The sequence below is a fragment of the Anguilla anguilla genome, chromosome 18, assembly GCF_013347855.1.
Source record: "Anguilla anguilla isolate fAngAng1 chromosome 18, fAngAng1.pri, whole genome shotgun sequence".
In the NCBI taxonomy this organism is placed as follows: Eukaryota; Metazoa; Chordata; class Actinopteri; order Anguilliformes; family Anguillidae; genus Anguilla; species Anguilla anguilla.
Genome location: NC_049218.1, coordinates 6,625,797 through 6,743,296, shown reverse-complemented (window position 1 = coordinate 6,743,296; position 117,500 = coordinate 6,625,797). Strand labels below are relative to the sequence as shown.

At 47.6% G+C, this 117,500-nt stretch overlaps 7 protein-coding genes across 18 annotated transcripts in view; 2 read left to right on the top strand and 5 right to left on the bottom strand.

Annotated features, from left to right (window-relative positions):
- The window catches only part of LOC118217949 (protein quaking), a 97,516-nt gene extending 63,530 nt beyond the window's left edge, over positions 1–33,986 (top strand). The window contains exons 5-8 of one of the 3 annotated variants that reach the window (XR_004763335.1): positions 20,085–20,172; positions 22,908–23,201; positions 24,636–25,720; positions 30,191–33,986. Coding sequence is in view for 2 of the 3 variants with exons in the window: in XM_035400204.1 (XP_035256095.1) it covers positions 20,085–20,172; positions 22,908–23,201; positions 23,887–23,990 (486 nt within the window). In the remaining variant the exon portion in view is untranslated. Of the gene's footprint in view, positions 1–20,084; positions 20,173–22,907; positions 23,202–23,886; positions 24,042–24,635; positions 25,721–30,190 lie in introns of those variants that run through there. The other 2 variants (XM_035400205.1, XM_035400204.1) reach the window with 2 other exon arrangements.
- An 11,650-nt stretch (positions 33,987–45,636) lies between these two features.
- LOC118217820 (zinc finger protein 135-like) lies at positions 45,637–50,507 on the bottom strand. Of its 2 annotated transcripts, none has more exons than XM_035399882.1 (2): positions 50,357–50,507; positions 45,637–49,022 (listed from the first exon to the last, which is right to left on the bottom strand). In XM_035399882.1, the coding sequence occupies exon 2, from the start codon at positions 48,868–48,870 to the stop codon at positions 47,482–47,484; it is 1,389 nt and encodes a 462-aa protein (XP_035255773.1). In that variant the 5' UTR covers positions 48,871–49,022; positions 50,357–50,507; the 3' UTR covers positions 45,637–47,481. The 2 variants fall into 2 exon arrangements, with proteins under 2 accessions (XP_035255773.1, XP_035255772.1); XM_035399881.1 differs by lacking the exon at positions 50,357–50,507 and adding an exon at positions 50,222–50,352.
- A 1,790-nt stretch (positions 50,508–52,297) lies between these two features.
- Positions 52,298–57,157, bottom strand: LOC118217819 (zinc finger protein 135-like). Of its 4 annotated transcripts, none has more exons than XM_035399877.1 (2): positions 57,021–57,157; positions 52,298–55,774 (listed from the first exon to the last, which is right to left on the bottom strand). In XM_035399877.1, the coding sequence occupies exon 2, from the start codon at positions 55,603–55,605 to the stop codon at positions 54,019–54,021; it is 1,587 nt and encodes a 528-aa protein (XP_035255768.1). In that variant the 5' UTR covers positions 55,606–55,774; positions 57,021–57,157; the 3' UTR covers positions 52,298–54,018. The 4 variants fall into 4 exon arrangements, with proteins under 4 accessions (XP_035255768.1, XP_035255770.1, XP_035255767.1 ...); XM_035399879.1 differs by having other exon boundaries at positions 57,017–57,140; XM_035399876.1 differs by having other exon boundaries at positions 56,880–57,120.
- Positions 57,158–57,245: 88 nt separating this feature from the next.
- On the top strand, positions 57,246–68,591 carry LOC118217821 (mitochondrial import inner membrane translocase subunit Tim23). The gene is made up of 7 exons (XM_035399883.1): positions 57,246–57,822; positions 57,975–58,033; positions 58,951–59,044; positions 59,820–59,904; positions 62,318–62,376; positions 63,031–63,141; positions 67,549–68,591. The coding sequence occupies exons 1-7, from the start codon at positions 57,717–57,719 to the stop codon at positions 67,659–67,661; spliced, it is 627 nt and encodes a 208-aa protein (XP_035255774.1). The 5' UTR covers positions 57,246–57,716; the 3' UTR covers positions 67,662–68,591.
- A 1,991-nt stretch (positions 68,592–70,582) lies between these two features.
- Positions 70,583–82,613, bottom strand: ncoa4 (nuclear receptor coactivator 4). 3 transcript variants are annotated; one of them, XM_035400537.1, is made up of 10 exons: positions 82,441–82,613; positions 77,171–77,297; positions 75,812–75,952; positions 75,139–75,227; positions 74,787–74,895; positions 74,018–74,107; positions 73,793–73,927; positions 72,575–73,576; positions 72,357–72,449; positions 70,583–72,207 (listed from the first exon to the last, which is right to left on the bottom strand). In XM_035400537.1, the coding sequence occupies exons 1-10, from the start codon at positions 82,482–82,484 to the stop codon at positions 72,202–72,204; spliced, it is 1,836 nt and encodes a 611-aa protein (XP_035256428.1). In that variant the 5' UTR covers positions 82,485–82,613; the 3' UTR covers positions 70,583–72,201. The 3 variants fall into 3 exon arrangements, with proteins under 3 accessions (XP_035256428.1, XP_035256430.1, XP_035256429.1); XM_035400539.1 differs by lacking the exon at positions 82,441–82,613 and adding an exon at positions 79,234–79,387; XM_035400538.1 differs by lacking the exons at positions 77,171–77,297; positions 82,441–82,613 and adding an exon at positions 76,594–76,775.
- Positions 82,614–84,219: 1,606 nt separating this feature from the next.
- Positions 84,220–91,524, bottom strand: zgc:112285 (uncharacterized protein LOC561476 homolog). The gene is made up of 6 exons (XM_035399557.1): positions 91,375–91,524; positions 89,609–89,718; positions 88,806–88,900; positions 88,016–88,296; positions 86,491–86,654; positions 84,220–85,633 (listed from the first exon to the last, which is right to left on the bottom strand). Exons 1-6 carry the CDS (start codon positions 91,475–91,477, stop codon positions 85,454–85,456), a joined length of 933 nt encoding a protein of 310 aa, XP_035255448.1. The 5' UTR covers positions 91,478–91,524; the 3' UTR covers positions 84,220–85,453.
- Positions 91,525–92,882: 1,358 nt separating this feature from the next.
- On the bottom strand, positions 92,883–111,346 carry si:dkey-191g9.7 (G protein-regulated inducer of neurite outgrowth 1). 4 transcript variants are annotated; one of them, XM_035399546.1, is made up of 3 exons: positions 110,994–111,346; positions 97,305–99,019; positions 92,883–97,268 (listed from the first exon to the last, which is right to left on the bottom strand). In XM_035399546.1, the coding sequence occupies exon 2, from the start codon at positions 99,008–99,010 to the stop codon at positions 97,316–97,318; it is 1,695 nt and encodes a 564-aa protein (XP_035255437.1). In that variant the 5' UTR covers positions 99,011–99,019; positions 110,994–111,346; the 3' UTR covers positions 92,883–97,268; positions 97,305–97,315. The 4 variants fall into 4 exon arrangements, with proteins under 4 accessions (XP_035255437.1, XP_035255436.1, XP_035255435.1 ...); XM_035399545.1 differs by having other exon boundaries at positions 97,305–99,021; positions 110,999–111,346; XM_035399544.1 differs by lacking the exon at positions 110,994–111,346 and adding an exon at positions 102,340–102,829.
- Positions 111,347–117,500: the final 6,154 nt, after the last annotated feature.

Here is a 117,500-nt window from a genome sequence, read left to right as displayed (position 1 = left end):
TACAAATTATAAATAGACCCAACATACGGGCCACATCCAAAGCAAGCCATAAGAAGGAAAAAATAAAAAGGTACCATAAAACCGTAAACATATGCCTGAATTAGTACAACACCAACAGGTGAGCATACTAAATATCGGAACACAGCATCCGTTACGAAAGGGGTGTAGTCCATCTCCTTTACTCCCATGAAAACATTGCGGTAGACTATTTACATTACATTACAGGCATACAGCAGACGCTCTTATCCTTACACAACTTTTACCGACAAGCGACGTGCAATTTGGAGACAATGTCACTTAAAAATCTAGTATAATTTACCGCAGTTAATAGAAAAACATTATTTGTCTTACCTTGTCAACTGATAAACGTCGCCTCGTGCAGGGGTGTTTCAATGTCGGCTGCTCCGGCATTGAAGCTGTTGATAACCGTCCCCAAAATCCCTGGGAAAGCGGAGTAGGCTACTGCTTGGCCCGTGCAGTGATTCTGTCCGGTCTCCTAATGCTTCATGTAGGCCCGTTCTTGATCCGACCAAAGTTTCTCTTAGCCATAGGTGCCACACTAGACAGAGTTTAATAAAACCACGTTAGTAAAGCTAAAACAAGCTTCTCTCCCTCTATAAAAAATCGCTTATCAGAGTTGAAAATCGGTCATATTTGTATCTACTAGCAGAAGACCCGTCCGGTGTTATTCTTTGCAGAAGTTAGCGTTGGCAAATTAAATCAAATCCTGCACCTGTTGCTGCGTGGAACGCATACCCGTTTTTTTTTTTTTTTTTTTTTGTTTGTTTGTTTTTTGTAACGGGTTTTGCATTAAAAAATAACTGCAACGTTATTTAAAAATTATTTAACGTTATTTAAAAATGATTGTAACATTATCTTTCCAGGACAAACAAACTTGTATCTGTTACCTGCGCCGCGTTAAAGCCAGCAACTAAAAATATCAACAATTGAACGTGAATATTCATTGCAAAATAGGTCGTTACATCGACCCCTAGCGTGGGGTAGGTGTGATTACAGCGAACGTTCAAGAATTGATATTCAATAATTAGATCCCAATTATTGATCTGAAGGTGGAATTGTGACGGACACTTGACCCCCCAATTCTGCCAACGGTTGAAAAAGCGCCCGGGAAACACGCCCCTGGAATTTTAAATCAAAATACTGACTGTGACATTTACAGATTTTACACAAACACAGTGGCTATAAAATAGTACTCCAGTAACCCCCTATGGACAGATCTATCAGAGTTTTATCTCCGTGATACATGAGGTACAAATGACACATCAAAAACTAGCGAATCTAAAGATTGGAAATGTGTAACTGTTCAGTTTAATGCATTGTAAAACACAATCTGTTTGATCGGTAAAACACTCCATAAAGTATAAGCTAAGTACATATTTACAATGACACATAACAGTTTACCATCATTTTTGCTTTGGTTCATTGCTGACAAAACAGATAAGCACAAAATTAAATAATATCCTAAATGAATAGGATAGCGTTAACTCCAGCTTCTGTTGCAGCTGAATGAAAGTGTTCTTCTTTTTGTTTCTTCTGTTCAGATTTATTATTTTTTTAAAAGAGAAAAGCAGAATGTTACATTACATTTACATTACATTCATTTGGCAGACGCTTTTATCCCCCCCCCCCCCCCCCCCCCCCCCCCCCACGTTAACAGGCTTTATTTTTAGAGTGGGAGGGGGCGGACATTGAAGAATTTTGTCTGTCAGCAGCGGTGGTCCACCGTGCGAAGTGGGAACGAAAGAATGAGCAGGATAGCCGTAATAAGACAGGAATGTATTAGGGGAGCTCTTGCTGCCTTTTGGGTGTTTTATAGAAAGCCTTTGTGCTGGCCGTGTGTGTACGGCAGGTGGATGATATAAAAACTCCAGGCTCAGGCTCAGGCTCCGGAGAGAGGCCCACACAGATATTTGACAGGGGTGCAGCCCCTGCCCGGACGCCCCCCCTTCTCTTGGGCTGTGTGTCCCACATCTGCTGGGTCAAGCAACGGCCCCTCCTCTGCAGGCATCATCATCATCATCATCATCATCATCGTCATCAGTGGCTTTTGTGTTTCTCACGCCGTTGTCTGCGGGATGTAAATAGTAGAGTGTGGGCAATTACCATCAATGGCATTGTAACCGATTCAAAAACCTAGACAAACACCTCTGATTCTGCATTCAGATGCAGTGCACTGATGCTTGTATGTGTGTGTGTGTGCGTGTGCGTGTGTGTGTGCCTGTGTGTGTGTGTGTGTGTTTGCGTGTGTGCCGTGTGTGTGTGCATGTGTGCTGTGTGTGCCTGTATGTGTGTGTGTTTGCGTGTGTGCCGTGTGTGTGTATGTGTATATGTGTGTGTGTGTGTGTGTGTGTTTGCCGTGTGTGTGTGTTTGTTTGTGTGCCGTATGTGTGTGTGTTTGCGTGTGTGCCGTGTGTGTGTGTGTGTGTGTGCATGAATGGGTGCATGCGTGAATGTGTGTTGCATCCCTTTGGAAGCTGCAATGGAGACCAAAACAACCTCAGCACCTTCAGTATTGTCCCTGATTGGTCAAGGTAATTCCATACCAAAAAAAAACGTTGTGTCACTGCAACCATAGGCAGTGACGAAAATAAGTCTCTTCGGAAACCGTGTCAGATTTTTAAGGGCTATACTGAATTCATGCCTGTTTTTTTCTTCTTTTTTCTTTTATTTAGCCGCTGTTCTGAATACCATTCTTTAAAATCACCGGATGATTGCAGGAGCAGCTCAGGTTAAGTGCTTTGTTTCCGGAGTGCAACTTCATTGAAAGCTGCCACAATTCAAGTTCTTGAATCACAACCCCACATCTGGCCTTTTGGCATTCAAGCAACACATTCAATCTGAAAGGCAGATGCTGTGTCTGTGTAAAGTCTGTGGGAAAAAAAAGGAAAATATCACAATTCAACCACTTATGCAGCTCTACATTTCTGAGAGCTTTATAATTTCAAGGTGCTCAACCTTTCAGACTCACGATACATTTCAAATGCTACTTAATTTTTCTTTCTTTTGCTAAAATGTAGATTACACATCACTTTAAAGTGGCGATGAAAGACTTTCCACTTTATCCTGGCTGTGAATAAGGGTTTCTTTTTAAATTTTGTTTCCAAATGTGATGGCCCACAGAGAAAGGTTGAAGTTAAAAGTAATTGAAACAGAAAAAGGAAACAAGGGAGCGCGTCACGCTCCCGCGAGATCTTGCGCCGGAGCTAAAACAGACACGTCACGGCGGACGGTGCCTCTGCAAAAAACCTGTTGCCGGCGGCAACAACGACGGTTGCCTTCTTCTTCCGGTTGGTTCCGGAACTGGTGTCGCGTGCGCGCGTCCAACGTCTCGTTGGAAACAACGCTAAGCCTTTGACGCTTTCCCGCGTCGACCCTTCGGACCCCAACTGTCGTTTAACGATTGGGGCGGGGCGGGGCGCGTGCTGCTACGCCACGGCAAAACAGCGCAGGTAAAAAGATTCTGTTCCGCTGACGAACGTCGATTTTCCGGAACCTTCCGGAACGCTACTGCAAATGCCCACGGTCTCCTAAACCCCTCCCCGTAACCCCCCCCCCCCCAAACCCCTCGTTTCTACCAACGACGGACCTAAACGGCCAGCGCTGAAGGGCCTACTTTAATTAAACTGCTGTCTGTCTGCTGGCCCGAGCTGGCTCCTGGCCCAGGATCCAGCCAGATAGAGGCCACTTTAATTGTCAGGCCAGAGATAAAGTAGAGTTTAAATGGGAAGCACACTCCCTCCTAGGCAACACAAATAGCATCTCGGAGGCCAGCCGGGCAAGGGAATGTTTGTCACCCAAACCTGTGCAAACACAATGGGCTGCCCCCCCCCCCTGCCCACCATTCCCCCCCCACCCCAAACCTACCTTCCCTCCTGACAACGCCACAGACTGGCTGTCCTGACCTGGCAGCCAGAGCTTGCCTCAAAATACCTACTCTGGAGTCCTGTTCCTGTTGTTAAAACACTATCTTGAGGGGAGAAGCCAGTTCTTTTTTCTTGTTGTTGTTGTTTTTTTCTTTATGCCATCTCACCTACCTACCGAGAAGAAGCACAGCAGCGGAGACAGTTTGGAGGGGGGAGGCCTGTATTTTTTTTTTTGTTTTTTTTTGGGTGGGGGCTGTATGACTGAGTTTCGGCGATACGGGGAACACCTGGCACCTCCGTTCATCACCCGCGTGCGTGCACGGATTTAACCTCACACTGCAGTACGTGCACGCACGCAGCCGTGCGCAAAAAAATGCTTATTTATCTAAACTCGACATGGAAATATCCTTATCCCCAGAAACATCTCAGACTTGACAAACACACATTTCTTTGTTTTCCGACCGGGGTGAGCTGCAGAGCGGAATCACAACTGCCTTCTTCCTCCTGATAGTTTCTCCAGTATTGTGCACAGCCAAGCTATTTTAAATTGGATTTTTATATCAAGCTACATTTTGCATTCAGTTAGCTTCTGTGCCAGAACAGCACTTTACATACATATCATCCTGCACACGCAGCTGTACATGCAGTTAATTCCAATGGTGAAACACGCACATTCATTTGAGCTCGATAATGTAAGTTCACTTCGTTCCTCTCTCTTGTGAGTAATTTTGCGTTCCCTTGCCTCTGACTTCAAATCAGACCAGTACTTTTAAAACTTTTTTTTATCATCTTAGTGTCCAACGCTCTGGTGAGCCCGAAATGAAGGATGTGTAGTTTTCAGCCGAGCAGTAGTTTTAATCTTAATTGTCGTACTGCTGCCAAGAAGGCCAAAAAATGGAATTTTTCAGCTTGCTGTAGCTTTGAACTTCCGATGCTGCTATTTCCATCTCGCAATCTAATTTGGCTCCCTCTTTGTTGCAAAATTGAAGATGCTGTGCGTGAACAGATCACAGTCAAGGCCGTCCTTTTGACAATATGAGGATTATATCTTCACTGGTTAATGCAGGCGATTTACCCATAATTCACCACAGAACGACCCGCGATTAGATCACCGTTTGGTTCCGGCATAACGTTACGATGAGAATGTTCCCCAAACAGTCTCCGGGCAGTTTAACTGTTCCACGTTCTTAATTCGCAGCAAGACATTCCAGGCATGTTACATATGAGCTAGCTGGCAACAACCCCCAATGTTCATAAATTAGACACATATTCAGAATGTTGTGAATGCAAGGATTGAAATGGCACATTTGTTTAACATTGCTAGGATTCCTAATAAAACTAACACGAATGGCCATCTGCAACTCAATTTCATGTTTAACTTGAATAACGAAACCAAAAACTGTCTTGAGGTTAAAACTAGAAATGCCGCCTCGCGGTTGTATGCCTCCGCCAACCAGTGGCCAGTTTGGATATAAAATGTCATCACTTCATCATTTCATCCTATTAGACATTTGTGTGAAACTTTGTCATAATTAGCGTATGAATTCTTGAGTTATGGCCAAAAACGTGTTTTGTGAGGTCACAGTGACCTTGACCTTTGACCTTTGACCACCAAAATCTAATCAGTTCATCCTTGAGTCCAAGTGGACGTTTGTGCCAAATTAAGAGGAAATTCCCTCAAGGCGTTCCTGAGAGATTGCGTTCACGAGAATCGGGACAGGCGGACGGATGGACAGATGGACGGACGGACGGACGGACAACCCAAAAACATAATGCCTCTGGCCACGGCTGTGCCGTCATGGAGGCATAAAAACCAGACAAATGCTCAAGCTGGGAATTTACTCCTTGTTACAGCTCAGGGAATCTGCAAATCCTAAACTTACACACAGATTTAACTGCACTTCCATGACTTTCAGATTAATGTACGGGCGTGGTCTGGTTTTGGAAGGGGGTGGGGTGGGAGATGAGATAGAGGGGTTTGGAGTTTATTTGCTACGGCGTATAGTGGAAGAGGGTTTTTATTGGGGGCATGGTTGTAGTGCTGGGTTTCAGGGAGGCGGTGTTTCTGAAGCAATTGTGGAAGGGTGGGGGGGGGGGGCAACTCCCAGATTGAAGTTCTGGTTCCCCCTGCGGTTTAGTTATTAGGGGGGTGTTCCTGCTGTTTGCGTGTGGTTGTAGTTCGAGGGGTGGGGGGGCTTAGAGGGGCTCCTGGTTTTATTACGGGTTGTTTTGGTGCTCAGTGCAGGCTCTACTCTTTACTGTTTACCCTGTACGGAGGGGGGGGTGTGGGGGGGATTGTGGTTAGTGGGGCTCCTGATTTTAGTACAGGTTGTTTTGGGGCTCAGTGCAGGATCTCCTCTGTAATCTTCACCGTGTACGGGCGTCAGACATCGGGGCAGTATTCCTTACACCGGCCCAGATTTGGCATTTCCGCAACCCGGCCAGCGTTTCTGCCACGTTAGCCGCGACCCCATCGTATCCCTCCGCCTGGACCGGGGGCGAGCCGCGACTCCACCGTATCCCTCCGCCTGGACCAGGGGGCTAGCTGTGACTCCACCGTATCCCTCCGCCTGGACCAGGGGGCTAGCTGTGACTCCACCGTATCCCTCCGCCTGGACCGGGGGGCTAGCTGTGACTCCACCGTATCCCTCCGCCTGGACTGGGGCCAGTGTCTCTTTCTGTTAAGGCTCCGGCGTGATTCGCGTGCGGAAAGTGGGCCAGGTGGAAATAGGGCTGTTATTCGGCGTAGCGAGGTTCCTTCCGGGATGTTTTTTTGTCTGCACAAACTGCCTGTAGATCAACACGCTGAATGGTAAATGGTAAATGGACTGCATTTATATAGCGCTTTTATCCAAAGCACTTTACAATTGATGCCTCGCATTCACCAGAGCAATTAGGGGTTAGGTGTCTTGCTCAGGGACACTTCGACATGCCCCAGGGCGGGGGATCGAACCGGCAACCCTCCGACTGCCAGACAACCGCTCTTACCTCCTGAGCTATGTCGCCCCCTGAAGACACAGGACGGACTCTCTGCTCTCCGCTTCATTGTGTGGCTACTGTGTGTGACCCGTTGTGAGAGATGGGAAAGGTTTAATTAATATGATTACTGCTGCATGTTTGTTTTTTATTCAATTTAATTTCTTTTTTGCTTTTTAATTGTCTGAGGTACTGCAATAAGCAATGCTTCCCCCCCCCCCGTCCCCCCGTCCCCTGTATGAGAATGCGCAGAGCTGTGCGCAAGCTAGCCGCTATCTTGCAGGTGAAGCTGGGGATACAAACAGTAGAGAGCCACAGCACATTTGAACATTGAATAGGACTACAGCAACACTTACATTACTGTTGCTTGGCAGGTGCCCTTTATCCAGAGCGGCTCACAAAAGTGGAGAACATCAGTGCTGGCGCCCTGAAGAATACAAAAGTACAAATATCACCAAGGAGACACAGCAGGCCCATTTCAGCTATGGACCTACAGAACACAAAAACATTGAATAGGACTCCTGGAGGAGCGTGGTACACTCAAACACAGAACAGGACTACAGCAGACATAAACACTGAGCAGGACTGTGTGTCCTGGACGCATACGGCACGCCTGAACATTGAGCAGGACTGTGTGTCCTGGACGCATACGGCACGCCTGAACATTGAGCAGGACTATGTGTCCCGAAGACATGGACCACACCTCATCTTTGAGTAGGACTACAGCCCACATAAACACTGAGAAGGATTTGTATGCTAGAGACCCACGGCACACCGACAGTAAATTCTAACAGGAATACAGCGCACTTAAATATTCAATAGAGCTGCACGCATTCTCAGGCTGTCTGAAGTAATGAAACAAGAATAATCAAAACATTCAGCATGAAAATACGAAATCTCAAAACATCTCAAAATGAAGTCCCCACTGGCCAAATGACTCTCTAATTTTGGGTACGGGGCAGCAATGTGTTAAAAGCCTGAATGAAGGGTGTTGTGTCTGGAACAGTGTAACGGAGCTGTGGAATAATCGCTCCCCTTCAGTTTCCATTTTATCGCTTTCCGTCCAGCCCCTCGCCGCGGGCAGCTGTACAGAGCACCACGCATTCATCACATTTTTCAGAAATTCGCCGGGCCCTACTCCATCACGCCGCCCCTGACAGCTGGCATGGAGAGACCGCCGAACGAGGGCCGGACGACCTCTGGGAGCGGCCCAAGGTCGGGGGGGGGGGGGAAGGGGCCGAGAGGGGTGGGGGTGGGCGCACTGCGGATTTCCCGCGGAGAACGCGAACGGGCGCGGCGCACGGGCGAGCGGAGCGCGGGCGCCAAGGACGTGCCCCGCGTCGGTCTTTTCAATGCCCCGCGTTCGCGCTCACCCTGCGGGTCCGTGATCGCGAGCAGCGTATACGCTGCCCGTATCTGCCAGATTGGGCCCGGGGAGTGAGGTGGAGGGTGGAGGTGGTGGTTTGGGGGTGGGGGGGGGGAGGGGGGGGTTCTGTTCCTTTCTGCCTCGCCGCACCGTTAGCCCCTTATTCACCCCCCCCCCCCCCACCCCCCACACCCCCCACACCCCCCACCCAGGTGAACGCTATTGCCACGCGCCCCGCGCCAGGAGAAATGGGGAAATAAAGTGACGCCGTCGTGATTTGTTGTGAGAATCAATCAGAAACAGGACGCGGAGGACTGGCGGAGGAAAGAGGGGAAGATGGGAAAAGGAGGGAGGGAGAGAGAAAAGAGCGAAGCCCCAGACAGTCTGCGCGAGTTCCCATCTGTTCTTTTCCGCAGCACAACGGGCTTCCTCTTGCATGACATGTTTTTTTTTTTTTTCTGCTCTCTCCAGCTCGCTTGTTTGTGTGTGTGCACTCGCTCACTTGCTCGCTCGCTCACTCGTGCGTGTGTGCGTCCGGGCGGGCGGGCGGGAGGGGGAGCAGGGGGTGCGGGCCCAGCAAGGCAGCTCCTCGTTTTTTTTAATTTTTTTTAGCCCAAATGGAGAACGGAGGAGCTTTTATTTCCCGGTGCTTCTCTTCCACCCCCCCCCCCCCCCCTCCCGAGCGCTCCGGCGTTAGAGGACGGCTCGAATCCCAGCGGGGACTGTAATCTCCCCTGAGCCGTAATGGCTGACCGTGGTTTACAGCTGCCTCGCAACGCTGCTGCGGCGTAGGCGATGTTGTGATGCCTGCCGCGGTGCGGGCCCCGGGCTACGCGGCGCTATTGGGCACGAGAGAGAGAGAGGGAGCGTTTCCTGTGGATTTACGATTTCTGCGGCGGTGTGATAAGCAGTACCCCTCTTCCAGGTGTTCCAGACGCCTGTTAGCAGACTGTTTCGGCAGAGGTACTGCTTAACCTCTGCTTTGTACGGCTGCTAAAACTGCTGTAGCTGGTAATTAGCAGTAGTAGCCTCATAGCTATTAGCCGTGGTGTTGACAGAGGTCATACATTTAGCAGCAGTTTCTGTTGTTTTAGCAACAGCGGTAGCATCAGCGCGGACAGCGGTGCTGAAAATAGTAGCAGCAGCAGTTATGGTGATAGTACTAGTAAACCATAGAAACCAAAGTCGTTGAAGCAGCATTAAGCTGCATGTGTAGAACCTGTAATTGCTGTAGAAGTGATGTTTGTGGTCCTGGCGGTCGCCTTTCTACCTGTGTGTTTTTTCTCTCAGCGGAAGTGTAGCGCAGAATGAGAGGGGGGGGGGCATTATGACTGAACGGACGCTTAAGGCTTACAGGAGGAGCGCTGATATGCGCGACTCAGATAGGAAAGAGGCGATGCTTTACACGGGAGTTGAAGGACGGGAGGAGTTTGATTAGCTCCAGACACGCGCGTGTGCGTGTGCGTGTTACATACGTGTGCATGTGCGTGTGCCTGTGCGTGTGCGTGTTACATACGTGTGCGCCCGCAGTGCTCGGCCGCGATGTTCGTACGGACACCAGAGAGCCGTCCGGCGGTCACATGACCCGGCGGCCTTCCGGGGCTTTGAGGCTGCGAGAGCATCAAAGGGGCCCTTTGTGTACGACTGGAGTGTGGAAATCCTGAGCGGGGCTAATGTTCCCTGCGGCCTGATCTATCCCCCCCCCCCCACCCCCCATGCCGCTTCACACACACTGCTGGAGCTCAGCTCTCTCTCTCTCTCTCTCTCCTCTCTTTCTTTTTTTTCTCTTTCACTTCTCTCAGTCATGGAAGAAGTGACTGATTCATCTCTCCCTCTCTCTTGCTCTCTTTCTCTCTCTCTCTCTCTCTCTGCTCCTTTCACTTTTTTCTCTCACCCCTGTCTTTATCCTGGAAGAACTGTCTGATTCAGATCTCTCATTCTCTTTCGTTTCTCTCTCTCTCTCTCTCTCTTACACACACACTTCCCCACTTGTTGGACGTTCACAGGAAGCTGTACTGTAGCAGTCTCTCTCTCTGAGGGATGTGTGTGCGGGTGGGTCCTGTTCATTGCTCAACATGAGTGCTCTGTCCTGCCCCCACCCCCCCACCCCCCCCCCCACCCCCCCCCCCCCCCCAGCACAATGGACAATTTCCTGTACTACTTATGCATTTATAGTAATTTCCATTTACAAAATTACAAGTTTTAAATTACTAAATAAAAACATAATTTTTCAAATATATTTGACAAGACCTACCCTGAAATCCTCCTGCATAAATAGACATTAATTAAATAAATAAATAAATAAACCCCCCAGAAATCCAGCAAGTGAGATAAAAGGGGGAAAGAAATTCCCCAACACTGCCCCCCAGCCGCAGGACTGGGAGAATGTTCCCGTGTGCCTGGCCAGCGCTGTTAGACAATTCCCGCTTGGGATTTGGGTGACACCCCCTCTGAACCCCACAATCCCGCCCCGCCCCCCCCTCCCCCTGCCACACAGAGACGAGGGCAAACAGGGAGAATCGCGTCTCCCTGGCAACGCTCTCAGCCCTCTGAGGATCAGGTCATCAAAGGGGTCCGGGCTGCGGGGCTGACATGTTTGTCCCGTTCAGAGAAAGGGCCTCAATTGGGCGCCTAATTCCCCTGTTTTTAAAGGGCTGGGGAGCTCGGGGGCCATCTGTCTTCATTCTCCCGGCAGCTCTCTCCTGGGGGGGGGGGGGGGGGGGGCACACCAAACTTTCGATTAATCTTTGCAAAACAAAAAAAAAAAGAAAAAAAAAGCGCTCTTTTGAAAAAAAGGTATGGGAATGGGATCACGGATGCCACAGTCGCTCGGGGTAGTTTGTTCCGTCTGGGGTACTTTGCTTTGACTCCGACTCCGTATCTTAGTACATAGTCCTCCTGGGAACTTCGGGGAGAAATATCCTCGTAACACGCACCTCTGGCTAACAGCACGTCCCTTTTCAAAGTCCATTAGTTACTCTTAATGCAGCGCTTGACTTTTCTGTGTCATTCATACTTTGTGATGTTACTCCTGCTTTTTAGAGGTTGTGGTTTGAGTCAATGTAATTAAATTCTCAACACTGCAAAAAAACTATTAAAACGTTGTTTTTTCACACCAGAACTATGCCAATGGCTAGAATAATATCGTAGACTTTAACTGGGGGCAGTTGCCTTTGAATTTACCATTTGTTTTGTTTAAATCAGTTTAATCGGATTTAAAAATCAAATGTTTTATACAGTACAACTCGGCCACTTTCTATTACTGTGCCCATTGCAGCCTTAGGAGTTACAGTACCTCAACAGTCCAACGTGACCCACAGCCATCTTGAATCTTGATTGAGACATCAGATTGGAGGATCTCCCTGAGACAGCACTTGGCACACTTACTCTCATCCCAGCAGCAAGGCTTTGGGATCTGAGGGAGAGGAACGCGGTCTGCCTTGAAGCCTACATTCGTGATAGAGCTCGCCTGCACCTTGGGTGTCTGTCGGTTCAGAGAAGTCTGAGCGCTAAGAGTTTGTGTCTGACAGGGTGTTGAGGCAGCAGGGTCTTGTGCTGTCAGAATGTTTAGGCCGTGCTCAGTACTACTGCTGCAGGGGTTGCCAAACGTTTTTCTATTAATTTTTTTATTTTTGATTGAATGTCCCTGTAGATTTCAGCATAGAAAAAGATATGGTTCTTGTGATGAAGACCAGAAACTCATGTACCCTACAAGGGACAAAAATGAGTTGCCAGGTTTTAGGAGATTATGAAAAAGAAATTTCCATTTTGCTGCCAACCCCCCTATGGGGCTTAAGTAGGCCCCCAGTGGTCTATGGACCCCAGTTTGGTTACCACTGACCAACAGAGAGACATCAAGACCGCCAGTGTGCTGGCACAGTGTTCAGCACAGTCTGTGTCGACACAGCGTTCAGTATTTTCTGCGTTCAGTACAGCATCGTGCTTTATTACACGCCGATAAGCACGCTCTCTGTTTACAAAGTGTGCAACACTGCCTATAAAGCATACTAGGTTCAGTACAGTCTGTTTTGACGTTAAGTAGCCATCTGTAGAAAAATATCCACTTGTCAAGACCTTCTTGCTTGGATTTGGGGCAACAGTACGGGAGCAGCAGTAGATTTGATTTACGCACTTCAGCCACAATTGCATCTGTTAAAAGGTAGTCGAATAAACGGGTCATAAAATATGGAAGAAATACAATTGCGAAGATTGAATCGCTGGGCTATTTCCCCAACAGCAGGATAAGGTGCGGGTAATGTAACGGTTATTGTGCTTGTGAAATGTGTGTCCAGTGCTCGCCAGCCGGCGTGAGCCGGCCTTTTTAAAAATTCATTTTCGGCAAATCATGAATTTGAATGGAGATGTTAAAGTAAAGTAAAAAATAAGGGAAACGCTTTTCCCCAGAGCAAATCTTCTGATATCTGTTCAAATTAGAGAGAGAGCGAGAGAGAGAGAGAGAGAGGGAGAGAGCAGGAGCGGGAGGGGGGAGAGAGAAAGAGAGACAGGGATAGAGCGAGAGAATGAAAGGTTTAGAACAACAAACCGTTAGGAGATTAGAAAATGTTAAGAGATGTCGGTGAGCTATTTTCCCCAGCGCGTCTTTAACTTTGTGACCCACGGATTTGTCAAGTGACACACCGCAGCCATTTCTGCATATAATGTGAGCTGAGGGCTGGCTTTTAAGGAGATAAGGACGCCGCGTTGCCCGGATGGAATAATGGCGCCGATTTATCTTCCCGGAGCAACACAGTGTGGAGAAAATGTGGCTCGCAAAACAATCTTCTCCCCCCCCCCCACACCCTCCCGTGGATTTGGAAAAATTCTGCTTTGGAAAAGCTCATTCCAATTTCCAGAGAGGGAGACTGAGATGCTTGTTGTGTGTCACTCTGAACTGTTCATAGTTCTGCTAGTGGTCGGACTCGACAGGATTATGTGTTTTTTTTTTTTTTTGTATTGGAAACCTCTGATCCATGAAGTGTGATTATTTTGTATATGTAAATTTAGTGTGTGTTTGTGTATAATCGTGTGTATATGTGTAAGTGTGTGTTCGTGTGTGACTGTGTCTGTGTGCATATGTTTGTGTGTAATTGTGTGTGTGCCTGTGTGTGTGTGTGTGTGTGTGCGTGTGTGTATGTGTTAGTGTGTGTTGTGCATGCACACGGGTCTGCATACGTGTGTGTGTCTGCTGCGTGTGTGTGTGTATCTGTCTGTCTGTCCGTTGTGCATGGGGGGGGGGGGGGGCGGGGGTGAAGCTGCTGAGAACTGGGCTTTCAGAAAGTAAGCGCGTTAGGAGGCAGAAACGCCTCCGCGTTCTCATGAAAGGAACGCGCGGTGTGTGTTTTTCAGAAAGCGATCCCTCATGCCACACAGCGGTCTCCCTTCACCCCGTAGCACCCCGCGCGGTTCGGGTCGCCCTCGGCGCTGGGACAATGCCGGGTGACCTCACACACGGTCTCGGTCACGCCCGCGGCGGGGCCGTATCCGGACACCGGCCCGTCCCCGTGGGGTACCTGAAACCCGGCGTGCTGCGTGTTTTCCCTCACACGCAAAAACACGGGACCAGCATTTTCTTCTCAGCCACTCAGCTTAGTCTGCAGGTGACTGCTTCTAAGACCATCCACTCGGCAAATACACAATCATAATAATAATAATAATAAAAATAACCTTGTTAAATAGCCAACTTGTGATAGCGGCTGATGAAACCGTGCTAATTAGCATGCTTCGCTCATCCAGAATCCCCCTGGCCTGAGAACACCTCCTGTTTATCTTTGTTAAGCCTGTTAGTGCTCGACGTACCGAAAACAGAACAGGGAGCTCTCCTGGACGCCAGGGGTGGATGCCTTCCCCTGCTTTCCACTTCGTGGCCTACAGTGACCTTGAACTCACACCCACATTCCAGCGCACATACACGCACACACTCGCACACGCACACTCACACTGACACGCACAAACACAAACACACACACAGGAAAGGAATTTCGTACGCCCAAAGATGATCCAAAAATAGCCCGTGTGCTAAATTTACCCCTTTGCCCTCAGCGTATATGAACCAAAAACAAAAGAGAGTGGAGTTTCCTCATTTGTCCAGGAAGCGTTGGTAATTAAAACGGCCTACGCTGATCCAAGGGCATTTGGGTGTACAAAGACCTGCGTTTGTTTCCCAACTCTGTCCCACACGGGGGGAAAAAAAAAAACAACACAAATTGCTGCCCAGTGGCACCAAAGGACAGCTCATAACTAAACTCTGAGTTTAGCAACCTCTGAGGCTAGCTCCGCCCCAATGCACAATCCCACCAATTAGAGCTGGCCTGGCTCCTCAAAAGGAGAAATTCCACAGTCAGGCCATCCCCGGCGAGGCAGTGGTGATGCCAGTCGTGAAATACACAGCCTTGGTTAACAGTTGGATGTGATCACTTTAGCCTGAGTCAGACGACCATCAGTGATCCAACAGCTGGCAAATGGTGGCAAAGTTAGACAGGTACCCCATGACTTGTAGTGTAGTGGCAAAGCTGTTCCAGACATTGACAGTTTCCTGATATAAAGTGGAGACCTGACCTTCAAATAGCCACCTATGCTGCCTTGTTCTACTAACAGAACCCAACCTGAAATATATTTCATGGCTCACAAGAGATTTCATAATCTTTCTTTGTCCCTTTTACATTTCACACCAGGGACCAATTTGGTTGCCCTTCTTTGTACTTTTTCCCAGAGCTTCCATATCTTTCTTGTAGTGTGGTGCCCAGAACTGCACTCTTAAGTTTAATGTGACCAGATGAATACTCAGAGTGCTGCTGCACTTAGTACTGATACATATGGATGATTGTTTTTGTTTCACACTGTATGCCTGTCAAAACGACTGCAGTCTTTGCAACGCCGCAAACGTTGTCCCACTCGCACACCCCAGTTATGTCTTTATCTCCATAGCAACTCCGCTGAGCCCTGGCTGAACGGTGTGTTTATTTGCACATGCATATTTAACGAGTGTTTATCTAATTAGATGACCAATTAGTAGAGAGGTGCGCCAGAACATTAACATATATATTGGATTAAAATCCATTTTAGACTCATAAACCAATATTACTGCGGTGCTGTCTCTGGTGAGCTTACCAGTTGGTACGGAAGGGTTGTGCAGAGGAAAACAAACTGGAATTACAGCTGCTGGCCACTGTCTTGTTCTTAGAGGCATCGGGCCTCCATGTCTGCTGTCAGCTATAATACATTTCCCTGCCTGTCTGCTCGGTATGAGGGCAGCAATAAATAACCCAAGGAAAGCGTTTTGTCAGCTGTCCAAAACAATGTATAAATTTGTCTTGTGAAAAGCCAGCAACACGCCGTGCGGTGGGTCCCATTTAAAAATATTGCTTATTGAATCCCGCAAATTCCATAAAGGACGGTATTAATTGTGAGAAATGTTAAAGGTGTAATTAGGTATGCATTTCACAAATAGAATTTTAAGCATTTTAGAGAGAGACTCCGGGGAGCGTCGGATGAAACAAAATCAATACAAAGCCAACGTTTAAAAAAAATATTCGCAGAGCTGCTGTATCGGTTGTAGCTTTTGTAATCTAATTCCACTGCTTTTAGTGTCTTAATCCAGCCAGCTGGCTGAGAACGAGATCGGTTTAAAGATACAGGCTGCATTAAAGCTTGTGGGATTTTGGTCTGTTGTGTTTAAGTAACTACCGTTTTTGCCTAAAGTTGCTTCAGGAATACGTTCATTCTCTGAGGAAGCCTGTAACCCGTCACTTAGGTGCCACCCTATAGGTATATAAAATTCTACCCTTAGCCAGTTATACATAATTCATCGGAACCCTTTTTGCATGTAAGAGGTACTTATTAGTACCTTTTTGTACATTGGGGAGTTGTTTCTCTCTTAAAGAACGAAAACGTACCTCCACCGTACCTTCGCCAGTTCCTGAGAGTGCAGGAGAGGCTCCGCCTCCCACAGAGTGAAATGTTCAGTGTCAATTAATTGAGTTACGCAAAATATACACGCGGTCCCTGTTGGACCCGTACGCAGAGTCTGTTAGAGCTGAATTAAACGCTGGACGCTTTACCGCGCTGCCGACAGGCGCGGCGCGGAGGAGAGAGGCCGCAGGAAAGGGCCGGTTAATGGCCCGTCTTCTCAACGCGCAGCTCGAGGCCAAGCGTCCGATTTCCAGGCCCGATTCCTCCTCCTCCTCCTCCTCCTCCTCCTCCTCCTCCTCCTCCTCCTCTTAACGCGGCTGATCACCGTGTTTTCTCCGTCGTTCGTTACCGGGTCTGCCTCCGTCTCTTTTTTCGCTTCGGCTGCGATCGCTCTCGCCCTCGCCGCCGCGAGCCGGCGAACCAGCGAACCGTATTCTCCTTCCAGGAAACCACCGGATTCAATTATGCACAGCGGCCTAAATAAACCGTGATTTCGTTACCCTTCGGTTGGCTGGGGATAAGGCTCGAAACGAGACGATAAGCTGGGCCGCGGCGCGGTCAGAGCGGAGAGCGGCTCACGCGTTTATTTATTGGTTTATTTATGAAGGAGTCCCTTGACTTATAAATGAAATGCGTATCTGCGTGTGCTGATCCAGGCCCTCTCGGGGCGGGGGTGGGGGGGGGGGGTGTTGGAGGGGGGCGCTTGGGGTGAACGTCGAGCTGAAAGACGCCGCACCTGCCCACGGTGCCTCCAACGAAAGAGAGAGAGAGAGAGAGAGGGCGCCTGACAGCCATTGTGCTGTAAAGGTCACTCTGATCCCATGCTGAATAGCCACAGAATCATTCCCCCTTACAGCACGCCGGCATAAAACGCATTCCTCAAAGGCCTGCGCTGAGCACTCTGTGCTAGGGGCGGGCCTGGGGGGGGGGGAGGGGGATGGGGGGGAGCCCCACATCACAGCGTTGATATTTATATTTATTCACATTATTATCGTACGTACGGTTTTTTGACGGTCTGTCTGTGTGACTGGTTTAAAGGAGCGACACTTTTTAATTAGCAATGCGATTTCGTCTGCTCTTCTGGATACAGCACGGTTTTAATTGGCTGGTTTGTGTTAAAATAAATGCTCGTAAATGCTTGTAAATTAAAATGCAGAACGTAGCGGGCGGATTGGACTCTGTTTGTTGAACAGCGCCACCGTGGCTGGGTGCAGGGTACTGCATGGGTGCAGGTTGAAACCGGGAGCTAGTGTTCTCCTAGCAGGGGTCCCGCCACCACACCCGGGACTCTGTAGGAGGAGCTTCGCCCAAAGCAACCACACCAGGAGATAACAGAAAAGTAACATGAAATAAAAAAGTGAGATTAAAAAGGGTTTATCATCTGGAGCGTGTGCTATTGGATTCAGATCGACCCTGTTTGCGGTGGGCTTGCACCCATCCCTCAAAGCATAGGCGCGTGCACAAAGACACACACACACTGTTTCTCTGTGTCTCTCTCACACACACACACTCCCTCTCCCTCTCTCTCACACACACACACACTCCCTCTTCCTCTCTCTTACACACACACACAAGCGCTTACACACATACACACACACACACACTCCCTCTCTCTGTCTCACTCACACACACACACACACCCTCTCCCTCTCCCTCCCTCTCTCTCTCACTCTCTCTCTCTTTCACACACACAAGCGCACACACGCACACACACACACTTATACACATACACACACACACACACACACTAAACCACCCCCCCCACACACACACACACACACACACACTAAACCACCCCCACACACACACACACACACTAAACCACCCCCCCCCCCCCACACACACACACACACACTGCACTGCTCTGCTGTTGAAAGCACTGTGGTGAGCCCCTCAGATGTTCGGTGAAACAGGCCTTAGACCCCGGCGGGGGGGGGGTGTGCACGCAGGGAGGGGGTGGAAGAAAGGAGGTAGAGCAAGGTGAAAAACAGAGGAAGAGGGGGGAGGACTCAAAGAACACAAGCATCATGGGGAGGGAGGGGAGGGGAGGGGAGGGGACGTTGGACGAGACACTTCGTTCCTCAGACTCTGTGGGCGAGAGCCCAGGAAATCGTGCGCTAGCGGGTAACGCTAGCCGCCTGTGCAGCGCACCGCACACCACTCCGCCCGTCAGCTGCTCAGGAAAAGTGCAAGGCAGTTGTGACAAGTTATTCAATAGGCTCTCACGTGTGTGTGTGTGTGTGTGTGTGTGTGTACAGTATATGTGTGTGTGTGTGTGTGTGTGTGTCTGACCACAAGCACAGCAGCAAGCACCGCATTCGTGAAGTGGGCTCACTGGGGTGCACTGAGCAGCAACAGCACCACCCACTGGCGCACACTGAGAACTGCAGCCTCCCCTCAGGTCTGGTTGTTAGTCTGTGGTTACTAGCTGCGGTGGGAATGGGTCAGAGCTAATCTCGTCACATGATCTGGGTGAGGAAAGTCATGTGACCGAGTGTCCTGCACTGCCCCGCTTCTCTAGATACTTCTACCCTGGACAACACATCGGAAACCACCGTGCGCTCCCCTGATTCTGGGAGTAGCTGCTCCTGGTAAATGTTCCTACACCCTGCCCCTGCCCCTCCCTCACCCCCCCCACCCTTGGCAGCCCCTACCACATCACTGAGGAGGAACTGCACATAATGGCCGTCAGGATAAAGTGCAATTTATTGATTAAACACAGTTAAGGGTGATTCATTCCAGGAGTAATTTCTCATAGACTATTAATCACTCCCGATGTCACTTCTTAAAAGCATTAATATATTATTGCAAAGGGCCGAGGGCCATTTCGTCTCTGTCACAACAGCAATCTGCAATGGGGCTGGCAGACTTGAATAAAGTCTACTGTGCTCCGCTGTGTTCCGTTTTTGTCGAGGCTATGGAATGTGACTCGCCAGCCCAATCTCTGTTCTCAATCTCTGTTCCTCGTATCTCATCTTTGTAACATTTTCGTGTGTGTGTGTGTGCGTGTGTGTGCATGCATGTGTGTGTGCCTGGGTGCGTGTGTGTGCGTGCGTGCATGTGTGTGTGTCTGTGTGTGCATACGCGCATGCGTTTGTGCGTCTGTGTGTGCGCTTGTGCGTGCGTGCGTGTGCATGTGCGTGTGTTTGTGTGTGCACGCTCATAGCATTATAACGTAAGCGAGAGGCTGTAGAAGTTAAAGATGTATCATAGCAACAAAACCCAGTTAGAGCTCCTGAAGAGAGGGAATAGACTCCCATTGGGAATACAGGGGCGCGGAAACATGAATTCATTTACACTGTTTAGCCCACTTCAGAAATTCGTAAATATGGTGCATTTGTACATCAAGGGCCTTTCAGAAAGCGTGACGATCACTTCAACAGAAGAAAGAGTCAAAGTCTGAAGCAATATAATGCCTGCTGGGTAGATGCATGCGTGCTAAGTTGGTGTTCTCATACCTGTTTTGTTAGCACTTAGCCCTACATTTACAGTTACAGTTAATAATAATGAGCTTATCATTAGACTGGAAAACTGGGGTGGAGGGAGGGGGGTGGGGGGGGGTGAAACAGTACGCAATTCATATTTTAATATGCCATGTGTGACGTGGTCTTTGAACGGCCTTCACATTTTTTTAAGCGAATCCTCCGCCTCTTTTGCTCTAACGATGTTAACGACGGCGTTTGACGGCGCCTGTCAATCACGCTCCCTGCTCGGGCGTGGCAGTGGGACAAATGCAGATGTTTCCGGAAAAGAGGAAAAACGAAACCCGGGCACGCCGGGAGGAGTTCTGGGCTTTCCGGGCAGCAGGCCGCGCCAACGGCGAGCGCTGACGACGATGATGATGATGATGACGATGATGACGTTCTTCGGCGGGAAGCGTTTGCGCGCGCGAGTTCGCAGCTGTGAGTAACGCGGGCGTGTCTCTGTGTGTGCTTTTTGTTTTTATTCAGGCGGAAGGAGAGGACAGCCTGAAGAAGATGCAGCTTATGGAGCTGGCCATCCTCAACGGCACGTACCGGGACGCCAACATCAAGTCACGTAAGCATCGCGTCCCGTCCGTCAGTCAAGGTGGGATTTTGGAAGGGCGGGGGTGGGCGTGGCTAGTGTGTGCGGCAGAGGGAGGGGCCATGGCATGGTAGAACTGGGGTATGAGGATTTAACCGAACTGGAGCTGACACCTCAGCTGCAACGCTCTGAAGGAAAGACACAAACCTGGGGTTCAAAATGCCGACCTTATCAGCTATTACCAGCATTGGTTTATTTTTATTCCACATGATTTTGTTAGGTTCCCTATGAGTTCTGAACGAATGAATGAATGAATGGATGATGAATGGATGAATGAATGATTGAATGGATGGATGGATGAATGAATGAATGAATGAATGAATGAATGAATGAATGGATGGATGGATGAATGAATAAATGGATGGATGAATGAATGACTGAATGAATGAGTGCCAGGTTCCCTGAGGCCAGTACCCCCGTGGCTCAGTATTTCTGTCTGACTCTAGCGGTGGTGGGATTAGAGGGGGTTTCAGTGGCATCTGGGCTCTTTCACACAGCCTCAGTTTGGACACAATGGCGGTCTCAATCGCGCGCGGCCCGTCCCTACCCTGTCCCAGCGACCGCGGCGCTGCACCTCAGCCAGGGCTCTAAAGCCGGTTCCGACCGGTCGTCTGCTTCGTCTTCCTCGCGCCGTCCTTCGCATAACCGTCGCTTCGCGCGTTCGTGATTTCCTTTTGTCTGGGAGGGGAAAAAAAAAAAAAGAAAAAAAAAAAGCGGCGGTTCTCTCTCCGCACCGGCGACGGTCTCCCGTGGTTACCGTCGCTCGGCGGCGCGTACGCTTCCCCGCCGTAGCCTTGTTGACACAGGCGCCGGAGCCCGGGGTCTGGCGTCCGGCCCGGGGGCCGCTCCCTCTCCTCTCCTCTCCGAAAAAAAAACAGCGCGTGGAGCGGAGGACAGGCCTCCGACGCAGGCCGGGTCCCGCCCGGCTCCGCTCGTCCCACACAATGCGCGTCTCAAACTGCGGGTCAGCCCCTAAAGAGGGGGCCCCCACCCTGGGCCGAATCGCTCGGGGGTCCCGCCGTGGAGCTGAGCCAGTCCGAGTCCGCTTCGGTGAACCGCACCGGGTCTTTAAAAAAAAACCAAAAAAAAAACCGGCTCTCCTCGGCTCCTAAATGAACCTTTTACAGCGTCATTAATTGTCACATATATGGTAAATGGTAAATGGACTGCATTTATACAGCGCTTTTATCCAAAGCCCTTTACAATTGATGCCTCTCATTCACCGGAGCAGTTAGGGGTTAGGTGTCTTGCTCGGGGACACTTCGACATGCCCAGGGCGGGGATCGAACCGGCAACCCTCCGACTGCCAGACAATCGCTCTTACCTCCTGAGCTATGTCGCCCCCCATTCAGTTGAGACAGCGATTAATACTGCCAATACAGTATATGCTTGGCTCATCACGAGGCGCTATAATCATTTATTAGGAATCCATTTCCTGCTCTGAATATCGCAGCATCGTAGATAAATCCTGTATATCGTAGATAAATGTCTGAAACAGTAGTGGATTGAATTAGGAGGGAAAAAAGGCTATTAATATACCCTTTGTTATTACACAAACAATCCAAACATCCAAACATGATAGTAAAATTCTACACATATAATGTAATTACAAAAAAGCTACAGCCTTTCAAAAGTTGTTATTATTTATTGAGAATGTGTATTTATCACAAGGCATTTCCATAACTTACAAATTTGATTTTTCATGGGGCTTTCCTCGAAAAACTGTTATTCTTTATGACTGAAATTTCGCAAAACACTTCACAATCAATTACATTTTATGACTTCCTATAATAAACGGAATACAGCAAAGAGATAATGTGGGTAATAACACAAACACGAATAACAACTGTATATGGCATTATTCATATAAATCTTTACCAGGGCACCACTTAATTTCACTTTACGAGCACTTTTAACGTTCCAGAGAGAGCCTGTGAAAAGCAGTTAGGCACCACGGACGAGCTAGAGTAGGACACCGTGCTGTAGGTCAGCGCCCTCACAGGTCTGGATATTTTTGGGGGTAGTAACAGGGTTCCCACAGTCCCCCACTGTCTGCTCAGGTGAGCCGGGCTGTGATGCGGTTTAGCACAGGTGAGCAGCTGTGTGCACGTTAGCACAGGTAAGCAGGCGAGCAGCTGTGTGCACGTTAGCACAGGTGAGGAGCTGTGTCCAGGTAAGCACAGTGCAGTACCGCTGGGCTGTGATGTGGTTTAGCTCAGGTGAGCAGGTGAACAGCTGTGTGCCGGTTAGCGCAGGTGAGCAGCTGTGTCCAGGTAAGCACAGTGCTGTACCGCTGGGCTGTGATGTGTTTTAGCTCAGGTGAGCAGGTGAGCAGCTGTGTCCCGGTTGGCTCAGTGCTGCACTGCTGTGCTGTGATGTGGTTTAGCTCAGGTGAGCAGGTGAGCAGCTGTGTCCCTGTAAGCACAGTGCTGCTCTGCTGGGCCGCCCGTGTCTCTGTGTGTGCTGTAAGTAAGAGAGGCGGGACCAGAGCCGTTCTCATCCCTCCTGTTGTCTGATTGGCTCAGTGTGTGCTGTGTGACCCATGCGTGACACTAACTGTTCTTTTGTCTCTTTTTCTCTCCTTCTTCACCTTTTTCCATCTGCCTCTCTCCTCTGCCCCACCCCCTTGCCCCCACCTTGCCCCGCCCCACCCTGTCCCACCCTTCGACCCTCTCTTGTTTTTTTGTTTTTTTTCCCGCTCACTGTAGCCGCCCTCGCCTTCTCCCTCGCAGCGAGCGCCCAGGCCCCCCGAATCATAACAGGCCCCGCCCCGGTGCTGCCCCCCGCCGCCCTGCGCACCCCCACCCCCGCCGGCCCCACCATCATGCCTCTGATCCGACAGATCCAAACCGTCATGCCCAACGGGACGCCCCACCCCACCGCCACCCTAGTGCCCCCCGGGCCCGAATCGGGCCTCATCTACGCGCCCTACGAGTACCCCTACACGCTGGCCCCCGCCACCTCCATCCTGGAGTACCCCATCGACTCCAGCGGGGTGTTAGGTAAGCATTCCGCCCTCCCGCCCCTCTGTCCCTGTGAGTGTCCCGCACCCCACCCCCTGCAGTGGGACCCCGCCTCCCACAAGACCTCCCCAAATTGCCCCCTGGCCATTCCTCTAAATTGCTCCTATTTGGAATGGTTCCCCCAAAGCAACGTCCCCCGGAAATAAATGTCAGCGTTAACGGAAAGGGGGGGGGGGGGGGGGGGGGGGGGGGCGGGGGGGGGAGCCCGCAATTAAGAACTGTTTGCATAAATGAAACGGCAGTTAAGTGTTTATGTAAATTAACAGAATTTAAACCGAAAAGACCTCCCGCTCCTCCTCCTGCTCCTCCTGCTCCTCCTCCTCCTCCTGCCCCAAACGGCTTTTTGGCTCGTTGCAACCCGTCAAAAATTGGGATAAAAATATCTTTGCTGGAAAGACTGGAGCGCTTTTCACGAACAAAAACTCATCAGAGGTACGGCGAAGGCTCCTCTTCTTCCTCGGCTCTAGATCACGTGTGTGTGCCTTTGTCGAGCCAGCGAGGCGAGACTGAGGATTTGAGATTTGAGGACTCCATCTGCATTTCTATTTTTTTTTTAAAAGGGGGGGGGGGGGGGGGGCGGGGATACTCTGAGAGGGTGGGGGCATGGAGCCACGGTGCTGAGCGAAGATTTCACTTTTTCTCTCTTCTTGTGTAACCTATGCAGCGTCCTCAAAGAACGAAGACCTGTCCTTGTACTTCGGGTTCCATACCTGTCACTTTCCCATCACTGCACAGCGAGGAGACCCCTTGTCCAGGGCTCCCTTTTAAAGAACCCGAAAAGAACCAGATGCCCCCCCCTTCCCCTCGTCCCCGTCCCCCCATCCCCCATCCCTCTCTGCACAACCCCCCCCACCCCTCCACCCCCCCCCACCCCTTTGTGTGTAGGAACGGCCGAGGAAAGGCCAGCTTAACCCAAGAAACAAACAAGCTGAACAGAGAGCACTTCCCTGTATTGTCCACAGGCCTTTTTTTGAAGTGGATTGTGTCATTGTTGGTTTTGTTTTTTTTGTTGTTGTTGTGTTTTTTTTTTCATTGCTTGTGTGTATACAATATCGAAAAAAAAAAGGGGGTGGAGGAAGGAGGAAGAGGCACTAAACCCGCCCCCCCCCCCCCCCGACATTACTGCAAATCCTCCTGGGGGGGGGGGGGCAGGGGGGGGGGATCCCCAAAGGATGGGACCTTATTGTGGGGAGGTGGGGGTGGGGGGGGGGGGGTGAGACTTGGGGTAACATGAGGACGATGAGGGGGTCAGTGGGGTCACCTGAGGACTGACGGAGAGTGCAGTGAAGGGGGGGGGGGGCGCCAGGGGTCAAAGGTCAGGGGCGGGGTAGAGGCGGGGGACAGTGTTGTGTTGCTTCTCAGAGGAGAGAGACTCCAGGGCACTAATTCACATTCCCTTCCTTCATCCTTTAGGTGTGGCTTTCCCCATGAAAGGCTAAAAGCGTTCAAGAACGGTCTTACTGAGAACCTCATCCGAGCGTTAACGCAGTGCTTTGTCTCACGGCTGCCTTGAGTAAATAAACAAACGAAAAAGAAAAAAAAAAAAAAACACACGCGCTTGGCCTAGCAGTCAGTCAGACAGCCTCCTTACGCTGCCGGCGCTTACAGTGGCAGTGCCCACCCGGGAGACGCTGGTCTTTTTACGCCAACCCCCCAGTCACTGTGCGCTTGCAATGCGTACACCCCCCCCCCCCCCCCCCCCCCCGAGACTGTTTCACTGACTGCTACGTTCTGGGAAACCCCATATAATATTTGTCTCGCTTTACTAATCACATAATTCATTGCGATTTTTTTCTACTACTTATTGTTTATTAAAAAAAAAAATATATATATGAATATATATATATATATATATATATATTTAAAAAATCTCAGATTTTACTACTGCGGACGTGCCTGAAGCTCTCTCTAGCTCTCTCTCTCTCTCTCTCTCGTGTCTGAGCCTGCTCCAGAGAGCGTGATCAGTATTATATTTAACGCGCCGGCTGTCCCTGCGGCAGACTGACTTACGTGACTAGTAAAGCCAGCGCGCGCTCGTGTGTGTGACGCCAGCGGTACTGTACGGAGGGGTCCCGCCACTGCGGACCCACCTGGTTAATGGCGGCTCCTTAGAGGCGACGGCAGCCATCTTAGAAATGACTATTAGACATACTGTTTTTTTTTTTTTTGTTTTTTTTATTGTTTTTTTTTTTAAGAAAACCTTCAATTGTGCCTTAACTTGTATTTTGTTTTTCTTTTCTTATTTGCATAATTTGTTAGATGTGTTTGGTCATATATATATATATATATATATATATATATACATATATACATATATATGTATATATATACACACAGATATACTGTACAAGATACCTGCTGTTGTTGTGAAGATTTGTGTAGAATGCTCTAACTTTGTTTTGGTAATGTTGCAATTTGAGCAGGTGCAGTGGCCACTAAGGTTCGAAGGCATGATTTGCGGGTTCATCCTTACCAAAGGATAGTGACCGCAGACAGAGGTTAGTTTAGCCCCAGTCTTTCCCTTCATTACCAGTGTTTTTGGTCCCTGCGGCACACACACACACACACACACACACACACGCACACACACACACAGACACGCGTGTGTGCACGGGGGTAGCTCAATAGTTGAAACGTTGAAACCGTGCAGCTCGCTATGTTACGCTGGTGACACCCACCCCCCCGCGTGGAGATTGCGGCTCCTTCGTTTCCCAGGATACGAAGATCAAAACGGTTCAGTCCATTCACATAGCCGGGTGGGGGAGGGACACACAAAAAGAGTTGGCTAGATGGTGACCACCACACAGTATCTAAGGACTCTGTCATTTAGATATACGTCTGCGCACAAATCCTGGATTTCACACGGAATGGACTGCTTATTGCCACTCCATTATTTTGACGACTGTGTGACTCTTGGCATACTGTTGATGACAAATAATGGACTCCCCCCCCCCCCCCCCCCCCCCCCCCCCCCCCCCCCCCCCCCCCCCCCCCCAATGTACTGTTTTTTAATTGCCTGCCCCCCACCCCTCCGCAAGGCTTAAAAAAGTTACAATTTTTCAGCGCACTTAGCTAAATCTTCAGCTTCCTGATCTATAAATTAAGAGAAATCAAGTCTGTCCATTTGTATTCATTTGTTTACACAAATGACCTTAATATAACTTAGAATTTAGAATTTTGAGATACGCACTCAAGTTTACATAAAGTTCAGATGATCGTATTTGCCATATCTCAGTATCTCCTGGATATGATGGACAGAATTTTTTCTTCAGTTGCATCTCTGTCTTGTTTAAAGACAAACTTTTTGGTTACGAGACAAAATCAAGTGAGTTTAATCGTTTAACTAAAACGGCAGTTTTAATTTTCTGTTCCTCGCCGTGACCTCCTTAGATTCTCTCACACAGTGCGGACTGGTTTAAGGATGGTCCCTGCAGATGGGGAAGCTAACACAGACCAACACACACTTCAAATACATTCTGATTCAGAGACCAACTAAAGGATCTAGTATTCCCTTTACTGTGCCCAATAGCGACCAACACACATAAACTAGTCTTACTTTGCCACGTTGATCGCAATGAACGGAAGGTTTTCTTTCGTGATATTACCCTACGGTTAGGGCTGTCTGTATGAAGTTATTGTTCTTTCTTATGAAAAAGTCTCTTTGAAAAGGAAACAACAAAAAGGAGGATTTGTTCTTGTGTGCCACAGTGCATAATACACACCTGCTCTCTCTCTCTCTCTCATTCACTCTTTCTCTCTGTCTCTCTCACACACACACACACACACCCTCTCCCACATTTGCACGCATCTCAAACACGCACACTCACAGATGCAGGTAACGCAGGTAAATACATAGTTTAACACAAACGTACAGACAGGGCAAGCATGCACATGCCCCCACACACACACACATATACACACACACACATTTTGTCCCCTAATGCCATACCCATACTTTACCCTTAGACCCAACTGTTATGCAGCTGCTAAACACAGCTCTGATTGTGCTTCTAGAGTTCCATGTGTATGTTGGATTTTTCCAACAGTTTTTTTTTTCTGTGTGATCACTCAGATACCATATAAAACATATTGATAAAACATATTTTGAAATTAGATAATAAATAAAATGCAAAAGCATTATTTATTGGAGCAATGGTTAGGGCGAAATGGCCATAGCTCTGAATTCACCTCAGACAGAGCTGAAGGGAGAATCTGCATACACATCACTCGCCTCCTGTCCCACAGTCCTCTTTGCCCAGGGCTGAAATATTTAGGACTGCTGGCAGGTAACCGTAAAACACCTCATCAGATTTCATCATGGACAAAAAAAAAAAAAAAAAAAAAACAAACAAAAAAAAAAAACTTACAAACGCCCGAGTTTTATACGCAGCTGTCAGACGATTCCAGCCTTTCACCACAGAAGAGCCTTCACCACACGATGTACGCCGCAGCCCGCTCCGTGTCGGACGTACCGCTTCACTCCTTCACGCAAACGATGTGGACCAATGCGTTTTCTTTTCTACTTGAAATAAGTATTTGAATTTAAGGAGGTAATTTATTTTTGTTGCACTTTACATTCAACGAAACGATTTTTTTCAAAATGGCGGCCTGCACTGACAGCTTGACGTGGCCATTGATTTTAAGCTAACATTTTTAACGTGTCAGCAAGCCTAAATATTTTTTTGTGTGTTAATATGCATAAAAAGTGGGTCTAAGGGAACTGGTGTGTTGGCATTACAACAGTGTCTGTGCAAACACAGAGAACCCTTCCTCTGAAATACTCCTCTTTCAAAATGACTTTTTTCACCTAATTCACATAAAGAGTAACACGACCGTGCCAAAACATAAACACACACACACAAAAAAATACTTCCTAAATATGAATTAATGAAGGTTTTAATACGACTGCCCGACAGATGGTGAATTTGTGCCAAGTGATATTTAGCTCTGTATTACTTAATACATAACGGAAAAAAAAAAAAAAAACTAAGTTTGGCTCCAGTAACAAAACAGACAAAAATATAAAACTGACAAGATTAATTAATTTAAAAAAAAAACAAACATGTGAAATTTGCACAACTGTCAAACCTGTGTGTGACGAGCTGCCTCTGACCGATGGCCGAGAGGGCGGGGTCGCGGGTGTGAGCTGGGGGTGCGAGGGGTGTGTCTCTTTGCCAGCCACATTGGCGACACGTCTGTAAAATGGCTACCAAATCACTTCCACCGAGAAAAGAACGTTTCTGATTGGCTTAGAAGGTCTCAGAAGCTCGAGTTCACGCAAACTGCTACGGCAGCTCCGCTGTGAAGGACAGATGACGAGTCGGACGAGTTGAGTTCCCCTTTCATGGGGGGCACGCTCTCTGACGAGTCTTTCGTGGGAACTGTCGTATAAACGGGAACAGCGTTTATATTCGTCTTACGAAGAGCTGATATTTAAGGGTTTTGGAACGAGCGCCACCCCGCTTTGCACCATCACAGACCCGGCAATCTGGTCAAGCAGACAGACACTCTCTCTCTCTCTCTCTGGGTTTGTGTGCACACCTGACGAGTTTCAATTCATTTGAAAAGAGAAATGGCACAAATCTGATTTTGCACTGAACAAACTACAAACGAAAAAAAAAAAAAAGAATTACTATGTCATCTCAGTTTGCCTCGGACAGGCAAAAGGCAGTATATGTTTAAATGAAAACTACGACAAACCTCAGAAGAAAATAAGTAAAATATATGATTTAAGCTGCAGAGTCTTAATCTGTCCACTGTGAAGTCGACAGAGTCAATGTCATGAGTTAAGACCAGAGAATGAATACGTTAAAGAAATTTTTCCACTTGAGAACTTTTTTTATGTTCTACTGTAAGCTTCTGTTTATTTTTTTGTTGTTGCAAAGAAAATAGTATTTACCGGTGGCTTCTTTTAAAAAAAAAAAAAAGTATATAAATATATATATTAAAAAACTATAAAGCAGGAATGTATATGAAATGTCAGATTTTATTGTATTTGCAAAGAAATAGCAATGATATTCTAGAGGGCTATTTGTTAGAAAGACAAATATGCATTATAGCAACATTATAGCACCATTTAGAAATTTCCTATATTTTTGGATATACTTTAGGGCTTTATACAAATGACAGGACTTTTCAGTGTTTATATGCAAGTGCATTTTATATGATGTGTCCTGTAAAATTGTGGATAGTTTCCAAAAGCTGGGGGTTTGGCTGAAGTGATGGCTTTGGCGCAGCTCATAGCTCCTTGTCCCATACTGCTCTAGAGACGCACCATGTAGAGTTGCTTTGTACCATGAGGCCCAGATTTTCATGTTGTTGTAAATAGAAACAAAAAAAAAATTATCTTGAAAGGCAATAAAATTTTATTGAGTAAAAAAAAAAAAAGAAAAACAGTTGTTTGGCCCATAAGTTATTTTTTCTTTCTCCCTGTTGATGGTGTCTTCTTGAATTTTCTCGTGTCTCCTAAATGCACTTCTTTTTAACTGCGAAACATTAATATTCACATCCATCATTACTAGCCGCTTTCCTGCTTGCAGCTGTACTGAGCTCTAATGCTTAATAGCAGTCAGAGAATCATAACTACGCTCACTGTCCTCAAAAACTATTTTTACCTTCATTCGATCTTTTCTCTGTTCAGATTCCTTCCATTGACATGACTGCTACTAACCATTAGCCATATTATCCTAGTTGCTTTGTTTTATTTCTAAATTGGTTTTACTTCCTCTCTTTTTTAACATTCAACGTGGGAGTCAGCTCTCTGTCATGCGTGAAATCATGAATTCCTCATGATTTCACTGAATTGTATAGATTATGTAAATCAGCCTTGGCAGAATTCTTAGCTGTGATTAGCTTGTCATGTTGTCATCCAGCTGTCCCTAGCTGAAACTAATCTCCTCTCTATCTTTTTCTTTTTTCCCCTTTTGTTTCTCTCTTTTTTTATTTATTTTTGTTTCCTAACCACCCAGCCGCCACCGGCAACTAACCTATGACCCTCTGACCTCTGAACTCTTCACCCAATGATGACCTGACCATTGCCTGCCTGCTGATCAGTTCACTGGTAAAAGCAAAAGAGAAAAGAAGGAAGGCCTTCGCTTGTTGTCTGTCTCGTTCGCGGTGAGCCAAGGGGTCGAGGTTTTCACCTAACAAATCCACACAGCGAGACCTGACAGTGCCGCCGCCCCCCCCCACCCCCCACACACACACACACGGCTCTACCACCTCCGGCTTGCCCCCACCGTGATTCCAGACCTGCACTGAAAAGTTGAAAAAGCAATAAGGTCTGATTCGCCACCCGACCATGCCACGACCCAGCCAAGGCCACGCCCCCTCCCCTTACCAATCACCAATCACACCAAGCCACTCTGGCTCCGCCCCCCCCCCTCCCCTTTCTCCACCGCTCTGTGAGGAAGAAGGAGGAAGAGGAGGAACATGTGAAAAGCAATGCGGCGGGATAGCAGTCGGCAGCCGTCTCCCGCCATTGGCTGCCACGGTAACAGCGTCGCCAGGAGACCTCTGATCATGGTAAACGAATCGGTCCTGAATGTATTCTGTAGTGATGAGCTCTCATGCATGAACCTTGCAGTCTTTTGTTCCATCTGTGGCGAAAGATAATCCACTTTATCTTTTTTTTTTTTAAATTTTTTAAAGAATTTGTCATTAGAATTTTAAAAATGCATATTATTAAAATCAGCAATCTAGACAGGGGAATCAAAAAAAACATTTCTGGGGTTCTTCAATTATCTGAAACCTAGTGGTGATTAGAATGGGGTTGGGCTTGGGTGAAGAGGGCTGGGTAGAGAATAGCCAGGTAGGAAGGGGCGGAGTAAAGATGTAGTGGGCGGGGCTGGTTTGGGGGGGAGGGGCTTAGGACACTGAGTGACAGCAAAGGTACATGCATCATGAGTCCCATTACTCAGCAACTATTTTTTAAAGACCACTTCCTTGTAAAGACATTTCTTTAAGGATGTAAAAGCCATGCCTGCCTATCTGCTGTACACGTGTATTGAAATTGTACATAAGTGTATATACAAAACAAACAAACGAAAAAAAAAAAAAAAAACACTAACATAAAAAAGGTAAATACTTTTACTACAAAAGGGTGCTGGTGAAGAGAAAATATATTTTTCCAAAATTTAGTATTTTATACTTTCAAGTGTGGTGAAGAAGACGCCGAACAAAGAAACCCTTTATTTCGTGAAAACAAACCGTTTTCGTTCCGTGGAAAGAGAGGTATTAAAGACCAAAACAGCCTTTTTCTGTTTTCCCTTTTCCCTTTTTTTTTTCTTTTCTTTTTTTTGTTAAGCATTTAAAAATGAAAAGGAAATGAAAGTGCCTTATTTTCCTCACGGTCATCAAATGTGAATGTCTCATCAGTCCGTTCTTACTGCATACCAGGGCCATGTACACGCTGTCTCTGGCCCTCTCCGTGTGAAGCAATGAGAATGAGCCTCCTCAGGCTCCAGCCTGACTCAGTCTTGCTGTTGCTGTTTCCGAATAAATTAGATGCCTGTTTCTGGAAGCCCAGCGCGCCAGTGGACCACTGACACCCCAGTAAAAGGGAAGACTGACAGTCAGAGTGTTGTTTTTGATCCAGAGAACCACTGACACTTCCAGGCTTGTATAGACCGAGGACGCAGTGCCACTGGCACCCAAAGGAATCTGTCCTCAAAGTCCCAGGCCACCACTGACACCCAATTTGAATCTTTATTATCAAAGCCAGGTCACCACTGACACACCATTAAAGTCTATATTATCCAATCCAATCGGACCATTAAAGTCTATATTATCCAATCCAATCGGATCGGATTTGGATTTGGACCATTAAAGTCTATATTATGTTGCCTTGGGCAGCACTGACACTCAATTTGAGTCTGTATCATCAGGCCCAGGCCACCACTGACCCTCTATTAAAGTCTATGTTATAATGCCTTGGGCAGCACTGACACTACATTTGTGACACTATATTATAACTCTATATATATATATTACCAGTGAGACCAGATCTTGATTTGCAAGGTCTCGGACAGGAATTTTTTAAGAAGCACGTCTGTTCCCCAGCCACTGTAGCGACACCGTTGGGGTTTTTTTTTTTTTTGCGTTTTGCAAGAGCGGCGTAGCGCGATCCCGCCAGACCGGCGACGACATGGAGGCGCTGGGCGTGGAGCAGGGTCGCGGCTCAGAACAGCCTACAGGCCTGGAGCAGCCTAGAGGTCTGGAGCAGCCTCGCTTAGAGAACAGCCTAGAGGCCCAGAACAGCCTTGCGTAGAGAACAGCCTAGAGGCCCAGAACAGCCTAGAGGTCCTGAACAGCCTCGCGTAGAGAACAGCCGGACTGCCGAGCCGTCCCAGCCGCGGTGCAGGGCCAGGGAGCGGCTTCACTGAGCAGCCCTGGGGGTGTTAGACACCGCGGGCGTGCGCTCACACTCACACACACACACACACACACACACACACTCACACACACACGATTAACAGGACTGATATTTCACCACCGACAACTACAACAACAACAACCACTGACACTGTCGGCGGTGAAATGTCACTCCAGTTAATCGTGTGTGTGAGTGCACAGCCGAGATTGTCGGTGGGGGAAAGGGAACATAAACATCGGGTTCAACTTTAACACCAGTGTCTGGAGCCTGGGACCCTGCACCTCCACATTTAGGACTACTAGGTACACTCTGTTCCCCCCTTTTACACCCTGGATTGAGCTCTATCCTGCCCCCTCTTTATTTACTATGCAACACATCCGTCTCCTCCACCGTATGTGCTGAGTCTCTGCATCATGAACTTGTCTTCCCGTTAGGAGAGAGGTTGTAATCTTATGGTTTTTCATTTAGTTATGATTATGCAGTGCCATTATTATTATTATTATTATTATTATTATTATTATTATTATTATTATTATTATTATTATTCTTATAGTTATTATCACATGAACCGATAGACAGAAATGTCAATGTCTTTGGATTAATTATGAGGAAACTATTAAGGAGATTACAAGATTGCAAGTTTTATTGGGGGAAAACCTTGAAGTGTCTGGAGAAAATATCAAATGCAAAGACTACATGGTATTGGCAAGGTAGAATAGATTAATTTGGAGGTGAGATTTTTATATCCAATAAGCTTTACTTCTTTACAATCTCACCCCTGATTAGCATTTTGTTATAATATTGTTTTATTGAAAGAAGCCTTTTTTGACAACATCATTTCAGATTTTTGTTGACGTTAATGTCAGTGTGTGCAAAGCAGTTGTATCCTCGTATGTCTGACATATCTCACCCATAAGTACAGAGTCATTCTGTTACACCACTCAACTGATGCTTTGTATTTACCTGGTCCAACTTATTGCCTACAAGAAAATGACATGTACCTGTATGTATTTACAGCAAGTGTTACAAGTTTATAATGTATTTTTCTATCTTATTTTATACGTTATTGAAAACACTGAAATTACATTATTTCCAAATTTGAACACAAACAAAGAAGAAAACAAAATATATTCACAAAAAAGAAAAATAAATCCAACTCAAGTGCAAATGTGAAGGTTCTTTTAAAAGGCATTTGATTTGCTTTATGGTACAGACCTGGAACACTCCACATGGAGCCTTATCATCATGAATATTTTACTGAAATACTTCCTTTGAATTTTATTTTTGTTTCGTTTTTTATTTTTACGTTGCTTGCATTTTGCGTCTTTTTGTTGTAAAGTGTTCTTATTAACCGATAGTATTATTTTAATAAATATGACTATACAAATGTACTAACAGTGGACGAAAGTCTGTTTTCATTAACAGCGGGGTTTCGAGAGGCTGCTCCAGCCATCGGCTCGGAAAACCCAAAACGAAGGAAAGGTTAATGTTTTAAGTTTTACCGACAGTAACGCCTCGTACCGCGGCGCGATACTGAAACATTAATGATAATGGGTCAAACTAACATCAGCGCTCTCTCAAATGTACTACAGCGCTCTCCACCCCCCTTTGCTCTCTCTCTCTCTCTCTCTCTGTTATTTTCATGAACTCAAACCCTTCAGTGGAGTTTTATGTAAATTTAATGAAATTGAAGGGGAACTTTCAGAGGCCATAGCGCGTGCTCTATTTGTGCATTTGTGTGCGTGCATGTGTGTGTGTGTGTGTGTGTGCGTATGTGTGTCTGTGTGTGTGGGGGGGCGGGGGGGGGGGGGGGGTCGCTAGGTTTTTTATAGGTTGCTAAGATGAAATCAAAAAGACTGCTTTATTCCACTGAGGTTTTACTGAGTTTTTTTTTTCTTCACCCCGAAAGCAACAATGTTCTTGACCTGCCTCACTACAGGAAGACTCGGTATTTGTCATTTGGAGACCATGTTTATTGCATAATTAAGGCGGCCATTTACATTTCAATCGATGTGTGGGTGTGAGCGTTTGGTGGGCTGCAAATCACACCTGATTGTGAAGTGATTATCCATACAGAACAAACATTCTGTGACCTCCAGCGTTCGCGTATATCAATGACGTCTCATTGAGAACTGACAGACATCGATTTTTATTAATTTAACAATTACATTTTTTAATCTGAAGTGAGCATCATCTATCTCGTGACTTAATGAAGACTTCAAAAGCAAAAAAAAAAAAAAAAGTGATTGCACTTGGTCTTTGAGAGCACTGAAGTCTTAATGAGAGATAAAGGAGAAAATAGATGGGTGTTATTCAGCTATGCTTAACGTACACGGGGTTTCCATACTTCAGCTGGGAAACGCCGGCTGTCATCAGGGGTGCAACACCCTGCCAAACCCCACACACACGCGCACACACACACACACACACACACACACACACACACACCACCTTCAACGCAAACCTCTGATGTATTACGTGAATAAGAGGTCTACAAACCTACAATATACATACAATTAGTTCTTGTGTTGATTTCCATGATTATTATTACTAGTGGTCATAGCAGCAGCACACAAATTACTGCTGAATATTTAATTGCTATTTGTTTGCATCATTTCAGTCATAACTGTTGGATAAAGGCCTGCGTAGTTGCAAAGCAAAATGAGGTAACAACAGCTTTCAGTGAATGGTCCTTCTTAAGGGCTGTTTGACCCCTTTGTTAAGCAGTACTCAGTACCTTAATAAGCACTACATAAACATTCATAACTGCATATGCCAGTAACCGTGAAAGTGCTGGCATTTAGTGTGTGTTACTTGGTGTGTCACGGTAATGCCACTTGCTGCATCTGTGGTGGTTGTTTACATTAGCATGCTAAGCTGGACAAGCTGCTATGTCCTGCTTATGAAGGGGTTATAACTTCTCATCCTAAAAACGGGTGGGGGGGGGGGGGGGGGGGGGGGGGTTGGGCTGTGTATATAAAGGGCTGTAATTCCTGCACAGATTCCCTGATATAGATGTAAATACCCTCAAATTAAAGCTAACAGTCTGCACTTAACTTCATATTCATATCCTAAGGTGCTGGCGTACAGAGCCAAAACAACCAAAAATGTGTCACTTTTAACTTTGGCATTTTAACTGTAACTCTCAAGACCATTCACAGAAAGTGTTACCAGTATATGTTTCCTCATTAATTTCAAATAAATAAATATTCCTCATTTAGCTAATATGGATCCAAGAATAGCTCCAAAAGCCACATGAATAAACATAGATTAAATAGCGTGCAAAATGTACAACAATCTTCTATAATTGCACAGTGAAATATTGAAAGGTTTTTCTTCTTTTTTTTTTACATCTTTGACTTGATACGAGTTCAGAAACAAAGGCCTGAACTCAAGCAATCGCATTCATTTTCGCTGACATCACTAAACCATTTGTTGAAGCCAGCACTTGTGTTTAATTGTGATTCAGAGGTAAGGACAAATGTTCATTTAATCCAGGCCAAAGATCTGAGGATAACAGATTTTTTTTTTTAAACATCAACAAGCAATCACAGGACACGTATATTACACGTGGGCCTACGGGCAACAGGAGATCTGATAACCGCATTGTGAGTCAAGCGACGGTAACAGGGCTGTTTGGCCATTACCGCCGGTGTACCGGCGCGATAAGACATATTGATAAAAGCCCATCCCTGCAAACACAGAAAAGGACGGTGTGTAAAATGGGGCTTGCAGATGGGAGCGGAGATTAGGCCAATCAGCAGCCGGTTTTCCGTTAGACAGAGGAAGCGGCGGGAAGGTGGGGGGGGGGGGGGGTTGGGGGGGTGGTGAAAGGGAGGAGGGAGCGAATCGATAGAGCCCTTTGTGTTATTTGACATTTGAGGGGCCTGTTATCAGGGGGGACTGTGGGATCGCTATCTGCTCTTATCTCAGCGGCGGCTGCTGCCAGCCTGGGCGAGGACAAATGAAGGCTGGGGCCCCAGGAAGCCCCCCACATGTAAGACCCCCCCCCCCCACACACACACCCCACCACTCTGTCCACCCCCCCCCCCCCCCCCCCCGCCTCAGTGGCAGGAAAGCGCCAGCTCTGCTTCCTCGTACACCGAGTGCTCATTGCAACCTTCTTTCTCTAAACTGGAGATTGTCAGGAAGTGACTCCCCACCCCCCCCCCCTTCTCCCTTCCCCCTTCCCTCGCCTCTGAAACTTTCATTCACCTTGCTTCCCCCCCACCCCCCACCACTCCCCACCCCCCACCCCCCACACTCCACTTCACCACAGTTACTACCATGTAAGAGGGGGGCGGAATGGCACAGGTCCGCCTCCTCGACGGGCGACGGAAACGCAGTGAAAAATGGGCAGGTTTGGAGGGGGGGGGGGGTGGCACATCCAGGGCTAAATATTCCGGGTCCTCGTGCGCAGACTGATCTGTAAGTTGCTCTAGCGGTATCCCTCAGGGCCCCTCCAGCGCTGTGGGGAGTGGTTTAGCAGGCCCCCACCGCTCCCCTTTCCTCCCCCCCCCCGTCCCGTCCCGTTTCTCAAAGAGGCTGGACGCATTAGGAAGCCCAGTCCTCCCGAAAGCACCAATCAATCAAGATGAAATATTCATACCCTCATTCCCCAAATTTGCATGCGAGGGGCCGTGGGTGAGATCATGTTCCCGGCATCAGTGAGACTGCCGTCTCTAAACCACCCCCCCTCTACACCCCAACCCCACCCCCTCTGCCACCACCACCACCACCACCACTACCAGTGCCAGGGTCCCCTTCAACCTATCAATAAGCTGCCCCGCCCCCTCGCCCCCCCCCCCCCTTCCCTAATGCTGTAACATAATGCAGTGTGGGGTGGGGGGGGGGCACCCTAATGACTGGATAATTGGTCTGGCTGGGGGGTGCGGATGCCCTGAAAGGGCAGAGTGGGTGAAAGTGGAGCTGGCTGGAGCCGCTCGATGGGTCCTGGGGGGCTGTTTTGTCAACACTCCCTCGGATCACCTTAACAACGGGCTGGGTCTGCAGTGACCTTCATGTCCAAACATTACCCCGGGACATCCCTGTGCTCCCCTGCAGCGGTGAGGGGGGGCCTGGGGCGTCAGGGCCCCTGCTTCCGTGGGACGGGCTTCAAACTGGGCCCGCCGGCCAGGAGCCCGGGGGGCGGGGGGTGGGGGGGACGGGGCGGGGTGCTGGGAGAGGAGCCCACTCCCTTTCCGGGGACCACTATGAAAAATTTTTAAAAACTGATAAATGAAATCTGGTCGAATTTTATTGGCGTGACATTTGCTGAACTTTAGCAGCAGGGCAAATAAAGGAGTTCATCTTTGCCAGAGCCCGCTGTTCCGCGTGAAACGTGTCAAGTGAAAAACGACACTTTTTGAAAACGAAAGCGACTCCTCAAATTGCTAGCCAGACTGCTGCTGTATGTCCATCACAATAAAACTAATAAAATAACCTTACAAATTTCACATTATATTACATGGCCACTATTCTGCACAGGGACAAACTGTGCAGCTGATAGAGCACGATGTGGAAAGAAGACATTGATGAAACTGCTACAGTTTCACCCCAGAACTAAAGCACTAATGGATATGTTTAGCTATACCAGAAAGACTTCAGATGGAGACCTCAAGAAGCTGTGATAAGTGGCACACATGACAAGCACACAACCAAACGGACACAGGTACAGTTGGCAGGGACACATGCACGTCAGTTTTTGGGGCAACTAACAGGACATCATATGCCAAGCAGTATTACATTTCATTACATTACAGGTATTTAGCAGACGCTTTTGCATTTTTGCACAGCAACCATTTACACAGCTGGAATCGGTTCAGGTTGCTTACCTTGTTCAAAAATAGAACAGCAGTATGCCACCATGGAATTGAACCGACAACCTTTAGTTCTCTAACCATTAGACTACAGCGCCACTCTATACTAGTAGATTAGGGGTGAACATCCCTGATCCTGGAAAGCATCAGAGTCTGCTGGATCAATTAAAGCAGCCATTTACACAGTTAACTCCCATCACCTGGGCTCCGGGGTTCTTGGCTAATTTTCAGGCGAGAACAAAAACTGCGTGGCTCGCCGGGACCAGGGTTGGCATTCGGTTCGCATTGGACATAATGAGGAGGGACGGATAAGAGACTGTGAAATGGCAGCGGTGTAACGTTTAAAAAAAAGAAGACAGGACTGGAGCGCGGAGGTCCTCGCGCGAGGCGCGCGCAGTGATTAACGACGCCATCGTCGCCGTAGTGCGCAGACCCTTCATCATTGCGACGAGCCAGTCGAAAAAAACACACCTTGCCGTGTTCGAAAACGAGCGTAAACATGTTGTTTCCCAATCCCTGTAGTGCCACTAAAGGGGATGTGGTACAGCTTATACAAGCTTGTATAAAATCTGCCATTTTCAAACTCTCAGTGGTAGTAATCAGAGCATTGTAGCCTACGCACTTGAGTGTTTAACGTTTGAGCCTTTCTCGGATTTAATATGAAGTAATTTCTTCTCATTGCTAAAAATTAGTTATTTTGTTATTTTGTACTTTCACTTTCAGTATTGTCTGTAAATAAACGTATACTTTTTTGTATTTATTACCATTATACAAACATTGTTTTTTATTGCACTCTGCAGCAATAATGGGCGCGATCCGAAATAAAACACCCGTGATTGGCAGATAAATTGATTGATTGGCTGTTTTATAACAACGGTGCACAATATAATCCTTTGTGGATATTGATGAGGATTTGTTTTTAAGCAGTTATAAAGCCTTGTCTTTCAGGCAGAGCCTGTGCATTGTAAATACTTGAGAAATTAGAGGCGATGGGCAGCGCTTTATTGTAATACTCAGTAATTAGTTCCTGCTTATCGAAATTGTTTTACCCTTTGGCACTTTCAGAATTTTCACCCCATTTAAAAACATCTTTATCGTGAATCGGCACAAAGGCACGCGCCTTTCAACTGCATGACAATGCGGATCAGGTGCAAATTAGAGCATTCGAGTTTCTTTTTGTTTAATTGTTTTGCCCTGAAGCTTGAGTGGCGTATAAATAAGTCCTTAAAGGAAGAATGAACAATTATTATTCAAACAAGAAGGACACAAGGAGGATAAATGATTGGGGAGGAGGGAACGCTAATTCTGGATGGAGCTGGATTTGCGCTGCTCAGTATGATTTGACTGGGAGGAAACTTTCTGCTTCAGAGAAGGAAACCATTGTGCGAGATGGCCATAACCACACGAACGCAACGGCTGGAACAACTTGTATCTTATGTGCGCTTCAAGTAGGCTCTCACCAACTGCACAAGTGGCCACTGCATGTATGGTTACGTATCTGTGTTTGTGCGCCTAGTGGTGTGTGTAGCCTACTTATGCGTGTGTGTGTGTCCTGAGGTACATGTACATTTTTAAAAACATGTTTGCATGGATTACTGTGTTTGTGTACACTGTGGTGTGCGCACCTGTGTTTGTGCGTGCGTGGGCGTGTCTGTGTGCGCTATGAGGTAGGTACGTATGGGTTATTTTTTGTGTATAGATTCCTGTGTGTGTACTGTGTTGTGTGCATCTGCGTTCAAGTGTGTGTCTCTGCGCAGGACTGAGTTAACAGGACATCAAAGAGGACACTTTTTCTTTTTTTTTTTTTAGCTGACCTTTACCCCACCCCCCGGTCTCACCTCCTGTCCCATTGGCGCTTTGTCCACTCAGCCCTTCCTGGATAGCAGCGGGCTCTGGCTTGGAAGAGAGGACAGCAGAAAGGCCGGTCTGCCAAGCCTGGTGGGCACACTAGGCAGCAGTGCCCGAGAGCCAGCATTGTCACCGTGGCCTTGAGCGAAGGCTGAGGGAATCTGGGCAGCCATACTCCCACAGAGCCGCCACACACGGCGCTACCCTGGCCGTGCACTCCCACGGAAAAGCCGTCGCACGCTGCGCCAACCGGAAAACCGGGAAATGGGACACGAAGGGATTACGTCCCCGCCCCGGTCTACTTCCACCTGTTCTCCTACTGTCGAAGATAGGTCGATCGATACAGACGAAGACAAATGTCTGCGAAAGGTTCTTTTTAACACAAGGTGTGACGGTTCCTTAACTGTAATATCTAAAAATGTCCTAGCTGGCGACAGCCCAATATTTTATTGACTGTGCTTATGAGGCACTTATGTAGGGCCATTCGTATGAGGTATTACCAATAATTATTAATCCCACTTATCACACACACACACGCGCGCACACTAGGAACTACTTAAAACGGGTGTGTGTGTTGAAATAGTGCTATAGCGATGTATCTGCTGTAATGCGTCTGTGTCTGCATTTCCCCATTAGTCAGTGCATCATGTGGCGCTTTGACGCCGTTCATTGTGCTAGCGCACAGCTCACGTTAAAGGACACAGTGGCGTCTCTTCCTGTTTTGACTGGGACAGTCCAGCTTTGTCCCTGACCTTTTCCGGACATCGCCTCCCATTTCTCTCTGACCCAGAACGTCGAAATGCATTACAGTCTGCCCTGTATGTGTGTTTTGGTTTCCCGAAACAGATTCCCAAATGGCTACAAAACAAGACGACACTAAGAATCCATTTGTGTGCAAAAAAGAAACGCACCACCAGAATTGGCAGTGCTTTTCTGGATCCACTCCACCCTCAAAAAAAAAAAAAAAAAATTCAAACCAGATATGACCGGTGGATTTCTATCCATAGAGCCTGCCTCCGTTATGTACCTTTGGAGGCGCATGAACGGCATTAAAGCGCGTGGGCATGCATGTGTGTGTGAGCACGTGATAAATGGGTTGTTTAGTGATGAAGAAAGTGGTGAATAAATTTGCATATGAATGGTGCTTATGTGTCGCTACTCATAAGAGAAACAGAGGAGCAGATGTACCATTCATACTTGTAACAAATTTTTCAGAATTAAGCCATGGAATCAGTTCAGTTGAAAGAATCGGAAACAAGGTTTCAAGGGTGGAAAATAGGGAGATTGGATGGAGGGGTTTGGTAAGAGGTTCAGAACAATTTTAAAAATTGGATGCAGATGAGATTACTCACTTATTTAAAAGAAATCAATGTGAATAAGACTCAAGCAAAAAAATTTGAAGGTATGTAGCATCTCCCAATTAAAGTGATCAAAGTGCAATTCATACAGTCTCATGACTAAAAGTGACCAAAGATCGCATTAGCGCACACACGTGAAGACGACAGCTTCAGAGCTGCAAGCATTAAAACACAAGGCACATTTCCCCCCATCAAGGTCAGCCGCGTATCAGCGGCTTGGCCACAGCGAGCCCCGCTGCGGCTCTCTCTAACAAGCCTACCGCCGGCGCACCAGGCCGGTCTCAAAAGCCAGTTACGCGGCAGGACTCCGCCGAGCTAATCATAGATATCGCACGTATCCTCCGCGCGGCCAATCACGGCCACGTCGGGCCTCTCCCCTGAGCCAATCGCGTTCCGGTACTCTCCGGGGGCAATCAGTCACACTGCAGGTGTCTTTCCCGGAGCCAATATCAAGTGGTAGCCACACTCAGACCTGATCGTTAGCTTGTTGAGACACGCCGGCTCCTTCTGTCCCTCGCTGAGACTTTCAGCTCTATTGTCTGGCATGTGTGCAAAATAAGAGTGGGAAACAAAGTCCTCTCGCCTGTGTATTTGTGACATTACATTTACGGGCATTTAGCAGACGCTCTTATCCAGAGCGACTTGCACTGCTTTTTTTTTATATCGCATTTACATTGCATCCATTTACACAGCTGGATACATACTGAAGCAGTGCAGGTTAAGTACCTCGCTCACGGGACGCCAGTGTCCTCCCCGGGAATCAAACCTGTGACCCGTAGGTTACAAGACCACCTCCTTACCCATTATACTACACTGTCTCAAACGTCAAACATCCAGTCCTTACTTAACAAAATATTGTAAACTGCCAAGCAAGCAATGCTCATGTTGCTGTTAAACTTACTTTTGCAGTTGACATTTTTCACGTTAGGCGAGCGGAGAGTCCCATGGAGTCATTTACTCAATACAAATGTAAAACAGAGCAGGTATCCTTCCACCAAAGCCAGTCACTGACTGCTCAGCTCTCCCTCAAAGCTTGTAAGAACCACCCCCCACCCCCCACCCCCCGTACAGCCTTCTGGAAGAGATGATCGCCAGGTAAAATAAGAGGACCCAGGATTCCGTGAGGGGAACCAGCCTTTTCACAGCGAACGCAGAAACAAAATCACTTTCTGTCCATTTCTGCTCACCTAGGAACACCGTAATTGCATGTGAATGCCAAGAAAGCGGGAAGAAAAATCAAATCAGTAACAAACAGATGAACCAACCGTCAGATTGTTGACTGACACAACAATTCAAAAGTGTGCAACATCAGTGATCAAAGAACAAAGATTAACTGCCGAATCGGCCTGGTAGGTAGGCAGGCCTACTGGTTGTACAGGAACCGGTGCCATAGCGCTACCGGGTTTTGCTAGCCAACCATATTCATAACTCAGACAGCTGCACTCAGACAAGGTAGGCCCTAAAATCTCGGAATACTGTTGGAGGCTTCACCCGGCCACAGCCTTGTTCTGCGGGCCTGCAGCTGGGTGCTACTGCAGGGGAGCGTATCTATGTTCCCAGGGTCCTAGGACCCTCGGAGAGCACATATGTAGAGCTGGGGAACATAGGACCCTTTGTCACATTCCCATTATGTGCCATATAAATCTGGGGAACATAGGACCCTGGGAACATAGGAATGACCCCCTACTGGAGTACTTTCATTACATGCAGGGATCGAAAGGATCAAGCACACACACAAGGTAAATGAGGGTCAGTTTGACTGTCCATGGCCATTTAAGTAAGTGTTCATAACTACATCCTAGTGCACTATTAAAATTTTATTAGAATGTTCAATACATATGTTTAAGGAAAGCCACAAAGGGGGAGTCGTACGGATTTCATAACGGCAGATTTATCGATTTATTGGTCCATTTGCTGTGCCGTTTACACTGTAACTGCTTTTAACTAGCCAAGTCTACTGTAGCTACCTTGCAGCAACCACCATGTTTTTAAATTAATGTTAGCTAGGCCTAGTTCATCTTCTGACATACAATTAGTAGGTCTACTAATAACCAACACACTCACCGTAATCCGTTTAAAAGCACGACCCTTTCATTTATTTGGAATTCACAAAAAAGGGAAAAGTGACTGAATCCACACCTCCGTGTTTCTTTAATTAAAACTTGCAAAATCTAGGCCTGCCATTAAAAGTATTTTTACGAAAATGAGGGCAAGTTGCAATAAATGATATTGGCTATCTTAGCTCACACAAATTAAACAAGATTTATTCCAAAGCAATACTACCCAATGTTTCCTAAATTATTTAATGTAACTTGGCACTGTTTTTTCATCTTACACTCTAAAGGGAGTCGCCATTCCAACTGTGTGTTACATCAAAGTGCCAAATAATTTAAAAAAAACTGCCTCATATTTTAAAATAAACATATGCATTTTGACTCAAAGGGAGTTAAAGTGCAGAGACTATAATTGTTACTTTTAAATTCTCAGCATTACTTAGCATTGATTGATTTGAACAATGTGGGTTTTTTTTTTTACAACATTCAAGGGAAGTACGAAATGTCCTCAGGTCCCAGAGCAAAGAAATCTTCCTCAAGCAACAAACTAAACCAGACATGCAAACATTTTCTTTTGGGGAGCAAGAAGAAGAAGAAAAAAAAAAAAAGAGTGTGAAGGATTACAAATTTGTTTTTAAGGTGTCCAAATTCCTGCTGATCTGCCCCCCCCCCCCTCCCTCCCTCCCTCCTCCTCATCTCTCCCAGACTCATTTCAAAGGGAACAGAAGCCCCACAGCACTGTTTTCACGTCTCCATGGAAACAGTGGCACACTGGGGTCCCCGGCTTTTTGTTTTGCATTCTGAGGCTCCTAATAATGGGCCTAAATGAAACAGGAAGAGAACAGTGGAGGGGAAGGCGAAGGGGGGAAAGAGAGAGCGGGGAGGGAGGGGAGAAAGAGGGAGAGAGGAGGGCACAACAAAAACATTGGAAATGCATTCATAATGACATCACTACTATTTCCCACACTGGTCATTTTCTTGGGAAGCCCTCAGCATCCATTCATCGGCATAAAGTTAGCTTTGGGGAACCTACAGAGGCCTGAATGGCCTTTTTGTTGAGGAACAGTGGGCTGTTTCTGGGCCCACAGAAAGCCTGGGTAATTTAGTGTGGTTGCCAGGAAGTCTGAGCCACTAGCTTGACAACAATGGTAAACTTTATTGCTCCACTTCGAAGGTCCAAGCTCCAGCTGCAATGCCTGAATTCTAATAAGAACGCTGCACCCCCCCCCCCCCCCCCTCTGCCCACCCCCCCCCCAGCAAATTCCTTGGTCACCCATCTCTTGCGAGCTGGGGTTCAGAGTAGAGAGGAGGCCTCTGGAGTATCAGGGAGCCGCAGATCAGCGTTTATCGGGCTTTAGCTCCATGTTTATCCGCTAGAAAGGCCTTGCCTTCGACAAGCTGGACTAAACAAGGCCGACCGTGGGAGAGTCCAGAAGTTTCTCTGCACCTGGTCTTCCAAGATTGTGATAAGAGCAAATCATAACCTCAGCCATGACCCCCCCTACTCCTTTTTTTTTTTAGCCATTTCAATGGAGCAGCCCAATTACCCATCCTAAATTAAGACTGTACAGAAGGAGGCCCCGCGATACTGCGCCCTAGACTAATACAAATGGGCAATTCCCAATGCAAGGGAACCCAATACATACTAGGGGTGTGTTCACTGACATCTCGTGCACCTCCCTGCACTGTACTCCCCACTATTATTTGCTACAGTTACGCACCGTGTCTAAAAGCATCTATGCCGGCCCAATTCTGTATGCCTTCATTACACTTACACTTTTCATACCAGTAATTTTCCAGTCTGCGATGACATCACTTTTTTCAGTCGTTGTGAAGAGTATCTTTCGGACGTTCGGGTGGTTAACTAGTTTGAGGCGGTACGCCGCCTGCTGAATGGACCTTGGAACACAATGACGTTAAAGGACCAGAGCAGAACCAAGACAGAACAGACAAAACAGCAGCCTTTCTTCCGACACGTCCATCGTCTTCTTTTATTTCGATACACTTCTGAGAATCATTCATACAAAAAAAAACAAAACAAAAAACGAACGAACAAAGTTAAAAACTAAGGACAATTATCTAAAGGATGAATAATATGCCTGTTTAACTAAGCATGTTAACTACTGATTAAGATACAGCTATATTATATTTTACAACACTTTCACAGAATGCCAACGCTTTTCACCTTCCGATGTCCTCAAGAAAGGTTATTCCTTTTCACTTACAGTGTGCTGCTGCCATCTTGTGACACACTTTCATACTGCATTCACAGAGGACCCAAAAACTAGCTTGGCCATGAATCAGTAATTATAACCTGCAACTGAGGCACAGAATGTCACAAAAAGAAAACTCTTCAAGTGGGAAGAGGCAGTAGGAGGGAAATTATATTCAACAGCAATACAGCTATTGTTGCTTTCTGACTTTAAAATAAAAAATTGGATCTACAGTTTACTGAGAATTTACTCCAATTTACAGTGACTTAATCATTTTAGGCTCCCTTTCATAAGTTAGTGTTTCATAAAGCAAAATGAAAAAAACATTGGACATGCTGTTGACAGCATATAGGGCTGCTTCTCTGAATACTGGTTTCAATACTGGTCTCTATGGACTACATTCCAAGATGTCCACTCATCAGGAACTACAGTTCCCAAGGACTTGGGACTACAAGCAAATTTTGAACTCAATTTACCTGGCCACCTTTACAACACTAAATCAACCCAAGCCCTACTTGCAGAGGTGATCAGCCCTGTTTCTAGAGGTCTATCATCGTGTAGATTTTCACTCCAACTCTAACAAAGTACACTGCATTCAGCAGCTAAAAATTTGCATTGAGGTGGTGATTAGTAGAGTCAGGTGTGCCAAATAATGTTACAGTAAAGACGTCTTTTTGTAGGCTAAACGGGACGTTTCTTTCGCCATGGGTTCCCTCGGTAGATTTCTAATGCTTTTTCCCATAGGGATTTCGTTTTCTGCCGAAAGGTATGTGTTTAACACATGCCAAAGACAGTTTCACGTTTTGTTCTACGAGAAAATTACACTACGAATGTCGCGTGCAGGCGGGCTAGTATGGAAACTAGAGTGACGGTTGGCAGAATGCAACCATTGTTGTAGTTTCAATATAGCAAGTTACTTTTTAAAAGCACATAACAGCTTTAAAATCCACGGTGGTGATATTAATGGGTGTAATTTATTTCGTATAACAATACGTGAACATTACATTCACCGCAGACCTTACTTTCGGAGAAAACGAAATCCCTATGGGAAAAATGCATTGGAAATCTGACGAAAGAACCCGCGGCTCGAGAATGGCAACTTACTTCCGCGTCTTAGAACTACAAACTGTAACACACCTATTGGGGTTGAAATTAAAATCTACAGGATGGTAGATATCCAAATACAAGGTTTGGATACCACTGCCTTAATGTATTTTGATAAATTATGCAGTAATATGCCACTGCATAGCGGTTAATAGCCCTTGTTTGCAGTTACATAGCAATTAGCTATATACAGTAGGCATTTAACTTCAGCACAATATTAAAGGTAAACATCTCCTTAATAAAGATTAAACTTACATTTGTGTCTGATACCTATCTCACTGACACCATGCACGACCACCAGAAAAGAACAAAGCACTGTGTCCCACTTAAGGGCAGTTTTGACCCAAGCCAGATTTACAGTGTTATCACCAATTTCTCAGAGAGTGAATGAATAAAATCCAATGGAGACTGAAAAAGTGACAACGAAGACTCGCAATTAGCGCCAAACGTACGGCCCAGCTAACACACATTGCTCAGGCGCTAACACTTGCTAATGAGTATGGCGGTGTCTGGAAAGGCTTGAAGAATGGTTAAAGGATTTGCCGCACTCAAAGCACGAATGCACTTTCCTGTCTTGGCGTCTCTTGCGGCCTTGGTGACACTTCTGGTGGCTGTTGAGGGCTGCTAGTTTTAGGAAGCCTTTGTGGCACAGGGAGCATTGATACGGCATATGCTCGTGAGTTTGCACATGTTTGTAGAAGCTTGAGGAGTGGGCAAAACACTTGTCGCAGTGTGCGCACGTGAAAGGTTTTCCTCGCTGTGCCGATGGCTGCTTGGGGGAGCTTTTCAGTTCCGTGGAGATGCTGGGCAACGGTTTTTTATCCTCCTGGTGAGTCAGCCTGTGTCGCGAAAGGCTGGAGGAATGATTAAATCTCTTCCCACATTTGACACACAAGAATGATTTAGGTGCAGTCTTCTTCTGCCTCCCATGTATGACTAGCTTAGGCAATGGAGTAGGCGACGGAATAGTTCTGTTACTACTATTACTTGTGCTGCTACTAGTGCTACTACTGCTACTGCTACTGCTGATACTACTGGTACTATTACTACGACTAAAACCACACCGGGTTAAAGAATCCTCCTCCTCCTCAGGCTTGTGCCTATGCTTTTGCTGATGTCTCGACAGGCTAGACCTATGGCGGAAATTCTTCCCACAGTCAGGGCAGACAAACAGTTTGTCACCAGAGTGAACCCTCATGTGCCTGGCATAGGCTTTGGCAGCCTGAAAGCGCATTCCGCACAGAGAGCAGTGGAATTCCTCGTTATGCGTGTGCTCACACTGCACGTGCCTGAGTAGGCTTCCAGAATCCGGAAATTTCTCCTTGCACTGGATGCAGGTGTGCGAGCCGTCCTGCGCGTGGCTCTGAAGGTGCTCCAGCACGCTCTCCTTCCCTCTGAAGGTCTTTCCGCACTCAGTGCACACGTAAAACTCGAACCCTGCCTGAACTCCGCTTTCTCCAAGCAAAAGCCCAACATTAGCTAAGCCGACCTCTGTAGGAGCGCTCTGGAACCAGCCACACCCCGATACGTCAGAGTCTGATTCTTCCGTCTCATCTTTAATCTGGTAAAGTACTTCAGCGGGTTGCCCCTCCTTAGCGATATAAATGACCTGCTCATGGCAAGTTTCAGCTTGAGCTGTGACTTGTGAGTTTTGGTCCAAGTACACATCTGTGAGTTCATAGGTACCTGAATGTGGTTCCAATTTAAATTGTTGAGTAGCTAGGGTGGGACAAGGTACCTCACTATTACATTCATTAAAATATTGATCATGTTCAAATTTCACATGGGTAGGCGAGAAGCTAGTCTCTACATCAGCTTCTTCTACAATGTACTCAGTTACTTGGGGGTCAAGGCCGATGGTTACATACTCAATTTCCATTGCGTTATGTCCTGATGAGGTAGATTCAGTTCTTGAGTTTGGAATTTGGAAAGCCTGATTTCTCTGCCCTGTTCTCAGTTTCCTGTCTTCTGTCAGACTCAAACAGGTCCCTTGTACTCCAATGTCAGTGTAAAATATAGGTTCAGCAGCTCCTGAGAGAACAGACATGAACAAAGTCAAACCACAGCTCAGCGAGAAATGACAATATCACTCTACCTCACAGTAACTGTATTTGCTTTGAGTTTAGTTAGAATAGGGACTGCAGAGGTATAGTAATGTCACTTGTGGATGTCAAAAAAAACCATGAATATTCAAAAATGTTGGATAAAATTGGTGAACCTTTGCTGGTACACAATAATTGAAACCACTAAGAACCAAGAAACTCATGTAGCTTTATATGCCTGACTCAAAAACATAACCTCTGGGATAACCTTTGAAACATAAGCAATTGAAAGATTAAGAGGAAAATGTATTAATCTATCCAATGGCCATTACTTGGTTTAGCTGTACCGCAATGCAGTAATTAGATACGTAATATTATCAGTTTGTTCATTCTGTTTTGTTCAGCTAGTAAATGTGAAGCCTAATAGAGGAAATTATTGGTTATATTCCAGAGACTAGATGTGGTTCTGTTCTGTTCTAATTCCAAATTTACAATGCTTTGTAGCGAAAGTGATTTGTTAATTCTCGGTGTGAGAATCGCCTTTGAAATGCACCAACAATAACGTGAAATGTGTTGAAAAGCAATCGGCCATAATATATTCTCACAGCTAGATACTTAAATAATGACAATGTCCATATACATAGCTGGATAGACAGAAAGCGATTCCAGACTTTAATTCAAACGTATCGTTAGCAAACACAAGCTGTGTTCGACTGTTTGGGACATAAATCTATCACAAATACCTGAGTAACTAGGTAAGGCCTTACAAATAGGTAATGCTGTTCTGACATATATTTCATAAAATCGCATTTACTACATATTGTTTTCAGAATAGCTAGTTTAGCTGTGAAAAAGACAAGCAGGCATTAGCTAGCAGTGTTGGACTGTGTAGCTGATTGGAACACACATCCACCGCCAATACCCGGCTAACTAGGTAGACTAATGCCTTATAGATAGGCAATGCTGATCTGATACATATTTCATTAAATAGTGTTTCAGATTGTTTTTCGGCATAGCTAGCGAGCTAGGTTAGCTGGAAAAGCAAGCAAGCTAGCTGTTTTGCTAGCTAGCCATTTTGTTTTTGATTCCTATGATCTGTAAATACATGGATCAATTATCGGGCTAAATAGCGAATGTGCCGGATTATATTTGACACTAAAATATCGTAATTTATCGCAGAGTATTTACCAAATATTTATTTTGCAGAAATTGCCGTCGGTACAGCAGCTACAAGGCGTATTCTCTCTTCCTGCGTCGTGAATTCCAAATCTGCGCATGGGTGTACGTAACGCGCGCAGTTTCTACCTGATGCAACTCACTAACCTCGGATCAGCGCAATATTTTTCACAAAACGGGGTTGAATCGTATTTGAGCTGTGTACGGTGATCCTGGATCGGTTGTTGGGGTGGTCAAAAATTGTGGTTCAGCCTCTATAACTCCATAGACGACATCCTTCCGGTTCCAGTCCACCCCTGGTTGGATAGAACGCTAAGCATGCGTAACTCAGCTTCTTTTCCCACGTGGGCTATGCATGTGGTCACTCACTCACTCACGACCTTTGAGCTACGTTTTGTGGGACGCATGCGCAGGTGGTGCCAGGTAAAATGTGTCTGCGGAAGTGAGTTGCACCATGGGTCTGGACGGTTCTGTGCTTGTTTAGGGAAGCACAGTATGGACATTTTTGGGCCTACATCAGTAACCAATCTTGGCCAATAATGATGTTAATAACGCTGTTATGCATTACAACACAACTGTAGACTACAACCAAATTTCCACATCCAAAGCATACATTAGCACAGATCTCAACTTATCAAGGAAAATCTAACAAATCTGGATTGAAATATTTTTAAAAAACTATTATTATGCAGAGAGCATGATTCAAGATAATGGAGTCACTGTGTAGCATTGCGTATTATGTTGACTGGTGAGAAAATAAATATTAAATAAATATTCAAATAAAAAGTGTGATGTTTTCACGCATATCGCACGTCAGATTTCTTGCGCATGTACAGTATGATGCGCTATCACATCGTAATCTTAGCTTTTCAGCCAATACCGCTAATAGCATATAACGTTTAAGTTTGTTATTAGCTATAATTGGCTAATACTGATTAGACCCTGGTATCATCATTAATTTTTCTTTCTTTGTGCACCTGAGAGCTGAAAAAATGGGGTGATGTCTCAGTTTAAAAGAATAAACAGTTCTGGAGTCAACACACACACACACACACACTTAGAGACACACATATATGTAGAACAGGCATACAAGTTGGGTTATGCTTTGTATATTACATTTAGTGTAGGCAAGAGGAGCTGGGTTTTGTCTAAAGAGGTGCATACCGAGCACCCTTGCATCAAGGGTGTTGTATCTAATATCTGCCCTGATGCTTCTGCCAGGGGCAACATTTGGAGCTCCTACCGGCCTTTGCATGGGGCTGGCAGAGACTAGAGACATGGCATGGTCAAGCCTCTAAATGTTCAGTATGTTACTGCTTAGGGCAAAAAAGTACAGTATGTTACTGTTTAAGGCCGAAAAGCACGGTAAGTAAAGCTAAGCATGTGTAACTCAGCTTCTTTTTCCCACGGCGCGCAGGACCTGGCATCGTGGGCTATGCATGGCAAATTGTAATGTAATGTAATGTAAAAATTGTGGTCACTCACTCACTCACGACCTTTGAGGGACGTTTGCGGGTATGTTAGTGTTTAAGGCAGAAAAGTACAATATGTTACTGTATAAGGCAGAAAAGTACAGTATGTTAGTGTTTAAGTATGTTATTTTTGAAGGCAGAAACGTACAGTATGTTAGTGTTTAAAGTCTCTTCCCACTGCCAAGTCTTATGTACAGTATGTGCTTTAGTTTTTGAAGCATGATCGTCCTTGTGGGATACTGCTCTTTAACCAACAGGTGGCAGTAATGCTGCATATCTTAGCTTGTCCTCATTACTACAGGCAATGAAGTTCACTGACTACAGGTTACCTTTAAAAAAACATTTCCTGACATCCAAATTTCACTGTTCAAACCCACATGTGGTAACTATGGAAATGCTTATGTGGAGTGAGTAAACAAATAACTATCAGTTAGTTGTTTATTAAAGTCAGTCTCTGCCTTTGTGAATACCTGCAGCTCATGAAACGTTTAAAAGAATACATGATTTCCTAATCTTACCAGGAACAATATATAGTCGCTTTGACTGACAGCCTTCAAAATCTTTTCTGCGAAAAACAGCACATTTGTATTATCCTTGGAATAAGAAGGTCAGTTGGTCTGATCAGAAAAGGTTTTATTGCAATTGTGTAAATTAATACTTAAACTGGTGCTGTGTTTAACATGTCACTGATTCCAATCCACACTGGTTACACATTTGAGATCTAATGCACACAATTCACATGCCAGCAAGGCTGCCACCATTGTAATTGCTACTTACATTTGGACCCTGGTCTCCCCTTAGCTTTTGAAAGCTTTTTTAACACCACACTGATCAGTATATGGCTGCAGAACTGTTAGCCACAGACTAAGTGCGTCTTAAGCTGTGATCACCCTCACACTCCGCTTTCTTTCAGACCATGGATAGGCAGTGGTGGTGGCATCAATATTACAAATGTCAAAATCTTACAGTAACAGGATTAAACAGAACTCCCCCTTGGCCAGCTTATGTAGCTTCTTCTTACAGGAAACTCTTATTGTTTCTAATTACCATTGAAAAAAAAAATTGGGTCACAAATCATTGATTTTTTTGAGTTTGCAAAAGTCAGTCTGATAAAAGTTGTTGTAAAGAACATTAAATGTTTTGGGTCAACCGACTCCCTTAACAAAGCCTGCCAAACTGCATTTTTGCCTTGCCAGTTCATCCTGGCTCAAACCTGTTCTCTTCGCTTTAGAATCACACACACACAGGTTGCCTGTATGTTTACCAAAATAAAAGGAAAGATGGCTCATACACAAAAGGTGGCCAACAGAGGGAAAATTATATTTTATATATTGGGTAAGATATCTGGCCTTCTGCAAGCTCACATTCACTCTCACCCCCACCAGCTGTCTCTCACATACACTCTCCCCCTACTTCTTGTTTAATTGTGCTCACCTGCGTCAGTGTAACATGTGACCTCTGACACACCTGTGTTGGAGCACCTGCGTTGACACATCAGTGTTGACATACCCGTGAGTTCTCAAACACAACTGTGTTTCTGAGATCAGGGTCTCTGGAGAGGGCAGTAAACACAGTCCCTGGGTAGGCAGGCGGCAGGGCAGGGTGATGATGGCAACGCCCAGCAATGGCAGTGACTGACACACGGGGCGTGCGTGCATAAACAGGCTCTCAGTGCCTCTAATGAGAGGTCAGTCAGACACTGGGGTAGAGGGCAATGCGATGGCTTTCAGTGTTAATTCCCCACCATATACATACATCTAATGGCGTGAATAACACTGAAAGCAGGTTTGAATTTCAGTAAATGTCTTTAATAGAACTGAAATAGAAATGAGCCCCAGCTCTCAGTGCCACCTGGTCAGTCGCACACTGTGATAGACGGCAGGTGACACAAGGCTGTTCACTGTCCTTAATGCCCCAGCACGTTATATATACAGGCAATTGTCTGAAACTGTCCTTAATACCCCACCACTATATACATACGGGTGATGATGTCATACTGTAATAGATGGACAGGAAGTACTCAGTATGGAGCTCAGAGCCGCTCCAGATGTAGTATTACAGGCTTTCCTAACTGCCCGCAGATCTCAGGAGAGGAAGGCGGCTCGCCGACTGCTCGCGTTTGCAGTGCATGCTGGGGAGGCGGGGAAAGCGCGCGGCGGACCCGTCCTCGATCTCACCCAGACGCCTCGGAGAGCAGATTTCCCCCCATTTCAGGATTCGTGTCCGACACCATCACACTGACACCAAGCAGGACCAACAAAACAGAACCGAGCACTGTGTCACATTTAAGGGCAGCTCTGACGCAAGCCAAACTCCTTTACATGTTTTCCAAGCTTCTTATGGTTTCACCACCAATTTCTCATTGAGCGTTGGAATAAAATCCACTGAAGACTGAAAAAGCGAAAGTGAATTAGTGTCAACGTACTGCCCCGCTGACACACGCTGCACCTGCAAGTGAGTATGGCGGTGTCTTGAAAGGCTCGAGGAATGACTGAACGATTTGCCGCACTCAAAGCACGAGTGCACTTTCCTGTCTTGCCGACTCTTGCCGTCCTGGTGACACCTCTGGTGGCTGCTGAGTGCTGCTAACGTGAGGAAACCCTTGTGGCAAAGGGGGCACTGATACGGCATCTGCTCGTGAGTTTGCACGTGCCTGCGGAGGCTTGAGGAGTGGGCGAAGCGCTTGTCGCAGTGTGTGCACGTGAAAGGCTTTCCTCGCTGCGCCGACGGCTTCCTGGGGGGGCTTTTCAGTTCCGTGGAGATGCTGGGCAACGGTTTTTTATCCTCCAGGTGAGTCAGCCTGTGTCGCGAAAGGCTGGAGGAATGATTAAATCTCTTCCCACATTTGACACACAAGAATGATTTAGGTGGAGTCTTCTTCTCATGTATGACTAGTTTAGGTGATGTAAATAAAGCCTTTGAACGTTTAGCAGGCGATGGAAAAGTTCTGCTACTACTATTACTTGTGCTGCTACTACTAGAGCTACTACTAGAGCTACTACTGCTACTGCTGATACTACTGGTACTACTACTACTACTATAACCACACTGGATTAAAGAATCCTCCTCCTCCTCAAGCCTATGAATATGCTGATGTCTCGACAGACTAGACCTATGGCGGAAATTCTTCCCACAGTCAGAGCAGACGAACACTTCATCACCGGAGTGAATCCTCATGTGCCTGGCAAACGTGTTTGCAGTCTGAAAGTACGTTCCACACAGAGAGCAGTGGAATTCTTCTTTATGCGTGTGCGCACACTTCACGTGTCTGAGTAGGCTTCCAGAATCCGGAAATTTCTCCTTGCACCGGACGCAGGTGTGCGAGCCGTCCTGCGCGTGGCTCTGAAGGTGCTTCAGCATGTTCTCCTTTCCTCTGAAGCTCTTTCCGCACTCAGTGCAAATGTAAGACTCGAACCCTGCGTGAACTCCGCCCTGCCCAAGTAAATGCCCAACGTTGGCCAAGTCTGACTCTGTGGGAGTGCTAAGAGGTTTCATCCTCTTAACGGTTGGCTTTTTTTTCTGCCTTTTCAATTGTTTTTTTCCCTTAGCATGGAACCGGCCAACCCCCAATATGTCAGAGTCCGATTCTTCCATTTCATCTTTAATCTGGTAAAGTACTTCAGCGGGTTGCCCCTCCTTAGCGATATAAATGGCCTGCTCAAGGCAAGTTTCAGCTTGAGCTGTGGCTTCTGAGTTTTGGTCCAAGTACACATCTGTGTGTTCATAGGTACCTGCATCTGGCTCCAATTTAATTTCTTCAGTAGCCAGGTTGGGACAAGGTACCTGACTATTATTTTCATTAAAATCTTGATCAGGTTCGGCTTTCACATGGGTAGGCGAGAAGCTAGACTCTACATCAGCTTCTTCTACAATGTATTCAGTTACTTGGGGGTCGAGACCAACTGTTACGTACTCTATTTCCATTGTGCTGTGTCCTGATGAGGTAGATTCAGTTCTCGAGTCAGGAATTTGGGAAAACTGATTTCTTCTCCATGTCTTCAGTTTTTCTGAAACGAATACACTTCAGACTTATTCAGACTCAAACAGATCCCTAGCACTCCAACGTGAGGGTAAAATAGAGGTTCTGCAGCTCCTGAAAGAATAGACATGAACAAAGTCAAACCACAGCTCAAGCGAGAAATGACAATATCACTCGACCTCACAGTAACTGTATTTGCTTTGAGTTCAGTTAGAATAGGGCCTGCAAATGCATACTAATGTCACCTGAGGATGTCAAAAAAACTAATATTCAAAAAGGTGTTGATTAAAATAGGTAAACGTTTGCTGTTGCACAGTAATTTAAACCACTACCACAACGCAGCAACCAGATATGCAAGATTATCAGTTTGTTAATTCCGTTTTGCTCAGTTAGTAAATTTGAAGCCAAGCACAGGTATCAGCAAGGAAAACCATTGGTTATATTCCAGAGACTCGAAGTGGTTATGTTCTGTTCTGTTCTCATTCCCAATATAAATATCCTTTGAAATGCACGAACTAACAATAACGCGAAATGTGTTGAAGAGCAATCGGTCATGATTTACAAGTTCTCACAGCTATAGATACCTACACTGAACACAATTTAAAAATCTACTTTTGGGCCACAAACACCGCTACTGCTATATATAGTTAGGTATGGCAAATGACAATGTCCGTCTACATATCTAGGTAGATAGCAAGCGATTCCGAACTTTAATTCACATGTACCAAACAACTGTTAGCTTACTGAGGCACACATCTATCGCAAATATCTGGCTAACTAGGTAAGGCCTAACAGTTAGGCAGGGCTGTTCTAATCTAAATTCCATTATATCGTGTTGCATGTTGTTTTCAGCATAGCCGGGTTATCTGAAGAAGAAAAAAAACCCAAACAAATTTTTGGCATTAGCTAGTTAGCTGCACTGGATTGTGTTAGATGATTGGGAAACATCTACCGCCAGTACCTGGCTAACTAGGCCATGCCTTACAGATAGGCAATGCTGATCTGATTTATATGTTATGAAACCGTGTTTCATATTGTTTTTCAGCATTGCTAGCCAGGTTAGCTGGAAAAGCAAACAGACTAGCTGTTTTGCTAGCTTTCTAGCTAGTCATTCAGCTAGCTATAATCTGTAAATACATGGAACAATTATCCAGCTAAATAGCTAATTTGCAGGATTTTCGTTGACACCAAATATCGTCATTGATCATAGAGTATTTACCAATAGTTTATTTTGCAGAAATTGCCGTCGGTACAGCAGCTACAAGGCGTATTGTCCCTTCCTTCGTTCTGGATTCAACAGCAGCGGATTGGTGTAAATAACAACTATAATGTTAGTTTCTACCTGATGTAACGTACCAACCTCGGATCAGCAATATTTTTCACAAAACGGGGTTCAATCGTATTTGAGCTGTGTAAGATGATCCTGGATCGGTTGTTGGGGTGGTCAGAAAAAAAACTGAAAGTGGATGCATTCAGTACGTAGAACCACCGAGTAAGAAGTAATGCACGCGCATCCTGTCGTGATTCATTGTCGAAAAGCCCGTCCAATTTCGAATAGGAACGTGCAATATCTCGATCTCGTAGTGTATCTACGGGCTCACATTTGAATTATTCGTCCATTACCCTATATACATTATGTATTGTGATTAAACAGTACGTGCAAACGCATTATTCAGTTGTATCTACTTAAGGTAGGCCTACCTAGTTTAGGAAGTCTGCTAGGTGACAAAAATGTTTGCGGCTAAGATCTGCTTTACGGCTGTGTAACTGTTACTAAGGAATGTGGAGGTCAGAGAGGTAGCTAAAATTGAAAGATGTTTAATTACACACATTTACTAATAACTACATCAACAATTACGTCGATCAATAAAGTTCGTTTTATTATTTAAGACAGTAACCACAATCACGAGATACCTCTCGGATTTGCTGCCAGGTCGCGTTGTGCCGAATTAGTTCAGCGTAGCTTAGCTAGCGTCAGTTACTTCCTGGCTTTACGTAGGTTGCCATTTTTATTGTTTTCACTGGTGTAGCTTATCCAGGTCGGTTGGACAGAAACATGGATAATAACTTGCCGGGGTCTGGCGGGTCCAAGGGGGGATTTGGTAGTCTTTTTGGGGGTGCGGCACCTGAATATTCCAACACTGAGCTCGCCGGAGTGCCATGTAAGTCCTATTTAAGTAACCGCACTATTTTATCTACCTGTTCATTGGCAGTTGCGTTATTATGGCTTGCCTCATGGGATGTTGGTAACGTTAGCTTGTTGTAATGATCGTAAACCGTTTATCAAACGTTTTCTATTACTCTTATCTCACAGTAACAGGAATGAGCCCCCTCTCCCCTTATCTGAACGTGGACCCCCGATACCTAACGCAGGTAAGTTGCCAGACTTGATGTCATGGTCAGTCAGCGATGAGAGCATTCCTCTCATGTGTTTTTGTACAGTACAATAGCGATGCAATTGAACGATTCATCAATAAGAGGTTCCCAAACTCGTCCTTTACATATTTGAACACAATGTAAGTTTGTGTTGTTGCCATCAGTGTTTCATTGAACTGTTCTTTAACCAGAATACACATGGTACCTTAGGACTGAGATTTAGCACCCCAGTCGTGAACCAGATTCATTCTAATTAAAATTTGTACAATATAACGTGGTGTGGGTTAAAGTGCTTCTTTTTGCCTGTCTTGATGTATCTAGTCCAGGGGTGTCCAATCTTATCCAAAAAGGGCTAATGTGGGTGAAGGTTTTGATTTAGCCCAGCACTACGACACCTGATTCAACTAATGGACCAACAATGGTCTTCAATCATTTGGATAAGATTGGATACCCCTGATCTAGGCAAACACAGTTGGCCTAATGACATCTGGCAACATGGGGACATCATGATTCTATGATAATGACTGAGAAAGTGCATAGCTCATTTTTAAAATATCGGTCACCATGGAAATGTGTGAGAAAACGCATAGCTCTGTTTTCAGAGCCACATCATAAACCCTATAAAACTGACTGACGTGCTGGTAACCAGTCGGCACCCTGAGTCGACCAGAGCAGGATGGGTTTCCCCCTTGAGCCTGGTTCCTTCCAAGGTTTCTTCCCATCTGCCACAGGGACCTTTTCCTTGCCACTGTTGCCTTAGGCTTGCTCCTGTGGGGGGTTTAGGCCAGGGTTGTCTATAAAGCGTATTGTGACAACTGCTGTAAAATACGCTATACAAATAAAATTTGATTGATTGATTGATTGATTGATTGATTGATTGACCGATCGATCGCTGTACGCGGTGTTGTCTTCAGGACAGCGATGAGTTTATCCTGCCCACGGGAGCCAATAAGACGCGTGGGCGGTTTGAGCTGGCCTTTTTCACCATCGGGGGCTGCTGCATTACAGGTGAGGGCCGAGCTCTTCTCTCCATTCCTCCGCCTGTCATGCTGACCTTTCCCCCGCAGCTTCACTTTTTTTTACTTCAGGGATGCACAGTATGGAAATTTTGGGGCCAACATAAGAAACCAACTTTTGGCTGCTTATTTTGGTTAATGATGATGTTGATAACGGCGTTTTTGCATTATAACGCGAATGTAAACTGCAGCCAAATTGCACAGATCTGAGTTTATCAAGGAAAACACATTTTTTATGAAATGTAGGTTAAATTTTTTAATTATGCAGAGAGCATGATTCTAGATAACTGAGTCTGTGCAGCTTTGAAGTGGCTGGTGAAAAGTATAAATCGAAAAACATGAATAAACAAAAAGGGCCTGGATATTTTCATGCATATCACGCGTCAGCTCTCTTGCACATGTACAGTATGATGCGCCTTCATTTCAGCTTATCAGATTGGTTGTTATTAGCTATAATTGGCCAATACTGATTAGACCCTGATGTTATCATTCATTTTGCTTTTGCTTGTGCGCCTGACAACTGAAAAATTAGGATAATGTGTCGGTTTCAAAGAATAAACGGTTCTGGGGTCAGCACACACACACACACATGCACAGATGCATATATATGTAGAACAGGCATACAAATTGGGTTGTGCTTCGTATATTACATTCAGTAGAGGATGGACACGAGACAAGAGGTGGTGGGTTTTGTCTAAAGAGGTGCATGCAGAGTACCCTTGCAGCAGGAGTGTTGTATCTAATATCTGCCCTGATGCTTCTGCCAGGGGCTACATTCGGAGCTCTTAATGGCCTTCGCATGGGGCTGGCGGAGACGAGAGACATGGCATGGTCCAAGCCTCGAAACGTACAGTAAGTATGCGAGTGTGTAATGAAGAAACATACAGTAAGTATGTTAGTGCGTAAGGCAGAAACGTACAGTAAGTATGTTAGTGTGTAAGGCAGAAACGCACAGTAAGTATGTTAGTGTGTAAGGCCAAAACATACAGTAAGTATGCGAGTGTGTATGGCTGAAACATACAGGAAGTATGTCAGTGTGTAAGGCAGAAACGTACAGTAAGTATGTTAGTGTGTAAGGCAGAAACGCACAGTAAGTATGTTAGTGTGTAAGGCCAAAACATACAGTAAGTATGCGAGTGTGTATGGCTGAAACATACAGGAAGTATGTCAGTGTGTAAGGCAGAAACGTACAGTAAGTATGTTAGTGTGTAAGGCCGAAATGTATACCATGTTATTTTTTGAGGCAGAAACAGACTTACAGGATTTCTTGCAGGTCTTTTAATTTTTTGGGAAAAGAAAAGAGCGTATTGCTTTCTCTGCATTCAGAGAAGGGACAGTGTTTAGGCCTAGACATTTTCAACTTGACTTGCCTTGACCGCACAAAACAGTGGCAAGAGTGTCATTTACATATTACATGTTTCAGGGATTTCACTGGGCTTAGGGTTTGTGTTAATGTAACAAACACCCAGTTAACCCCGCTCACTGAATACCTGTCATTCAGCCAAGGGGGAAGGTTAGTCCATTTCTGCACAGGATTTATACTTAAATCCTTAAATTTTTACAAGAATCATTTAAAAATATTTCTGGGCCATCTGTGAATGCAAAAAAGTATTGAAACAACACACCAGCAAAGAATATACAGATTAAAGTTTCCTGGACCTTTAAATGTAAAGACCCATTTTTTGTATTCAGAATTTCCAAAAGAGTAGTACCTCTTTAACCAACAGGTGGCAGTCATACCACATATTAGTTTGTCCTCCTGAGTACTGGTCACCTTTTGAAAACCATTTCCTGAGTTTCACTGTTTAAGGTCAAATGTGGCAACTATGCAGATTCTTATGTGGAGTGTCTGAACAATGAAATGTAAGCCTTTGTGAATATGTGCAGCTCACCAGATGTCTAAAATAATGCACCATTTTCTGATCTAACCAGGAAAAATACATGGCTGATTTCACTGACAGCTTATCAATTAATGCTAAATCTGTTCTGTGGAAACAGCACATTTGTGTTATTCTTGGAATCAGCTGGTCTGATCAGAAAATGATTTTATTGCAGTTGCTGTAACATTTGTTACACATTTGAGGTCTAATGCTCACAAATTCACATGCCAGCAATGCTGCCAGCATTGCAATCGCTACATACATTTGGACCCTGGCCTCCTCTTAGTTTTGAAAGCTTTTTTAATACCCCACTGATCAGTATATGGCTGCAGAACTGTTAGCCACAGACTAAGTGCGTCTTAAGCTGTGATCACCCTCACACTCCGCTTTCTTTCAGACCATGGATAGGCAGTGGTGGTGGCATCCAAATGACAAATGTCAAATGTTTACAGTAACAGGATATAACAGAACTCCTCCCTTGACGAGCTTGTTAGGGTAGCTTCCTCTCACAGGAAACTGTTGTTTCTAATAACAGCAACTTACAGTAACAGAAAATAAGCGACTTCAGAAGCGTGGCAAATTTAAAAGTTGGTCACGAATCATCGATTTTTGAGTTTGCAAAGTTCTCTCTGGACAGAAGTTGCTGTAAAGAACACTAAATGTTCAGATGGTGTTTTGGGTCTGCCGACTCCCTTAATGAAGTCTGCCAAATTGCATTTTAGTCTTGCCACGTCATCCTGGCTCAAACCTCTTTTCTTCGCTTTAGAATTGTACACACACAGGCTGCCTGTATGTTTGCCAAAATAAAAAGAAACGATAATCAGTGATATCAGTGATAAGATATTTGGCCTTCAGCAACCTCACATTCTCTCTGTCATTCTCCCCGTCTGTCTCTCACGTACTCTCTCTCTCTCTCTGCTTCACGTTTAGTTGTGCTCACCTGCCTCAGTGTACCATGTGACCTCTGACACGCCTGTGTTGGAGCACCTGTGTTGACAAAGCCGTGAGTTCTCAAACACAGCTGGCGTTCCTGGGGTCAGGGTCTCTGGAGAGGGCAGTAAACACAGTCCCTGGGTAGGCAGGGGGGGGGCGGGGCAGGGTGTTGATGGCAACGCACACCAATGGCAGTGACTGGCACACCGGGCGTGCGTGCATAAACAGGCTCCCAGTGCCTCTAGTGAGAGGTCAGTCAGACACTGGGGTAGAGGGCAATGCGATGGCCTTCAGTCTTAGTTTCCCTGGCGGAAAGGTAGTACCACCTGTTCAGTCACACACTGTGATAGACGGCAGGTGATGCAAGGCCGCTCACTGTCATTAACGCTCCACCGCTCTCTCTCTCTCTCTCTCTCTCTCTCTCCCTCTCTCTCCCTCTGTCTCCGCTTCAGGATCCTGAACCTGGTGACGCGGCAGGGGGCCACGTGGGCAAACACGCTGGGCTCGCTGGGTGAGTGGCTCTGCCCCCATCGACCATCGCCGCCGCCGCCGCCTCCACAAACCTACACCGAGCACACACGCCACTGTGTCAAGCCTGAACTGCAGTACTCCGGCTGGCCCTGTATGTCTGTGTCTGGAGGAGCGCAGGGGGTGCTCTGAGCTGATGGACCCAGTCAGCCGCTCGCCTGACCTGGGGCCACACGGACGGGCAGGGAGGAGCGGGAAGATGTGAAAGCGCTGCGTCGGCAGCCTGCAGCGCTGAGCCTGCAGTTTCTGCTTCTGGTTTTCTGGGGGGGGGGGGGGGGGGGGGGTTGTTTTTTTGGGGGCTTGGAAAAGGCCCTGCCCCAGAACGCTGGCGTCGCTAGCTGCTCGTAAGCGGTCTGAGGGCCGTTGTAAAGACGCCATCGGTGCCGCAGTGTGTGAGCGCGTGTGAGCGCGTGTGAGCGCGTGTGTCTGTCTGTGTCTGTCTGTGTGTGTGTGTGAGTGCATGTGTGTGTCTGTGTGTGCGCGTGCGTCTGTGTGTGTGTGTGTGTGTGTGTGAGTGCATGTGTGTGTGTTTTTGAGAGTGTGTGTGTGTGTGAGTGCATGTGTCTGTCTGTGTGTGTGTGTGTGTCTGTGTGTGTGTGTGTGTGTGTTGGTTTGACCGCTCTCCGTTTGGTTGCAGCGCTGCTGTACAGCGTGCTCGGCGTGGTGATCGAGAAGGCCAGGGGGGCGGAGGACGACCTCAACACGGTGGCGGCCGGGACGATGACGGGAATGCTCTACAAGTCCACAGGTGACGGTCACAGCGCAGGGGGGAGGGGCGTCGTTCAGACCATCGTCCAATCGGCAGCCTGGCTGACTCCGAGACGGCACTTCCCCTTTGAATCCAGTCGGGGGCCGAAGACGTAAAATTCATAGCAGGAGGATTTTGAGCCCCTGAAGTGTCAAATATTGACCCTGCGGTAAACATACTCTTTACCATTGTACTTCACGGGAGTTTGTAGTTGGTTGCAGTTGTAGGTTGTAGTTGAACTCAAGAGAGGGTGAGGTCAGAGGCCATTTTGTTTCGTATTTACCACACAGTGACCGCTTGAGCGGTTGACTTTGAGTTGCGGTCGGGCCCTTTTCTTCCGGTCACACGAGGCATCCCTAAAGCACTCGTTTGGTAATCTCTGGTGCTGTGTTACAGCACAGAAATAGCAGTTCTCAGCTATCCATGGAACATGCTTGTCTTTGCTCGGGCCTGACACCCAGGAAGACAGAGTGCCTTTATCGCATTGCGCTCTGTTGCAAGCCCTGTTCGCACGGGACTAGTGTTGCCTGGGGACCCCCAGTAACTTGTAATAATCGCGGAGGTCGTCTGTGATCTTAATCCCGTGCGAATCTGCCATGTCCGTAACTTGTGAAGTAGAAATTCCACCGCAAATTGCGTACCATATTTCACCAGGCACGAGCTGATTGGTGCCTTGCGTGGCAGCCTTTCACCGTTGGTGTGTGAGTGTGAGTGTGAGTGGGTGAATGAGAGGCATCAATTGTAAAGCGCTTTATAAATGCAGTCCATTTACCATTGCCATTAACAAGAGATGATGAAGTCCATGTGACAGGATCAATGTGGAGTGTAATCTGCATGCACTAGAGCCAGAATTCAAGTAAACCAACTGTCCTTCTGATCTAGGATTGTAAGTTTGTTATAACAACTTAATTTATTTGACCCTCTTCTTGGTGCCTCTTCTTGGTGCCTTGCAGAGTGAAGTAAGAGTAAAAAATTGCTAAAAGCAGATAAGGACGGCGTGTTCTGGCAACAGTCAAATGGAGGCCTGCAATGTGTGGAATGCAGCGTTGCTGCTTACCTCGAATGCTCTCCAAATTTTAATGCGCATTGATTTATTTTGTTTGTTGTTGTCGTTGTAAAAGAAGGTTCCGGTAAGAAGTGGTATCTATATCTGAGGGGAAGTTCGGCTGCACTTTTAATTGGGAGGAACCGGCATGACCTTGTCAATGATTGACATGGGCGTCGTCGTCTTTATCTTCGTGGGACACAAGACAACAGTGGCATGGCGCCAACTACAGCTCGGCCTGTCAGTACCGTGTCTTCAGGAAGCTTTCGGATCTCATTTTCTCTCGGTCTGAAGCTGAGTTTCACATTCAGATGGAGCTTTGTGCACTTCAGACCAGGGGAAATGAATCCAGGAAATATCAGCTGGAGTAAAATTTGAACTGTAATGCTTTTAAAGTCTGGTACTGTGGGGTGATGTACTTTTTAGTGGGATGTTTTGAGGAAGTTGGTTGAGGGACTTGTAGGTGGTGAAAGTACCTAAAACTGTCCTGTGATGTTCTTGTGTTTGTTTTGTTTTTGTTCTCGTTTCGATTTTGTTTTTACAGCTGTCGTATCACAAGGTTACCCAGAATCCCGTGCTCCTTCGTGCATGTGAGCCAGCGAATCAGCTGGGGGTTTCTGTGCAGGTTGTTGTGCGGTGGCGTCTGAGCTGGAGCAGCTGACCGAGGAAATTTCCCTGCATGCCCTGCTGTGGAATGACACTGGGGAAGTTTCTAGAAATTCGGTTTGTGTTGCGCGCTGTGGCACAAAGCACAGCAGAAGCCTCTCCCGGGTGTAGAATAGGGCACGTTAAATATACGGGGGCCGAATTTGGAATGCTCTTCGCCAACCTTCGCGGGGATTGGGGGATGAGGAGGCGCAGCAGGGGTGAAATAGATTTTTATGAGGGGCCAGCTCCATGGGCAGGGCAGGGCTGACCTCCTTGTTTTTACCGAGGGCTTCTATTTCTGCTTCGAAACTGCTGACGGGGGACTCCGGAGGGGGTGAGAGTCCTGCGCGCACGCGATCCGTCACGCTCGGCCCCGGGCTGACCTTCGCGCTCATTAGCACCGCCGTCGACGTTAGAATGCAGAAAGCTATTTCTGCCGGGCCGAGCCGAGGCGAGCCGAGCCCGTCCAAGGCCTGCCCCGTCCTGTCCAGGATTGTTTTTCACTTGTTTACCCCGTCGAAGGCCCCCTGTCACGAACCCAGAGCAGAGCATGGACGCTTTCGTATTTTTTTTTCCCAGAGAGTAAAGGGTTGTGAAATCGCTCTGGGGCGCGGCAGGCCGGGGGGAGGGGGCGGGGGGGGATTGAGGGTAAGGGGGAGATTTGTGAAACTTATCCAGCGCTGTTCTTGTTATTTTCCCATAATTACAGCCGCAGAAGAATTGGACGTTTTTTAAGCCCAATGTAGTCCGTTAAGCAAAGACACCGTTGTCCTTTTTAAGCGCTTTGGCGGGATTGGACTTGCCGGGACCACCTGCGCGCGGAGTCGTCGTAATGCGGGCGCCCATTATGGGCTCAGCTTGGGTCTCTCCCGAAAATCTTCTGCCTCTCACGCTGAACCCCGCCCCCGTCGTCCCGGGTCCCGGCTGTAAGTTGCGCTGTTCACAGCTGGGATTGGGCACGGCTCAGTCAGCGGGGGGGGGGGGGGAGTGGGGGGGGGGGGCCAGAAGAGTCCTTGTTTTGTGCTAAAAACATAAAGCGCTCCTCCCCAGGCTTACTTAGACGGCAAGACCGCTTGTCACACAACAGGCCTCGCGTGCACACCGCCACAGTCCAGTAGCAGACGGTTCAGAACTTACACCTCACGTAACCACACTGTTCTTTTGTTTTTTTTCTTTCTCCTGCCGTTGATAGCTGAGCCCTGGGCTTTGAGGAACCTAGAGGTGTTCCACTGTCCTGAGGCCCCCCTGCCTGTGGTGTTCAGTGCTCACAGGCCCGGCGTTCAGCCGTGTTCTGTGTTCTGTGTTCTGCGTGAAGATGAGTCAGGCTCCGCTCCGTTTGTTTCTCTTCGGGTCTTAAGCCGTAAATGATCGGGAAGGGGTTTTGTGGTCATCTCTGTCTGAATGAAAGATAGCGGCCTTTGTCTTACCTGGCGTGCGACTCATTCTCCCAAGATAGCCATTGGTAACCGTGTGTATTTATAGTTTTCTTGTGGCCAGAACTTGTTTTCCAAAAAAAAAAAAAAAAAAAAAAAAAAAAAAAAAAAAAATAGACGTCTCCAGTCGAATGGATGTGCTTACAAGCCACTGCAACAATGGTGGGAGACATTAGACGTCGCCAACAGGAGACCTCTTGTTGCCTGTGTCCCTGCCTTTGTGTTTTGGGACCGGCTGGCTGTGTGCCTGAGAAAGCCTGGAATGGCTTTCGGGGAGAGGAGCCTGGAGCCGGGCCAGGCTTGGCTCTCACTGCTGAATGGTTGGGTTGTGTTATGACAGTTGAGTTCATGTCCCTAGATGACCGGGATCAAACACAGATGGACTGAGTTCTCATAATATATGAAACCAGTGTTTTCAAACAGTATTTTTTAAACCTAAGTCAAATATACAATATTTGAAATCATTATACATTAGAAACATAAAACTTGTACATAAAAATGATTGACTTTGTATTTTTATCGTTTTATTGTTACCTTTGACTTATATTAAAACAGGTGGCTGAAACGCCTATACTGGAGCCAACCGCACTAGCGCTGGTGAGCAGCGTCTCTCAACAAGACAAGGAAGTGAGCTTCAGAAACACAGCCCGGTTTTGGCCGCTTGGTCTGATCCATAGTGACAGTCGTGTGTGTGTGTGTGTGTGTGTGTGTTTGGGTGGAGGGAGGCTGCACTGATGTCAGCATATTGCACATGGAAGGTTTGAACTCTGGGGCTGAGGGTGTGTGTATGTGTGTGACTGAGCGATGTCACTGCTCTTACGTAGTGCACCAGCCCCTACGTAAGAGCAGTGACCCCCCCCCCCGCCCCCCTCGCACTTATCACAGGCAGCCGGGCTGTGGGTGCGGACCCCTGCGCTAAGCTAAGCAGGAACACTATCAGCCTTAGCTGCGGCCCGCCCATGGGCTACAGCTGCTGATGATACAGATCGACTGAAACCATCTGAAGGCTGATGTAACTACAGCTTCCTGCACAAAGTGCCCTCATACAGACCCACTAGAACCAGCTAAAGGCTAACGTAGCTACAGCTATCCATTCAATGTGCCCTCATACAGACCCACTAGAACCAGCTAAAGGCTAACGTAGCTACAGCTATCCATTCAATGTGCCCTGGCTCATACAGACCCACTGAAACAGCTTTCCATTCAGTGTGCCCTCATTGATCATGGGCGTGGCCTGGTGTGGGCGTGGTCCTGACCGTGTCCATTTGTGTGTTTGAACAGGAGGGCTGCGCGGGGTTGCCAGGGGCGGCCTGGCGGGCCTGGCCATTTCGGGACTGTACGCCCTCTACAGCAACTGGGATCATCTGAAGGGCCGCTCCCCCACCCACTTCTAAACCCGCGGGTACCCAGAGGGTCCCCCCCCCTGCCCCGCCTCTCCCCTCTGCCTGCACCAATCATGCTTAAACCCAGAGGCAGCTATGGGCAGGTGTGCACTAGCTGCAGAGGTGTGGATGGAAGAGACAGTCCCAGGCTTTGTCCGTAAGCCCAAAAACACGCTGTGTATTTACGTGGCGTGGTCATGGCGCTGCTTGTCTGCTTGAAGATGAGGACGAATGTTAGATGAAGAAGGCCTATTTGCGGTGAGATGGTTTACACCCCCCTCCGCTCCCAACCCCCCCCCCTCCACCCCCCCCCTCGCTGCTGTTGCATTAAAATTACAGCTCATCCCTCATGTGATGATTGTAACATCATGGTTCTCATCTCATCATGAATAAGAGCATTGCTGCAGTCATGCCACGGGCGTGTCCTTTACAGGCAGACCCCACACAGTGTCTGTGACTGCGCATCATTTGGCTGACGCGCTGCATTGTAAACATCGACCCTGCTCTGGAAAGACCCAAGTTTTGCGAGCGTGTCGATACTAGAAACGTCCGTGTCGACTGACTGGTGTATGAAGGCGTATGCCATCCTGACCACCCCACTGATCTCGCTCACTTTGTGGACTCAGTGTTGTTGCATGGCAACGGTCTCCAGGTGACACTTGACCTGGGGGTCCCGGTGTTCCGGCTGGCACTTGACATTCTTTTCCTGGTCAGTCCATTTCAGGTCCGTTGAATGAAAAGGGGGGGGGGGGGGCGTGGCGGAGATCTCTGCACTGGTGGTAATATGTTGTAACTCAATTAAACAAACCTGGTTTTAAAAGTTTGTTTTTGTTGAATTGTATTTGTTGTGGGTGCGAATGTTCTCCTTAACCCACGGTCAGTCACATGTGTCGAGGATGAAGGGCATACTATGCCAAAAATAAAACCTGAATCAACATCAGAGACAAGTGTCTTGTGCTCTTTCACTGGGTGTTGTCTTTACATGCATTGTTTATGCTCAGATAGTCATTGCGCTTCCAGCCCCTTGATGAAGATACTGTTTAAGCATGAAGATGACAAGATGATTGTGTTTGAAAACTGTCGCAATAAAACCCAGAATAGAAGCCTAATCTAGAGTGCTGTGACAATCACGTTATCTGGGTAATTAGAGTTCAGAATGTTTTATCTTTAACAAGCAATTTTCAAGTCTAAAGGTCTTAATGTTCCTATCATGTGCACGTAGATTAGTTCGTTCTTATTTAGCTTGGAAGCATTTCTACCCATTTTTTTTCAATTTCCTTTTTTCTCAAAAATTCTTTTACATTACATTACATTACATTACAGGCATTTAGCAGACGCTCTTATCCAGAGCGACGTACAACAAGTTCTTCCATTGAAATTTCTGTTTAAAGGAAAAATAAATCAGGAGAACTTGATTTTATTGCATAATGGTGAGGGAATTGGGTTTGCAGGTTCAAATCCCTCGGGGGGGGTCACACCCTTGGGTATTATTGACCTGAATTGCTTCAGTAAATTGAATTGCCCTAATTGCTTCCGATTGTATAAATGGATAGCATGCAAGAACAATAAGGTGTGCTAACTGTTCTCGGTAAGGACGCTAAGCAAATTTTGCTATAATTCTTAGAAGCCTTAGGTCTTCTCAATGGTTTTATAGTATCACGGGCCATTCAAGAAACATTCCTTAAATGTAAACAGGTTTTTTTTTTTTTTTTTTTGCTCTTGTGGTGAACTGCATGCATCATGACTTAATCTTTGCTGTAAGGACACAAGCGTTTTTAGTTATGACAAAAAGCCAGAGTCCATATTCAGTGTTTTAAATGAATACAGCCGTTGGGCGTTGAGATGGTTCATGCACATTGCAACACACCATTCCTTCTGCTTTTGTTTGTGGGCCAGAGGACTGCTTGGAGGATGTTGTGTTGCGCAATGTACAAGAGTAGGCCAACACTGCATGCATGAAAAACCTCTTAACCGTTTGAGGTGCAAGATCACATATTTGCTTAGAATGTTCTTAACTGGACATTCTAATGCTGATGGAACAATCGGTTGTTCTAGGACAGTGACTTAGAATGTTGAAAAATCATGCCACAGTCCTACTCTGAAAGGGTTAAGAGAAGGGTCCGAGTACTAATTATAGCTAGCGTTGGAAAAATGCAAACATCCTTCCAACGGACTCAGGAAACGGGTCAAAACCGTTTGGCTGTGACGAAACAGCTGCCACAGCAGTCAAGTGTGAGGCTGGAAAGATTGAGCATCCAAAATGCAAACGGTGTACGAGGACTCGGAGCTCAGACAGGCTGCTCGCGTGCAGTTTCAGCAGGGGAGTCATTTCCGGAGGGCACTCGACCCGCCTAGATTGCGCTTATCTCACTCAGCCTGCCTGAGCGGCGCAGCCCCAGCAGCCGAGGGCTCTCCTGCGCGGTCAGCAGAAATGCAGGAGGCGCTAGCCGCTAATGGTCCAACAGTCAACGTGGGCAATTAAACCCAGGCTTCCAAAAGCTGTGTGTGTGTGTGCAATTCAACCCAGGCTTCCAAAAGCTGTGTGTGTGTGCAATTAAACCCAAGCTTCCAAAAGCTGTGTGTGTGTGTGTGTGTGTGTGCAATTCAACCCAGGCTTCCAAAAGCTGTGTGTGTGTGCAATTAAACCCAAGCTTCCAAAAGCTGTGTGTGTGTGTGTGCAATTCAACCCAGGCTTCCAAAAGCTGTGTGTGTGCGCACGCCATTCAACCCAGGCTTCCAAAAGCTGTGCGCGTGCAATTCAACCCAGGCTTCCAAAAGCTGTGTGTGAGAGTGTGTGTGTGTGTATGTGTGTGTGTGTGTGTGTGTGTGCATGCCATTGAACCCAGGATCCACCATACAAACACTATTCAACAACGTACAGAGAGAGATTCAGCAGCCCCCTGAAACGTGCAAAATAAAGCAGAAGACGACAATTCTGGATTTTTTTCCCCTTTGTTTTATTAGGAGTTAAATATGTTACACACACATCACATGAGTGGTAAGGAGGACGTATAACAATGAGGTGAAGACCTCTACCTAACGTTAAGGATGCTCAAAGCACTCAGTACATGTCGCCTCGAGGTAGCGCGGAGGCTTGGCTCGCTAAGAAGTACACAGAAGTGCGGGGAGGAAGAGGGGAGGAATGCCCAGGCTGAACAAGACACATCGCCATGGCGACATGACTTCCCACGACCAACTCAGCACCCTTGGGTCAATGTGGCCTTAAACAGGCTCCCAAATGGTACAGAGACTCAGTGGTTCAGGATGGCACTGGCTTTAGGGCCAAACAGTGGGGAATGAAAGGGCTTTAACATTCCATCATAGCACCATTTAGCTGGATCAGGAAGCTACTGCTACTACACTGATCATGGCAGTCTCAAAAAAAATGATGAACTTGTTACAGACAAGTCCTGCATCCCCTCTCCCTCCGGTCGTACGCAGACATGTATTCGAACACTCAGACAAGTTCACCGGCTACATGGAGACATACACACAGAAGCATTTAGCAAAAAAAAAAAAAAAAACGTTATATACTGGTGGTTAATTGTTGGCGTCAGAAATTCATTTAATGATGAGGCGCTGAAGGCGTTGTGCTTTTGCGCCAGAAAGCTCACCACAATTTAGCCTTTGTTCTATATATATGTATGATATGATCATTTAAGGGGAACAGACTCCTGCACAGCGATCTCTCACAGTAAGAGCAACAATTGTCCTCTTCGTTCTTAAATCCATTTAATGCTTTGAGCTGATTTAGGGAAAAACATTAAAAGGACACTGGTATTCTTAAACCAATTAAACTAAAACCAATCAGCGTCTCAGCCTGTGTTTCCATCTGCACCAAATTCAGGACAGAAAAGAAAAAAACAAATTTAAAATAAGAAGCGAGTTTCCTTACATACATTTCGAATAATAAAAACGATTTAAAAGATTGTTCATTAAAAGAAACGCAAACAAGTGTACTGTATTCCATTCCAAACAAGCCTTTTTAAGATGGTCGAATAAAATATTATTCAAATTTATTTCCCCCTTATACAAATCTTTATTTATCCCCCTAAGCAGATTCTTGAGAGCTTGGCCGCACGTGTGCAGTAATCCGATCCAACGAAGAGGAGATCCTTTGCAGATCTTTCGAGCTTCGTGAAAACGTCGCATCGTTATTTAAGATCGCTGAGAAATGGGGCCAAAGGATTCCACTCCGTGTGTGGCCGCGGGGGCAGGCTTTTGGGACCCTAACCCCCCACCCCCCCCCCCCGTCATTTTTAAAGAGGGTTGTTTTGCTGCGTTCCCCGCAATGCCAGAGCGCTCGCTGGATCGGATTAATGAGTCACGGGGACCCCGCTCTGCGCGCGCCCCCACACCTAAGACCCCAGCCCAGAGAGAAAGGTCCTGCTACCCAGAGACAGAGAGAGAGAGAGAGAGAGAGAGAGAGAGAGACAAGGCTGCAGAGCTCCGGTCCCCAAAGCGCAGCGAGGAAAGGCAATCAGAGGAGTGTGCGGCGATCAGCGATTCAGTGGCTCCTCCTCAAATCTTCAATAGCTAATTACTGCAGTATTCACATCTGGAAGGGGGAGGGGGGGGGGGGGGGGGGGGGGAACAAAAAAGGAAAGAAAACATTGAGTTGGTGCTCAGGCGACGAACGGCAGTGTTTGTGTCGTTCCATTTTTTCTTCGAGCGCAGGTTGAGCTGCGAGCGGCGGCTCCGCCTCACCTGTATAGGAGCTCTGTGTAGCCACTTCTCTGTGTCTCCGCCCAGCTTCATGCAGGTGAACAGGTCGCATACTGTGGGAAGGCCGTACCGCTCCTGTCGGCATAACAACAAGAAGCAAAAAAAAAAAAAAATAAAAAATAAAAAACGAGTATGAGAACGCCGTTGCCACATCACTGGACCGTTAAAAAGGGGCGTGGCCCTCGGCTCCACGGCCTTACCTGAGCCTGGGCTCTCTTCCGCAGCAGCCACTTGTCCTCCTCCGCGTCCGTGGGGGCCGGCGTGACGGCGGGGGGGGCGTGCGTTTTGGCGGGAAGCAGCCAGCTCTCTGACCTCAGCGGCCCGTGGAAGGGGTTCTCCGGCCGGGAGCTGGACTCCTCGCGGCTGGCCTTCTCCTCGCCGCGGGCGGAGGGTGGGGAGGGCGCGGGCGAGCCGCCGCGGCTCGGGTGCAGCCAGGCCTCCACCTCCACCTGCTGCTGCTGCTGCTGCTGGGCCTTCCCCACGGCCTTCCCGCCGGCCTTCCCCACGGACACGCCGTTTTTGTCGCGGCCCTCCTGCCTGAAGAGCCAGGCGGCCAGCGCCTCGCGCCCGCAGTTCTCGTCGCACACGCACTGCGCGAAGCTCCCGCACGGCTCGTTGGCCTTGCACACCTGCTCCACGGTGACGGGCAGGGCCGAGGGCGGGGCCCGGGCCAGCCACGCCTCCAGGGTGGGGACGGGGGCGGCGGCAGGCGAGGCGGCGGGGCTCTGCTTCAGGCACATGAGCAGGCCCAGGTTCTCGATCTCCACGGCCTGGACGCGGGTGGCGCAGCAGGACCCGCAGTCGGACTTGCTCAGCCAGTCGCTGGAGCGGAAGCCCTGCTGGAAGGGGGGGAACGCCCGCGTCCGCCGCTCGGCGTCGCCGCGCTCGCGCTCACACTTGCCGCCGGGGGGCGGGGTCACGAGCCAGCCGATCAGCTCCTCCGGCTCGGGCGCCGCCTCCTCCTCCTCCATCCCTTTTTCCTCCTCCAGCTTGTCCTCCTCCTCCTCCTCCTCCTCCTCATCTTCGGCGCTGAGGAGGAACTCGGACTCGTCGATCTTCTCGATGGAGAAGGTGGAGGTGGTGCTGGCGTTGCTCATGGTCCTCTCCCTGGCCGGGGTCTTCTCGCCCACCAGCCACGCGTCCAGGTCCCTCAGCTGGCCCCAGGCCTTGTGGAAATCGAAGGGTGCCAGAGGACGACTCTCCTTCAGCCAGAAAAAAAACACAATTACAACCCGCCATTAGGGGGCGGCAGACTGAACAGTTGAGTCAATGCACCGCACTCACTAACCGTTTTTGAACACCTGAATGTAACGAATGACGTTTGGATGACGTTTGGATGGCGTTATGCTACCGTAAGACAGCCAGTTCCTCCAACAGCCATCACTTCTGTGGCTTACCACACCTCAATTCAGTCTCACCTGGATCCTCTCCCCAGCGCTGACCAGCCAATCCTGAGGGTTCTTGCTGGACTGGTATTCAACCGGGCCGCTGGAAGCTGGCTGGCTCCCGAGGAGCCAATCAGCCAGTGCCGTCATCCTCTCTGGCTCCACCCTCTGTGATGACAGACATGCTCAGACTTAGCTACGGCCAGACTCCTCAGGAGCGCCTGGTCGCACACCTGGAGCTTGGCCTCACACACCCACCTGTTTCTTAGCTGCGATTGGACAGCTCTGCTGCAGCCAGGACCTCTCCAAGCCGGTGCTTTTCAGAGGGCTGCTCGGGGCCACCTCCATCTGCCGGAGGGGGAAGCGGTTAGGGGCCGTCAACAAACGCACAAACTCACTACGCGAAAGTGAAAGCTCTGAGGAAATCCACGAGACACGTCACATACGCAACAGGAAAGCGCTGCGCTTGTGTATAACGGTCCCTTCACTCGGCACTGTAAACGTGTGTGTGTGTGTGTGTGAGCTTCTGTGTCAGCGCGTGTGTCTGCGTGTGTGTCAGCGCGCGTGTCTGCGTGCGTGAGCTTCTCTGTGTCTGCGTGTGTGTCTGCGTGTGTGTCTGCGTGTGTGTCTGCGTGTGTGTCTGCGTGTGTGTCTGCGTGTGTGTCTGCGTCTGTGTCCGTGCGCGTGTCTGCGTGTGTGTCTGCGTCTGTGTCCGTGCGCGTGTCTGCGTGTGTCTGCGTGTGTGTCAGCGCGCGTGTCTGCGTGCGTGAGCTTCTCTGTGTCAGCGTGTGTGTCTGCGTGTGTGTCTCCGTGTGTGTCAGCACGTGTGTCAGCGTGTGTCTGCGTGTGTCCGAGTGTGTCTGCGTGTGTGTCAGCGCGTGTGTCTGCGCGTGTGTCTGCGCGTGTGTCTCCGTGTGTGTCAGCACGTGTGTCAGCGTGTGTCTGCGCGTGTGTCTCCGTGTGTGTCAGCACGTGTGTCAGCGTGTGTCTGCGCGTCTGGGCGTGTCGGGGCGTGGCTCCCGCGCACCTGCGTGGCGATGGTCCCAAACGAGGTGATGGCCTGTCGGAGGGAGCGCAGGTCGGCCTGGAAGCTCATCTCGGGGGTCTCCTCGGGTTTGAGGTTCAGACAGGACAGCCTGGCCGGGAGAGAGAGACGCAGAGGCTCAGGGCCGTGTGTGGCAGCACGTGTGAGGCTTCCGCTCACGGCACCTCGCCAAGGCTGAAAATCCCTCGCTCGCCAACGTAGCGCCACGTCAGACGAGCTCACGGGCAGCGGCGTCACCGACCGAGCGTCGCCGCGCAGACCGAAGCAGGCCGGCGCTGCTGACGCGCGTCGCCGCGAAGCGAGAAAAAGGGCGGGAAAGGGGAGGGCCACTCACTTCTCCAGGCAGCCGGTGAGCTGATTGGCCAGGTCGTGGCTGTTGGAGTTCTCCAGCTGGTGAATGAGGATGTCGAACTGACCGCGCAGCTGAAACGGAGGACAGGAGATCAGTCGTTGCCGAGGTTAAGAACCACGTCGCCGCTCTGAAGGTCAAGGGCGCGCGTTACACAAACGGCGCCGTGCAGATAACACGGCTCTGCTCGCAACAGAAACAGTTTCGCCACTTCTTTTCAGCAAGTCTTGCGCAAGCGTTGTTCCTTTTAAGGAAACCTTGTGCAAAATTCTTAAATGCCGATCGACGTTAGCTAGGATGTTGTTTTTATAAAGAGCAACTAAACAAATAAATAGAACTGGGTTCCACTCACAATTATAATCCAGCAAGTACATCAAATAAAGACAATAAAGAACCCCATGGAAAGCAGTACTGTTGGCAAAACGAGCAAATCGTTCCACAAATCATTTTTCTAAACACTTAGTTTGGCCAACCGAGTCCTTTTCCTGAGTTGGATGTGCTCAAAGAATTTTGCTCTAGGTCAGAATATATTTGGCCTTTGGACTCCCCTATGCGCATACAGCCCTATGTGAAACCATATCACGTGGCTAGCAGGCGTGCTGCATGGAGGCGGACGGAGGGACAGACGGACGGACAAACAGACGGACAGGGGACCCACCAAGTGGAGCTGCTGCAGCTGCTGGTGCAGAGCCTCCTCCTTCAGCTGCTGCACGATGTCGAGCTGCTCCAGCAGCCAGACCTCGCGGGAGCGCAGGAACTCCAGGTGCCTGCTGATGCAGCTGTGGAGCTGGGACTTCACCTGCAGGGGGAGGGAGGGAGGGAGAGAGGGAGGGGGGGAGGGAGAGAGAAAGAGAGAGAGAGCAGGAGGGAGGGAGGGAGGGGGAGGGGGAGAGAGAGAGAGAGACAGAGAGGGGGGAGACAGAGAGAGAGAGGGAGGGAGGGAGAGAGGGAGAGACAGAGAAGGAGGGAGAGAGAGAGAGAGAGAGAGAATGAGTGCCACGCACCACGAGGGCCCCAGGCCCCTGAACTGCCATTCTCCACCTCCTACTGCGCACCTTCACCTTTAGTCTCCCCCCACAGGGGACTGAGGCAGGGTCACCGGCTCACACTGAGTGGACTGCACCGATCCGCTTCCAGCTTTGCGTGCAAAAGAGCACCCCAGCTGTATTTACAACTCACTCAACCTAAAGCGTGTTATCAGCGTTAGTCACTGAAGTCCTCCAGTTCACAGAACAAACAGCACACTGAAAACGTGATTTTAAAAAAAGGTCACACAGTAACACAGCCCCACATCACCAACTGAGATTAATCATCTCTCCTAACTAAACAAAGCATCCCTGCTCTTCAATGCTCTTTAACTACATCCAACAGCTAAATGGCTGTGGGACCCAAGAGTTTCCTGCTTAAAAGCCTGTGCGATTGAACCAAAACACTGTTTACCGATTCCACGGGTAATAGCCTGAGATTGCAGTAATCCAGCGTTGGGTCTGTGAGGTTTACGAGCTGTGCTGTGGCTCCTGTAGCTGTGTGAACTGCAGTGAACGCCAGCCTCACTGGCTCCTTTATAAAACCCAGTCTGAATGCAGACACACCCATCTGCCAATGATTCTGTTACCATCCCCTCCGACTCATCCTCCTCCTCCTCCGCCTCCGCCTCCTCCTCCTCCTTGCATGACATCAACCCCACAGTGATTATTAACTTAACTTAGGACAACTGAGGACAAAGAGCTCCCATCCCCCGCGGCAGCACTGCGCCGAAAACAATCAACAGGCACTCAGGCTACTCTGGGCTAAAGCGCTAGGAGGGTAATGCAGCTTTACTGCGTCGGCCCGCTTTGTCTCGGTCTCGCGGTAAAGTGGGTAAGGGAGTACCCCACGGGCCAGTCTCGGGTACCCCGGTTTGCGGTGAAGTGGGTAAGGGAGTACCCCACGGGCCAGTCTCGGGTACCCCGGTTTGCGGTGAAGTGGGTAAGGGAGTACCCCCCACGGGCCAGTCCTGTGTCCCCGGTTCGCTCACCTCTCTGGAGTTGTCCCTCAGGGCGGCCTCTGCGCGGGTCACCCCGGCGATGGCGGTCTCCAGCTGGGATCGAGCCTGCAGGCACTGCCGGAGCACGGTCTTCTCGCGGTCCTCCACGGGCGACATCCTGCAGGGAGAGACACACACAAGGCTTTGAAAGACTGCCTGTGAAAAAAAAAGCCCGTGCTTTTCCCCTTCCTTATGGCATCTGAAAAAACATGTGACAAATTCCTCATTTTCACTTGGGTAAAATTACTCGGTCATCCCTCTCAGCAAAATGTCTCACAGACCTCACGTTTGACACCAAATTACATAAACCAAAAAACTGGGAAGCAAAAACACAATGAGGAAGAGAGGAACACTATTCTTGGTAGGCATGTCATGCTGCAAAAGGGCGGGTGATTTCCCATACGGGAGTATTTAGACGTGTATTTCTGCTTGGTGTCCTCTTCTTGTTTTGTTTCCTCATTGGTGAGAAACAGCTCTCGCTTTCCATTTCCCCACTCAGAGTGCAGGAAAGGGGCCCTGCGGTTAGTAGCGAGGCTCGTGACCCCCCCCCCCCCCCCCAAACTCGTCACACCCCCACCTGCAGATTTACCTGTACAGCTGATGAAGTCAGCCTCGTACAGTCAGCAAAGCTGCAAACGGCCGCACGATGGGCTGAGCACAGCGGCCAGGCATACGGGGGGGCTTAGACCAGAATACCCACGCGACGGGCCACTGTTCCTGCTCGAAAAACACCACCGGGCGCTCTGCCGGGGCGAAGCCTGAGGAACAAGAACCGCCTCCGAACGATTTCCAAAAGGTGCGCCGACCCCGCCCCGCCCGGTCCGGCCCGACACGCCCATCCCACCAGGCACTCGGCTGTAACAGGGGGCTACTGTCTGGCACCACGGTCACCGCAAGAAAACAGCCACCGTGCCGGATTAGGGAAAAAAAAACAGCCACCGTGCCTGGGATGACAAAGGTTTACTGTTCCACTGGCACACTTCCATAATCACAGCCCGGAAAAACTGACCGTGCCGGACGGGCACTGTCCCTCCGCACAAGCCCCTTCCGTGACTGTGGCCAGGTCATTTCGGCAGGAAAGGAGGGAAGGCTTTCACTTTATTCATTAGAGGGAATTGTTTTTTGTTTTTGTTTTTTTAAATGAATGTTCTCATGGGAAGACTAACTGCCTTATGCTACCATGGAAAAATTATAATGTCTACATTCTATTCATTCAAAGGAAACAAATATGAATTCCAAAAGCATTTTCAATCAACAGTGAGATTAACAGTCTCCCTGCATAACTGATATTAACTGGGCTACAGATATCAGTCCTGTAACATGTAGCCTAAAAACTGCATTTTAAGACTGGAAAATAGTACCAGTAAAATGGTATCCCTGGAGAAAAAAAAATTCCGTGGAGATCAGTGAATGCTGCACACTGACTGTAAAACTATATGTCAACTTGCCCTGATAACACCAAATGGTGCTCTGCCACTGATAGTGCCGCAAAAAAAAAAAAAAAAAACGCCCCAACCCCAATGAGCTTATGCCGCTCTATTTTTCTCGGTACAGCAGTTTTTCGTTACTAGATAGCATGCAGACTCAAATAGTCTAAATATACGTAATTAGACAAAAATAATCGTAAAGGCTAAATGTCCACTGTAGTTATTGCCATGTTGTACCAGAGAAGACAGTAAATATATGGACGGAAACATTGACATCACCACTGCATTTTAATGCCAAAAAATGTCTATTTTTTTCCCTCGGCTTTGTTTCTGAAGGTCAGTATTTTCTACGGAATAAATGGTATTAGTAAACTGAATAAAAAATATATTCAATATTAGTATTCTTCAAAATATGATAGCGAAGGCTTGACCGTTCAGTCACATCGTTGCCACTGGTTTCATCTAAATCTAAATCTTATCAACTAAACCAACCAGTTTTCTCGATAAAATGGAGGTCGTGAGACTAGAGCTAACACAATAGCCAGTCCTGTCTAAATGCATCTTACTTTGCATAAGCTAACGATATACAGCAACCAGCTAATGTTAGATGACTAATATCTACCATACCTCGTCTTATTATTGTTCCAGCAAGGCACGCTGTTAGTTCCTATGAAGACCTCCCGTGTTTATTCTTCTCTTTCATCAACCAAAAAGCCGGCTTGTTAGCTCGATAGCATAGTTCATGCAGGAGGAGCCTACCCCGCTTATTTAACTAGCTACGTCATCGTCAGAGTTCCGACCGCCGGCCACAGTGAATTTCACATTCCGCACGTAAGCACATCCGTGGAGACGGGGCGGGGAGGGAACGAAGAACGACAGCACAAAGCAGCGACACGAACAGATAAAAAGCTACTGATTACGGAAAACCAATAATGGGCCTTTTCCCACTTCTAAGCAGCGCAAAGGAAGAAACATGCTAACGCATGCCAAGATGGCCAAGTCAAGATGTACAATTATGCCATGATACAGAAAAATTGAATAATTCTGAATTGTGTTAATTACAAACCAGAAAAACGTTCTTGTACAAATGAATTCAAACTCACTACTGCCCCTTAATATAATTTTAAAAAAAATCCTTATCCTCATCCCCAGATGTCATAAATTAGTACCATACGTATAAGTAAAATAACTTTCCCCTTCAATTGGAGAACAATGTGTATACAATGGCAATGCCAAATAGACACAAATTTGATTAATGTGGTATATATGATTTATTCTCCAACCCCCTATTTGCACAAAACACCAGAACAGTACATGCGTACAGAATTTCCATAAAGGAAGGAACAGGGACAGTCAAATCAGTCCAGGAAGGGGGCAATAGCAGGCCCGAGGAAAACAATGTTTGTCCCCTTTCCCAGTATAAACCAATGCGAATCAACCCTCCCACTGCACCTTACCATCAGTGCTGCAGAAGTTTGCGTGAACACCGTTGAAAAAAATACATCATACAACTGATCAAAAGCAACTTACACAATTTACATTCTTTTTACATACAATGTATAGTGCTGGATATAAGCAGTGCAGGTTAAGGGATCAGCTGCTGTGCCTCAGTGGGGAACTGAACTTGCAGCCCACTTCCTTAACCCCTGTGCAACTGTTTGTTTACACTTTTGACGCGATGTTGCGGACTCCTCTCACAAAAAAACTAGCGACCCAATTGTTACAACCAGTTACACGGTTACAGTCTGGAATATGGTTATGACAATATTTAATTAAGCACACGGAATAGCTTATATACTGCGAGTTTGACTATAAAAAGTGTCGCAGCGTCGTATTTGTGGTTGCCTTAAGCCGGGCACCCACCGCACGCGTATCGGCCGCGAGCGCACTACGCGCGTATTACGCGCGTAACTGAAGCGTAGTTGAAGTACTGTTATTACAACGGCAGCGGGCGACGTCGTCTCCACCAGATGCGAACGCGTCGCGTACCGGCTGCGAAGCTCGCGCGACACAAGCGAACTGAAGCGTAGTTTTTCGCTTCTGTTCTATTTTTTCGGCTTGTCGCGCGTCACGTTGGCCTGTTTATACACAGAAATATGCTCTAAAATGCTAGGTATACATGCTCTGATTTATATTTCATTCTTATATTACTGGGGGTGTGTCCCTAGTTACCTCCCAGATATTTTTTAAGCAGCTAAAAAAAATACAAGCCTTTTCGTTTTGTAAAAATAAATAAATAACTGGAACCTGGGGGAAAGGCAAACTTAGTTTCGCTGTCTTATTTTGCGGAGGGGGTGGGGTAAATTTGAAAATACACCACAGAAAGACGTAGGCTATTGAGTGACGTAGAACGGAATGCACCGAGCAGCGGTTTGTTAGCTCGAGTATTGGAAGATAGGCTGAGCAATGGTTGGTTAAAAACTATTTGACTTCTCCGATGTCTTCGTTCGCCGTGCTTTCAAAAAGGGCTTGTTAATAAAAATCAGATAATCCACAGAGCTTTAAAAAAATCAGATTATTTAGTGGTCTTGCCGATGAAAATGCACCTATTTTATAAATGAAGTTGTAAGCAGCCTTTATTGCACTTGTACTTCAAAGCTTCCGGTGTTCATGGCGTTGTGGTGTTCATATCACTTCAAGATTAAAACTGTTACTGACTTTTTCATGATTAGCTGATTTTACTAAATCTGATCCTATAAATGTTTTGACGTGAATGGCAAGACAACACGGGAATTCCCAATGGTTGATTACGGATTATTTATTATTATTATGATCATTACATATTCTTCATGAAATTGGCACGCTTGTTAACCAAGCAAATAAATTAATACAGTTTGAGATTGATTGTTATGCAGGCTACGTTGCGATTTAAGTTTATGGTACTTCTTGAAAGCGTTTACTTTCTCACGTAGGCTATTTACGAGTTAACGAAATATTACCAAATTAACAAACTGAAAAAGGTCTCTCACCAAAGTATTCACTTAACCCATAATCAACAGTCGTGAACAAACGTGAAATACACGATGTAAAAGCCCACTGCAGACTGCGAGAGCTACTAGGAATATATAGCTTTTACGCAAGCCTTTGCGCGACACAAACGGAACCAGTGGAGACACCCTACGCGTCGCGCCGTGCTGCTTCGCCCTGCTGTTCACGCGACGCATACGCGACGCGTGCGGTGGGTGCCCGGCGTTACAATCAGCAGCCGATGAAGAGGCCTTGAGAACAAGGTGTTCAGACTCACTAGCAAACCAATGGCTTAATCGTGAGGAAACACTGAAAACCAGCAGCCACTGTGGCCCTCCCTGACTTAAGCCTGACTCGTCATTTAAAATGACATGGGACCGTTTATTTTTGAACATTTCTGTTCCCTGTACAGTTCTCGGCGCATTACACAGTCCAATCCCGCACCAGCTAGCAAAATGACATGCATTTCAGTCAAAAACCAGCTTCCTAGCAAGTTTATCTTTCTAACCAGCTTCAGAAATGGCATGGCACTTAAAACGGCACGTAATGTTGCGACCGTCATAAGCCTCACTACATCTTTTCCAACTTAATATCTAGTTGCTAGCCAGCTAACTCTCGAAGAAATACAGCCAAGTTAGAGGCTATAACTAACTGTAATACTAGCCATGCGTCTAACAATCAAACTGATGTAACGTGAAGCCACATTAAAATAGCACAGAACAGCAAACTGAAAACCGGGTTATTTCCTTCAGCGAGTTAGCCATCGTTACCCCCAGACTACCTAGATAAAGCTAGCTTAGCTTATTGATCCAGGAAAATCTCTACTAAGGCCAGCTAGCTAACTAACTATCGGACCGTGTTACCCACCTTGGTGTTGTCTTGGTGTTTAGCTGTTTCGATTTGGAAGACATTCAAGTTTTAATAAAGAATTCAACTTCCTAAATATAAAATAATTAATCAAAACGATAAAAGCCTGACACCGCCGGCATTCGTCACAGCAAAAAGACGTAATCGATGCCACGAGCCACGAACCGCACTCCTGCCGAATATTCTCGCGACACTTCAGTTCTTCTTTTTCTTCTTCTTCTGCTTCTTCTTTTTTCCGGCATACTAGGCACTGTTTAGTGCATTGCTGCCTCCCGCTGGTGTAAAAATGTAATTGCTGCTTATGCAATCTGAGGCCTATACCGTGTGATAGAGACCTGTAGTTTTAATTTAATATTGATATCCCATCAGGCAACCTTCTACTCTGACAGAATTGTACATGGGGTACGTATAAGCCTATTCCTAAGGTGATCCTCTACATACACTGCAACATTTCCTATTTCACCTTTCTGTATTAATTATTTTATTGCTAAGTCCACATCAACCTCTGTCCACATCCATCGAGGGATAAGCGGCCAGCATACAGAGGGCCCTACCTTTATTCCATTAAATCCCAGTTCCTCTGAGTATTTCCTTACGGAATTTATATAGCTGCCCCTATTAATACTACTGCCACCCTTTTCAAACTCCCAGCACTCCATTAACAGAGAAATTGATGGAAGAGCTGTTCCAAAGCCTTTTTGCTTAATCCAATAATTTAGCGCTAATTTTTCACGTCGCAGCCTCAGTGGAGCCTCCCCCGTTTCCACCAGCAGCGCCGGGGTCCGGAATGCCCCAGTGCACAACCTCAGAGCCCTGGCCTGAACAACATCCAACTGAGCCAGCGTAGACTTGGCTGCTGAACCATATGCCAAGCACCCATAGTCAAAGATTGCTCTCATCATAGTCTTATAAAGCATCAGCATTACATTTCTATCTGCCCCCCAGGAACAGCCAGTCAAGCACCTCATAATATTTACAACCTTCTCACACTTACCATTTTTTTCCACGTTCTCTATACGCCAATTTTTCATCCAGCCACACCCCTAAAAACTTAAAAACAATGGGTTCTCCATATACCTTAAGCCCCTGACTATCTAGTTCCTTCTTTCTGCCAAAGATCACATATTTTGTCTTTGATACTGACAACCTAAAACCCCACTTATCAGCCCAAGTCTGCACCTTATCTAAGGCTCCCTGCATCTGCCTCATCAAATATTCAACATTGCGGCCTCTCTTCCATATTGCTCCGTCATCTGCAAAGAGAGAGCTTCCAAAGCCATCTCCCACTTCATCAAACATATCATTCACCATTATATTAAACAGGACAGGACTGATAACACTACCCTGCGGGGTCCCATTATCTACACTTACAGTGTCAGAAAGACTCCCCCCCCCCCCCCCCCCCCCCCCACTTTTACCTGAATAGTACGGGATCTCAAAAAATCTTTAATCCAATTCAACATCCTGCCCCGAATCCCTGCCTTTTATGACTTAATTACCAAGGCATTTTAAGGCCCGTTATTTTTAATGAACTTTAAATAAGTAAAACACAAGTGAGATTAAGCTCCTCCTTCGCTGGTGGAAATCCATATGCTGTGCACTATTTCATGGGCTGGGGGGGGTTTATGAGTAGGCACGTAGGTACATTAACAGAATGCATCTTTTGTTGTTGTTGTTGTGTGTTGTTGGTTGTTATTTTTTCTATGAATTAAATATCTAAGTAAAAAAATAATGAAATTCAATCACAAGCTCAGCCAGTAAAAAAACAGGATGTTTTATTGCAATACTGGATAAATAAATAGTAATTAACTGAACACCAAGTTCACATTTAAAGTTACTGTATTGCAAAGTGCACGGTATAGCGCTTTACAATGCAGTATTGTCCAAAAGACAACATGGTGAATACTGTTTATAGAGTTGGGTGTAAAATCAGTCAGTCCTTTTAAGAATATACATATTTAAAAAATAATAAATCCTAAGTATATAAGCTGGAAGCCATTAAATTCGATAGATGTTCAATCTAAACCCAGAAAGCTTTTTTTTGCACATTGTCTAATTATAAGCTTTGTTTCTTATCACCTGAATTCATAATTCCCAAAATCAACATGTAAAAGTTTATATTTGTAATGTGTAAAATATTTATTTAAATTTTTTATTTCAAAGGATAAACCCCACGTGGTTAGGTGGAACAGATGCCTTGGTCTACACTGTTTTACCAGAAATGATGTGACTGTCAATGTAATTATTAAATTATGCAAAGATTAAACACTATATATAAATTGATCCAGGCTGTAAAATCATCTTGTTCTTCATTAAAATAGTTCTGTATTTCACCAATATGTAAAACAAAATAATGTAATGTTACTGGTTGCTGTAGAAAAGACAGGGGTTTCCATATTGTTTTGTTTTTTTTTAATCATTTGTCAAGACTAAATAAAATAATGATCTACTTTGGGTAGACACATTGTTCATGATGATGGTCAATAATGATTCAAGGAGATAACTTGCAAAAATGATTGTGAGAACTCTTGCGTGGATCGTTGAAAATTAAGAAATGTGTTCTACGGAGCACAGAAGACATGCAGTTCACTTTCCAATGCGAAGAGGTGTAACACTGAGATGTAAAGAAGTTATGAACACTTCGACCAATGAAACGCGCTCATGCATTATGGTAGCTTATCCGTGCTGTAACGCGTGGTGTGACTGGCGGTAATCTGGGCGGTTGTCAGGGACAGCGGCGGCGGAACAGGGAAACCAAGCGCTGCCAAGGGGCAGGAGAAGGGAGCCCGGGCTGTCTGTACCACCGCAGAGACCCAGAGATGAGCGGCTGATCGGGACGCGGCAAAATAATGCGGGGCTTGCTCCCACATGGGGAGAACGTCGGCTGCGTTGCCTCGTCGGGGCCTGTAGGTGGCGGAAGAGTCCGCCGCTGTTACCAGGAGGTGGCTGGCTGCGTGGTGGGTGGTGGGTGGGGGAGTGGGCCGGTTCTGTCTGGGGGGGGGGGGGGGGGGCGTCAGTGCAGGAAGAAGTCCCGGATCCGGGTGGCCTCGATCCAGGGGATGTAGGCGGTGGTGCGGGTGAAGACGCTGGGCTTGTTCTCCACGGTGCAGCCGATTGGCCCGAAGCTCACCACGCCGTGCACCTCCCACCGGTCACGCCCCAGCTGGCACAGGAGGGGCCCCCCCGAGTCCCCCTGCGGACGGGGAGGAAATGTCAGCACCTGGTATCCATGGAAACGCGTGCGCGGCAGCCCACCCCCCGCCCCCGCCCCCGCCCCCTCCCCTCCCCTCGCCTCCTCGCTGTTTCCTCCCGTGACCGTGTTCCGTTAGTCAGTACCACTTTCATACCAGTGCTTCACCTCCCCTTAACCCCATTTCCTGTTTATATGTGTCGTGGTTTGTCCATTCTCAGAAATGCTACAAAGAAAAGTGCGCACCCTAGTCCATTAGGAGTGGAAAAACAGCTACGTCGGTCAAAAACATGTAATGGAAAAAAAAAAACGAGAAAGAGCTGCACATTGTCAAAAAAAAAGGATAAACTCCCAAAACAGAGCCTGGAAAAAATGAGGTCCCTTCTCAGGCCAGGTTTAAATCTAAGAAATACTGACACATATAGGTGTCTATATCAAATAAGACTCAGCTCATGAGCTCAATTTCAATGATCAATGGTAAATTATTGCTGCGTCCTCCCCTCTGTCCATGTATGGATATCCAGTGTAATATTTCCCTTCTCAATCCCCTAATTACATTACAGGCATTCAGCAGAAGATCTTATCCAGAGTGACTTACACTACGTCTTTAAAAAAAAAAAATTTTTATATAGCATTTACATTAAATCCATTTATACAGCTGGATATACACTGAAGCAACGCAGGTTAAGTACATTGCTCAAGGGGTGTGTCCTACCTGGGAACTGAACCTGTGACCTGTAGGTAACAGGTCTTTACCCATTATACCACACTGCTTGCCCTCCGTGCAGACCCCCCAGTCTTCTGCTCCCACCCTTCCCTTTTCCCCCGGGTCCATAGTTGTCTCTGACATCACGGGTTACCTGACAGGCGGCCGGCGGCCCCTCCGTGTCGCGGAAGCCAGCGCAGATCATGGAGTCCCGCACGCGGTCCCCCCAGAACTTCTTCTGCCGGCAGGTCTTGAAGTCAATGATGGGCAGGCGGGCCTGGTTCAGAGCCTCGGCCAGAGACACGTTCTCCTTCCCACCTGAAGCACACGCGCATCAACACACAAGGCTCCTGTAATTCCCCTCTTTAAAAAAAAAAAAATCTCTTTTTTCATTTCTTGTCTCCTTGACATGCATATTTTTCGCCAGCAGGGGGCGAGCATTCCCCGCAGTTACAGGGAAACTACTGTAGTACGTTTTTGAAAATTGAGTTCCCCACACACTGCGGCCATTTAAGATCCTGTGGCGCTTACTGCAAAAAGGGAGGAGCTTCTGAAGTGTCCTGGCCAAATTCCCAACTTCCTCTGTCAACCTGCCTCTGAATCATCTCCCAGTTCAACTGGCAGAATAATTCCCTTTCTCTCTGCAGATGTGTGGTGAGCATATTGGCGACATATTGGTTGCCATACATCACCCAGGTGGGTTCTGCACATTGTATAATGGTGAAGGTGTGTTCCTCTTCTTCACTGTAAAGCACTCTGTGACAGTGAAATGAGCAATATAAATGCTGTCCTTTTTTCTTTGGGATTGTCACAACTAATTTGAGCATCTAGTACAAACTCCTCATGCACATTCATAAAGCAAGCTTACCATTGTTCAAAGTTCTCTGATGAATGGAATAACTTAAATTATTATATACCTAACCCACAGTTACATATGTTATATATCCCACTCTCGCCAAATCATGCGTTCATTGTTTGTCTCTCTGCTCTCCATTTAGGCTATCTCCATCATCTCTCCCTCGCATGACTGGAGTTGACGCAGCTGTAGCGCGTTTCTATTTTGAGAGGGCAGAGTTTTGTGTATCACCGATTGTGTCAGAGCGCGAGCTCAACGTCACAATGGCCTGGTTTCAGCCGACATTTGCCCTTTACTTTGGCACACACATAAAACGCAGTTGTTTGTCATTTTCTTTACCGGACACAGTTTGGCCAAATTGTGCTTGTGGAGCAACGCTTGTTTTTCTTATTTGTAAGTCAAAGTTAGCCACAAATGTTGGCTGAATCCAGGAAGACATTATTGTTTCCCCCAGTGCGGTGGTTCTCAAACTCGGTCATGGGGGACTACTGTGTATGCTGGTTTTCATTCCAGCCTCAACTGCAATCCCCACATTTTAACTGCTGTTTTTAAAAGCTGTTAATTTTTTCTTAATTAGGTGCTTTTCATGTTATAGAGCAGGGCTCCCCAGTCCCATCCAGAAAGGGCCAGTGTGGGTACACACACCTGATTCTACTAATCAACCACTAAAGTCGTTGCTAAGCACCTTGATTAGTAGAATCAGGTGTGTGTAGCCACACTGACCCTCTCTGGATAACAAATTATCCACTTTACGTTACTGTCAAATATTACGCTGCTATTTATTTGTTATATTTTCAGTTCCCCGGTAGGTTCTAGCGCTTACCCCGCGTGTCCCCCCAGCCTGTCACCCAGCAGTAGTGTCCCGGTTTGAGGGCGGTCTGTCTGCGCGGCAGGCAGGCATAGCGGATGAAGTTGCTGGGTATGATGTCGGTGGCGGCCTTGACCAGGGCGATGTCGTAGTCCAGCTCGCTGTGTGCGGGGTAACGGAACCTCTCGTGGCGGTAGATGCGCCGGACGGGGAAAATGCGCTCGGCCGTCTCCGAACGCTTCAGCTGGTGCTTCCCCAGGACGATTCGCCAGCTCCCGGCTTCCTCTGCCTTCCCTCTGCAGCCAGAAAGCACCGTACTACATCAGCAACATCTTTATTTTTCTACATTAAAAAAACCAGTGATTGCTATTTTTATTTTTGATCCCAAATTGGAATGGCCAATTGTTACTCTGGAGTTTCACTCTGTGACGCCCATACCTGCAACGTGCGTGCGCCAGGTAAGTACCCCATGTTGAACAGTAGCCTAAATACTGCATTTAAAAAATCATAATTTATTGTAATTACAGGTTGTAATATGTATGGTACATTATGTCAATTCCATAACGTTTACTTTCATGCTTAAGTAGCATATACATGAAAGTATTGTGTATAATTTTTGTCCGGATGCGAAATTGTAGAAATGTACTCATAAGTGCTGCATTACATTATGTAGGCTAATTATCAAAGTCAAGGGTCAAATACTTGAAACGGTTTAACGTCATTTCATCTCATTATCTGAGCCAGGTGTGCTAATTAGCCAGTTACAGCCTACTAGCCGAGTGACGTATTAGCAGGTAAGACTTACTTCTGAAAGCAGTGTGCCGCGGTGAGCACCCAGTTCTTGTGGATCAGAGTTCCGCCGCACACGTGGATGTAGTGTTTACTCCCTCGGGGACGAACCTGACCGAGGCCCGGAATACGGTTACTATGGCGACGTGCTTTCCGTTAATGCCCTGTCAAGGTTTTCAACTTATAACGTGCAGGCGTGAATGTCAAACCAGACGATTATATAGCACGCGCTATTCGTTTGCATTAAGAAATACAGTTTTTCCTGACTTAAGTTGGTGACACTTAATTACAAGAACAACAACAACAACTAATAATAATAATAATAATAATAACAATAGGCTAATCTAATTGCAAAACCTTATTTTACATTTTTGGGTGCATATTATATTTATCTTCCTGTGTGACAGGAAATTTGATCCTGTAACATAACTCATTTTAATGGTGAGTAAAGCATAGGATGACAAAAAATACTAACAGTCCATAGCTATACCTGCAGGGGCGCATGAGAGATTTTTGAAGTGGGGGGGGGACCAAACTGTGAGCAAAAGAAAGGTCTCAACTTTTAAGCTTATACAACTACCCCGACCTGGGGGGACGGATAGGGGTCCCTATGAAACTGGGGGGGATGTATCCCCCCCCCCCCCACACACACACCATCTGCACCCCTGTGTACCTGTCTTTTAATTCTCTGACCCTTCACTTAGTAAGTGCCGAGATAGGACCTCACTGCAGTCTAAAAGCCAGGACAGGAAACCGTGTTTTTTTTTTTTTTTTTCCGGGAGGCGGCGGCAGCACCGGTTTGACCGCAAGGTTCGTTACCTGCAGAGAGACCTGCCACGGCCAGGAGTGCGGCCGGGCTTCGTTGCCGGACACTATGCGCTCCGCCATGTTGGGCTTGAAGTGCGCGAGCCCGCAGTCCTTGGGCCAGTCTGAAAGAGGGAAGATAAAATTGTTCTATCATAGGGGGGCGACATAGCTCAGGAGGTAAGGGCGGTTGTCTGGCAGTCGGAGGGTTGTCGGTTCGATCCCCCGCCCGCCCCGGGGCGTGTCGAAGTGTCCCTGAGCAAGACACCTAACCCCTAACTGCTCCCAACGAGCTGATTGGTACCTTGCATGGCAGCTTTCCACTGTTGGTGTGTCAGTGTGTGTGTGAATGGGTGAATGAGAGGCATCAATTGTAAAGCGCTTTGGATAAAAGCGCTATATAAATGCAGTCCATTTACCCTTTACTGTTCTTCAGTGTCAGTGGTCAGACCATACATCGGGCATGTCAAACCCTAAAATTAAGTGGTACCCTAAGTGTTAACCTAAGTCTTAAAATAAACGCCTTGGTAAGTTTCACGGGTGTGGCCGTTAGACTGGGTTACCATCAGAGCATTACTACGTATGAATATTTAATACATATAGCAAATATGTGAGAGTTATACAACCAAAGAATGTGGTCTGACTGCCTTTGTGGCTGAGGCAGGTCTAATTTGTGTCTGTTAAAAATTTTGGGACCTGGAATTTCCAGTTGTTTTACTTGGACCGAAATGTGTGGGCTGTAGTTTATCCTCGTTTAATTTGCAAGGCTCTTAAAATAAATGTCTAAGCAAAGGGGCCTTTTAGACAACAATTGTTAAACAGAAATGTGTTATTATGATTGCTAGCGATGTCTTCAGGCCAGCTTAACAGAATTAGCTTGCCTGCTGCAAGACACATAATGTATCTCCATTACTGTATGACAACATTAAATGCATTAGTGATAATCGATGCCCTAGAGCACATTCTTTCATTTGCAGCTCAGCTCAGGCCTTCAACATTGGAATTCTGCCTGTATCCGTTTTGGATATTAAGATGTCTCTTGATAGCGCTTTGGATAATTGAGGTTGAGCATTAATATGGATGTCTCTCTCTCTCTCTCACTGGGGTGGGGGGGGTGGGGGGTGAAAGAGAATGGAGATACTAATAGATGGGTAGATAGAAACATGTGTGCATGTCATTATGCTAGCACTTCTATTGGCTGATCAGTTGTTAATTAATCATCTACATAACAAATGAGCAAATGTGCTGATCTTCAGTTCCTCATCCCTTTGCTCGACCGTAAGAGTTTGCAACAAACCATAAAGCTGAGCTGTGTTTTTCCCTGACTGATAAGGAGCTGTTGACCTGTCAGCTCACTGAGGTTCTTATTGTTTCATGGTTGCTGTTTCTGAATTGTACCGTGATGTATTGCATTTTAGCTGTCTTGTAACTCCTAGGCCAGGGCTGCCTTGATTTCTGTCAGTGGATAAATAAGACACGTTCTAAGGGACGATACTAGTGAGCTCCCCAGTAGTAAGAATTAATTCTGTCATTATCTCACTCTCTCTGAACACAGCTCAGCATGTAGACTCTGAACACAGCTCAGAGTGTAGGCTCTAAATGCAGTGGAGACTGGGTGTGTGTCGAGAGGCGTTGAGAGAAGATTCCTGGTTCAGCTCCTCCAGGATAGGGCAGGTAGAGATGGAGAGAGAAAGACAGACATAGAGAGAGACAGACAGTGAGAGAGAGAGAGAAAGAGACGGGGGGGGGGGGGGGGGGGGGGGGAGTCTTCCGGGACTTACCGAGGTGAAGGGCCTTGGGCTGCAGGTGGCGGCCGGGGGAGACGGCCTGGGTGACGGCGAGCACCAGCGTGAGGCACAAGAGGGGCGGGCTCCTGATGCTCATTTTCCAGAGTGACGGCTCTGAGCCGCGCACCGCCCGTATTTATCCCCGCCGGCGGGGGCAGTAGGACCTGGGGGAGGGGCGGGGCCACGGTGGCGTTAGGAGTGGGGACAGTGCTAGGGCAGGTCCCACTTACTGTTTTCACAATGTGTCCCCCACCCCCCCCGCCACCCCGCCACCCCTCGCCCCCCAACCCCCGGTGGACACAAAGAGGGCCAGACAAAGCTCTGGTGGGCTGGATTGTTCCGCCGGGGAAACCAGGACCTTCTGCATTAAATGGCTCTGCAGCACCTGTGGGCCCAATCAGCACATTCACAGCGAACGCCACCTCCCTCCTTCACCGGTCACACCACCTGCTGCTCTCCAGCAATTCGCTGTGCTGGGCTGAGGCAAATTCAGTTCATCAACTGAAAATGTCCGTAATGGACGATCAGGCTTTTCCAGTTCATTAACTGAACTTCGCTTCCTTTCCCGCATTGGCTGGGCTGAACTGAACTGGAACTGACCCTGTGAGCTCTGTGCTGCCCTCCTGCTACTGCAGCAAGTGGAGACGATGTACTGATGGCATCGTAGCTGGCGGGAAGGTTCACCGCTCCAGACTTCTGATGCGAGGGCGGCGAGGTCAACCTGCGGAATCCCCCTACAAATATGGCCGCCTCACAGTCCATGACAGTTCACGGAGCTCACGGGCGATTTTCCTCTATAGGTACTAATTTCCGTAGGGTGTTTGGTGGAGCCAAACAAGGAAACAAGGACGCCATACACTGCTAAACGGAACCAGCTTTGGTTCGTCTCATGCCCTACCTCCTTCCACTGCTAGGTGGCGATAAACACGACCTCACGAAAGTTATAAACTGCAATCCTTTCGTGGATGACAGTGCTGAAGCATCGCAGGGAACTAATTAAATGCAGCAATTTGGTCTTATTTGGGCACTGTTGGATAGATTGTGGATGGATAATCTGAATGGTGCAAAAACTGAATAACAACGCGCATAATTACATTAAACGTTTAAAAAACATTTTCATTTAAACTATTATTGGTAATGCAAAGTCCATATTTTACAGGTAAACGATGAACAGAAACTGTTTGACACATTTTTTTACTGTTATTAATCATTTTTATTCATTGATTTTTTTTTTTTTTTTTTTTTTGTCGCTGAAAATAAGCAATCAAATAAAACAGTTCCAAAATACATTGCCACAGTTGCCAATTGCATCTACAATACAAGAATACGGATGGCGGAGACAGATCTTTGAGTTGTCAGCTAGTTAAGGGCATCCTCAGTCACGGACACAAACACAGATGAAGAGACAGGCATGGGAGACTGAGTCCCCCGAGAATACTATTGGCTGTTTTCATTTAACATTTTTAAAAAATAAAATAGAAAGTATAGATAAACCTATTTTCTTTTTTTTTTTTTTTTTTTTGCTTTTTGTTTTTTTACAAAAAGTAACAAAATTTCCTATGTGATATTATGTGCTATAAAAGACAGTTGACATTAGCCCTCTCCCTGGGGGGTGGATTTTTTTCGATTCTCCCTGCTTTAACAGACCTCTGAATGCTTGCAGGGCTGGTCTCCCTGTACCAAAATGGCGGCAGTTGTCTACCTGCACACGGGCTAAAACGCTAGGACAAAAAAAAAATCAAGATTGTTTGCCTTTGTCCCCGTTGGTTTACTTTATGCCCAAAATGAGCGACGGGCTAGACTCTAAGCAGCGATCGTTCTAAGTGCTGATTCCGAAGAAGCGAAGCCGTAATATAGTGCGGCTAAAGAAAAAAATTTTAAAAAGCCAAACTTTAACGAGGCCTAGGTTTACAAACGACGGAGGCTGAGACGCGTGCGCTACGTGGCGGACGAGAGCGTGAGCCAATCGGCTGTCGGAGCAGCTTCGGGCGGGGGGGGGGGGGTCATCGCGGTTCTCCGATGTCAGCTTACACCAGTAGGGGAAATAAAGACAGTGTGTTTTCGGAGACTATCACAGTCATACGGGGTTACGATTGGGAGAGGTTTATTGCTGGAGTTACCAAAGAAATATTCCTTGCCCACAGCAGGCACGCCTACTTTTATTGGCCAGCTTCCCAAGCTGTGGCCTCAGTAGGCCCCACTCGACACACACGCTGAACCAGCACTTTTTAAATGCTTATTTCCACGCTGTGCTCGTTAAAGCACCACTCCAAAAAAAAAAAGCCCTTTTACTGTGAACACCAAGGAATGTGCCTGCTCATCCAAACAGCTGACCGAGCTGTTCGCTGCCGCTGCTCGAATGCATTCAAGCTATCCGACAAAGCCGGAAAAGCAAGATTGGGGTAGAGGAGACATCTTTGTGCTGATAGCAGAAGATGGGGGTCATCTTTGCGCAGATAACAGTAGCAACGGGAGAGCATCAACTTCCTGAATCTCTTAAGGGGTGGGGCTACCGTGTGCTCTGTCTCTCACCAGCTTGCCTGAACCAATCAGAAGACATGGTTCTCCACAGCAAACCGCTGATTGGTTGAAAATGAGTCACTGAAAACACATTATTCTTCTGGTTCACAATGCCACTCTTCCTTCTGCCACTAGGTAGCAGTTTACCCACCAAAATACTGTGCTGATGTCACTAAAAACATCAACACCAGTTACCATTCAGAATGGGGGGGGGGGGAAAAACCCTTGTTCATCAACAGTGACATAACCTGTGACAACATACATGACTCAAATCTTGCCACAGGCTGGATTTTGATTTGGCAAAGACCCAGCGAAGAGACCTTAATCCCTTCTAATCTCACAGCTGGACATTCAGTTATTGATCATAACAGAATAAACATGTCACCACCCTCAGTATGCTTATTACAAGCCCCAACGAATGTCACACACAACAAGTACAGTGTTTGAAAGTTTAACATTGAAAGTGGGATCTGTTGTGAGGAAGTTTCGGGGCATCCGTTATTGCTTCTCTTTCGCGTGACGGGGAGCGGCAGAGACTGACGCGCTGAACTGTGAACGGTCTTCACAAAAGGCCTCAAATAATTTACTGCCCGATCCAATGAAAACTGCGACTCAGCCAAAAATAACAAACCTTTCCTAGATTAATTCTGGACCAAAGTGACTTTTGCCTTCCTAGGCAGCATTTTTCATTGTTTGAATCCAGGAGGAAACGTACTATTAGTGCATCTAAAATATAGAATAGTAGCATTGCATTATATTACAGTATATTGTATCGTGTAGTATTTCTGCCGTTCTTGGTTGAATTGCACTTTCCCTTAAATGATCTGCGAAGTTTGACTGAATCTAGGGGAGAGTGAGCGTTCTAGAGAGGGGAAGAAACAATAAGGGCTATATCACAGCTGAATGGTCTTAGAGGGATATTCCACACGCTACACCAGTTTAATTAGAAGAAAGACCAGATTAAATTAGTTAATGTGCTGATCTGACACATCTTTTGTTTTGTTCATTCATGAATGAAATGATCGATCAACGTTAGCTTGCCATTTCATGTGAAGAAAATCCACCAGTGGACCTTAATTTGTCGGTCAGTCAGAGCCCTACATGAAAGAACTTGGTTGCAAGTTTACTCTGTGTAATGTGAGATTTAAAGGGGTTTTATCCTATTAAACACAATATTCTGACTAATATTGCTCTATAAAAACTTTGTGGGATTGTATCACAAAGAAAGAAACAAAGTTTGTGTGGAAAAGCAGTTTTCTGAAATTGGGCCTTATGGCATAACTGTTTGCTTAACGGACTGTAAGGAAACATGTCTCTTGAGTTGTAGTACGTTATACCACACAGTACAGGGTATATTGCCTGTCACTTATTCACACAAGAGGAAAACATCCCTACTGAAATACGCACATACTGTAATTTGACACTTCTCCACAAAGTCTAACATTCACATCCTCTGCGTATGTTTAACTACCAGAGAGAAAATCTGCAATCTCTAAGTGACTGCAGTTGCATTTTGTTCATGTTTGAAACTTTGTTGAGCGTTTAAGAAATGTTATGCATCATTGGCACGCAAAAATACATTGAAGTATAATACTACCATGTGAAGGCCAAAAGGGAAATTGAGTTTGTAGTATGTTTCTATCAAATAACGTCCTTAAAGGTCTATGTTGCCTGTGTTAAGTTAGGTGAACATAGGCTACATAGGCTCTGTTCCAGAGTTCCTACTGTCTATGAACCAGATCTTATGACATATGAAGCATCACGCCAATATCCCATCTACTCATATATCCGACATTACCTGTGCCTACTTTAAGCTTGAGTGAAAAAAACAAACTACTGTAAAATAAAGGACTGGATCCACTGACTGCTGTTGTGATATTTAAATAAACAGTATTATATGTTAGCCTGATGCTGAAATCCTTACTAATGGAAGAGATTATACATTTTAAAATGTAGTAGATGACAAATGTACTCCTAAATCCTATATGGAGAATAACGCTAGAAATCAAGATACTGTGCTGAAATTTGTGCTTCCAGTAGCAAACTGTGAAATTCAGGGGCCTTGGCCAACATGAGCGAAGTTGGACGTTCTGGAACAAACCTCCTTCAGAATGTTTTGTGTAGGGTCTAGTTGTCTGCCGTCCTTGGCAGTTTGGCTAGAGCTGAATTCTGGGTATTCTCGCCAGCTTTGAACTGTGTGAGCTTGTATCAATCACGTCTTTCCCTAAGTTATATAGTCTAGAGACACAGAAACAGACAGGTATTTCTGTATAAAGAAACAACTTGTACAGTAAGGTATATCTGAAATGTGGAGATGTCTATTTCAGACACAAAGGCCTGTATTGAGTTTCCTTCTACTACTACACGTTTACAAAGCTGCACTTACAAGTAAATCCATAATTTCATACTTAAATAAAATCTGACTTTTTTATTTTATTTTCAGCAGTACTAACCGCAGTACCTTTCACAGCTGGGTCTTTCCCTGACTGAACATACAGACGTGCTCCTTCGACTGAACCCACTTGCTTAAAACGCATTCTTTAATTCATGGTTAGTGATCGCTAAAGAAGAATTTTGAAGCTGCTTGTAGTTCGTGAAATACGATTGATTGTCAATTCTCGGTTGGGATTTGTGGACTGGAAAAAAGGCTTAAAAATAAATTGACAATAGGGCTTGTCAGTGTTAATGAAAAGACTGAATATTGCTATACATAGGGTTCATAATTATGTTCCCATGTCATCACTGACTTCAGACAGGAGGGGACATGGAACTAAATATATGAATACTATATTTATAAGCTGTACTTACTGTGATGTAAAGTCATAAAATGCACAGTATAGCTCACAAAGGCTCTTAATCAATGGGTACTTTTGGCATTCAGTATTAATGCAATTATGTGTCTCCATGTGCTCTACAAGTATTCCTTAAACGATTAAGTTATTTGTTCTTCGAAGCTGTATAAATTCTAGCTAATACCCAACAGCAAGAACACAGTTTGTTACATTTGCTGACACCCCATTTAACACTTTTGAGTATTATGAGTATTTTGAAAAGGACATTAACTCTTAAATAAATTTTGCTTTATTTCTGCTTCCTGCCTTCTGAAAGAGACCCACACGCCAAATATACACACACGACCCCTTTGTGCAGAGAAAGGCAGGAAACAAGACCTGTACTTTCGGCCAATAGTGTTGGTGGTGCTCTGACATTGTGTGTGTGTGTGTATATATATATATATATATATATATATATATAATGATGGTTTTAATGCGAGTCGAACATGCTAATTCTGCCAAGCAGCATCCAGCATGTCTTTTACGGTTTACTGCGTACGATGAAGGTAGCGTTGGGCTGGGCGCGGTTTTGGCCCGCCCCCCCCCCCCCCCCCCCCCCCCCCCCCCCATGGCCGTCCCGCTCAGTCCAGCACGGCGCTGGAGCGAGCGCAGCAGGCGGGGTTCCTCAGGGCGCCCATGGCGAACCCCCTCTTCCTGGGGCGGCGGCTCTGCTGCGAGCTGACCGTGTCCTGGCGGGTCAGCTTGGCCGCCACGCGGCCCGCCTTCTCCTTGATCTGCAGCTCCAGGTGCTTCTGGATGGCCAGGCCCAGCTCCTCGGGGTCCACCGACGCGCCGTACACCTCCCAGGTCATCCCCTCCGCGTCCCACAGCACCTCCTTTATGGGGGACTTCTGGCCGCCGCCGCCGCCCACCGCCCCGTTGGGGCCCTCCCCCCCGCCCCCGTCCGCCTCGTCGTCCGCCGCCAGACTCACCTCGGGAAAGACGTGGGGCGGCGGCGGCGGACGAGGTTCGGGGGCCCCCGTCTGCACCCCCACGTCCCTCAGCTCCCCGCGGGACGTCATGGTCCCCGTCTCCCTGGTGACCGCCGCGACCCTGGCTTCCCCCGGCCGGGCCCCGCCCCCGAGCCGGGGCGGGACGGGGTAGGCCCCGCCCCCCTCCCGGCAGTCGGGCCCGCAGCAGGCCAGCATGCGCTTGGCGTCCAGCCCCGTCTCGCTGACGGAGGAGATGAGGCGGGGGAAGGCCAGCAGGGCGGGGTGGGGCAGCGGCCTCTCCCCCTCGGGCCCGGGCGGGCGGGGCAGCAGCTGGGCGGGCGTGGGGATGGGCAGGGGGTGGCAGTACGCGGCAAAGGTGTCCTCCGGCCCGCCGTGGCCCAGGAAGCAGGGCTCGTCGCCGCCGCCGCCCCCCTCGCTGTGGGGGGGGCTGGGCAGGCAGATGCGCACCCCGCCCCCCAGCTGCTGGGTGGGGCTGCTGCTGCCGCTGCTGCTGCGGCAGGTGGTCATGGTGTTGCTCTGCAGCAGCTGCATGGGCTGCTTGCACACCAGCGTGGGGCAGCACGCGGCGTCCCGCCCGCAGTACCCGACCCCGGGGCAGGGGGCGCTGGTCTCGCTCCGCCGGGGGCCCGGGCCCGGGGCCTCGCCGGGCGCCCGGAGGCTGGCCGAGAGGCTCCTCTGGGCCATGTGCGGGGCGGGCTCCGGCTGCTCCTCACGCAGGTCCGTGTGGGACGAGGAGGCCCCCCTGGAGCCCGCCGCCCCCCCCTCGCCCGCGCGGACCCGGCCGTGCGCCTCTGCCTCGGCCGGGGATGCCGCGCCCGTCCGGTGGGGGGGGGCCATTTCGGCGACGCTGCGAGGACGCTCCGCTCTGTGGCGGGGGGGCAGTGTGTCTGGCACGCTGGGGCTGCCGCGGTGGGGCGCCCCGCCCTGGTTCCGTCGGGTCTGGGGCTCGTTCTGTTCGCCGGTCGTACTCTCGCCCCGACGATCCTCCGTCGCCGCCATTTTGGGTCCATCGCGGGGGCCGCGCTGGCACGCAGCTGTGCCCGTGGGGCTGGACTCGCCGCGCCCCCCGCCCCGGTAGTCATCGGTTACCGGCGTGTCGGCGGTTTCGTGGGCCTCCGTCCGGGAGCAGGTGGGGCTGCTGCAGCTCTTCCGCAGATCGTCCTGGGGCAGGGGGTTGGCGGCCACGTCCACCGTGCTCTTCGACAGCGGGAAGATGGCGCCCTCCGCGGCGGGGCACTCCGAAATGATGGCGCCGGCGCCGACGCCGCCCGGGGGGGAGGGTTCCGACGCGCTCTCGGCCGCAGGGCGCCCGTTTTCCGCCATGGGCAAGGCCTGCTGGGAGAAACCGACAGGAAGCGGTCAAAAAGAGAGAAAAAACGCTCAGCTGTCATTTCCTCTGTTCACGTCCACTCAACACCTGGATAATCGTGACAGCAGAAGTGTCCGGTTCTCATTTAGAAGGCTACCACAGTATTCAGTTCCCTCGCCATTCACATTTTCCAAAGAAGTACAGCTTTGCGCGTTACATTACAGTACGTTTATTTGGCGGGCGCTTTCATCCGAAGCGACGTACGACAGCGCGTACCGAAGGTCATCGGAACAACTACAAAAGCGCGACAGGTGTTTCATTATTGAGGCGTGCTGCGAGTAGCGGGGGGGGTGAATTTCATTTTCTTTTCTAAAACGCGGATATGATAAAGGGAATAAAGGCCGAGATGGGAAGGGGGAAGGGGGAGGGCTCGCAGGAAACAGCTGATGTGCAGGAGAGGAAGTGAGGAGTTATTTATATCCGTAGGGGTACGCGGTACAGCAGACGGAGTTAATTGCGCCAGGGCTTATCTGAAAACTACTCTCCCAAATCTTTGCTGAATAGTTCTAATGAATCAATTCCAAGATGCAGGATTAGTGTGTTTATACATCTATGTTCAGTCCCTTTGCAGGACTTACTCCAAGATCCCTCACACAAAGCCCACCCGTGTGTTAAGTGTTAAGGAGGAAAAAAAGTCTTAATCTAATGTCCTAAAATCGTAACGCCCTGGCGAAGCTGAGAGTCTGACACGGACTGCGAAACGCCCTTGCCGTAATAATAACGACACTGACACTGAATTGCGGGACGGGACCTGCGCAGATGAGCGAGGTGTCCCGCGCACGGCCCGGAGATTAGGGAGATCAGAGGAGATTTGGATCAGTCGGCGCTGATCCACAAGATTACTGGAGAAACGGGGGGGAGAGTCGGCTCGGTTTGAGTGGGCATTTAGGCCATGCAGGTGGGCCCTGCGTGCGTAGCAGAGTGAAACAGTGCAACTTGGGTGGTCAGCTGTGGAAGCGAGACTATGCTGGTCACTGTGAATTTACCATCGTTGGATAGCTGTCAGTGTGTGGGTGTGCGTGTGCGTGTGTGTGTGCACGTGTGCATGCGTATGTGTGTATGTGTGTGTACGGAGGCTGTGTGTGTGTGTGTGTGTGTGTGCGCGTGCGAGTATGCGTATGTGTGTATGTGTGTGTACGGAGGCTGTGTACGTGTGTGTGTGTGTGTGTGTGTGTGTGTGTGTACATGTGTGCATGTATGCATGCATGCGTATGTGTGTGTACGGAGGCTGTGTACATGTATTTGTGTGTGTGTTTGTGTGTGTGTGTGCGCGCGCGCTCATGCATGCGTATTTGTGTGTGTGTGTGTGTGTGTGTGCACGTGCGGGAGTGGGGACACAGTGTTCCCTGACGTGAAGATGAGGCAGCTGATCTGTCCTAACCCTGACAAAGATCCCTTCTAAGTCTCTCTCTCAGCCACTTCCTGTAGGAACGAGCCCTGTGCAGGTGCCCCTCCTCAACCACTCAATGAGTGAGTGCTCCTTCGTAAATGATCTTGATACGTATATTTCCTTCTGTGCTTGATTTGAATTGCTTCAGTTAAGAAGATCTCATCCATAACTAGGCATACGATGTGTGAGTTACAGTAGGGAGTGAGAGAGAGAAGGAGAGCGAGAGAGAGAGAGAGAGAGAACGAACGGTATGTTTGAAAGTATTAAATGATCACAGTTGAAACAACATTATTCTATGAAATCAGAGCGGACTTTCAACAAAGTGTCACACAGTAGGAACACTGGCCAGCCATTAATGGCAAGTCCCTAGATTAACACCAGGCACACTCGAGAGTCTATTAAACATGCAATCAAGCTCTTAATTAAAAATATTACACCTGCGCTTGTGAACAGGTAGAAGCAATGACACAATTTCACCGCGCACACCATTAAATCACCACGGTGACTATTTGTGTTTGAATCGACGCAAACACGAGCCCGTCCTTACTCCGCCACAGGGCTCTGTGTACGCTAGCATTACAGTAGGGTCACTTGCAGGTGCTGGCACATAAGGCTGTGTCGTCTTCAACCTCAGGGGGCCAAGAGGGGATTAAAAACCCAGTTAAACCACGCAGAGGAAACAATCAAAAACCGCGGCATGGCGGATTACGGTAGACGCACAACCATACGGCTCCTGATCACAGCCACAATGACAACAACAACAACAACAACTGCTGTTGTAACGGCAAACACACCCACGGCAACAACAACAACAACGACTGCCACCACTGTTGTGTCAGAAGAGGGTACTGGCAGAGCAATACTACGATCCCCTAGCTGGCAAGAACGTTCATGAACGGAATGGTATTGCTGTTGAGCATCTGTATTCAGTCAGTCGGTCAGGTGCATTATTCTCACGGACAAAGAGCGCACTGTCTTTGTTTGTGTGGTTTTTATTTTGTTTGCGTCTCTGTTGTGTTCTCCCCAGCTGAGCACATGCTGTTTTCCACACGTTTATTTCCACGCCTGCAGTACTCCTAGTCCCAGACCTGAATATTATGCTAATCGATATTCATTTTCATAAATGTGAAAACTCACGATGGATATTTAATATTGTTAGACAGACGGGCCCACGAAAGCATATCATTAGATACCGGCTTTTGTTTTTTTTTTTCTTTCTTTCAAGCAAGAGTCATTGAATCCATTCAACCCACAAGCACCCTCTCTAAGAATAAAGTTTCCTCGCGAATTTTTTGCGGAGGAATTTTTGCAGGTGAACTCAGAGAACATTTCATCTCTTGCGCAGCACACGTTATAATGAAAAGAAACGATCGCACGATCGTAGATCGGTCTACGGTTTCACCTTCATGTTAAATGAAGAATATTGGCAAGATTGACAGGGCGGTAGGACAGCGTAAATGCAGATTTCTCTCACCACGAATTGTACACAGAACTGGAGATGCGTAAAGATCACGAGAGCAGGTGTGAGAGGACAGCGAGGAGGGCCAAACCCGTATCGGCCAAACCAGCACCTCGGCGCGGCTCGAAAAATACCTCCGTTGCCGTTTCCTCCCCCGGACAGCTAAAAATACCTTTGTGCTGCAGGTGTTGTGTCTCTAGTTCCTGGCCCGCCTCCCACCCCTTTCCCCTCCTGTCCCCTCCTCTTCCACCCACCTCTCCCATACCTCACCCCCCGCCCCCACCCCACCCCACAAACAGCCCTGCACCTGCGCCTGCCTGTGGGTAAAGAGCCAATGACAGACAGGCAACTGTGCTCTCAGACAGAAAATTATTATTTATTTAAAAAGAAAAAAAAAAAATGACAGAATGTCTGCCTCACTCAGTCTTGCTTACCTTTGTTGTGAGTCAGAGGCTGGCCTGGAGCTCTCCTCTTTTCTTCCCTCCCTCTCTATTTCTCCCTTTCTCACTCTTTCTATCCTTCTTTCTCTCTCTCTCTCTCTGCCTTCCTCTCAGTGTCAGTGGTCCCTCATCCTCCGCACGCCCATGACAGTCCAGGGCCCTTGGAAGAAAGAAAGCTGCCTCCTGCTCCTCCTCCTTCGCCGCCACAGGTGACCCCCGCCCTGCCCGCCCGCCCGCCCGCTGGCTTGGCCCCTCCTCCGCCTCCTTCTGCACCAGCAGTGAGCAAGATGGAGGCAGACCCAGGATTATCAGCGCTTTCATCTGCTTAGAAACGAGAGGCTCTCTCTCTTTCTCTCTCTCTTTCTCTCTTTCTCTCTCTCTCTCTCTCTCTCTCTCTTTCTCTCTCTCTTCCCGATCTTCAAATCCCTGGCCCGGTCTCTCGCAAAAAAAAGGGGAGGGAATAGGGAGGGATGGAGGGAGGGAGAGGTTGCAGGGAGAGGAAGAGAGGTGGAGAGGAGCGGGGTGGGGTGGGGTGGGGTGGGGTGGGGTGGGAGGGGGGGGGGCTCTGTGTGTATCTGTGTGTGAAGGGGGGAGGCAACACCGGATAGGGTGAAGAGAGGGGGAGAGAGAGAGAGAGAGAGGGGGGGGGAAATAATTACAGAAAGGCATGCGGGCTCTCAGGCAGCCACCGTCATGCTTACTCCATCCACCTGAGAGAGAGGGAGAGAAAATGAAGAAGAAGAAGGGAGAGGGAGGGGGGGAATTCATGAATGGACGCAGAGAAAAAAAGAAAAGAAAGAGGTGGTCCAAAACAGCCTCTCTCTCTCTCTCTCTCTCTTTCTCTCTATACAGTGTCTCTCTATCTCTCTCTCCCCTTCTCTCCTTCTCTTTCCCTTCCCCTTGCATTGCCCTCCCACTAGCCGTCATCCTTCTATCCCGGTTGCTATGGAAACAGCAATGCTCAATGGGATTCGATAAATGCTAATTTTTCTCTCCTTTTTTTTTTTTTTTTTTCCCCCCTTCGCGCTGCCGTGAGGCGGCACACGCTCAGCGGCTCGGGGGGGGGGGGGGGGGCGGGGGGGTCGGGGGATAGGGGGATAGGGATCGCAGCCTGCGATCGCTGTAATGTCCTCTGTATAGACGCTGACGCTCATCCTGAGAGAGAGCGAGAGAAGCCCAAGTTTAGCAGCCTCCCTGTTTTTTTTTTTCCCGGCCCTTATCTGTGTTATATGGATGGCTGCGCACGTGCTGTGGTTCTGCGCTTAGCACGTGGGCTGGTTTCAATACGTTTTCTCTATTATGACGTGAACATGCAAGTACTGCAGTGCACACTGCCAATAGTACACACACTACATGTGTACGAACCTATATTACGCATTATCAAAAAGGAAACACATTTACATTGGTAGTATGGTCCACCTGTATATACGAAGGGAACTTGGAAACATTTCCCCCAAAAGCAGCGAGGGAGTTTGGGGTATGGCTCTCAATTTTTCCCCCCTGTGGAGGGGTGGCTTGGAGAGGAGACAAGGCACTGCAGCCAAAAAATCAAATGCCCACGTGTCACCCCCACGCTCCTCCACCTTAACCCCGCGCAGTCCTGATGAGCTCGGTCTCTCTCCACTGTGTCCGTACTCTACACTGTTCAGACCTGTGTGTCTCACCTTCTGTCACCTTGTTCGCATTATGCAACCGTTAACAGTGAACGCTAATATTGAGCACTAGCTAGCGCAGCTCGATTGTAGTCCAGCACCGCACACCTAATCATAATTACATCTCATGGTCGATTGTCAGATCTGTAAATCATTCATGTACTTACAAAAAAACAACAAAAAAAACAAAGAAATTGTTTTTTTTTTTTGGAGATAAAAAATGGAAATACAGTTTTTTTCACATTGGGATGAAGGTGAAAAATGCGATTGATCTATTTCATAAAGTAAACTGCTTTTTTGATTTTTGGCAGTTGTATTTTTGCAGTTTTCTCTGCTCAGAAACCGAGGGGTTGCTTGGAGCCAAAAAACAGTTTATTATTATGAAGTTTTTGGCACAGATGGTGCGTGAGCATAGTGTCAGTGACTGCAGCTACCCCCCCTGTGAGAGCTGGCACTGCTCCTGGGCCTGCTTCCTCGCGCGTCCCAGTCGGACGCCAGCGCTCTAAGTGGATTGCCCAAACTGGTGGCAGTTGAAGTTACTTCATGAGCCATTTCAATCCGCGTAGTTGCCCTTCGACTCCAGACAGAATTCTTTGAGAGGTTCGGAGAAAAAAATGACATCATTGCAGAGCATTCAAGTCTTCATATTTTTCCAAAGACCTATTTATTTATTTTTTTGGTATATTAAATTCAGGGGAACCAAACCTGGCCACGTTGTCAGTTAAGTATATGGTTTACTTTGAAGTACTGGGATCTGTTGTCAGGTTTCCTATTCCTTCATTTGAAACAAAAAAAAAAAAAGTTTTATTTGCTGCTTGATGTTTGGTGCTATGTTAGGTGCGCTCCTGCAGTTGCCCTTGACAAAGGCACTGGCCTCAGAACTGGAGCTGGTCCCCGGGCGCTGCACTGCGGCTGCCCACTGCTCCTAAGTAACTAGGATGGGTCAAAATGCAGAGGACAAATTACCCCACGGGGTTCAATAAAAAGTGTATCTAAAAATATATGTCTAAATATCTTGATGTGTAGAACTGCATGAGAATCACTTTACGGTTGGACTGACACAAACACAGCCCTGCCCAGCTGACCTCAATTAGCACAGGCAAAGAGAGGGGTCCCAGCATGCACCTCTTCCCATGTGCCTCCTTGCCCCTGCGCTCTTTAAAATAACCTGACATTTTCTGCACCCGCCCCCCCCCCCCCGACTGCCTGAGCCCTCCCTCCACACGCCCGCTCTGTCCCCTGGTGAAATATCACACTCGCCACTCCTTGGCTTCTTCCGACTAATTATCTCCTTGTCTTCCTGTTTTAATTAGTGCTTGATTACTGTCTGTCTGCAGGATGTGTGTGGATATCCACAGCGTAGTCTTATGGAAATCCGTAGGGGCGATTGCCACACTGGTGTCCTGTGAGACCAGAACAACAAAGTTGTTTTTTTTGGGAGCGCTGCAATCCAATCCGATTGACCGAGGCATTTGCTGGAATTGATTTTCACAGTGTGACGTGGCCTTCTGCTCGAAAGGTTTCGCTCAAGAGATTCCGGGTGGTCGAAAAGCAAGACTTTCATTGAGCGCGATTAATGGGGGTCCTAATTAATTGACGGGGCGTCCGTCTGAAATGCCAGCCGTGGCGGGGGCCGCACCGTAGGTCCCCGATGGGCCCAGACCGGCCCAGACGCGAGGGTGGGAACAGGAACTCGGGTGCGAAGTGTGTTTCGGTTAATTATCACCAGCAGTGAGTGCGGGGGCAAGGACAGGCAATCTGACTTATTACAGTGTGGGCATTTATTTGTGTGTGTGTGCGTGTGCGTCCATGCGTGTTTGTGTTCGGGTGTGTGTGTGTGCGTGTGTGTCCATGCGTGTTTGTGTTCGGGTGTGTGTGTGTGCGTGTCCGATGTCTGTTCATGGAGGGAGATATACACTGAATTCATGACATTTTCGGCAAGGTTTCTTGGAGTGGTGCTTCAGTTCCCAGTTAGCGTTAAAAAACTCAAACCCGAGATTCTGACTTTGCTGTCTGCTCTCCTGATGAGACCAGGACAGTTGAGACCTTTTGAAGCCTAACGATCATACTGTGTTGTTTACTGCGTGCAGTAGCAACCAGTCATGTGGATGAACTCAGTATCCAGACTGTTTGAGCCAGTGGCAGGCAGCTCCTAGAGTGCCAGTAATGTTCATGGTTTTTGTTCCATCCGAGCTGGCTCACAAGAATTTGATGGATTACTACGAGCCCGAAACGGAATATTCAGAGCCCGAATGCTGAAACTCTGAGAACCTTCACCACAGGGTCAACCGTGTTCATTTAGCTTAATAATTAATCCGTTAAATGATGTCATTGGCTGGATAAAGCAAACCCCAGCTCTCTGGAACTCTGGACTGGGGTTGCTTACCCTTGATTTCAACTGAGAGGCGTTTCACACCTATGAAATATTATTTATTATCTATATTATATAAGTAAAATAGGTACGTATCTCATCAGAGTTCATGTAAAATATGTGCTATTCTTGTCACACGGCCCTCCAGTTTAGGATCTGTTGCCAGATGAGTTTTGAGAGGTGCGGAATGAACTGTGTAGCCTGGTCAAGCTGAGGTATGTGCTCATTGTTAAATGGGGGGGAAAAAAAGCACTCTCGCCTGTCCTCTTGAGAAATTGGCAACACTTTCCACGCCGCGGTCCAGTCGGAAATTTAATTAATTTCGGTGTGAGTGATGTATCAATCAGCATTATTGTACACGAAGCCTAAAAATATACAGAGGTAGGAAGCACAAATCACACAGTGGGACAGTGACCCTTGGTGGCTATCTCATTAATTAGACCTCTGTATATGCGCAATGGGCACTCCTTGGGGGTTTTTTTTTTTTTTTTTTATCGTAGAAGAGCCGTTGTTGCCCCTCCCGGGGGCAAGCAGAGGACACGTCCTAATAGATCGATGAGAACTTTTAGCAGCCACACACTTGAAGAGGAATCTGAGAGGAGGATGGCGATGGCATCAGTGCATTTGGGTGTTCTGGAATATCGATTACAAGGTGGCTCCAAAAAAAAGTTGTACCTGTGCGGGGTCGGCCAGGTTTTCGGGGACAAACGGCGATCAAAATAAATCAGACATTGGATTGGGAGCGCTATGAATACCTCCAACAGAGCCCTTCTTGATTTGTGGCCGATCCAGAACTTTTTTGGGGGCGTTGTTTAACCCAAATGGCACCACTGGGCCCGATGTTCTCGTCTCACTGAAAAGCTGAGGTCGTACTTGGTGGTGGAGGTGATTTTTTTCTGAGTGCAGGAGGTAGCAGAGAGTAGGGTGTCACTCTACTGACTCAAGATGGCTGCTCAAAGGTGGGGGGGGGGGGGGTCAAGATAACTGCAACAGGATAGAGTGTGAGCGTGTGTGTGTGTGTGTGTGTGTGTGAGCGTGTGTGTGAGCGTGTGTGTGAGCGTGTGTGTGAGCGTGTGTGTGTGTGTACGTGTACGTGTGTGTACGCACATGTGCTTAATTTTATGTGTGCGTGTGTGTGTGTGCATATGTATATTTTAATGTGTATGCGTGTGCGTGTGTGCGCATATGTATATTTGTATGTGTGTGTGTGCGTGTGTGTGCAGGGGCAGGGTTGGGGGGGGGGAGTGGGGACAGGACTGTATTAAGAGCAGAAGACTCATCAAGAAAAAGGCTGAACATCTGGACGGGGAGCTCTGGCTGCTCGCTCCAGATGCGTGCGGCTTACCCGCCAGTCACAGTGAGCCGTGAGCCTATGAGAGCTGAGAGGACGCACAGAGCCCCGCCCGGGCAGCACGCAGGCCAGCCTGGGCCCCCCTGGGCCCCCCTGTCGCCAAGCAGGCGACACGAAAAAATCCCCTCTCAAACATCGTCCGCAAAAACGGCAGGTTCTGCTTTGCAGCGGGATTCTTGCAGCTGTTTGTGTGCGGCTGGGTCAGGGGGAGCGCGGCGGCGGCTGGGTCAGGGGGGGCGCGGCGGCGGCTGGGTCAGGGGGAGCGCGGCGGCGTTTGTGTGCGGCTGGGTCAGGGGGAGCGCGGCGGCGTTTGTGTGCGGCTGGGTCAGGGGGAGCGCGGCGGCGTTTGTGTGCGGCTGGGTCAGGGGGAGCGCGGCGGCGTTTGTGTGCGGCTGGGTCAGGGGGAGCGCGGCAGCGGCTGGGTCAGGGGGTGTGCGGCTGGGTCAGGGGGAGCGCGGCAGCGTTCGTGTGCGGCTGGGTCAGGGGGAGCGCGGCGGCGTTCGTGTGCGGCTGGGTCAGGGGGAGCGCGGCAGCGTTCGTGTGCGGCTGGGTCAGGGGGAGCGCGGCAGCGTGCGTGTGCGGCTGGGTCAGGGGGAGCGCGGCGGCGTTCGTGTGCGGCTGGGTCAGGGGGAGCGCGGCAGCGTTCGTGTGCGGCTGGGTCAGGGGGAGCGTGGCAGCGTTCGTGTGCGGCTGGGTCAGGGGGAGCGCGGCAGCGTTCGTGTGCGGCTGGGTCAGGGGGAGCGCGGCGGCGTTTGTGTGCGGCTGGGTCAGGGGGAGCGCGGCAGCGTTCGTGTGCGGCTGGGTCAGGGGGAGCGTGGCAGCGTTCGTGTGCGGCTGGGTCAGGGGGAGCGCGGCGGCGTTTGTGTGCGGCTGGGTCAGGGGGAGCGCGGCGGCGTTTGTGTGCGGCTGGGTCAGGGGGAGCGCGGCGGCGTTTACGTTGAACGCGCGCGGGACTCGCCCGTTTCGGCGTCCCCACGCGTCCCGGGCGTGGCGCAAACTGCTCGGAGCTCAGGATTTCTTCGGGAGAAGTCGGTCGCCGCTTGCTTGTGCAGCTCCGCGGACGCGCGTCCGCGCCGGACCGAGGCTACGCGGGGCGGCGCGGCGGGATTTTGTAATCGTAGTTTTATGTAACCGCCCGCGGGCGCGATGTAAGCGCAGCCTCAAACGCGCGTTTCGCCGCGAGTTAATTTCGCAGAAAGCCGCCGTGCGCTTCTTCGGTTACGCAACCCTCTTTGTGAAATTGGGATAGACTCAGAATGATTAAAGTTGTGGCCGCGAATGCACAGAATTGCATAATCGGCTGAAAACTGCAATCGTTTTAGAGTTGCTATAGTATGCTATACATACTCTCAGTGTTTTTCTGTCCCTCGGGTACTCAGACCTCGCTGGTCAAACCCTAAGCTACACGTTCCATATTTTCGCCCGAAACTTCATTGGCAAAAAACGTGTTTACAATAAACTGAAATGACGTTGCGTGTGCTCGGAATGACTCGGAGTGACACAGCGTACTTTCTGACACACTCTATTTATATACAGTCTGTTTATACAGGTGGATATTTATTTAAGCCGTTCGGGTTAAGTGCCCCCCCCCTCAGGAGTACAATGGCGGTCTCCGTCTTGGGCGGTGTTCCAAAGCCATCACGCCACACTCTGCTTTTGAATTTTATGAATGAGATCAAGGGGACCGCATTACCATGGGAAAAAAAAATCCATGGAAATCTTTTTTCTCCTCCCCCCCCTGCCCCCCCCGCAAGCTTTGCTTTTTGCACGCCTAGGAAGGGCGTCTCACACCCAGAAACGTTCGTGCAAAAAAAAAAAAAATTTTATTTAAATACAAAACATTTTTCCATGGTAGTGCAGCGCTCGATGACGTAAATTTTTATACTTTATGTTGGATCAGCACCCAGTTTCATTCCACATTTCTTTTCTTTTTTTTTGTAATTTCCTGCACATAGTATGTTCCCAGAGTTGCACTACACAGTGCTTTACTGTAGCTGCTAAGCAGCTGTGCAGGTGCCTTGCATGGTATGTGCTGTGAAGTGAAACTCAGGGTACGTATTTGTTTGGCCCTGGCAGGCATTTGTAAACTGGGCCTAGCGAGGCCTGCTAAATAGTACGGTGAGTTTGCCTTTTAAAATATTCGTTGACATTCTCAGTCGAGTTCATTTTTAGCTCCAGATACACGTGCATTTCAAACGACAATTGCGAGGCGCTGTAAACTAATTGTCTGTTTCTCTCTCTAGAAGACATCCCTTTGACTGTATTCCAATAAGGCTGTGCATCTCCGTAACTCGGCAACCTTTGTGGTATTGTTCTTTCAGAAACCTCAACAGTACGATACAGTTAAATCATTTAGCATTCAGATCAGTGTTCAGATAGGCTGTTAATATGTTTAACCATGAAAACACTATTCATACGCTTAACTAAAAACAGGAAGTTAGAGGAGATTCCAGACAAGGAAGTAAGCCACGATAAAACAAAAAATATTCTGTCTCTGCTCTGGAGGAACATAAGAATCTCTGGATATAACTGTGGGAGTTTTGTACTTATAAAAACTCACTTCCCCCTGTTCTGTAGACATTTATTTGGGCTATTCATAATGCCTTATCAGCATATGTATTATGGCTGAGAAAGCCATAAATACATGCACGCCATTAAATATGTTCATATTTATATAGCACATCATTTTGCTGACGAGCCAATTCGATGCGCAAAAACACATTTCATCGGTGAAGCTGTCCAGCATCTGAGAGTGAATATTCATTGATTGTAAATACGGTTCTGGTGTCTTCAAAGTGCACAAATACCTTCACAAAGTCCTTTTTTATGGAACGGAGCAGTCACTCCTATAACTGAACTACAATGCTACTGTGTTGCCTTTTGTGCTATATCGGTACGTATTTGCAAGTCTTTAAAATACCAATGGGAGTTTTCATTTGTTCGAGAACAAATTCTTATCTTGGCGAAGGCTGAAGTATCCGTGCTACACGAGACCGGTGTCCTTGCGCAGTGGAATGCGAAGCTGTTTTGTACACTCTCGGCCATCCAAGCAACAGCACAACCGCCATTCATTTCACACACCGTTATGCATTTCAGCAAACACGCAAAAATGTCAGCTGCATATTTTTTAAAAACCGGTATAGAAACAAACCACCCAACACCCCTGTGAACTAAAGTTATACGCTCCTTGCTCAACAAAAGTGGAAAGCGTCCCGGTACACGTAGCAGATCTCGACATTGTAAGGAAAGCTTGTTCTGTCTGAAAGCACGTTACCTTTTTTTTTTTTTTTTTTTCCTGTGGCACTAGGGATGGAGGAGGGGTGGAGGCATGGTCGTTCTCAGGGTTTGCTCGGGGTCTGCTCCGGTGTTACTCTGGCGTGTCTCCTCCCAGGCGTACGGGGGGTGGGGGGGGGGCGGCGGCTCCCGGGCGTGTGTGTGTCCGATGGTTCCGGTCCGGAAAGGCTCGGTCCTCCCTGCGGGGCCCAGGCGCACCTGTGGGTCTGCAGCAGGGTGTGGGCCCGTGTTTGCAGACTCGCTGCCGTTCCAAAGTGCACCTATTGTTCGCACATATTCTCCGTCCAAGTGAGCAGTCACGGGACCCGCAGAGGCGTTCCTCCACCCCCCCCCCCACCCCCCCCCCAAACACAACTCTGCCCCCGCCCCCCCCCCCCCCTGCTCCAGCGCACCTACCAGAACAGACTCCAGACACACCTACGTAACCACAGTCACACACCTACAGTGCCTCAGAGAGAATCAGATTCCATGAGATTCTCCACATAAGTTTTTGAGGTGTAGCACAGAAACTTTGCACAGGTACAGATTGGATCCAGCTGGGTTATGCAGAGATTAATATGTATTATGTTATACAGACAATTTTTTATTTAACAATAATCAATAAAACAGGATTGTGGCCTCACTTTAGAAACATCAGGCTAAGCGATGACTTGAGCTCCCTAGAAAGGTCAAGGTTCAGAGGTCAACCCCACCAATCAAATGCGAGATTAAGGTCACGGATTAGTCCGGGACATCGAGACTGTGGCTCGGGGTCTGTGGAGAACAAGGGAAATCTCTTTTTGTGAATTCCTTTTTGTCTGTCCAGATTTATCTCCCCTTTGTCCTGTTAAACCTCGTCCAGAGGTGCTCAAAAGAGCCCGCCGCAGTTCCGCGGCCCCGTTCAAAGCTCGTTTAATTGGATCCGATGAAGATGAAGAAGGAGAAGAAGCCCCCAGATGACACTGTACTGAAAGGAGCTCTCCGCAGCGGCATGTAATTCGTGTGGGGGGGGGGGGGGGCGGAGGCGGGTACTGACGGGCTTTTCTACACCATTTAAGAGGAACTCGAGAGGCTGAACAATAGAGAGGTATAACCGGCCTGTCCGGATTCTCAAGGTGAAGCGGGCAGTCGAGAGCCAGGTCTATCCCCAGCCTACCCTGCAGGCATCGGTGTTATTACCGTACATTGATATTCATCTTTCGCAGGAAAGGGGAAGTTGCAGGAGAATTGCAGCTATTCAGAATGGAAGGGATATTTCCTCCTAAGACCCAGATAGCCTCTGTACACTCTCTCTCTAAAAAAAAAAAAGGGTTTTTTTGGCTTTTCTCCATTGGGGAATCCTTTTTAGTTCTTCGTGCAACGCTCTCTGGTAGGTGAGAAAATTGTGCAAGCTCCCAGATTGAACAAATTTTTGCCTGACAAAGAACCCTTGAATTAGATAGAGTTCTTCTGTGGGGACACAGAGGAGCCTTTTGGAAACTTTTGTTATGACAGTGTAGGGGGACATGAGTCTCTGGTCTCTGGTCTCAAGAACCATATATTCTACTATGCTGAAATCTACACTATGGGGGAATAAAATAAAATAAATAATATGTTTGGTAATATTTTCACTGCAGCATGTTTGCAGGTAAGGAACTGGTCTTGTAACTGAAAGGTGGCAGGTTTAATTCCCAGATAGGACACTGCTGCTGTACCCTTTAGCAAGGTACTTAACCTGCATTGCTTCGGTATATATCCAGCTGTATAAACGTATGCAATGACAATGCTTTGTAAAAGTCGTTTAAGTCGCTCTGGATAAGAGCGTCCGCTAAATGCCTGCAATGTTAATGTAACTCACATTATGTCAAAAAAAAAAAGTAAATACTTCAATGTTTTTTGTATGCCTGGCCTCAGGAGGATGTAGGAGCAACATTTGTTATTTATCGAGCTTATTATTTACAGAAGCATCTCAAATTGCCCAGTCCCTGTTGGCAAACTTCCGTATGAAAGAAGGCGTTTGCAGATAAGCTTCCATTAAGCGATTGTGCTGGTCTCAGTTCGGTGCTGTCCGCTCACAGTGGTTCTCCTCGTTGGCACGGATGGCATCCCTGTTCCACTTCTGCTTCTCACCCTGGGGGGGGGGGGGGGGGAGGATGTGTGTTCTGGGACAGTACTGATGTTCTTTTTGCCTCCACACCTCCTATCCCAGCATGCACGTCTTCATGCCCAAACTTCCGATTACAAGAGAGCAGCACATTAATTTGGGCCCTTATTCCTTTTTTATTTCTGTCTCTCATTTAATCATCAGTCATTCAGGCAATTTGAAAATATCTGTACTATCTAAATAATTTCATTACGTTACATTACATTCATTTAATTAAATGTCATATTGGAGTATTTGTCTATCAAAGAAAACAAATGTTCTCAGAATTAAGCCTATTATTCAATTATTTTCTGTATTTTTTTCATCATCAAAACGAGCTGTTATGCTGCCCGTTGCAAGAGGTCATTTTACGACTGTGTTTACTGCAAAAGTAACATGGCATTTACATTTTAAACAATCAGCGGTGTGTCTGTTTAGTGCACAGCCAATCAGATGTGAGCTTGAAGAGAGTATCCTTCCACAGAGCAGCCAGTGTAGTACACAGCCAATCAGACGCGAGCTTGAAGAGCACATCCTTCCACAGAGAGAAGCGACATTCCGTGTCAGTCCACCTGCCCTCATGTTTAGAGGCAACACGCTTTCTGAAATACATTAAGTCTCAGTCTGTCTGTCATTCTTCCTCCCCACCACAGTGAAGACACAGCGACTAGCAGTTTTTGTCCAGCCATTTTCTCGAGCCTAAAATGGCGAGAGGCATTTTTTCACGGCAGGCCCATCCCGCAGCCTGTATCAAAGCTCACCGCTTCTGAAGTGGCCCCACTCAGCTAGTCCCACTCAGGTAGCCCCACTCAGGTACTCCCACTCGGGTAGCCCCACTCAGGTAGCCCCACTCAGGTAGTCCCACTCAGGTAGCCCCACTCAGGTAGTCCCACTCAGGTAGCCCCACTCAGGTACTCCCACTCAGGTAGCCCCACTCAGGTAGCCCCACTCAGCTAGTCCCACTCAGGTAGCCCCACTCAGGTAGCCCCACTCAGGTAGTCCCACTCAGGTAGTCGCACTCAGGAAGCCCCACTCAGGTAGTCCCACTCAGGTAGCCCCACTCAGGTAGCCCCACTCAGGTAGTCCCACTCAAAGGGGGCCCTTTGGCCTTTTCCGGTAATCGCGTTCCCGCCAGGGAAGCGTGCAAAGAGGCCCCTGTGCCTGTGGACGAAGCGTGTCCAATTCAAACATGTTTCCGCAATATGTCGACTGTCTGACACTGTCTGTTTAGCAAAATCTGTAGACTGTATAACCACATTCCTACTATGATATTTTAACTATCATTTTTTTTAAAAATCTATTCAAAATACATATTAAACATAACTACGGAATTTTATTGAATATGATTGAATATGATGTTTAAATTTCTTTATCAAGCTTTTTGTTTTCATTGACTTGTAACTGTCAGTTGTACAATTAATGACTAATGACAGATCCACCCCCCAAAAACTGAACCTCGATCAGACTCATCCATTTAGCAGAGATTCGATTGAACATAATTTATCCAATATCTTCCCAAAACCTGCAAATGTATTTGTGAGCCCTGGTCTCTGCTCTCAAGAACCACATATTCTACCATGCTGAAACCTGCACTACACTAGGGGACATTCAGTAAACAATTTATTAAACAATATTTTTGAAAACATTTTCTCTGCAACACGCTTTTGTCCTCGAAGACACTAACGTGTTATGTAAAAAGAAAATGTAAATACATAAACTTCTCTCAGGAGGTTACCGTGGCTCGGTTTCTCCCGAAACTACATCATCACAACCAGATGGCAGAGGGCAACTTGCAAAGCCACTTTCAGAATGTCTCATGGTCGTGGGTGGATGAGGAATGTGTGTGTGTGTGTGTGTGTGTGTGAGAGTTGCGTGTTTGTACAGCATGTGTGTACATGGGGTGGAATTGTGTGTGTTTTTTTCCGTGAGCGTGAACCCAACCTCGTCTCTGACAACTTAATTTACTGCAGTCACGGTTATTACACTATGGGTCCGTGGCAGGTCTGTGAGCACGGAACACATCGCTAATCAGGAAGGTGGTGACACAGCATTATACATACCGGGGCGTTTAAGAGCTGCAGCGGGCAGAAAGATGTTTATTATAGTGGGGGAGGTGAGGAAGACTGTATGGAGGCCAGTTCTAGGGGTAGGCGACACAGGCGGATGCTTAAGGTGTCATCTGTGTGGGGGGTGGGGGTGGGGGGGGGGGAGGTCCGTGACTGCTATCTCCCCCCCCGCCCCACCCCCCCCCCCCAACTCATTTAGGGCAGCACAGAGGCTCGATCTGCCCCTGAACTGCGTTCACAGGTGGCTTTAAATCCCATTAGGTGTGAGAGGCTGGTGATGGTGGAGACTGGTGGAGAGTTTGACCAGAATGGATTCCTGAAATCTGCGCACGTTTCTTTCCCGTCCAAAAGACGGAAATAGAAGTGCAATCAATCTAAAATGTTTATAAATGTAAAACAGTGCTGCTGGGAGCAACGGGGCCTGATGAGTAGTCTTCAGTGTTTGAAAATAACGGGTGGAGTGCTGATAAACAGATTCCGCGCACACTTTAGCGCGAGAAGCGTGGCTGACGCCCGAGGCCTTGGCAGCCTCTACGGCGGCCGCTAACGGGCTCGGCGCTAACGGGCTTGGCGCTAACGATGCTCGACGGGGTTTTTTTTTTGACGAAGGTGCAGGAAATAGGCGCGAGGTGCGAGGAGGAGTGCGATCGCGATTCGGCTCTGGGTCTCGCGTGGGCACGCGGTCCGGGGGGGGGGGGGGGGGAGAGAGAGAGAGGCGTCGGCGGCGGCACGCGTCCGGGCTTGCAGCCTGTTTTTCTCGCCTCCCGCCGCCGCCGCTCTCTCCTCCGTATGGCGCTCGGCGTGCCGTCCGCCCGGATGTCTTCGCTCCGACGCCACCCCGAGCCCCGCCAAGCGCCCGGCTTTTCTGCGTAACGAATAATCCGCCTGGCTGCTTAACCCTTTGCGGTGAGTTAGCGTTTGCCGCGTGCGTTGGTGAGTCTGGAATTTCGATACGGTAACGGTACACTATTCCAATTTTCTAAATAAAAGATCTTAAAAATGTAAAATAATAATCTGTAGTTCTTCCCCCAAACCCCCCTCTCTCTGTCTGTCTGTCTGTCTGTCTCTCTCTCTCCCTCTCTCTCTCTCTCTCTCCCTCTCTCACTTTCGGAGTCACAGCAGATGCAGTTGTTCAGGCCAAATTGATCAGCGGAGTGTGCCGGCAGTGTCAGTGTCACAGCCACACACACGTTCACCAGACTTCTAATCAGGTCACCGTATGAATTTCTGCATGAGCAGGAAGTAGATGGTGTGGTTTGCATTAAGGGCGGAGCCTACTAAATTCCTGAAAAGTGGTGTCGGAAAGAGCAAAATAAACATCGTGCCATTCTCAGTCAGCCATTTGGTTGACTGAGGTGCCATTTTCCTTGTTCTTTCACTGGGCAAAATTAATTTTAAATAATACTAAACTCAACAATATGTGCCGCCTTCTAGATGGTATTTGAAAGGTTATTAAATGAATCGATACATTTTCTAAACTATCCTAAATTTACCGGAGCGCAACAGTATTTTTTCAAAAGGACTCTGTTGATGCATTCTGTAGCGAGCAATAAGAGAAAGCGCTTGGTTGCCATTAACTTCGGAAGAAATCAAGGAGTTTACAATGACGTTCATTATTTCTATCACCGTACGCCGAGATGTCAGTAATATGCATGAATCTGGGAGAACGGTCTGTCTCCCCAGTGAGTATAGCTCCACCTAGTGGGCAAGCTGAGCACTGTGGGACAGGTTTCTATACCACAGTTCCCTGTCCACTGGGTACTGCTGCTTGCTGGTCTCAGAAAGTGACCTTCAGTTCATTTATATCCATTAATGTTCCTTCACGTACATGAATCCAACACAATCCCCTAATCTATTCTTTATGTAGGTCCCTAGCCATACCCCGCACAAATATGTGATTAGAATGTTCTTAACTGAGCATTCTAACTCTGATGTAACTATCACTATTGGTAAGTGAAAGCAATGGAGTTCTAGAACACTGACTCAAAATTCTGACTAGTCATTCTAAAAAAATCTACCTTTCTAGGGTGATGTTTCCTATAGATAAAACTTACAGGCTTTGATACCTTGAGGGAATTTGCAAAGCTTTGTTTAAAGGACAAAGGGAGGTAGGAGAACAGGGAGACAGGGGGAGAGGGACACGGGGAGAGGAGACATCCAGACATTAAGACAAAAGTTAAATGTGTCCTGTTGTGTATTTTCTGTATATGCCTTGCCAACACTGCTCTGGCTGCCTTGCCAAAAAAAAAAGCACCAGTGGACTGACACTGAATTGTCACTGGGATGGGGGAGGCGAGACAGAACAAGGGGAGAGAGGAAA

Coding starts and splice junctions, on each gene's coding strand:
- LOC118217819 (XM_035399877.1), bottom strand. CDS start 55,605: ATGGAAATAGAGTACGTAACAGTTGGTCTCGACCCCCAAGTAACTGAA.
- LOC118217821 (XM_035399883.1), top strand. CDS start 57,717: ATGGATAATAACTTGCCGGGGTCTGGCGGGTCCAAGGGGGGATTTGGT. Junction 58,034..58,950: donor ACCCCCGATACCTAACGCAG/GTAAGTTGCCAG, acceptor TGTTGTCTTCAG/GACAGCGATGAGTTTATCCT. Junction 59,905..62,317: donor TCCAAGCCTCGAAACGTACA/GTAAGTATGCGA, acceptor TCTCCGCTTCAG/GATCCTGAACCTGGTGACGC.
- zgc:112285 (XM_035399557.1), bottom strand. CDS start 91,477: ATGAGCATCAGGAGCCCGCCCCTCTTGTGCCTCACGCTGGTGCTCGCC. Junction 88,901..89,608: donor CGTGGCAGGTCTCTCTGCAG/GTAACGAACCTT, acceptor GGCCTCGGTCAG/GTTCGTCCCCGAGGGAGTAA. Junction 88,297..88,805: donor GCGGCACACTGCTTTCAGAA/GTAAGTCTTACC, acceptor TTCTGGCTGCAG/AGGGAAGGCAGAGGAAGCCG.
- ncoa4 (XM_035400537.1), bottom strand. CDS start 82,484: ATGTCTTCCAAATCGAAACAGCTAAACACCAAGACAACACCAAG. Junction 75,228..75,811: donor AGCTGCAGCAGCTCCACTTG/GTGGGTCCCCTG, acceptor CCTCCGTTTCAG/CTGCGCGGTCAGTTCGACAT. Junction 74,896..75,138: donor CTCACCGGCTGCCTGGAGAA/GTGAGTGGCCCT, acceptor TCTCCCGGCCAG/GCTGTCCTGTCTGAACCTCA.
- LOC118217820 (XM_035399882.1), bottom strand. CDS start 48,870: ATGGAAATTGAGTATGTAACCATCGGCCTTGACCCCCAAGTAACTGAG.
- si:dkey-191g9.7 (XM_035399546.1), bottom strand. CDS start 99,010: ATGGCGGAAAACGGGCGCCCTGCGGCCGAGAGCGCGTCGGAACCCTCC.